This window comes from Brachionichthys hirsutus, chromosome 15 (assembly GCF_040956055.1).
Source record: "Brachionichthys hirsutus isolate HB-005 chromosome 15, CSIRO-AGI_Bhir_v1, whole genome shotgun sequence".
Lineage (NCBI taxonomy): Eukaryota > Metazoa > Chordata > Actinopteri > Lophiiformes > Brachionichthyidae > Brachionichthys > Brachionichthys hirsutus.
The window spans coordinates 2,075,066-2,213,791 of record NC_090911.1 but is presented as its reverse complement, the minus strand read 5'-3'; the positions used below and the strand labels follow the sequence as shown (position 1 = coordinate 2,213,791).

General features: G+C 45.4%; 15 protein-coding genes across 16 annotated transcripts in view; 7 read left to right on the top strand and 8 right to left on the bottom strand.

Moving 5' to 3' along the window:
* The window catches only part of gmppb (GDP-mannose pyrophosphorylase B), an 8,997-nt gene extending 1,561 nt beyond the window's left edge, over positions 1-7,436 (bottom strand). Inside the window, exons 1-9 of the mRNA XM_068748815.1 lie at positions 7,390-7,436; positions 6,059-6,248; positions 4,874-4,954; positions 4,229-4,277; positions 3,650-3,792; positions 2,568-2,726; positions 2,256-2,334; positions 262-389; positions 1-173 (exon numbers count right to left, since the gene is read on the bottom strand). The exon at positions 1-173 is cut by the window's left edge and continues 10 nt beyond it. Coding sequence (XP_068604916.1) covers positions 1-173; positions 262-389; positions 2,256-2,334; positions 2,568-2,726; positions 3,650-3,792; positions 4,229-4,277; positions 4,874-4,954; positions 6,059-6,187 — 941 coding nt within the window. The 5' untranslated portion in view covers positions 6,188-6,248; positions 7,390-7,436. The remainder of the gene's footprint in view (positions 174-261; positions 390-2,255; positions 2,335-2,567; positions 2,727-3,649; positions 3,793-4,228; positions 4,278-4,873; positions 4,955-6,058; positions 6,249-7,389) is intronic.
* Positions 7,437-9,393: 1,957 nt separating this feature from the next.
* LOC137904615 (zinc finger protein ZFP2-like) lies at positions 9,394-11,106 on the top strand. Its single transcript, XM_068748814.1, has 2 exons — positions 9,394-10,328; positions 10,568-11,106. Exons 1-2 carry the CDS (start codon positions 9,490-9,492, stop codon positions 10,644-10,646), a joined length of 918 nt encoding a protein of 305 aa, XP_068604915.1. The 5' UTR covers positions 9,394-9,489; the 3' UTR covers positions 10,647-11,106.
* Positions 11,107-17,218: 6,112 nt separating this feature from the next.
* Positions 17,219-18,052, top strand: LOC137904611 (zinc finger protein ZFP2-like). Its single transcript, XM_068748810.1, has one exon. It carries the CDS (start codon positions 17,225-17,227, stop codon positions 18,050-18,052), a length of 828 nt encoding a protein of 275 aa, XP_068604911.1. The 5' UTR covers positions 17,219-17,224.
* A 611-nt stretch (positions 18,053-18,663) lies between these two features.
* On the bottom strand, positions 18,664-22,034 carry pde12 (phosphodiesterase 12). The gene is made up of 8 exons (XM_068749052.1): positions 21,441-22,034; positions 20,532-20,956; positions 20,353-20,458; positions 19,993-20,137; positions 19,841-19,919; positions 19,641-19,763; positions 19,352-19,557; positions 18,664-19,115 (listed from the first exon to the last, which is right to left on the bottom strand). The coding sequence occupies exons 1-8, from the start codon at positions 22,031-22,033 to the stop codon at positions 18,996-18,998; spliced, it is 1,797 nt and encodes a 598-aa protein (XP_068605153.1). The 5' UTR covers position 22,034; the 3' UTR covers positions 18,664-18,995.
* Positions 22,035-23,984: 1,950 nt separating this feature from the next.
* dnase1l4.1 (deoxyribonuclease 1 like 4, tandem duplicate 1) lies at positions 23,985-27,380 on the top strand. Of its 2 annotated transcripts, none has more exons than XM_068748673.1 (9): positions 23,985-24,065; positions 24,330-24,418; positions 24,537-24,623; positions 25,123-25,235; positions 25,407-25,519; positions 25,984-26,141; positions 26,234-26,330; positions 26,588-26,654; positions 27,147-27,380. In XM_068748673.1, exons 1-9 carry the CDS (start codon positions 23,985-23,987, stop codon positions 27,263-27,265), a joined length of 924 nt encoding a protein of 307 aa, XP_068604774.1. In that variant the 3' UTR covers positions 27,266-27,380. The 2 variants fall into 2 exon arrangements, with proteins under 2 accessions (XP_068604774.1, XP_068604773.1); XM_068748672.1 differs by having other exon boundaries at positions 27,114-27,380.
* A 777-nt stretch (positions 27,381-28,157) lies between these two features.
* On the bottom strand, positions 28,158-30,509 carry tma7 (translation machinery associated 7 homolog). Its single transcript, XM_068749183.1, has 4 exons — positions 30,382-30,509; positions 30,064-30,119; positions 29,537-29,624; positions 28,158-28,651 (listed from the first exon to the last, which is right to left on the bottom strand). The coding sequence occupies exons 1-4, from the start codon at positions 30,395-30,397 to the stop codon at positions 28,617-28,619; spliced, it is 195 nt and encodes a 64-aa protein (XP_068605284.1). The 5' UTR covers positions 30,398-30,509; the 3' UTR covers positions 28,158-28,616.
* Positions 30,510-30,563: 54 nt separating this feature from the next.
* ccdc51 (coiled-coil domain containing 51) lies at positions 30,564-36,629 on the top strand. Its single transcript, XM_068749106.1, has 7 exons — positions 30,564-30,623; positions 31,973-32,065; positions 32,165-32,366; positions 32,446-32,583; positions 32,668-32,832; positions 34,021-34,227; positions 35,662-36,629. Exons 2-7 carry the CDS (start codon positions 32,061-32,063, stop codon positions 36,241-36,243), a joined length of 1,299 nt encoding a protein of 432 aa, XP_068605207.1. The 5' UTR covers positions 30,564-30,623; positions 31,973-32,060; the 3' UTR covers positions 36,244-36,629.
* Positions 36,630-39,421: 2,792 nt separating this feature from the next.
* Positions 39,422-50,441, top strand: osgn1 (oxidative stress induced growth inhibitor 1). Its single transcript, XM_068748674.1, has 8 exons — positions 39,422-39,515; positions 41,954-42,012; positions 43,449-43,585; positions 43,663-43,854; positions 45,227-45,318; positions 47,542-47,741; positions 47,823-48,166; positions 48,642-50,441. Exons 2-8 carry the CDS (start codon positions 41,955-41,957, stop codon positions 49,167-49,169), a joined length of 1,551 nt encoding a protein of 516 aa, XP_068604775.1. The 5' UTR covers positions 39,422-39,515; position 41,954; the 3' UTR covers positions 49,170-50,441.
* Positions 50,442-53,609: 3,168 nt separating this feature from the next.
* Positions 53,610-69,522, top strand: mtss1 (MTSS I-BAR domain containing 1). Its single transcript, XM_068748371.1, has 13 exons — positions 53,610-53,684; positions 59,778-59,839; positions 62,117-62,190; positions 62,493-62,577; positions 63,697-63,788; positions 63,875-63,949; positions 65,150-65,307; positions 65,381-65,488; positions 65,607-65,704; positions 66,224-66,302; positions 67,024-67,155; positions 67,266-67,416; positions 67,626-69,522. Exons 1-13 carry the CDS (start codon positions 53,613-53,615, stop codon positions 68,438-68,440), a joined length of 2,001 nt encoding a protein of 666 aa, XP_068604472.1. The 5' UTR covers positions 53,610-53,612; the 3' UTR covers positions 68,441-69,522.
* Positions 69,523-71,863: 2,341 nt separating this feature from the next.
* Positions 71,864-74,375, bottom strand: mych (myelocytomatosis oncogene homolog). The gene is made up of 2 exons (XM_068749089.1): positions 73,886-74,375; positions 71,864-73,355 (listed from the first exon to the last, which is right to left on the bottom strand). The coding sequence occupies exons 1-2, from the start codon at positions 74,373-74,375 to the stop codon at positions 72,823-72,825; spliced, it is 1,023 nt and encodes a 340-aa protein (XP_068605190.1). The 3' UTR covers positions 71,864-72,822.
* Positions 74,376-83,616: 9,241 nt separating this feature from the next.
* On the bottom strand, positions 83,617-94,685 carry ergic3 (ERGIC and golgi 3). Its single transcript, XM_068748939.1, has 14 exons — positions 94,598-94,685; positions 93,709-93,779; positions 93,061-93,148; positions 92,855-92,974; positions 92,045-92,141; positions 91,767-91,932; positions 90,998-91,055; positions 89,691-89,705; positions 88,744-88,775; positions 88,430-88,526; positions 85,792-85,856; positions 85,424-85,560; positions 84,623-84,678; positions 83,617-84,496 (listed from the first exon to the last, which is right to left on the bottom strand). The coding sequence occupies exons 1-14, from the start codon at positions 94,683-94,685 to the stop codon at positions 84,417-84,419; spliced, it is 1,170 nt and encodes a 389-aa protein (XP_068605040.1). The 3' UTR covers positions 83,617-84,416.
* On the top strand, positions 86,039-87,788 carry romo1 (reactive oxygen species modulator 1). Its single transcript, XM_068749045.1, has 3 exons — positions 86,039-86,173; positions 86,925-87,055; positions 87,607-87,788. The coding sequence occupies exons 2-3, from the start codon at positions 86,925-86,927 to the stop codon at positions 87,713-87,715; spliced, it is 240 nt and encodes a 79-aa protein (XP_068605146.1). The 5' UTR covers positions 86,039-86,173; the 3' UTR covers positions 87,716-87,788.
* Positions 94,686-97,557: 2,872 nt separating the features above from the next.
* On the bottom strand, positions 97,558-103,610 carry cyc1 (cytochrome c-1). Its single transcript, XM_068749043.1, has 7 exons — positions 103,510-103,610; positions 101,529-101,719; positions 100,896-101,022; positions 100,558-100,715; positions 100,315-100,475; positions 99,223-99,323; positions 97,558-98,115 (listed from the first exon to the last, which is right to left on the bottom strand). Exons 1-7 carry the CDS (start codon positions 103,588-103,590, stop codon positions 98,011-98,013), a joined length of 924 nt encoding a protein of 307 aa, XP_068605144.1. The 5' UTR covers positions 103,591-103,610; the 3' UTR covers positions 97,558-98,010.
* A 1,006-nt stretch (positions 103,611-104,616) lies between these two features.
* On the bottom strand, positions 104,617-112,130 carry ahcy (adenosylhomocysteinase). The gene is made up of 11 exons (XM_068748349.1): positions 112,054-112,130; positions 110,767-110,957; positions 107,456-107,531; positions 106,751-106,903; positions 106,382-106,494; positions 105,978-106,185; positions 105,712-105,799; positions 105,501-105,618; positions 105,305-105,427; positions 105,151-105,222; positions 104,617-105,013 (listed from the first exon to the last, which is right to left on the bottom strand). The coding sequence occupies exons 1-11, from the start codon at positions 112,079-112,081 to the stop codon at positions 104,882-104,884; spliced, it is 1,302 nt and encodes a 433-aa protein (XP_068604450.1). The 5' UTR covers positions 112,082-112,130; the 3' UTR covers positions 104,617-104,881.
* A 1,437-nt stretch (positions 112,131-113,567) lies between these two features.
* LOC137904200 (protein-glutamine gamma-glutamyltransferase E-like) lies at positions 113,568-128,912 on the bottom strand. The gene is made up of 15 exons (XM_068748348.1): positions 128,881-128,912; positions 127,089-127,256; positions 126,270-126,524; positions 125,804-125,922; positions 124,357-124,485; positions 123,587-123,764; positions 122,286-122,421; positions 121,916-122,025; positions 120,578-120,693; positions 120,314-120,440; positions 120,036-120,223; positions 119,210-119,384; positions 118,900-119,063; positions 117,562-117,695; positions 113,568-114,224 (listed from the first exon to the last, which is right to left on the bottom strand). The coding sequence occupies exons 1-15, from the start codon at positions 128,903-128,905 to the stop codon at positions 114,077-114,079; spliced, it is 2,172 nt and encodes a 723-aa protein (XP_068604449.1). The 5' UTR covers positions 128,906-128,912; the 3' UTR covers positions 113,568-114,076.
* Positions 128,913-138,726: the final 9,814 nt, after the last annotated feature.

Here is a 138,726-nt window from a genome sequence, read left to right as displayed (position 1 = left end):
ACAGAGGAGCTCCACCCCACGATGCAGCTCTCAAGCCAGGAGTGCGATTGCACCCGCGCTCCCTTCAGCACCGTGCAGCGTTTGATCCTCACCCCATCCTCCACCACCACACCGGCACCGATGCTAACGTTCGGACCAATGGAGCAGTTCTTTCCAATCTGTGCTGTTGGGTCCTGCGGAGAGATGCGAGACAAGGATAAAGAATTGCTTTTGAGTGGGGATTTCCTTTCTCCACATGCAATGCCAGAGAGTCAAACCCACCACCAGGACATTGCCGAGGAAACCGGGGCCTGTGCGTAGCTTCTCAGGGGAATGTTGTCGCACCGACTGAAGGTACATGCACATCCCTGTCAAGAAATCTTTCGGCTGACCGATGTCCATCCAGAAACCTGCAGACAGACAGAGAGAGAACCAGCATGCAGACATATAGAATATGACAGCAGGTAGTTACAACCGGTCAATGACACGAAACCAGTTGAGACTGAAGGAGGAAGTCACATGACAGTCAGATTTACAGCAGGGCGTGGCTGCTGCTCTGTTTGCACAGTCCTTAACTATACGAAGGAGCCATTATTTGGTAAATCAGCATCTTGACCTTAGAATTTTCATGCATATTTTCCAAATCCAAGCTACTGTATATAAACTTGAATGGTAATTGAATTTAAGCATTATCAGGTGGTGTATATTTATACAAAGAAGGAGGAGGCCTAAAGTGATTAACACCCTAATTAATAGGCAGTTTTTTTTTTATCTCAAAAATTATAAAATGCCTTTCAAAGGGATGCAGCACTCAAAGTGGCTGAGGTGTGATCGCTCAAGAATCACACATTTTCTGCAAGTAGTCAAACAGTTGCACGGAATTACATCTCTCAAGACTTGAGACTGAACACGTACACGCCAAAGACGACTTTTCTACTGTACTGAAACCAAAGTTAGAAATGGAGTTCCACAAGGATCAGTATTGGAGCCAGATTTTTTTTCCATTCTTTCTCTAGGTAACATTATCAGAAAACGTAACGTTCATTTTTCACTGCTACCCAGATGACACCCAGCAATATCTATTAAGACATGAAACTTCTTGCTGCTCAACTTAGACAACACAAATTATTGTCCTTGGTCCTACACATCTCAGAAATAAATTATCAAATGACATATTAAATCTGGGTGATATCACTTTAACCTTCAGTAATACTGTAAGAAACCTGGGCGCGATCTTTGATCAGGACATGAAGCAAATCTCAAGGTCAGCCTTTTTACCTCCGCCAAGGAAGTTACGCTTTTGCCGCCGTTTATCTGTCTGTCTGTCAGCAACCTCATTCAAAAAGTTACAGACAGACCTTGATGACATTTTCAGAACAGATGTTTACATTTTGGTGATGATCCAGAAGAGATCCTGGATTCTGCATCACTTTGAAATTTTCTTTAACATTGCAGTAAATGGAGCTTCAAAATTTGTTCCTTCGATTATTGACCGATGTTTATCAAATTTAACAGTCATGTAGGATGGGAATCTCTATCTTACCACCGAATTTCATCCAGATCGGATCCAGCTTGCTTATATTATCAAGATTTTCATTAAAAAATGGGGGTACACTTGTGTTTCAGCCAACTGTGCTTTTAATATTAGAGATAGATAGGCTCTAACGATCAATTCAACAGTAACAAATGCCTCATTGACCGGTACCGACGGCTTGGCCCGGTGGTTTTGGACCCCTGTTCTAACCAATCAGCTTTGAGTTAAGACACTATCATGTTAACAATATGTTTTACACCTAAATGGCAACAAGGTCCAACATTTATGATTCTATTATGTTTGTTTAATCTGTAAAACTGAGCAGCTACCTAAGATAAGAGGCTGCAAAGGTCATTTAGCCTGCTCTTTAGAAATAGGGTCAAAGGTGAGTTCAGTAAACTGTGCTGGACAAATAATATTTTGACCTCAACAGTAAACAACAGTCACCATTTATAACCACCATTTATAACCACCATTTACAACCAATAGGAAGCTTTACAGAATATTCCCAAGAGCTGAGGAAAATAACCGGTCCAAAACAAATAACAAAATACTTGTCATCTAAATATTACTCAATATAATATTTGAGTCACTCTGAGCAGCTCTATATTTGACAGTAAATTTAAACTGCAGGTTCAGAAATGCAGCTTTTGTTTATTTGTAATATTTACTGAAATAAAATAATAATACAAGCTTCTTAAACTGAAGATATGAATAGTTAAAACATAATTCGTACAGTTACCTTGGAGCTCCATGGCATGCAGCTGTCCATCCTCTGCCATTACAGGAAAGATCTCCTTTTCTATGGATGTTGGTCTCAGCTGCGTGCGCGCACACGCACACACACACACACACACACACACACGATATTGTAGGTTCTCAGTCATCCAGGTCGAGTTACACATCAGAATCTAAAAATGTGAACACCATCAACGAGCCTGATGTGGTGCTTGTTGCGTGCGTGTGTGTGTGCGTGCGTGCGTGCGTGCGTGTGTGCGTGTGTGTGTGCGTGCGTGCGTGCGCGCGTGTGTGTGTGTGTGCGTGTGAGGCTCACCTGGATCCTGCTCAGCACGCTGGCATTGAACACATACATGCCAGCATTGATCTTGTTGGAGACAAAGACCTGTGGTTTCTCCACAAAGCGGTGGATCTTTCCTCCGTCCGTCTCACACACCACCACGCCGTATTTCGAGGGCTCCTCCACCCGCGTCACCTTTAGACACAGACGGCCATAAACCAGGATAAGCAACAAAAGCCTTGACCCGCCACCGCTCAGCTTGGGCGGTCGCTCTTCTCCGCCCACCAGCTCCACTACTGGTATATTCTTATTGGTAATGCTGGTCTGCTTCCACGTCTCCTGGTCTACAACCTGCATCCCGATTTATTTGTGCTCCCGTTCATGTTGAGGACAGTCACGTAAAACAGATGTTTAATGTCACAGAATCATTTCACCGCTTTAACAATAATAACTAGAAAACGACAATCAGAGACTGCAGACCCCGCCTCCAATAGACTATTCCATCTTGTGAGACAGTAAACAGGGCTTCCGGATCAGAGGGGCCAAACCTGCTCTAGCTTGCTGCTCCGGAACGTACTACAAGACTCCTTCTGGACTCTTTTTCCCATCATGCCATTTGTGTCCCTCCCTCTTAAAGTGGCAGTTTACAGCACAGGCACAATTCCAGATGTAAAAATAATTCTAGAATCTGGATCCAGATCCGGAGCAACGCCATTCTCGGGGAGGACCGAGCCACGGACAGAACCTTGCTTGTGTAAAAATTTCAAGTTGATTGGGTCACTAGTTTTTGAGTCATGCGCTCGGACAGACAAACAGACAGACAGACAAACATACAATGCATTGCAATACCCTCGCCTCCTCTTCGGCGAGGGTAATAATAAAAGGAACTGCCGGCTAATCAGCAACGACGCAATACAGCATCCCATCAGCACCCACGACTCGAGGAACCCAGAAAGGACCTGAGCCAGACTGGCCCAAACCGGTTCTCAGTACACCAGTACTGTACAATACTGTGTGCTCTGTGGATATTGGGCCCGTGTCAGGTGCGCTGTGTGACCCACAGCGCACCTGAAGACGGGCAGACTCGTCTTCTACCAGCCGTGCGTTCGGTAACTCACCACGATGGTTCCCTCCTTGCCGTGGTCGCGGTGGAACCCCAGCAGGTCTCGAAAGGGAAAATCACAGATGACGTCCGAGTTGAGGACAAAAAATGGCTCGTCGTCGACGTTCAGCAGCTCTCGAGCCAGCGCCAGAGGGCCCGCTGCACGCACACACACGCACACACACACACACACACATTCATTGTTGCTTTATTGTTGGTCCTGCTTATACGTAGAGGTGTTAAAAAAATGTATTAATAACAATTGCATTAATTCCACCGAGTCTTCAATCATGGCTCTTCGGTATGCAATAAACTGGAAAGTGAGCCCTGACACATTTCATTCGTGCACAAACTGCACAACATCAGTGCTGACTTCCCGAGCAACCGAGAAATGGACATAATGGACATCCAAGCAGGACAAACACAGCAGAGTCCCATAGATCCTGACTGAGGGCCTCTTGTTTGTTATTTGTATCGCTCACATATTCTCCGTCTGTGTTGTAGGATTCATGCTAAAGTGCTTTCGTAGATGTAAATGTACTTTGTTGTGGTACCGAAGCAGCTTCCTGTCTATCTGGACTAAAGAGGAACCCACCTGTTCCCAGAGGCTCCGTCTCATGAGACAGAGAGATGCGGATCCCAAGCTGAGCAGAAAACAGACATATTTAGTCAGACACATCATCACGCATGGATCTGCACCGTCCACATGCTGATCTGGATCATCATCAAAAGGTTCTAGATTGTTCTTGGTATCTTTAAACACCAATCATGAAAAGTCAAAGTGAATCACAGTTGATGTGTATTTTTAACAGATTTTTTAAATCCATAAACGGGCTTTCAAAATCCAAATTAAATATTTTTTCCTGACCTCATTCTGGATCAGATCCAGAAGACATTTAGGATAGTTCATATCGGACCCCTTTATGACTGGGATTGTTGGTGAGTGAATTGAACGCATATTTTACAAGATTTTTTTTAAATGCCTTCATTATACGTAAATGGAAAAAGGCAGATCTTTTTTGTATCCAGACGGGTATCTGGATCGCTCTCAAAATTTGATGGGCTCTACATTAGACCAAGACCAGTCTTCAGATTTCTTTTCATCAAGATCCATCCAGCAGTTTTTCTGAAAGGCAACACGTCTATCCATTACATAATTATGAAGAAAAACATCTTAAATCTCCAGAGCAAGAAGCTTCACATAAATCTTATGGTAGACTTTTGTGATGATTGCACATACTCTCTGCTCCTGGACCCGCATCTCTCTCTCCAGCAGCTCTGACATGTAGCTCACTGCCAGAATCACATGGTCCACCCCAGCCTGCGGAGAGACAGCCGCGGTTAATGAAGCACCCCGGGCTGGATTTCTACATGTCCGGCTGGAGCAGCAGGACAGCGGCAGACTTGTGCCTCACTGGACTCTCATGCCTCCATACTGTAAGGGAAAACCAGAATCTGGTGACAAATGTCATACAGGAAAAGGAATAATCCGCCCCGTGTTGTTGCCCTTAAATGATTGGAATCACACAACTGAGGCAGATTATTGTAAAAGCATTGGGAGTATATAATCAATGTAAGACCATGTTCTGAAGATATCTTGGATTCAGAAAGGTCACAAACACCAGTAGTAGTAGCCAAGGAACAATTTCATTCCAAACACCAGAATTCAGTTTTAAAGGCCTTTCCTTTCTGAATCCACATCGCCACCTGCTGGTCGTGATACTCTCGGGAAAGGCTGCATTATATCCTGAACGAAAATATAAATGCAAATAAAAAAAGAGGCGTGACATATCAAGATGCTGATTAGACTCCAGAAATATTGTACAGGTGTGTCTTTGGCTGGTCACAATAAAAATTCACTCTGAAATGCTCAGTTTTGCTTTATTGGGGGTCTTGTGTGGGCGGGGGGGGGGGGTTAGAAACCCCCCCATTAATGCAGATGAAAGTAGCTTCGGCTTTGGACCAATATTATTACAGGAATACACAGTGGGTTAAACCATAATTCGTTCCGTAATACCGTTTGAAAACCGATTTGTTCGAAAACCGAAACTATATTTCCCATAAGAAATAATAGAAACGAGATGAATCCGTTCCGACGCATATATTATATTAATCTGTAATACATGTATCTAAACAACAGATACATAAACGTGTAAATAGTATGAAAAGCAAGCATAATAAAAGTTAATCTAACACACTTCTCTCTCATTTAAATACCGTTTTGGCTGCAGTGTCTGTTCTTACAACACATTTCTTCAGTGACCTTCGTCCAGACATACCAGATCAACGTGTTAGAAATTCATGATCTTCCTGAAACGTGATGAGTCAACATCCATTCTTAAGATTTTATGTTCACTCCTTAGGGACTGTGCCGCCCTAAACCGGCTTAGGACTCCACACAATATGCTTATTTCTGCTACCGTACCTCGACCAGTGCCTCCACCTGGTGCAGCAGGATGGCTTTATTGCAGAATTCCACTAATGGCTTCGGAACGCTCAGTGTGAGCGGTCGCAGGCGGGTCCCATACCCCCCGACCAAGATCAATGCCTTCATGCTTCTGCTGTTAGAAACTGTCCGCAGGGTGACTACAGCTGATCAACGCTGAGACAGCGACCTGGTGAAGAGAGGAGAGTCGCAGTGACTCACTGAACATTCAGTGACTCCAATTCTTCGACTGAAACCACCGGGGCGCGTTCCAAACAGCCTGTCCTCCCGACAGTAATTGATCATTTCCCTAAAACGCTACTGCTAGAGGCTCGTGGACTAATGTTTCATTCCTTAACAGAAAGATTGATATACTGAGAAGTTGCTTTCCAATGAGATATACAAAATAACAATAACTCCGCTCATTGAATGTGTTGCACAAGCATCCAGGCACTTTGCAACAATTATGTCTTTTTTTTCAACTTTGTAACAAACAAAAGAACAAGTTTGCATCTTTATCACCTCCCATTCTTATGTCAAGAGCCTAAAACAAAGACATAAAGAATAATTTTATCAATGTGAAAGTCATGGGCTCATTTAAATGAACCAGGAACTAAACAAGAAAGAAAAGGGTTTGCAGATCAGCCCCGTCGTTGATGGAGAGTGTTTCATACATTATATTTCTCTCCAACTTTTTAGAAGCAGCTCCACCAACATCCAACATCCACACCTCTGCTCCCCAAGACACAAACGCCGTTTAGAGTGGAGGAGCCTCCACAAGTTAGAGAAGATTCAGATCAGCTGATACTATGATCAACCTGGAATATATTGATAGCTTTATCGATTCACATTGATATAGCCAAATTGAGGATTACGGTTGAATTAAATGAGATTTTGAGCCTTAGAATGATGTAGTCTTCCAAAAAAACATGCAATTTAGATCAATCGATCCCTCCAAGTTGTCCGTGGTGTGTGAATGGTTGTCAGTCTCTGCGTGGCCATTCATTCTTTATGTAAAACGAGCTGCGCTGTTCATGTTAGTTATCAGCAAACAGCAACAACGTAAAAGAACCACGAGGATCACATACCAGTGCTATTTCTGACCCCGGCAGCTAACTGTTGCTAACCAGACATGCACACAAACCCGTTTGCAACCGGAAATAAGTGCAGCTCGTCAACCGTGGGCTCAGAAACCACAGCGACTATATGATCTAATTTACTGGTGACTGGAGTTAATGCGCAATAATGAACTACAAGTTGCGTGTCGCTGTCCCGTTTCTCATTTCCGCTCCGGTCCGTGTCGAAGCGAAATGAAGGAAATGAAAACTTACAGGAATCTGTTCATCAAAGCTTCCCTGGAGACACATGAATCACTGACAGTTCGCTAATGACACGTAAGGCTAGTCAGAGCCCAGCGCAATGTTTAGCTTCCGGTTCGGCCGGCTGACGTCAAACCTGAGAAGGTCATAAATGGAATATCCGTTCCGGAGTTTCAAAATAAGAGCTCCTTCCTGAAATTCGGATTCGAACTTTTGATCGCCCGTTTATTTAGTCTGACCATATTTCAGTCTGTTAGTGAGCAGGGTTAGGGTTAGGGTTAAGGTTAGGGTTAGTTGGGGTTACTTCAGACCCGCGACGCATACACGTAAAGAAAACAAAACTCTGTGACGCGGCGCCGATCGATGACATCACATCAACTCTGACCTTAAACTGCTGGACTCTATACAATTTAAATAGCGACCATTAAGTTTTTACACTTCATTTATTCTAAATTATCTAAATTATGTATGTCTGTAAAATGTAAATGCTAAAATGTTAAATAAATAACAATGTTTGTATCGAGGTCAGGGTGGGTAATACAACGACGTCACCAGCCCGCGACCAAACAGCGTTCTCGTTCATGCAAGAATCCATCTCATCGCAACACGAAGACGGAGGTCGTATTTTCAGTCAGGTTTTTAAACTATTTCGGTTAATTTATAGATAAATGTAATCATTACAAGACTTTTTAAAGCGCGCACATCCTTGTACTCGCTGTCCGAGATACTGCGCAATATTTCACCGTAAGTAAAACGACACAGCCGGTAAACCGATTGTAATTTTCTACCGATCAAAAGTTTGGGGTCACCCAGACAGAGGATGGTCAGTTTCGTAGCTTCTCTAATCAGCTAAGCTGTTGTCGGCTGTGCTAACATGATTGCACCGGGTTTTCTACTCATCCATCAGCCTTCTGACGCAATGAGCAAACACGTTGTAGCATCAGAACACTGGAGTGATGGTCGCTGGAAAAGGGGCCTCTATATAGACGTTGCACCAAAAACCCGACGTCTGCAGCTAGAATAGTCGTTCACCACATTAGCAATGTGTAGAGTGTATTTCTGATTAGTTTAAAGTTATAATTGAAAAGAAACTGCTTTTCTTTGAAAAATAAGGACATTTCTAAAGTGACCCCAAACCTTTGAACGGTCATGTACGTATATATATATTTTTGCATTGGTATTCCTGTTCTTTAACTGATATTTGAAGTTTCGAGAGGAATAAAGGGAGGCGATTCTCCTTTTCTATTGATTTTGAATACACACGATTTAAATTAACGGTACAATTAGCTGTAAGCAGAAGATAACAATAATTCACTTTGTTTGTTTTGGCTGCAGGTATTTCAGCAGAACAGGATGCCTTCAGTTGATGACTGAGAGAGTTTTTAAAAAGCGGCCAACGACTGCCTGTAAAAAGAAAAGACTGTAAAAACTGAGTGAAGATTGATCATCAGCAAAGACATTGAGATATCACCTGGAGAGCCGAAATGGAATCACACAGAATAGGTGTGTGTGTGTGTGTGTCCTTGCATGTTCACATGCGTTTCATCACAGCAGCGTCCAGTTCCTTCTGTTCTCTGTCCCCCAGATAATCCACAGCAACATGTCTGTAAGGAGGGGGAGGAGGAGGAGGAGGTTCCTGCTGATCAGCAGCTCTGGAAGGAGGAGATGAACTCCGTTATGGACAAAGAGGAGCCAGAGCTTCCACGTGTGAAAGAGGAGCAGGAAGAAATCCCCACCAGTCAGGAGGGAGAGCGGCTTGGACTGAAGCAGGAGACTGAAACCTTCATGTTGAGTCCTACTTGTGAAGAAACAGACCACAGCAACGATCAGACTCTGTTCCTGAAACCTGAGGAAGATGCAGCATCAGAAGAGTCTGGAGTTCTCATGCCAGTTATTGTCTCTGTGGTAGGAGCAGCAGACATTGACCAGCTGCTGTTCTCTAACGGCTGTCATGCATCTGGGAGCCATGATGAGAGAAGAGAAACGGGTGAAGAGGATGTTGAATTTGAGCAGACACCTCAAACCCACAGCAGAACGGACAGAAAAGGGAGACCATATGTTTGTACAACATGTAGCAAAGCGTTTACAACAAATGGAGCCTGTAAGGAACACATGAGAATTCACACAGGTGAGAAACCTTTTGGGTGTGAAACATGTGGGAAACAGTTCAGGCAGCGTAATCAGTTGACAGATCACATGAGAATTCACACAGGTGAGAAACCTTACCAGTGTAAAACGTGTGGGAAACATTTCAGGCAGCGTAGTCAGTTGACAGTTCACATGAGAATGCACACAGGTGAGAAACCTTACAGTTGTAAAACATGTGGGAAGAATTTCATAGAAAGTGGTAAGTTGACAATCCACATGAGAACCCACAGAGATGAGAATCCTTACAAGTGTAAAACCTGTGGGAAACAATTTAGACGGACTGATGGGTTGATGGTCCATATGAGAACTCACACAGATGAGAAGCCTTACGGGTGTAACACGTGTGGGAAACGTTTTAGACAGAATGATTCATTGACCGTCCACATGAGAACCCACACAGGTGAGAAGCCTTACGGGTGTGAAACATGTGGGAAACATTTCAGACATAGTGGTGATCTGACAGTCCACATGAGAACCCACACAGGTGAGAAGCCTTACAGGTGTGAAAAATGTGGGAAACATTTCCTAGGAAGTGGTAAGTTGACGGTCCACATGAGAACCCACACAGGCGAGAAGCCTTACAGTTGTAAAACATGTGGGAAATGTTTCAGAAAGCACGGCCATTTGACCGACCACACCAGAATCCACACCGGTGAGAAACCTTACAGGTGTAAAACATGTGGGAAAGAGTTCATAGAAAGTGGTTCACTGACAGTCCACATGAGAAGCCACACAGGTGAGAAGCCTTACAGTTGTAAAACATGTGGGAAATGTTTCACGCAGAGAAGTAATTTGACAGTCCACACGAGAACCCATAACATGCCAGTTATTAGCTCTGTGGTAGGAGCAGCAGAGATTGACCAGCTCGCTCTAACGCTCTAACAGCTGTCGCGTATCGGCAAGCCATGTTACGAGCTGAAACGTGAGGGTGATGTTGAATTTGAGGCCACACTTCAATCCCACAGAAAAAAGGAGGCCATGTGTTTGCACACACAGCAATGCTTTTACAACCTGTAATGTTGTAAAGCGCCTCTAAATAACCCATGAGAATTCACACAGGTGAGAAACCTTACGAGTGTAAAACGTGTGGGAAATATTTCAGTGAGAAGTCATATTTGTAAGGTGTGGGAACCATTTCAGGCAGCTTAGTCAGTTGACATTTCACATTAGAATCCACACAGGTGAGAAGTCGTATTTTTAAGGCGTGGGAACCATTTCAGAAGACCTGCCCACACTGGATGAGTAGAGTTGAAAGATTTGTGGAAAAATATATTGTGATTACGGTTTGACGAAACACAGAAGATCACATTCAGGCTGCAGATCAGTTTCAGTCGTTTATGATCAAATATGCAGTTTACATTCACAACGGCAAATAATGTTAACAAATGTTGAACTGAATCAATGAAAGAACGAAAAGGAGGAAGCACAGATTTTCTTTCTGTAAATTCAAGTCCCTTAATTTTCATCCATGCAATGATTTTTCTTTGAATACTCGGTTTGATTACTGAATCGTGAATTCCATTTGTAATAAAGGTACGGTACGAAAAATCACCTTTTGTTCCGAGAAATAAAGGACACAACTTGAAGCTTAAAAATGGCACTGATTTACATTCCTGAAAATGTGTTTTTTTGAATTTATTCATCAGAAGAAAAAAACGTATTAACTAGACCAAATCTTGAAGAATTCTCTTCAATATGTGTGATTAGAAATTCTAATCCCATTATGAAACAGAATAGGCAGAAGGGCAAACGAGCTACGCTGGTTGTGGATAAATTATATATCCACAACCAGCTGTACCGAGACCCTGCCACCATAAACACCTCTAATTCTCCCATTCAAGAATTAGAGGCATTTTGATGTGGAAGAGATCATATTCCATCAGAACACATCATTAATATGTGTACATGTGGGTAGGTATATGCATGTGTGAATATGTAAATAAGTATATATATATATATATGCAAACAAAAATCCCAAATCTCACTGGGCTAACAGGAATGAATGTATTCCTCCTCTCCGTACCTTCATTTCCCCCCTCAGACCCACTCCCCTCCTCACTTCTCCCCCCCCCCCCCTTCCCCACACGCACAAACCCTCTATGTTTCTCACTTGTTTTTTGCTATATCTGTTTATGTATCAGTGTTCTTGATTATTCTGTACACATGTTTAAGACTCTTTATAGACCTCTCGTTTATATCCCTCTCAGCTATCCAACCATCCAACACCACGACTTTAACTTATCACATGCCGGTAATAGTAAGCAGCTTACAGAGACACACACATATAGACTTTACTGCGCATCATCTATATGTCTAAGTTAATTTTGGTATCGATGTGGCGCTTTAACACCTCTTTGCTTAAAGAGGCAGAATTTGATAGGGTCATAAGAAGAGAGTGGGCAGACTACCTGGAAACAAATGACTCTCCAAACTCATCTCCGTCTTTATTCTGGGAAGCAGGGAAAGCCGTAATCAGAGGTAAAATTATATCATATGCCTCTTACGAAAAAAAACAGGAACAGAAAATGGAAAAGGAAATAGAGGAGAAAATTAAATCATTCTGTTTAAACCAACTTCCAACTGGTTCCAATCGTTGGATTAAGCGATCACAAAATTCTACTGGAAAAATGAAAAAGCAAGAATTAGTCTATCTACTACATGTGGTCTGGTAGGTTTTAGTTCTTTTTAAAGGAGGTCTGGAAGCACCAAATTTTATGCATTATTACTTGGCTAACCAGCTACAATATCTTATTCTATGGATGCACCCTAATAGAGACTCTAATTGCTGGTTAGAATTAGAACAGAAGGACTGGATGGATGTTCGACTCGCAGACCTCCCCGTTATCACAACTACCATCAAACGGCATAACTGTTTTAAAACCCCAATGATTTTTTCCACCTTGTCCGCCTGGTGGAAAGCGTTGGTTAGAGATTACAAACTCCCAATTGGTGGGAGAGGAAAGAAAGCTTTTATCGTGTTCCTAAGGTAATTTCTCAGCAAAGGGAAGCGGCAGAACAGGAGAGTGAATGGCGAAGGAGAGCGGGGAATGCAGCAATCAAACGATCTGATGTGCCGTGCCATGACGTGTGTCTTAGGTTGCCGACCCCTGGTTTATCCCGTCCATCCTGTCTAAGAACCATTCAGAGGCTGCTATTTTGAAAATGTTCATAATTTCTGCAAGAGAATGAATGCAAATCCATTAGTGCAAAATTGTGCTGTAGGCCGTGTTCTTATTTATAGAATATTGATTTATCAGGCAGTTTACTTGTGCGTCTGATGTGTTCACCTGAATGCTTACATTTAATAACTTCATTGTTTTCTGCATGTAAATGAAATTATTAAATAATAGCATATTTATGTTCATGTTTGATTGCTTTAATTGTCGTTGTCACAGACTTAAGACACGCTGACCCTTATGTGGCCCTCCTTCCTAAAGGTTTGGACGCCCCTGATCCGGGCAGAGGACGTTCTGTTTATGTGTTTCACTCTGGCAGAGACTCGACATCTCTCCGTTCTGCTACTTTATTTATCCCGGCTCTGTTTTGTTATGCGAGCAAACAGAATCGCGAGGCGCACGAGTAAAGAAAATAAAACTGGGCCGATCGATGACGTCACATGAACTCTGACCCCAAACTACTGGGCATATAAGCAAAATGAAATACAACTTAAATAGCAAGCATTAAGTTTTAAACTGCATTGGTTAACTAGCCTCTAAATTATTAAAATAGCAATATTAAAATGTAAAATACACAATATCTAGGTCAGGGGCGCGTATACAATGACGTCATCAGCCAGCGCCCAAACAGCGGTCTTGTTGATAGATGAGTTTCATCGCGACACGGTCTAGATTCCCGAACAGTCAGGTTTTCAAGCGTTTAGTTTGTTGAATTTATGAATAAATGTAATCATTACGAGACTTTTTAAAGCGCGTAAATCCTTTGAGCGCGCAGGAAGGCTGTCCGAGACGTTGCGCAGTATTTCACCGTAAGTAAATCCATACAGCTCTGTCCATGCGTCGAATGCACGCAAAGTTCAAATGACGCATTCGTGATTGTTCATCACTCAATTTAATGAATGATGAAATATAAAAGCATTACTTGTAAAAATGACTCGATGGGCATGTTGGTGAAGGAAATAGGAGTTTGATATTCAGGACCGGAACCTAGAAGGACAGATGGTGGTGGACTTTACCGAAAGGATGGACATGGCAGGAGTTAACACTTATTCTCGGAAGAGACTAGAACATCGGGCGACCTACAAGAGAGGAGGGAGGAGCACACAGGTGGACGACACCTAGTGGAGACTGGAATAGAGCAGCTAAGGTGGAATACTATGTGATAGGAGACAGTGGTGAGGACAGCCACGATGGACGGCTCAGAGACAGTGGTGAGGACGGCCATGATGGACGGCTTGGAGACAGTGGTGAGGACAGCCATGGTGGACGGCTTGGAGACAGTGGTGAGGACAGCCATGGTGGACGGCTTGGAGACAGTGGTGAGGACAGCCATGGTGGACGGCTTGGAGACAGTGGTGAGGACAGACATGATGGACGGCTCGGAGACAGTGGTGAGGACAGCCATGATGGACGGCTCGGAGACAGTGGTGAGGACAGACATGATGGACGGCTCGGAGACAGTGGTGAGGACAGCCATGATGGACGGCTCGGAGACAGTGGTGAGGACAGCCATGATGGACGGCTGAGAGACAGTGGTGAGGACAGCCATGATGGACGGCTTGGAGACAGTGGTGAGGACAGCCATGATGGACGGCTTGGAGACAGTGCAGTAGTACATTTCCGGCCCTGCACAGCTGCGGAGGCGTCGTTGAACTGAACGAGACGCACCTGTTCCAGAACTCACCTGAGCAGCTGCTGCCTCTCTGGACCCGCCCCTCCGGGCAGTTCTCTGGACGGTTTCATCAGTTCAATAATACCGTGAAAAGTTCAGCGAAGAAAAGTGAATGCTAGTGTGAAGACCCGGTGGTTGTAGGAGACATAAATGAGACATAAATATACACTCATACCTAGAACTCCTACGTCGGCACTCCGTTTCTAAAGGGTCAAATGAGTTCCTGAAGCAGCGGCTTTCTCCTCGGGAGGTTTACCCCGAGGCTTCAACGGTCACGCTATCAGGAATCACTCAGGCCGAATCTACGGTGAAGCATTCGCCTGTCTCTATCCGCTATTTAACTCCTGACCTCTGACCTCTCTTACCCCCGAGCAGCACTAGCAGGAGCCACGCGCAGCGGGCCGGGTCGGTGGAACGACAGGACGATTTAAAGATCAGGAATCAGAGATCTTTAGGACAGCATCGGTTTTTAGGTGGACATTTAAGAACTTAGCATGGCTTTTAGAATCTGGATGTCATCTGGCACAAACTCTGTTTTTACGTCATAGAAGAAGTAAATCAGGAGAAATAGGCCTTAATTTCTCTGAATTTATTGTAGGCATAAGCGATAAGCGGAGCAAAAGCATAAAATTAAAAGCTAAAATCCAATAAAATAAAATAAAAATCGATTACTCAACCTCAGCGTTCCCTAACCACTGATCCTTCAACACCCCGATTGTCCGTCCCGGTCATCATCCATTCAAGGGAGAAACTATTCTCTTGTTGATCCACGGGGCGTGCTCTTCAGGCAAAGTGAGGAATAGAGCAATTCTACATAATAATCAAAAGGAAAATGGAATAAGGGTCAAAAGGAAGATTAATTTTGCGGGCTGGAACTCTTCCGTTTGGCCCAAATGAAAGTGTTGAATCCTCTGCATGCAGAGCAGGATGCTGGAGGTGCTTTTCGACGAGGTCTCGCGGGGTTCCTCCATCAGCTCAGGGTGGTTACGCTGCAGGTTGGAGTTTCGCTTTTCTCCGTTGAAGTACAGAACAGGAAGCCGGGCGTCGAACGCTCCGACTCACTTCGTGGTTTCAGCGAGCTTCCTCTTCAGTTGGTTAAAGTAGCTGAAAACCATTTTGTTCAGGCGGCCATGTTAAGAGTTCTGTGGCGCTTCACTTTGCCCTCAACTTCTCTCAATGTCCCTGATTAACCCTTCCTTCTCTGTCTTCACCTGAACCTTCATTTTGGCTATGATCCTCCATTTTGGTCTTGTGACCATATTTGGTCATGCATTTCCTCTCTCTGCTTCACTCAAAGTCCCTGATTAACCCTTTAACATTCAGTACAGTCAAACTTTTGATAGAGATCATAACAATTCATTACATACCATTAACAATCCTTAACAGTTGATTCACTCAAAGATCATCATTTTACATAATCATTATGACCATTACATAGTTACATGTTATACCCAAGTTAAGATCTTATTCTTTGGTTGTTATCAACTCCATTCATCTCAGTAATGCTCTAACACCTGATTAATTCTGATTTACTCTTTTAACAGACATATAAGGAATCGTATTTATTCTTACGGGTAAACATTAGCAGAAAAAAGCCGTTATCCTTTGAGTTGACCTAGAGAGGGAGACATTTAACCTCAACGTAACTTGACACAGACGAGTATAATTCGTTCCTGGGCCGAGCCCTAAACTCAAATCGCTCATGTCAAACACATTTTTCTCATATAAAATAACTGAAAACAATTTAATCCATTCCGGCTGTCTAAAAACACTGAAGTGGTTATATTATGAGTTGGTTTCGTGTTTCACCGCCGTGTGCCCAGCCCTCGATGGCATAAAGTAAGAAATAGAACTTAATAAAACATAATAGGCTAAATCACTAAAGTAGCCTAATAGGTTTATTATAGGCAACGATGATGTCAATGATTTATGCGATGTCATTAGTGTTTAAGTATTTAACAGTTATATTGCATGAAAACAGAGGTGATTCTCCTTTTTCTATTGATTTTAAATATACTTGTTTAAATTAACGGTACAATTAGCTGTAGCATGAAGATAACATGAACTCGCTTGTTTCGTCTGCAGGTATTTCAGCTGATCAGGATGCCTTCAGTTGATGATTAAGAGTTTTTAAAGAGCGGCCTGTATAAAGAAACGACTGGAAAAAACCGAGTGAAGATTGATCATCAGCGAAGACATCGAGATATCACCTGGAGAGCCGAAATGGAATCACACAGAATAGGTGTGTGTGTGTGTGTGTCCTTGCATGTCCACATGTGTTTCATCACAGCAGCGTCCAGTTCCTTCTGTTCTCTGTCCCCCAGATCATCCACAGCAACATGTCTGTAAGGAGGAGGAGGAGGAGGAGGAGGTTCCTGCTGATCAGCAGCTCTGGAAGGAGGAGATGAACTCCGTTATGGACAAAGAGGAGCCAGAGCCTCCACGTGTGAAAGAGGAGCAGGAAGAAATCCCCACCAGTCAGGAGGGAGAGCGGCTTGGACTGAAGCAGAAGACTGAAACCTTCATGTTGAGTCCTACTTGTGAAGAAACAGACCACAGCAACGATCAGACTCTGTTCCTGAAACCTGAGGAAGATGCAGCATCAGAAGAGTCTGGAGTTCTCATGCCAGTTATTGTCTCTGTGGTAGGAGCAGCAGACATTGACCAGCTGCTGTTCTCTAACGGCTGTCATGCATCTGGGAGCCATGATGAGAGAAGAGAAACGGGGGAAGAGGATGTTGAATTTGAGCAGACACCTCAAACCCACAGCAGAACGGACGGAAAAGGGAGACCATATGTTTGTACAACATGTAGCAAAGCGTTTACAACAAATGGAGCCTGTAAGGAACACATGAGCATTCACACCGGTGAGAGACCTTACGAGTGTGACACATGTGGGAAACGCTTCAGACGTAGTGGTGATCTGACACTCCACATGAGAACACACACGGGTAAGAAACCTTACGAGTGTGAAGCGTGTGGGAAACATTTCCGGCAGCGTAGTCAGTTGATAGTTCACATGAGAATGCACACAGGTGAGAAACCTTACGAGTGTGAAACATGTGGGGAACAGTTTAGACAGAATATTTCATTGACCACCCACATGAGAATGCACAGAGGTGAGAGACCTTACGAGTGTGAAACGTGTGGGAAACGCTTCAGACGTAGTGGTGATCTGACTGAACACGTGAAAACCCACACAGGTGAGAAACCTTACGAGTGTGAAACATGTGGGAAACATTTCAGGCAGCGTAGTCAGTTGATAGTTCACACGAGAATGCACACAGGTGAGAAACCTTACGAGTGTAAAACATGTGGGGAACATTTTAGGCAGAGTATTTCATTGACCACCCACATGAGAATGCACAGAGGTGAGAAACCTTACGAGTGTGAAACGTGTGGGAAACATTTCAGGCAGCGTAGTCAGTTGACAGAACACATGATAATGCACACAGGTCAGAAGCCTTTCGGGTGTAAATCATGTGGGAAACGCTTCAGACGTCGTGGTGATCTGGCAGAACACATGAAAACCCACACAGGTGAGAAACCTTACGAGTGTGAAACGTGTGGGAAACGTTTCAGGCAGCGTAGTCATTTGACAGTTCACATGAGAATGCACAACATGCCAGTTATTAGCTCTGTGAAAGGAGCTGTAGAGATTGACCAGCTGCTGGTCTAACAGCTGCAATGCATCTGCAAGCCCTGGGAAACGTTTCGGGCAGAGCGGCGACCCGACAGTCCCCATGAAAACCCACACAAGGGACCCGTAAAGTCCCTTGAGATACCTTTGTTATAATCTGGAGCTATGGAAATAAAAATGCATTGATTTCATTCCCAATATTACCTGAATTGTGGCGTATAAATTAAAAGTAATCCAAGCGCCACGGTGGGCTACGTGGTTGAGAGGGTCGTCCTATGATCAAGAGGTTGGCGGTTCGATCCCCGGCTCAGGCACATGTGTACACTGTCGTTGTGTCCTTAGGCAAGACACTTCACCCACATTGCCCGGGCGCATGCGCACGCTGCGACCAGCAGCAGACTACAGTTAAAGTGTATCTGCTGTAAACCAATTTTACCTTTGGGTACAAATAGTCACTTTACCTTTTTTTTTTTTTTTACCATAGCAAGGCCACACACTGACACCGCACAGGTGAGCGCACACAAATAAATCCTCCACTCCGGCTGTGCCGTGCCCCAATCACCGCGGCGTGAACGCGCACACACCCAACGCGCACACATCGGCTCTTACAACCTGCCTCCTTCCATCAGAACTTTAAAACAAGCACGAAAGAGAATTAAAATGAGCTTTATTAAAAACGTGGAACTGAATACAATGTTTGGTCAAACAAAAATACCGGTACTGTTATTGCAATATTGGTTTTGTATTCACTATGCAGTGAATTTTTTTCTGAGTCAATATGAAATGTGCTGTTAATAAAACAACATTAACTTAAACAGATTACTATTTCATGTTTTTTGGGGGGCGAGGTAATTTATCTCTGTTCCCCAAACCTTGTCTCACTCTATTAAACCAACGGAAGCACTTTCCATTGCTCGTCTTAACTTCCACGGTCAGAACGCATTTAAGCAGAAACTCCCACCGTCTGGTCTGAGGTGAGCCGTCAGGGGTTCCAGCACAGGTCACAGACCAGAGCGATGTGGTCGGAGGGGTGACCCACACTGGGCAGAGCCTCGTAGGCGGTGACCTCTTGGTGGCTTGGCGGGGGAATCACTTGCTCCACCTGCACGCACACACACACACACACACACAGTTATTCTGATGACAGACATCTAAAAAAACCAAACTAATAGCATGCGACGTCACCCAGAATGCCTTGCAACCCCCAAACAAAACGGATTTCATAGCTTATAAGAAATAATCATATATTTTTGTCTGTATTTGCGTAGTAGAGGTATATTTTTAGACCGAGTGGTTTATTGGTTTGGGTACAGAAGAACACAGATTTGATTCGAGTACCTGCATGTTGCCTGGCTGTATGAAGATGTAGTCCAGGCAGCCATGGAACCGTCCCACGTAGTTGGTGTAGGCCAGCTGGCTGCAGGCGCTTTGGAGCGGGGGGAGGGCCGACAGCAGCTCCATACTACACGAGTCCCCTGGCACTGAGCTGCCCCAGTCTGCATGCTGCTGGGGAACCCTGGCCTCGGTGACCAACTGGAACACGCCTGCCCACAGGAGGGGGAGGAAGGCGTGCGGAGTGAGCATCAAGTCACCGACGGACCGACGGAGCACAGAGGTGAGGACTCACCCGAGTCAGGGCTGGAGTTGAAGTCGCCACAGAAGAGCAGAGGGGCTCCGGGCGCAGCGTCTTCCATCACGCGACTCAGGTGCTGCAGAGCCACGCCCATCTGGACCAAGCGGACGTTTCCTCCTTGAAATGAAAACATTTAAGGTTGTATTTGTACCAGAGGCACACGCTGAATGCAAGGCGTCAGCGAGGTGCTTCACCTTCCGGGTGCCAGTACAGGTGAGTGTTGGCCACACAGACCGTCCTGCCCGTTTCATTTAGCGCCTTCAGCACACTGACCTGCAGAGTCGTAGACCAAGAAAGGTAAGCATCGAAGCGACAACTAATTATCCTCAGGCAGCAGGTGGAGTACCTGTAAGGTGGTGGACCTCTGTTGTACCCTTTGCTTTAGGGCGCCGCTAGCACAAACCCGTTCCAGTAACCCAGAATGGATGGGGTCACAGGTCAAAGCCTCACTCAGCACGATGTCATGGCGGCTCAGCAGCTCAAACTTTGATCTATTAATCAGAGTTTTAAAGCTCAGCATTGATGCTTGTGTGTGTGTGTGTGTGTGTGTGTGTGTGTGTGTGTGGCAGGGGGGGGGTCTCTGAGTGTTTCTGTCGAATGATCAAACAGGAAGCTAAGATGGCTTAGCTTCCTGTCGGACCGCCCCATTCAGAAAGGAAACAGACAACCGAGAGCATCGAGTTCAGACGCCGGTGAAGGTCCTGACCTGCGGTAGAAAGTGGCCAGCCCCTCGTGCTGCTTCTCTTTAACCCGGAAGACTCCGTCCAGACCGAAAGCATCCATGGCTGGAGAGAGACTATCCTTGAACACACCTGAAGAGGAAGAACATGGAAACAGTCAGAAGTCAGACTCAGAATCAACACCACCATCACAGCGTCAACTGACTTTTGTCAACCTCCTGCAGACAGATGATGTCAGCGTTGTATCCACCCAGCTCCTTCTTGATCAGGTTCTGCCTGTAGTCCAGCTCCAGGGCGTAGGGGGCGCAGTACGGATACAGGACGTTCTTGGACAGCTCCGTCTGGGCGTAGATATCCGCCAGGATGTTGTAAGACACCACCCTCAAAGCCGGCCACGCCACTTCTCTGACCGTGTACGTGTGTCGGTTGTCAAATGTGCAGGTGCCTGGTCCGGCCTCTACGGCGCCCTCAGAGATGGCCTCCCTGGCGGGGCCGAAGCGTCCCCCGTCTCGAGGCGTGCAGAGCAGTTTCAGCCTGCAGCCAATGTCCTGATTGGACGGGACATAAACCCTCTCACGTCCGACCACCGTCCAAATGCTGTCCTGGCCTGAGACGTCAGCATCTCCAGGACTGGCACAAGAACAAAGAGATGAATAAGAACACATGAGCCTGGTGTCCATCAACGTTCGGATGCGTTGGAGCCGTACAGGACGACTTTCTCCCTGAAAAAACATTTCCAAAAGAAGTCATTTTTTAAAACTTTTTTAAGTGTTCTTTATTTTTAGCAGGACCCTAACTCTGCGGTTTCTTTTAGCTGAGTCGTTATCTTTAGATAAACTATTATTTCATGGCTGTATTTATACTTTGAGAAATAAAGGCAGTATAATTATTTGACAGATATTTCTACATCCCTGATGGAAGCCGCATTCAGACATTATCCCAGACCGGAAGCTGCTCCCGGTGTGATTACATCGCAGATTCCAGACATTATCCCAGACCGGAAGCTGCTCCCGGTGTGATTACATCGCAGATTCCAGACCGGAAGCCGTTCCCGGTGTGATTACATCGCGGATTCCAGACATTATCCCAGACCGGAAGCTGCTGCTGTGATTACCTCGCGTTTGGCGCAGTTTCTTTATACCAGGTGAACTCGCAGTCTTCCAGCTTCCCAAACTCCACCTGCAGGTTGGGGCAGACCGGGTACGTGGCCAGCAGGGACACCGGGAGCTCCACGGTGGTCAAAGTCGGGACGTTCCGCTGCACGGCGTACTTGAAGTTCCCCACCTGCAGCAGGGCCCCGTCTCTCCACGCCTCGGAGTTCCGCGCCGTGTCGGCCACCGACACCCCGTAGTAGTACAGCCTCACCACCGGGGCTGCCGGGGCCTCGCTCGGCTCCGGTCCCTTGCGCTTCCTCGATTTCTTCGCCTTCCGTACTTGTCCCTTGGTGGCGTTGATCTTGATCCGGGCCAGGACCTTGCCCACTTCCTCGTCCTGGTCCCGCAGCATGTGCCTGTGGCTGCCGTCCAGCCAGAAGGAGATGGTGAGCGTTGGCTCCCCGGGGAGGCACCTCACCACGGCCGGTTCCCCCATGCCGCTGAGACGGCGGGCTCTGGAGAAGGCCTTCGGAGAGGAAAGCAGCAGGCGGCGGTGGAGCAGCGTGAGAACAGTCGAGAGGCGCGTCAACATGGAGTCTCTGGCTGCTGACATAGAGAGGGACAAGCGAACCGGTGTCGCGCCTATTCCCTTCCGACGCTGGAGGTGTCGCGAGACTGTACGAGACTTCAGTCCGGTTCCGCTCTGGCGACGGGGAAACTGCGCAGCAATAGTTCCGTCTCTTGATTTCCAATATTGTTACCAATATTTATAACATAAATAATAATGTTATTATTATTTCCACCACTAGGAAATATTAAGAGTAATGATTTGTTGTTTTTGTTTGGGTATTCACTTTATTTCATTGCTTAATTTAGCTGCTCTGCAAACTCTGAGTAATAACAAAATAATGTGTAATATTACATTTGTACGTATGTTAATATTTCCCAAAATCTGACTGTGAATTATTGCACAAATTATTTTACCTTCTAAAAATCATCAGGGTAGTGGTCCAGCCTTTTCTGTGTGTGTATCACACACACACACACACACACACACACACACACACACACACACAGACACGCATCAAACAAGAAACTAGTTGGAAGGCGGGACCTTTGTGTTGTTTTCCTTGTCTCTACATACCTATTATTGGTTGGCTTTCGACCAATCACATTGCCTGTAATTACCTACTACAGGATTCTTTGTCCCTGCAGATCCAGGAACAGTCATTTTAAAATCTCCTCTTCTTGGCCTTTGTGACTTCAACCAATACTTATTGGGTCTAAACTAACCTGATCCATTCCTGGCAGCAGCAGACCTCCTCATCCTCCTCCTCCAAGATAAGAAAGTGCATCAAAGTAAGAAAGTAATATTTTTGTTGTTTGTTTCAATTCTTGAGCTAAATTACAGGCCAGTCTCTCTTCTTCCCCAATTTTCAAAAATCCTACACCGTCCACATGGTGATCTGGATCATCATCATCGAAAGGTTCTAGATTGTTCTTGGTATCTTGATACACCAACAAGGAAAAGTAAAAGTGAATCGGAGGTGATGTGTCTACTTAACTGATTTTTGAATCCATAAATGTGTCGTGTTATTTTATGCCTTTATGTGTTGCATTGTTTCCTGTGCTCTGTGTCTGAGATCTTTCCCTCTCGTTGTCACACCTGCTCCTCATTCCCTTCGTCCCCCTTCCTTCTTCTCCCTCCATGTGTCGACAGTCCTCTGCCAGTTCGTTGAACCTCAAAGTCTCGTTCCAGCCTTTTTTTTCACGCCGTAGTCTTGTTCCTGAACCGTTGCCTGATTTCTGACCTTGCCTTTTGCCTAACGATCTGGAGACCTTTGCCAGTGTGGACTGTGTTCTGTGATTAAACCCTTCTCTTGCTCTACCGTCAGTCTGTGCCTCTGCATTTTGAATCCATACAATCCCATTCAGTGTTCATGGAAAAATGAGGATTTTTTTAATTTCATATGTTTTCCTGACCTGGTTAACATTCTGGATTTGATCCGGATAAAACATCGGTCAGTAATCAACCTAGATATTGAGGAACAAATTTTGAAGCTCCATTGACTGCAATGTTAATGAAAATGTCAAAGTGATCCAGAATCCAGATTCTCTTCTGGATCATCACCAAAATGTAACCATCTGTTCCTGGTAACATTCTGAACATAATCTGAACATTTCAGTTGGTCTGCTCTCTGAGTACTTTTCAAGTTAAATAAGTATTTGATGAACCAGATCTTTTTGAGTTCCTTCAGCTGCTCCTGGCTTCTTTTTCTATAGTGTGATGTCATTATAATTCAACCATTTCTGATGAAAAAGCGTTGAGTGAATGCAAAATAAATGTGAACGTCTTTAACGGTTTTCTTCAAGCATTATGAAGACTCAGTATGAATCTATAGCGTTCCCACTCACCTCAGGTGAGCTGAGACATGTTTGCTTTGGACACAAACTTGTTCACACAAGTGTGTGTGTGATGCATATACAATAATACCACCCATACCTGTGCATGCTCAGACACGAACAGCCAGCCAGCAATGTTTCTCTCTTTCTCTGCAGCCACCATGAAAATTGCTTCTTTTAACATCCAGAAATTTGGAAGGAACAAAGTGTCAGACCCGGGCATCTTAAATATCCTGATTAAGGTAACAGATACATCAATTATTTTATTTATCTGTACAAAGACGAAACGATCTCAATCAGCCGTTCTTCCACCTTGCGGGTCACGGGTCTTGGTGGAGCCTATCCCAACTGGCTATAGCATAGAGGCGGGGTACGCCCCGGATGAGACGCCGGCTATCAGATGTACCATTCAAAGGTCTTATGAAAAGCCTCAAGAGCAAATGTAAGCGGAACTTTGTGCGCACCAGCGTGGAACGTTGATGTTGCTGTCTCCGTCTGCCCTCCAGATTGTTTCTCGATATGACATCATTGTGATCCTGGAGGTGGTGGATGCCAGTGGGGAGTCTGTGCAGACCTTCTTGGATGCACTCAACAAGTGAGAGCAGTATTATCATTATTTATTTATAAATAAATAAATATTTATAATATATTTATTTAAAAAATGAAACATGACGTGCAAAACACATTTACAAAATCTCCATTTCTCTCCTCAGAGCCAACAAAAAGCATCACTACACGCTGAAGATCAGCAGCCGTCTGGGCCGGAAACACTACAAGGAGCAATTCATGTTCCTGTACAGGTGAGTCACTGACCTCTGGGAAATCAGTTCTCAGGTCAGAAACAAATGGGAAATTAATTTAATTCATACTGTTAAAATAAAATAATATTAAACTCAAGACTTAGCCAAGTTTTAGTAAAATCGAAAAAATCTTTTTTTAATCCAGCAAATGCATCCCGTTAAAGTGTTTAACGGGATTTGCAATGTATTATTTATATTATTATTATTTTTTTATTTTTGCTAAATTACATACACCCCATAAAATGTTGTCTCAGCGAGCGCCCCCTGGTTGGGAACCCCTGCTCTAATAATTTATAGTAAAATGAATGAGTAAAAATAAAGGTAAATGGGTAAAGGACAAGGTTTGAGTTTCTCCCACTTTGTCACACCCAGAGACAGTTCATGAAGTAACGATTATAAAATACTTGTGTACTCTGCTGGTTTGTCAGGAATGTAATGCGATACAAGTACTGCACACTGTCCTACTGGTGTGTGTGTGTGTGTGTGTGCGTGCGTGCAGGGACGACATGGTAGATGTTGTGGGATCTCATCAGTTTGACGATGAGGCAACTGAGGGAGGCGATGTCTTTGCCAGGGATCCTTACATCCTGCGGTTCCGATGCCTCGGTACAGGTAGAGGATGGTTCCGTAAAAACACTCACACGTTCTAGCTGGGTCTAAAAGTAATGAGACTTTAATCACATGAATGTATGTAGGTCTGTGAATTAGACTTAGAGTAAAAAGTCATGAAGAATGGAATAAACGAGGCCCAATTCAGCCACTGTAACTGTGTGTGTCCGTCAGTGCTGAAGGACTTGGTACTGATTCCTGTCCACACCAAACCAACGGACTCAAAGAACGAGTTGGACGAGCTGTACGATGTTTTCCAGCATGTGGTGAAGAAGTGGAGAACCGATGTAAGGACATGACGTAATCGGCACACCGGCGACGGCAGTGATTCACGCTGACAAAGATGTAGGACGGTAATTCTCAAACGTCCTGTCCTGGATCACAGGACACTAAACCAAATTCCCAGAATCAGAATCGGTTCAAAATCAAATGACTCGGACTCGGGGGGGGGGGGGGGGGGGCAAAAACAAACCTCATTAGGGCATCCCTAAAAATCAGTTTAGGTCTTGGGTCACCTAGTGGTGATCCTATGGTGGTGACTACGTGTACAGTATTTCTATTTATTAGGTTTTACCACATATATCATACAAGTCCGCACAGACACGAACGTCACACATTATGAGGAGTATGTAATATTGTTTTACTCGGTGAGATGATGTCATAGTGGGGGGGCTGGGGGGGGCCACAGAGCCCCAGCAGACACATGCAAACGTCTCTCTTTGCATTAACATCGTGCATATTTGTGCTCTAGAACGTGATGATCCTTGGCGACTTCAATGCTGACGGATCGTACGTCTCCAGCAAAGGGATGAAGACCATCCGCATCCGAAGCAACAAGAACTTCCACTGGCTGATCGGAGACGACGTCGACACCACAGCAAGCAGCCGCAATGACTACACATACGACCGGTAGCACGCGGGACAGGAACAGGAGGAAACCAATGTTTCATTGTTTCATTTGAGACCGAAACCATCTCCGCAACTATGTGGTCTCTATCCAGGATAGTGGTTTATGGAGACGACATGCTGCAGGCCGTGGTAGCAAACTCCGCCAAACCTTTCAACTTCCAGAAGTCGTTTGGACTCCTGGAGGAGCAGGTCGGTTCACCTCAGGGAGTTTAATCAAATAGTTTAAGTGCCTGATGGTGCATCCATGTGGGAATGAGAAAAATCATTGGGTTTAGAAAAGGAAAAAAATGGCCAATCCATTCAAACATTTGGTGAAACTCGACTCTGTGACATTTGGTGTTAGAATAAGGTTTGCATTACGTTTGCGCCGGTTCGCTTCACATTGATCCAGATGATATAATAGTATAATACTGGCAACCGAATATCGACGTACGTTTATTTCCCAGGCTCTGAAAGTGAGTGACCATTATCCTGTGGAGGTGGAGCTCAAGTCTGTGACTTGTGAAGAGAATGGTAACCAGCAGCGCTGCAGTCACGACTCAATGCATGCAACTAAACAGTAAAACTGATGTTCACAAACAAACCTCTGTGTACAAATACAAGTATTTCACTCTGGACTCTGTGACCGCATCCCTCACAGATGGGAGGAATGTATTTATGCTCCAACCAAGCATGGTGTCATGTAGCATGTCTTTATTCTCACTGCCAGAAGTCAACGGTAACATTTCCTCAAAATGTAATGAAGATTCATCCATAACTTTCTCAATCATGACCGAGAGACTGGCCAACGGCGGTGATTACATTCCCTCCGCCTCTGCGGCCGTAACAATATATGGATTTCACACAATGTCGAATTTTGCAGTATGCCACACAAATGACAATGAAGGCTTTTGACTCTACTCTATAACACGTCACACAAACGCCGGCCTTCCTAACCCCGCCTGATGCAGCTCTCGCGCGTTCTTTCTGCAGGTTTGGTGGCGCCGTCAGATTGTGCGATCATAGATCCAGATCTGCTGGAGCTGAAGAGAAGAAACCGGCTGCTGGAGAGGGAGAAGCTCAGACTGCAGATCCAGATTCTCCAGAGGAGGAAGGCCAAGATGAACCATGAGGGGAATTTTTAAACTCAAGACAGCAGATCCATCCATAATACCCAAAAGAAAATGCTGCTCTTATTAACCCTTCACCTACCAGAACCACTTTGTAGGTAACCGGTGTTCAGGTTGACACTGGTTTGCTGCTCATATCTGGTTTTCTAAATGACACTTATCAGTCGGTGCTGTTTTTTTTTTATGGATCAAGTTGTCTGTTTTTATCTTACTGCTGCAAGCAAGAAGAATAATAGACCAAGAAAAACTGTGGCCTCATTTGTTGCCCAGATTTGAATGAAAACATCAAACCAAATATGATCTGACGATACCAGAACATTCATTAAATGGGTAAACTGGCATGAAATCAACCTTTTTAATCCATCAAAGATACTTATCAGTCATAGCCAATACTCACCAAAGAATGTCTTCAACCTGGTCATAATGATTCAGCATAGCCCATTAAACAAGACAAACTGCGTCGTCACACACATGAACTGACATGATTCAGAAACTACAAAGCTCCGGACCAGCAGGGGGCGCTATGAACCAACTTAAGCGAGCTGCAGAGCAGGCTCAACAGACTACACGTGACGCTTGCTTCATTATAGGTCTGAATAAATCGGATAACCTGGCTCCTACTAATGTTTGTCAAACACCTTTCACCCCGTTCACAGATCAGGACCTCGGGGGAGCCCCAGGCTTTGACGCGAGCAGATTCATGAAGGAACATTTTGGTTTTATCTCAACTTAAGCGCTGCTGAAACAGAAAGCTGAACGAATTTGGCCTGAGCCGATTTTATTCTCCAGACAGGATGCCATTTTCTATTGAGAACCTTTTATCATTAGCGGAAACAAAGTGGTGTCTGAATTTGTATTTATAACTTACATTTCACTAGGCATGAAAGTAAACACTGAGCCAACTGGAAACTACACCTGACAGCCAGCTGTGATTCTGGACGGTCTTTATTCTCACAAACTGAGACGAAACAGGCCATATTTTAATTTGTTTAAACATTTTAATCTCCCACTTTATAAACAAACAAACAAAATAAAAAATACTGTTGGTGCGTTGGGTTCCTGTTTGAGTTTCATTTGGCCACAACATAAAATGGAGATCAGGATTCCTTTCCTTTTACACAATTCTCAAATCAATTAATTTCTGATCCAGACATGAAGATTGTAGACAGTGTGTGACGTTTTTCTCAGCAAATAAACACATCGTGGAAACTCTGGTTACATGTCAATACATGATATTTGATGCCTGACCATCGATAGATGTTCTTGTCTTCGAGATGCACTTTAGTGGTGGGGGCTGACGTCAACACACGTCCGATCTACGATGCAGGAAGTCAGGCCAGGGAAGCATCGTCACCGCACACAGGATTTACTTCTTGCCTGATTTCTTGATGCCACCGCCGGCTGGGGGAAGAAAAGGAAACAAAAGATTTGGGTGTGAAAGAAAATTTCTGCCTGATAATTTAACATCATTTGTATTTAAAAAAAAAACTACAACAGCTGCACACTGATGTCCGGCCTCCTAGTATAGACCGTATAGGAAGTTTCAGTTTGCAGCTGAGTGTGAAGCGAATGGGATGAGGATCAGCACCTCCTAATCCAGGGAAGCCTTTGCCTCAAGTGAGGACAGGATGGAGCATAAGATTGACAAACGGTTACGTTGAAGAAGGACCTCAGCCGAAAGCAAAAGCTTTTGATTTTTACTGGTCCATCTACGTTCCTACTCTTATCGATGGTCATGAGCGAAAGGACAAGTCCTGGAAACAAGCGGTCGAGATGAGTTTCCTGCGCAGGGTGGCTGGGCGCACCCTTAGAGACAGGGTGAGGAGCTCAATCACCAGGGAGGAACCTGGAGCAGAGCCGCTGCTCCTCCACATCGGGAGGAGTCAGCTGAGGCATCTGGGGAGGCGTTCCGGGCATGTCCCACTGGGAGGACTCGGGGAAGACCCAGGACACGCTGGAGAGACTATGCCTGAGAACACCTCAAAATTCCCCCGGAAGAGCTGGATGAGGTGTCTGGGGAGAGGGAAGTCAGGAGATCCCTGCTGAGACCGTCGTGTCTGCGTCCCAGCTCCGGATAAGGGGTGGAAGATGGTTGGATGGATATGAAAGTGTATCCCACAGAGGTGTCATGTATTGTCACACGTCCTTCATCCTCAGACTGGCAGTACACCCACAGCTTTATCTCAGAGGGTACAGTCATTGAAATATTTTCAATTTGGGATCTAGTGAGCGTCTGCAGACTTTTAATCTTGTACAAATCATTTCCTATTTGTTTATTGGTCTTACATAGAGGTCCTTTTCCTGCAGCTTTGGACTTCAGTTGCTCCAAGGCCTTCTGGTCTTCCTTCTGTTTCTGCTTAAACGCAACCTCCTCCTGCAGAAAACCCGACATTTCCATTCCAATTACTCCATAACAAAACTTTTGTACTATATGGTAGATTTGTTTGACATGTAGAAAGGAAGAAAATATCAAATATGATGCCTTCTATACCAACTATGAAGGGCAGATGCTCGGAAAGTGCATCTCACCAGAAATGATTTTTATGCTTTCAATCAAAGTTAGAGCTCTAATTGCATATATTTAAATAAAAATGTATACAGTGTAGGGGTATGCATGGATTTATACATAACCCTGGGAAATTTCAGCAAGTTTGTTGTTGAATTTATATTCCAGCTTGTACTTTTATAAGATTATACAAGAAAGAAAGAACATTTGCGGATGCAGCCACTGTTAGAGAGCATGAAAAAACGAATAGCTGCATTAATATATATATATATAATCATCTAGCCTGATGAAAAGAAGAGGGATTTACCTCATCCAATTCTTTGTTCTGTTTCTTGGGCGCCTTCAGTGGTTTCTTTTTACCTCCTGGAGAGAATAAATGTTAGTATTTTATTCAAGTGAGCTGTTAGGAAGAAAAATAATTAGTCGAATGCCCAGACAACCACAAGGGTTGTTCTAAAACACCTTCATGACGAATACACTCAGTGACAACAACACAAAAAGCTTTAGAAATGCAGAGTAGACATTATACAGCCCCGCTGTTAGCTAGCAGCAGTCAGGTAAAAACCTTAAATAAAACAAACCACCGTTAATATCAACCTGAAGACGGCGTTAAAACGAATCTCACCTTCCCGGCCAGACATGATTTAAACTAATCCCGACGGTATAAAGCAAAAATAATAATGTTATTGCGAGGCCGATCAGTTAGCTTCCTCGTACGTGCTGCTATCAGGACCGCTGTGAGGCTGAGCAATGACCCGGAAATAGAAGGCTCCTTCTTCGCCTGAACCTAAATGTGACAGGCTGTCTAAGTAGTTCCCTGAAGCAAAACCGACGTCCTGCTTGTGACCTGTGCCCTAACGAGAGCAGGTATGTCATTGTTCATTTATATTTATTGTTTTTAAAGTAGTGAACACTTTCAAATACAAATAAAGTGGCAATTTGCGAGTGACGGGTTTAAATGTGGCGTGAGAAGTTCGCCGCTGATGAATGAAAGGGGGACCCGGTCAGCAGACTTCGGAGGAAGGGTTGGAAAGAAAATACTAACGAGGTGAACTTTATATGCAGAAGTGTATTTTAGTTTCTTGCCAATGATGGCGTCAGTCATTGAGAACTGTTGTAGAGGTCAGTTTGTTCCATTGTGGCGCGGCGCTGACTCACTCTCACCATTAGCCTCGTTCTACAATTCTTTATATAAATGGCGATAATAAAGTTTCCTGCTTGCTTCTTTCATTCGTTAGTTTAGCATCGGAGTAAGGCACTCCTTTACATGCGTCATGGAATAAAAATCATTTCCTCTAAAATGCATAAACTGTAATATGAAGTTGCATTAGCGCTTTGTGAACATTAGATGGTTTCAGGTACGAGCGTAAAGTCCCATTTGGCATCTCAAAATAGGATTGAAGGACAAACTTTACCTAGAATTCAGCAGAGTTCAGATTTCAGTGATACCTTTTTAATTTGACACAAAATTAAGTCAAATAGGCAACACCGGTGAGCTGGATTCAGATGAGCTGCTGATGAATGAATGAATTAGATGGATTGCTGAAATTGTGTCTGATGCTGGTGACACGTCTGGGGTGTACCCCGCCTCCCGCCCATGGCCGGCTGGGAAAGGCTCCAACACACCCCGTGATCTGCAAGGCGGAAAAGCAGCAGTCATCCAAGAAACTAGAAAAGATCTCAGAGAGCGCAGACCTCGTTCCCCTCCTAACTGGATTCACACCGTCCACATGCTGATCTGGATCATCACCAAAAGCTTCTAGATTGTTCTTGGTGTCTTTATACACCAACCATGAAAGAAAGAGACTCGGAGTTGCATTTTTCACTGATTTTGAATCCATAAATGCGGGTTTTCAATGCTAAAATTAATTATTGTTTCCTGACTCCATTCTGGAGTGACACACACACCTGTGTCAAATTACATGTCAATAATCAATCGAGATTTTTTGAAGCTCCTTTGATGGCAATGTTACCGAAAATGTCAAAGTGATCCAGAATCAGAATCCAGGATCTCTTCTGGATCATCAGTTCCTGATAAGATTCCCAACGTGTCCTGAGAATGTTGTCCAGATCCATCCAGAACCATCCAGAACCTCTCGAGTTCTGGATGGGTGAACAGACAAGCATCACATAACCTCCCCGGCGGAGCTAGAAATGGATGGATGGCTATTTAAGAGAGCCCTCTGAATCATCCCACGTTTTTATTTCTCCTACAGGCGGCTGTTTACCTTCTGAGACTGAGGATACAATGAAAGGGAAGCTCTAACAGTTGTCAAGCTGCGCTTCTTCCTGCTGCCCTTTTCAATGAGGTATTTCTACAGAACATAGTCCACGGGGGGGGGGGGGGGGGGGTACGAAATACTATTGACTGGCTGATCGACAGCACATGAATGTTTTGACTCTTTCAGACACGGAGGAGCTCCAATCCGTCTTTTGGCTCATGGCTCATGCTGTGCGTCTCACCTGCCTGTGCGTGGTAGGATCATCACTTTGGTCCGAACGTACAGTGAACGCCATCAGCCGGGCGTTGCCCCTCCCAATAATCCCACCCCGCCGGATGGGAAAGGCGAGCCTGAGGTGAGAACGGACCGTACCAAGGCTGTTCTACAGGTAAGGGAAGTCTTCAGAGATACTAGTGCCGACACGTTTTGCTTTGTTTTTCAACCTTACTTTGCAACCTCTGCACCAGCATGCAGGTGAAATGGGGAGGCAGTGGGTACAGAAGTCCACTCAAGTGGCCAGTGTCATGGCGAGCTACTGGATGGAGAGGTATGAAGAGTTTGTTGGGCTCAATGAGGTCCGTGTAGCCCAGACCAACGTCACTGAGGTCAGTAAGGAGCGGGGAACCTTTGACATCCAGCGATGGATGCTGATATCTACTGTGAATCTCAGGCATGTCTGTCTCCTCCAGGCTGAGACGGCGTTCATGGTCGCCAGAGGAATGGTGCACGAGGCTCAGGCCAGCCTGGAGGCCCTGCAGGTCAGGCTGAAGGAGGTCAGAGACCGCCTGGACAGAGTCTCCAGGGAGGAGACGCATTACCTGGAACTGGTCACTCTCGAACACAAGCTGCTACAGGCGAGTAGGGACAGGTGACAATGTGGGGGGGGGTGTAGCATAGTAGTGGTAGGGAAACTTACCCATCGCATTACGTTGCAATGTCGAGAACAGGAAGTGAAGTCAAAGATGACGTCTTCCAACGTTTCTGCTCGACACAAAAACAGAACGTGTGAGTTTCTCCATTTAAGTGGAAATCTTTTTCTTTTCTCCCATTTAGATTAAACATATTGACATGATGCTCAATTATCTGAGTCACACAGCTGAGATGCACGAGCTCGTTTCAGTATATTAACCATGTGTTGGCCACCCACCTGTTCGCGACCTTTTTTTTTTTTGTCGATGTTGTCAAAATGGGGGATGAAGCGCAAACACCAGAGTCCTCCTCGACGCTCGGTGTGTTATTCCCCTGCAGCGCGCAGCAGGCCGGTGATTACATCACGTATAGTCTGTCACCACTTACTAAACTTAGACTGTGTGTGTGTGTGTGAATAATGTATGAGCTGGTATCACAGACATTTTTACCCTCGCCGAAGGGGAGGCGAGGGTATTGCAATTGGGTCCGTTTGTTTGTCTGTCTGTTTGTTTGTCTGTTTGTCTGTCTGAGCGCATAACTCAAAAACTAGGAACCCAATCGACTTGAAATTTTTACACAAGCAAGGTTCTGTCCGTGGCTTGGTCCTCCCCGAGAATGGCGTTGATCCGGATCTGGATCCAGATTCTAGAATTATTTTTACATCTGGAATTGTGCCTGTGCTGTAAACTGCCGCTTTAAGAGGGAGGGACACGAATGGCATTATGGGAAAAAGAGGGAGGGACACGAATGGCATGATGGGAAAAAGAGTCCAGAAGGAGTCTTGTAGTACGTTCCGGAGCAGCAAGCTAGAGCAGGTTTGGCCCCTCTGATCCGGAAGCCCTGTTTACTGTCTCACAAGATCGAATAGTCTTTTGGAGGCGAGGGTCTGCAGTCTCTGATTGTCTTTCTAGTTACTTTTGTGTAGATAATCCAATTTCAAATGAGATAGAAACTGTTTATAAATGCATTCGGTGTCCCAATTTTGGATAGAAAATTGTGCCGGAGAATCCAGATTTCAGTTCTTGAAATAAATAAATGTATAATTGTACGCACTGGAACATAACGCTTCTATAGAATAACACATCGGCTGCTTGTGTGTGATTTTGAGGGACCTTCTGCTGCTTTCTGACCAGGATGAGCGTCGGTTCCGGACAGCGTACGAGAAGGCAGAAAGTTCCGAGAGGGAGAAGTTTGCTCTGTTCTCAGCAGCCGTCAGGGCGAGTCATGAGAAGGAGAGGACGAGGGCAGAACGCACCAAGAACTGGTCCATCGTTGGCTCGGTGATCGGCGCTCTGATCGGGGTCGTAGGCTCAACGTACATCAACCGAGTCCGTCTGCAGGTGAGCGGCTGAACTGATGTCCTTCTGGTTTCAGAGGCGACTGGAGCATTCAGAACTAAAACACTGACCCAGCTGTTGTCGTCTGGGGTTATAACTACAGAACTGCCAAACTAGCTGCGTCTGGTTTCTGATTAGACATTAGCAGGCTAACAGTTTGAGCTAAGATGGCAAACAACATACATGCTGAACATCAAAACATTAGCATTCTGGATCAATGTGAGATTGTCCACATGGACGGCCTTTGAGAACTGCTAACGTGTCTTCATTGTGCAACCCGGCGTCTCATGTTTCTGCGCCGGCCATCTTTACTTTCTTTTTTGCCTATTTTGACTGTGTTAATGCAAATGGAATGACATTTCCCAAAGGTCGAGTGTACTTGCAGACACTCCGCTGTGGAGAGAGTGTCTGCAAGTACCGTTCTGTTGGGGTTTGCACATCCTGCCTCCTTTAAACATTTACACACACACACACACACACTATTACTAAAAATAAATATTTTTCTTGTTCAAAAACATTGTTTTTAAGTCAGATTTAAAGAGTTAAACTAGAGAAAACGAATGCAAATTCCAAGGTCAAGGGGAAAAAAATAACTATTTAAAGTCGAAAATAATCTTAATGTGGTATTTTGTAAAATAGTTAATAGCCACTGACACGATACTTTGTTTTTAGTACTGCTGAAAATAAGTAACATTGCAAAAAAAAGAAATCTTAGTTCCTGATACTGATCTACAACTAACTATGACTAAGAAACATTTTAGGTTTTAAGGTGAAAAGCAATGCCAACTTTACGTCTTTTTATCCCAAAACGTAACATGAAATCTGCTATTTTAAAAGTTAAAATTTTGTATTCGGTTCAGGTCTGATGCCAAATTAATAGATTTAATCAGAACTACCAAATATTTTTAATATATAGTGTTTGTAATGCATCTTACTTTAAAAGTAATTAAGAGATTACCATTTTTATCCACAAGAAGGCTGAGTGGGAGATTTTCTGTTTTCATTGATACTACTAATTATTGATGTACAAAAATGTACGTTGCGATGATGGTTAAAAAATAAATCGGCAACCATGTATTATTTAGTAAGATGGTGACGTAAATTGCACTTAAAGGGTTAAAATATTCATGTTGAATATTTTTGTTTTCATGAGTGATGCAAACTAAAACAAAAAGTTGGTGAAAGTGGGAAAAATCTTTCAATGTTAATGTATTCTATGGCATTTTGCGAGTGTAAACAGGAGGTGGATGTATTTGGATGCAAGAAAAAAAAGAAGCACGAGAAGATAAAAAGTTGTCTTTTATTTAGGGTTGTTTTCCAATAAGCGCATTGTGAAAACATTCCCTCTTTAATTGTGTATGTTTTATTGGTACAATCACAAAGACGCCAGTCTGAACTGACCGTCAGCTGACACATCTTCACATCTCGAACGTATAGGAGCTCAAGAGTCTCCTGCTGGAAGCCCAGAAAGGTCCGGAGACCCTGCAGGAAGCCGTCAGAGTCCAAGCTGTGAACCATCGCTCCCAGCAGGAAGAGATTCAAATGCTCATCGGAAGTCTCAAGGTGGCTTTGCAAGATAGCCACACAGAGAAGCGCGGCGTCCTTGAGGACGATCGGGGACGGTCGCCAAAGTCGGCCGTGGTTCTCCATTCGGCATTAAAAGACCTCTGCCTCAGCAGCCGGAAGACAGAGACCCTCTTGGAATCCCTGCCTCCACAGCTGGGACAGCTGGAGAAGGGAATCCGCAGAGTCGAGGGCCAATTGTCGGTGGTGAGAGAACTTGTGGACGCCAAACCACAGGTTGAACAGCAAGCTGTCCAGCCGCAGTTAACGACACCAGAGAGACCAGAGGGCAGAACCCAGCCGGAGCCGGGAGCGATGGTTCAGCATCTGGAGGAGCATCGAAGGACGCTGGCACAACAGATCAGGAGCAGCGCTCTATACAATGCTGCGTTCACATACTCCGCCTCCGCCATCGTCATCTCTGCCGTCTACCTGCTGCTCAGAGGAGGTGGCTAGATGGAAACGGCGCCCCCAGTTTGAGATTGAATTCACCGTGTTGTTACAGGATCATCGTCTCTGCTGCCATTCACTGAAACTTCGAGGGACTTTTTAAAATCTTCATTCTGCAAATAGATGATTTGTGGACAGTAACATCCTGATTGAAGGTCAAACACTGTAAATTATATGTAAACCAAACGTTACCGCCATCCCAGCCGGTCCGTACACAGCCGTGTACCAGCATCACACTCTATTCATTCAAATCAGTTGTATTTTTATTTCTCACAACTTTTAAAGATAATTTTTCTTTTAATTTTTATCACAAAAACAATAATTAAGATTTGGTGTGTCTAAAGAGAAGATGACAAGTTTTCCCACGGGACCTTTCACACATTAAAATTCTTGTCAAGAAATTAAGGGTGTCTGTTCTGTTAAAACATTGGATAATTTTTAATCTGAATAATGTGTAATGCATCACAAGGAAGCCCCTCCCTTTGGTGTTTAACTGATCTATTAGCCGCATGTTCTCACGCTGTCCACCTGTACCTGACGGGTTCGCATCTAGCTCGTTTCATCCATTTAAAATAATAAGATGAGTGGGCCCTCACGTTCCTCATCCAACCTTGTTCTGTTTTGTCCACGTTATAATCTTAATCCATGATCTACTGGATTATTAGATATCAGGTCCAGGTTAGACTAGTCTAATCCATTTCACAAACAAGGAGGGGCTCAGCTGCTCAGTTTAAGATACCGTGGCGACGTATCCCGATAAGAAGTGGGCCAGCGTCGTCGTACCGCCAGCCCGGGCTTGACCTTGAAGTTGCTTTGCTCAACCCAAATCCTGCTTTGTAGTCTTGTGCCAGGACTGGAGATGGTGCGAATCCAAGAGCACGGACACGATTGATTATTGACATGGAATTTGACACAATTGTGTGTCGAATGGATCTTGGTAAGACAAAGAAACGTAGTTTATTTTGTACAGCAATTCAAAAACCAGGTAAAAAAGTCCGACAAGCAACAGCAACGATAAGGAAGAGGCGGGGTCAGAACAAAGAGGGATCCGTAAATAGGGTTTCTCATGATATATTATATATCTTTCCTGACCTCGTTCTGGACCAGATCCAGAAGACATTTTGCATGATAGTGCATATCGGACACCTTTAGGACTGATTTTTGGTGAATGGATTCAATGCATATCTTATATGATTTTTTTTAAGTAAAGAGAAAAACAGACACCTCCTCCAGCTCTTCCGGGGGTATCCCGAGGCGTCCTCAGGCCAGCCGAGAGACATACTGGGTAGTTACTCTAGGCCAGGGCAGGGGTGGGCAATTATTTTTTCCATTGGGCCACATGAGAAACAGAAAATATTCTGGAGGGTTGAACTCGATTCTGCATAATATTAATTGTATTTCTTTATATAAAAAACAAAGCAGTAAATTGTTTTGACAAGCTAATAAGAGTATATGTTATAATTAAGCAATAAAACATTGAGGTTTCCTCACAAAAAATGTAATTTATTCAATTACATTTCTCAAAACAATAGTAAAAAATAAATGTGAACATTTTACCATTTGTAACTCATCACATTCACTCTAAAACTCATTTTTAGTTTAATACTGTTGGGAAGTTGTGTGAAGGTTCTTAGAATCCTAAAGACGTCACAATATTGTATTTGTGCTCACTAAGAAAGATGCATCATGTTGAGCTGTCACTGAATGCAGTTTTAGTCCACGCATGAGATAAAATTAGAAAACGTGTTTATTTTGTCATTTCCAATCAACCTTACACGGGCCGGTCAGAGTCAACCAAAGGGCCGTATGCGGCCCTGGGGCCGTACAATGCCCAGGTCTGCTCTAGGGTGTCCTCCCGGTGGGACATGCACGGAACACCTCCCCGGGGAGACGGCCCAGCCATCCTGCGGAGGAAGCTCGACCACTTGTATCCGGGATCTTGTCCTTTTGGTTATTAAATATATATTTATAGTTTACATTATGGTCTAACGATCAATAACCATGCAGAGTAATAAAAACATCCCGCCGGTAAGGAAGAAGTCGGGTGCCAAATGCCAATTGGTCGGTGTGTAATACAGGCGTAAATAATAAATAGGTTAACCACATTACATCTGACACAGATTTATTTATGTTCTTTATTTCACGTTCTTAATGGATTCTGCTGGTCGTGTTTGATCCAGCACAGATATTTCACATAGTTCTTTGTCGGTTTAGTGAAGGGAGTAAACAGTGCACCTCCTTCCAGCCATTCGGGGTACCGGTAGTGACTACCGGGTAGTCATGGTTACACAAGCGGTGACTGCAACGTTTCACCATTTCCGATTACTTTTTTGCCTTTGTGTAACATGCAGACCGAAGCATGCAAGGCTTGTTTGTCTGAGGAAGCAAACATGCAAACACACAGGTGTAGCCCAAACATGACATGTCGCGTCATGATTGGTCTACTCAGTCAGGTGGGCGTGTTTTACAGAAAGGCCTGCCCCTCTCAACTGTGACAAAAGAGTTTTGAACAAAGGTAATATTTTTCTTTCTTTGTTATTTACTATTATTTAATATTTACTTGAATAAGTTTGATTGTTGATTGATAGAGTAATGTGGTTTTCTTTATCTGATAAATTGAAAGGATTTATGTTATAATAACAGCAAGAAGCTATCAATATATTTTATCAACTATACAATTGCATATCTAATGTTTGTAGCTTAAATAAATAATAAAAACAGTTATTAAACAGCATGTTAAGGAGTAGTTACATTTATTGTACATTACATTTAGTTACATTTATACTTTGTTACCGTTACATCTGGCCCTTTGAGGGCAACCATAAACGAGTTTGTACAATGCATCTTGCTTTAAAGTAATTAAGAGACTTGTATCCACACGCAGGCTGAGGGAGATTTTCTGTTTTCATTGATACTACTAATCATTGATACAAATCGGGTTCCCTCCCCTCCCATCCCTCGTTTGACCCTAAACCGCCACCGCCTCGTGTATAGACGATCTTTGTTATTAACGTGGGCGGGCGGGGTTAGGGGAAGCGTAACTTACGTAAATTGAGCGCGAGCTGGCTGCTGATTGGCCAAACGGACGGACAGCGTTCAGCGGCGTATATCTGGGGCGTGCGGGTCGAAAGCTGTTTAAGGAGGCGTTTGATCCCGAAGAGGACCGGAGGAAGGGCTCAAAAAAAGAAGAGGAGAAGAAGGGAAGGAGACTCCTCTCTCCTTATCAACGCTTCGTTAGCTTCGAGAGGACGCAGCGTCGCTTCACCTCCAAATACCCCGTAAGTTAATGCCCCGTTGTGTCCATTGTTGCAGCGTGACGAGCATGCGGGGCCATTCGTTCGTTTCCGTGGAGTCCGAGTGGGTCAGGTGGGCGGGGCGTTTCTCCACGGTCCCCTCTCCGGGTTGTCCCCACCGACCAGAAGTGAGAGTGGACATTTTCGTAATGTTCATCATGATTTACAATCTGCTGCTGCTTCGGGGGAAGTTAATGCTACTCTATAAACTGCGTTGCGTTTTGACGTAAAACGGTTTATAACAGATAAAATAATTACCGGTATAATTCACGGGCAGCCCGGTGGTGCAGTGGGTAGCACTGTTGCCTCCTCCGGGTGTCTGCGTGGGTTCTGTTCGTGTCTGTGTGGGTTCTGTCCGCGTGGGTTCTGTCCGTGTGTCTGCGTGGGTTCTGTCCGTGTGTCTGCGTGGGTTCTGTCCGTGTCTCTGCGTGGGTTCTGTCCGGGTGTCTGCGTGGGTTCTGTCCGTGTCTCTGCGTGGGTTCTGTCCGGGTGTCTGCGTGGGTTCTGTTCGTGTCTGCGTGGGTTCTGTTCGTGTCTGAGTGGGTTCTGTCCGGGTGTCTGCGTGGGTTCTGTCCGTGTCTGCGTGGGTTCTGTCCGGGTGTCTGCGTGGGTTCTGTCCGGGTGACTGCGCGGGTTCTGTCCGGGTGACTGCGTGGGTTCTGTCCGGGTGGCTGCGTGGGTTCTGTCCGGGTGTCTGCGTGGGTTCTGTCCGGGTGTCTGCGTGGGTTCTGTCCGGGTGTCTGCGTGGGTTCTGTCCGGGTGTCTGCGTGGGTTCTGTCCGGGTGTCTGCGTGGGTTCTGTCCGGGTGTCTGCGTGGGTTCTGTCCGGGTGTCTACGTAGGTTCTGTCCGTGTCTATGCGTGGGTTCTGTCCGGGTGTCTGCGTGGGTTCTGTCCGGGTGTCTGCGTGGGTTCTGTCTGGGTGTCTACGTAGGTTCTGTCCGTGTCTTTGCGTGGGTTCTGTCCGGGTGTCTGCGTAGGTTCTGTCCGTGTGTCTGCTTGGGTTCTGTCCGGGTTCCCCGGCTGTCCCCCACCTCCAGAAACAGCTTGGTTGTGCCCCTGGGTGTGAGTGGTGTCTCATCCAGGGTGTACCGGCCTCTGGGAAGCAGAACCTGTGACCCATAACTTTGGAGAAGCGGCTGAAGAGTCGCTCCGAGTTCTTATTACTGATACGAACGAGTCGGCATAAAGTCAATAATAATAATGGGGATAATCCTCCTGGATTGCTCCCAGGCCTCCAGTGCAGTCGGGTTTCTGTCTGAAGTTCGGCTTCCAGCTCCGTTCCCATGGCGATCTCCGGTGTCCTTTGGGTTGCTGTCTTTGCTGCCTGATGAAGGATCTCTCGTTTAGTTCGGTGATGATTCGCTTTAAAATGGTTTCTGTCCACCTCTGAGTTAATCGCGTTTGTCATCGAGTTGCTTCCGTCTCTTCTCTGCGTTTCTGCTCCTCTTCCTCTTGTGTTTATTAACCCATTGAGTGCCGGCTGGTTTCTTTCATCGCACGCTGGCAGCCGTTTTTGAGAGTATCGTGTTCTGACCAACGTAGGTTTGTTTCAAAAGAGCCTTTCGGTAAAAAGAAAAATGTCGAGCAGAACAATGGCTTTAATCTTTGTTTGCATTGGTGCCACCGCAAACATCTAAACAGTGGTTTAGTTCTCTAAAACAACTCATTTATGAATGGATGAATTCATAACCATGTTCATCGTCTACGTTTGATTAAAACCGTGTATTCTTTCCGCTGTGGCGAATGAGGTGAGCTCCGCAGCAGATCCCTCTGTGGTCAAAGGCACTGTTGGTTTTATGCATTTTGCTGTTTCAGCTCGAGGTTTTCTCCGTTCTAAGCATGACTCGGCACATTTCGTCCGTTGGGCTCCACCCATTGATCGGAGAAAGATTGCCGTCGTGGTCTTTGCGTCGGTTGCTGACTCTCCCACAATGTCAAGCGTTCAGAGCGGGACTAGATATGGAAATCAGAATCAATATGCAATATTTGCACATTTAATCTCGGCCCAAGTTGAGAGTTTCGCATGACGCATGTCTCTAGCAAGATCAGAGCGTCAGAATATCAAATGTTTTGTTGAAGTTTAACTTTTGACACTTCACAGCTTTTGGTTTGTAAATGAAAACACCAAATGAAGGTATTTAGCAGCCTCAGCGTCACAAGTGACCAAAAACAATATCTTGTGCCGCAGTCGTGCCTCCTTTAATGTTTAACTGAGGTCATGTTGCCGTAATAAGGTCAGACGGGTTTGACTGTCGGTGGAAATGTACTGACTTGACATTTGACATTGTAATTATTAACGAAACGTCTTGATCTACTTTCTGAAACCAGATAAGCTGTGATAACGTGCCACACTTGTAGTATTTATTATTAAGATGCCGAAACTATCCGTGCTGATGGTGATTGTGTTTCTCCCTCCTCACAGAATGGATCTTGCTGCTAAAGAAGCGCTCCCCGGAGAGGTTTGGCCGGTTGTGATCGTAGGTACGAAACCGTGTCGCGTGGAGGAGAAACTGCTGAAACGCTCAGACCGTCTGAGCTTATTTAGACTTGTGTCGGTAAACCGTGTCGACCACTTTAACCCAACCGCACCACGGCAACTATCACACAACGAACGCTCAGACCGTCTGAGCTTATTTAGACTTGTGTCGGTAAACCGTGTCGACCACTTTAACCCAACCGCACCACGACAACTATCACACGACAAACGCTCAGACCATCTGAGCTTATTTAGACTTGTGTCGGTAAACCGTGTCGACCATTTTAACCCAACCGCACCGCGACAACCATCACACAACGAACGCTCAGACCATCTGAGCTTATTTAGACTTGTGTCGGTAAACCGTGTCGACCATTTTAACCCAACCGCACCACGACAACTATCACACGACAAACGCTCAGACCATCTGAGCTTATTTAGACTTGTGTCGGTAAACCGTGTCGACCACTTTAACCCAACCGCACCACGACAACTATCACACGACAAACGCTCAGACCATCTGAGCTTATTTAGACTTGTGTCGGTAAACCGTGTCGACCACTTTAACCCAACCGCACCACGGCAACTATCACACAACGGTGCGTATCGAAGGCGAAGCTTCTTCTAGTGGGAAATGAAGCTCTGAGCTGTGGCCGGGGCTAAAGCCGACCGGACGGGCGCTGTAACAAAGCCGTCCAATCACAGTTCAGACGGTTTCTCCGGCGACGCTCTGCCTGCTGCGGGAATCGGACTGCCTGCTGTCATCCATCCGTGACTTGGGAAGTTGCCCTTCTAGTTTTTAGAAGTGTGTGGAAGGTGAGCGGAAACACTTTTGGTGCGTTCAGAATGTTGCGTCTCACTAGAGAGCGGCTTGTCGACTTTACGACTGTCGTTGGTTGAGCTTTAAGGGGGCAAATAATGTTTCATGCTGTTGATTTAGGCGTGGAAGGATCTCCCTATTTGGTAAAATAATAATTGAACGCTTTAGTTTGTTCAGGTTAATGTTGGATTGAAGCGGCAACCGTTTGAAAACGTATGAGGTGTGTCAGAGGGATCAAGAATATCTCTAATATTATTGATCTGTGGGGCCCTGTGCTGGAAAACAAATGCCTGTTAGTCATCATGGCCGTCAGATGAGAATGAGATTTCGTTTTGCTGCTCCTTATCTCGTGTATTTGTGTGTTTTTTTTTTTTTGCTGAGTCACAAGCAGCATGCATGCATGCATCCAACTTGCTGAGTCATGTTGCTCTCCCAGTGAGTTTCGTATTGCGTTTTATTTGGTGACTGTTGAGTGTAATCTGATTACTGCAGGTGTAACCACGACTACCAGAAGACACACAAAACCCACACGCAGCAACACGGCTGGAAAAACACAACCGTGTAATTTGAAACCCGCCACCCCGTTTGCTGTCAGGACTCACCTGTCTGTCTGCTTCTTAGGTAACGGCCCATCAGGCATCTGCCTGTCATACCTGTTGTCGGGTTACACCCCCTACCTGTCGCCTGAGGTCTCGCACCCGAACCCTCTGCTGTACAGCAAGCTGAGAGAGCAGCCTCACCTGCCCCTCCTGGAACAGGTAATGCAAACGGGACATGCGTGTTCATGAGGATGAGGATTCCAGTGTTCATTGTTCTCATCACCTGGTCTCTCCAGGACCTGGAGTACCTGTGCGAGGGCTTAGAGGGGCGATCCTCCAATCCCGTGGCCGTGCTCTTTGATTCGCTGCTACTCCCTAACGGTGACTTCGGATTGGACCACACGTCGTCTTTGGAGTGGCGGTTTGAGGCGGAGCGCGCCGTCCCTCACCTGGTGCTGGGGAAGGGCCCCCCCGGAGGAGCCTGGCATGTGGGTAGCTAGATCAGCCCGGACGGCATCATTTCCCCTATAAAGCACTCACCTCTGCTACGCACTCGCCCAAACCGTCTCAACCCTTTCTCTCTCACTTTCCCATGAAACTGTCAACGTGAGGTGTGTGTGTCCCCCCCCCCCCCCCCCCCCCCTCATGTCCTCATTTCTCCTGTCCATTCTGGTCACTCGCAGTGAAAGCCTTACCGTCCCCAGCTCTGCCAGCTCCCGTTCAGCTTCCTGTCTTTTGGTCGGTGCCACCATTTGTAAACCAGACGACGTGCTCTCATCCTCCAGACCTTCCCCTTCAACCGAGCTGTCACGGATCAGTGTCGATCCCGTCCGCCCCCCCGCCCCCATCACCTCTTCACACCCTCTCCACTCCTTTGGATGCTTGAACTCCTGTCTCTTTGCTCTCATTGACTTGCGTGCACCCAGTTTTCCATTCCTCTGCTCTTTACTGAGAGCCTCCGGGTTTTCCTCAACCTGCTCCCAACTCTCACTACGGACTACTGTCTGCTGCAAACGTCGTATCCCATGGAGACGCTCGTCTCCTGACGTCATCTCTCAGCTTGTCTATTACAACTTCAACACGGCGCGGGCGTTGCCACGCCTACCGTACGGCTGTCGAGCGTCCCTCACACATGTCCAACAAGCACTCCAGTACCTGCTTTATTTCTTTCCTCAACTCAACTCAACTCTGTTCCTTTTGCAACTTCCGCCGCTTGATTTTTTTGGCTCTGCTTTGGCTCTCTTCCTGTTTTTTGACTTCCAGCGTCATCCTGCAGATCAACGTCCGATGTTGCCTCGCCGCCCCCTGCCCTGCCACCACTTTTAGATCACAACTCCTGCATGAGACGTCGTCCACATACGTGTGTGCACGTTCCTGCACTATTGAGCGTCACTCTGTTCCTCTCTTCCTGAAACAGCCTGTTCCATTCTCTCGGAGAAATCCACCAGCGTCTGTCCTGCACTCCTCTGCTTGACACTATTACATCATCACCCTTTTGTTTTGTCGGTGTTTAATTTGTTATGTAAGAATATGTGAATTTATTTATTGTATTAAGACGTTCCTGTTGCCATTGTTTCACAGTAATAATCCACAGACCCAGCGACAGGATTAAACACCCTTTATAATGGCAGTGATATCTTGCATATTAAATGTGGCTTTCTTGTAAAGTTCCCTGACATGCTCATATTCATTACAGTGTGTTTTGTCTTTTTGTTGTTGGCTCATTATTTGCACATGAAACAAAGTGTGACGTTTGAAGACTAAATTGAGTCCCAACACGTTTCCTGTGACGATGCATTAAGAGCATTAAAATGCTAAAGTTAATATTGAATTGCTAATAATTCTGTGTGGCTGTTCAAGGCTATGGAGGGCTCCATGCTAACTCTGAGTCTTGCTAACTGGATGGAGCTTCCTGGACTGGAGCTGAAGGACTGGATGAGAGATAAGCGCAGGTCTGTAATGGTCAACAGCACCTTTACTCGCAACGCCTCGTGAATTAAATGGAGAGGATCAATAAACCTTTAGTCCATACTTATTATTCTGCTCCAGGGCCTCGTTGATTTCTTTCCACAGCATGTTTAACATGCGGTGGGAGAAGCGGCTTAACTAATTGTTTCAGAGAAGAGCCACAGGTTATTGTGTTTTATCACTAAATACTGAAGCTACCAAAGAAATAGTCTCTTCATCAGGAAAACACAATTGTTTCTACCTTTTTTACTGTTTTTTCGTAATCGACAGTATAACATAGGCTGGTTTCACCAAAAATGCCAGTTTTTGACCAAAAATGGAGAAAACAAGCTTTTTGTAAAAAGCCGTGTCGAGCAGAACTGGCTTTCATGCTCATATTTTTTTAGTGAAGCCACAAACATATTTCCTCCTAAAATCAAAACCAAGAAAAGGGGATTTTGACGGTGAGGCCAGCCGTGGACTTCCCACTCTGCACTGATCATATGGCCTCAGTGATTTACCCAATGAAAGGTTCCTCTCGTCCGGAGTTGGGAAATCAGTTTTACTTAAAATTCTCCGTCGCTTGGGAGTCGGTGAGATTCAGACGTGTAAAACTTGGAATATGATTATTTAAACACATTTTTGGTGATGATGAATATATTAATTAGAATGTTAGAGCAGTACAGGTACAGTCACACAGTAGCATGTATTACAGTACAAGTACAGCCAAACATCCTGTCTAAGAGGAGCATTTCTAAAAAGCCCTTGCGGTCTTGTTTCCGTTGAAAGTCCTTCGTACATAAATCATCGACATTTAACAATACCGATAAAACTACAAATAAATTACTCTACAGATGCTAAATAACAATAAATTAAAAGGGGGGGGGGGGGGGGGGGGATTGATCTGGAGAGAGTCGTGATGACTATCTCCGTTTCCGCCCCCCCTGGAAGGTGAATTTTTAGGGTTGGAAGACCTCAGCATTGCTGCGTGTTCTTGTGAGAATTTATTTATCTTTATACATTTATTTAATTTGCCGGTATCTTGCCGAATTGTTCTCCTTGCTTATTAGTTGCATTCTTAGTCCTATGCAACGTGTTCTCTATATGAGATGTGTGTGGAGATCAAATTCAGTTTGGAGTTCAGGATGTTTTTATACAATTCAGCTCTAGGGTAAAACCGTCAATTTGAGATGAAAGGTCTATTTTCTTTCAATTTAAAGCTGCTATTTTTATTTGTGAAAGGATATGATTAGGCTTTAACGGTCTCCCAAACAGTTGCGCGAGAGACGTCAGGTCACATGTTTGAGAAAGGAAGTTATGTTGCGTGATAGCCATGTTAAAAATACCGTATCTGAAGAGGAGAGGAATTCAGCCGCCGCTGCCTCCTTGCTTTAGCAGCGTCAGGAAGAGCTTGTGCTGCGTGATCTGATACTATAATTCTATAAAACTCACAAGCGCAAACGAGTGGAATAAGATTATCCACAAAGATGGAATTGATTCTCCTGTCGGTGTGATGTACACTGGGGAAGAAAAAAAATGTTCTCTTTCCAGGGTGTGAAAATAGGTTATCAGAGATGCAATATTCAGAAAGAACAGAATGTTTATGTCCAGGTGATTTGCATATCCCTGCATGATTGGAGGAGGATCTGTCCAGTACCTCCCCACTTTGGAGGACTCTGAGATTATTCACTGGGCCGCATCCTTCTACCGATATAGTCCCTGTCTCTCCTCTGGAAATGTCCAGACCGTCTCATTTATAATCTGATCCAACCTGGTCGCCCCCAAGGAGAACCTCGGCATCTTCATCTCGGGCACAACAAAGTGAAAAAAGTCCTTTTGAAAGGATTAGTTTCAAATATAAATGTAAGCAAAAATGCCTAGCGTAGCAGTTGAAGGAAAACACAAATATCACACAGCGGAGTATGCGTCGCCCTCCCCTTACTATTCACCCATATTGCTGCGAAGTACTGAAGCAGCAGATTTTATTAAATGCATCCATTGTGAGCTAAACTTCACGCAGGACATCACAATTTCTCCCAAATCTGTTTCAGGTTGAAGTCAAAAGCCCCAGAATGAAAATGCTGCTTCTTTCCGTGAGCCTACATGTTGTGTTAAGACTTATTTAATCGTCACCCTTTGTGTCTCCATGTCTTGTTTTGTGTTTTTTTTATATATTGGCTTCCTTCTTTTTGGCTTATAAAGGTATTTTCCTTTTTCTTTTATCCAAGAAATGTCCGAAACGACCGAGCCACACCAGCAGAGATCGCCTCCTATTATCAGCACTACGTCTCCCAGATGTCTCTGGAGCCGAACTTTGCACGTGGAACCACTGTTACCTCTGTAACCAGAGAGCCTGTTGGCCAGGAGGGCTCGCCGCCCTATTGGAGGGTGTTGGGGTTACAGCGCAGCGAGGGCAAAGTGTTGGGAGGTACCGTCCATCGCTTAATGGTCTTGCAGCTCCTCCCAGGCAGCGCCACATTTGCACCTCCTGTTTCCTTCTCCCCCTCAGATGCTTCCTCTGGTCCGACGGAGGTGCCTTTCTCCCTCCTGGCGCATAATGTAGTGCTGGCAACGGGGACCCACGACATCCCAGCCAGACTAGGGGTGGAGGGTGAATCCCTGCCCTTCGTCTGCCACTCATTCTGGGAGCTGGAAGCGGCCATCTCTCGCGGCGAGCTCGACCAATCGTCCAACCCGGTGCTCGTAGTGGGGGCGGGGCTCTCTGCTGCCGATGCCATCCTGACTGCCCACCATCTCAGCACGCCTGTTTACCACGTCTTCAGGCGCTCGGTCACAGACCCTGACCTCATCTTCAACCAGCTCCCCAAACTTCTCTACCCCGAGTACCACAAGGTGAGAAGAGCAACGTTTGGCACCGGAGTCGTTGCACGCCCTCATAAAAGCGTGACGACAGACTGGATCAGGCGTTAACTTGCTGACAACATGCCAAAAACCTTTTTGTCGCGAGCTGAGCGGTTCAACAAAAGGCTTCAAGCTAACGGACGTCCTGAACAAAGTCTGTGTTAAAAATCCACAAGGAGACGTTGAGGGTGAGCGCGAATCAGAACCGGACGTTTTGTGTCCAGCGAGCATCCTAAACGGTAAATGAGACCCACCGTGCGAGTGGGAAGCCATTTTGGGAACTCTGGTAGAACTGCGTGTTCAAAGGGGCCATGAAACGTTTCCCTGTAAGCGGCATCAAGTCAAAATGAGAAACGTGTCCAGAAATGCCCCGTTAGTGAAACCGGCAAACGTTCTATTGATTATTATCAGCATTGATTTCTCAGTCTTCATTTCAATAGGAATTAATTGATCTTCATTCCTCCAGGTTCACCAGATGATGACTCTGCAGCAGTGCAGCCCGAGCCCAACTCCTCTTGACCCTGCTCAGGACCTCCACACCTCCTCGACCCCTTCTGTCTCTTCCTCCCTCCTCCCCCCCTCCTCCTCCTCCATCAGCGCCTTGTCGCCCACCTCGTCGTACCGTGGTTACCTGAGCTTCCCACGCCACAGGGTTGTAGCTTTCCGTCCCGACAGGAAGTGCGTCCTGGAGTCGACCTCTGGCCAACAGACTGTGATCCAGGTCTCCAAGGCGCTGGTTCTGATCGGTGCCCACCCTAACCTTTCTTTTCTGGAAGACAACGGACGCCCGCTCGGCATCAACCCCCACGAGACGATCACGTGCCGGAGGAACCCGATTCACGTGGACCCGTTCACCAATAATGTGGCAGCAGCAGGGGGGCCAGGCTTGTACGCCATGGGGCCGATAGTTGGCGAGAACTTTGTCAGGTTCCTGAAAGGGGGCGCACTCGCTATTGCTAGCGACCTTGCCAAGCGATCGAAGGAGGGGTGGTGACGAGAGCGTGCTGGACGTGACCCTGGGAGGACGGACGGGTCTCTCGTTTCACAGAAAGGTTTCCTGGACTCGTCACCGGTCGCATATCTGTCGCTCCGTCTTTATCTCGCTCTTTCTATCTGTATCGCGGCGTGAAATCCAACAGTCTCCTGCAGGCCGAAGGCGTCTGCAAAGTCCTACAGAAATGCAGGTCGGAGCCGTGATGCAAGCTGGAGAGGCGGCGGAATGAGGAGGCAGCCCGTCTTGCACTGATTATAGGAGGGACTGCCGTGCTTTTATTTTGTAAAGCTGCATGCCAGTTTGTTCCACCTCCTCGTGGACCGCTAGCGTCCTAAAGATGGCCTCGGTGTGAAAGCTGTTGTGAGAGGAGCTGATGGCGTTTCACTTGCCCAACAGCAGGCGTATTTTCATCGGCCCCCTCTGGTGGCCGCTGGTTTCACGGCTCCTAAATCTCTACATGTTTGTCATTTCTCTTTACTGGTAGTAGTTTTTGGTGCTTTATGCTGATATGTCTGGGATGATCTGAAATTAGACCCTCACTAAGTTCTGGAGTCGAGTACCAGGCGCATTGTCACATCGGTATATTTATATTTATACATGTTCAGGCTTTAACACTGAAAGCACTCAGTTAATGGTGATGCCTAATCGATAATCCCGGAGGGGGGACGGGAATAAATCGTTGTGGGCAGACAGATTCACTACTTGAACTACTACTACTACTACTTAGGTTAATGTACTCCTCTTTATAAGAGACCAAATCCACAGAAACCCTTTTAAATGTATATGATGAAAATAAGACGAGATTGTTTAATATATATTTCTGCAGAAATCCTGCTCTTTAAAGTTTGTAAGTGTTACAGTACTGTCAGAAGTTACTTCCTGCTTCTTCCTTGACATTATTTTCTGGGTTGTGTACACTCTGATGCTTTATATTAAGTATTCTATATGCTTTAATTTATCTCTATTCTATATATTTTTGAGATGATTGTGAGTTCCACAATCCATGTGTGTCGCTTTCATAAGAACATGCTGTTTCTGTAAATATCTCTTCTGTAAATTATTATTATTTACAGTGGCAGTCTTCTGTCGTGACATTTTAGCCTTGCAGGTAGACCGGAGTAGTCTGCATCATCTGCTTCAAATATATCTGTATATTTGCAGTAAAAATCTTTATTAACCTTAGACATTAAAATACACTTCTGTCTGGGGTAATGGCTAAGTCTGTGTATTCCATCCATATTGGTTTTTAGGGTTCAATTAAACGTTAATTTCACCAACGATGAGCATGGTGAGTTCTCTTCTTGGCGTTCCACAGGGCCCTTGTTGGTGTTCTTTTAGTTTGGGACGAGTGTGTAAATTCCAGCTGCACTCAAACCTCATTTCTAAGCCTCGTTGTGTCAGATATTAGTCGGCACAATCTGAAAACCCAACTGTGAATTTTAAGGCTTTTCATGAGTAGATGATCAACTGAGCTTCTTCAAATCACACAAGTCGACATTGTGCAGGCGTCAGTCGAGACCCGTAGACATTTGTCTCCCCCGATCGGCAACGTGCTGATCTGTTAGACGTCAGTGATCAATGATCCTCACAAAAAACTAGAAGAGCATTCTGAGAGCACAGACCTCCGCCAAGCGGCTCGTTCCCCTCCTAACCATAGTCCGCACGGTGATCTGGATCATCATCGAAAGGTTCTAGATTGTTCTTGGTATCTTTAAGCACCAGCCATGACAAATGAAAGTGAATCAGAGTTGATGTGTATTTTTAAAGGCTTTTTGAGTCGACTAGAAGGTTGATTTGCTGCAGCGACCCCTGATGGGGGGAAAAGACAAAGAAGAAATTGGGTTTTCCATTTAAAAATGTTATATTATTTCCTGACGTCATTCTGGATCTGATCCAGATTAAATTCGATGGTAAAATAGAGACCCCCCCCCCCATTCATGACTGTCAACCGATAATCAACCGATGTATTGACTGCAATGTTGATTTCAAAGTGATCCAGGATCTCTCTGGATCATCACCAACATTTTATCATCTGTTCCTGGTGACATTCCCAACATTTCCTGAGAATTTCAACATCTGTCCGTAACCTTTAGTCATCTTGCTAACGGGCAAACAAAAGGGCGCCGCCGATTACATAACTCCAGCCTCGGCGGCGGAAATAAACTTTGAAAGGCGCATAAGGAATGTGGCAACATCCTATTTCTTACATCAAATAGCCAATTTTATAAATAATATACTGTTACCCTTTTGAGATGCAGCAAAAATATGAGTGTTTTATCAAATACTCAGTATGTAGAACACACATTCAGGCATCTTCACTTGTAAGGCATGAAAGAAGGACACACAAAACTGGATGAGTTCCATTTGAATTAAGATGCTTCTAAATGTTTATGGGCGAGAGGTGGGGTACACCCCGAATGAGACGCCACCTCATCGCAGCAGCGCACATAGATGGACACACAACAGACACACTTATTCATCTAAGCTGCATGCTGTGAGGCGACAGTGCTACCCACTGCACCACTGTGCTGCCCACAACAAAAACACACTATACAAAAATCAGTTTTAAGAAATAAGCCTCAGGGAAAAACTTACGCATTTCTCCTTCATTTACCAACCAATACAGGACGATTACATTTTTTATTTGCAAATTATTCTGTGGTGTTAAAGTATCAAATACTTTAGAGAATGGAAAATAAATGTTTGATGAATTTTAAGTTGCAATTCAAGATCAGGTAGTTGGTTGAATGCTTGTTTTCGACAGAAATCCGAGTCAATTTTGAGACAGTTTAGAAACAGATTGTAGGAGAGCCCAGACGAAAGCCTCTGATTAACATTTATCGATCATCCATCCATCCAGCGCATCCCTGAGCATTTACAGCTCATGAATTCATAAAAAGAAGTGATTTCCTTTTCTTTATATGGATCATTTGTTCACAGACTGTCTGAAGCAAATGAAAGAAAAGAGCATTTACATATTTTATAAAGGAGTTCAAGGGTTAACATTTTGGTAACAACTTTGATCTGGTCAATAATGTGAAGAAACACACACACACACACATACACACACTTTAACAGTATGTCAATGAGTGTCCTGTGTTTTTGTTCTGAAATCATTCTGCCTGGAAACCGACAGTTTCGTCTCCGGGTCCCGTGATTCAGTAAGTAAGTCGTGTCGAAATTCAGAACAAAATGTATTGATTATTATTATTATTTTACCTCTGTCAAACGGTTTACTGTCAAACGGAAAAACTGCTGGATGGATCTTGATGGGGGGGAAATGGATTTTTATAATTTCGCCTTCACATTTTGTAAAATATGTATTCAATTCACTCGCTAAAAATAAAGTCATAAAGGAGTCCGATATGAACTATCCTGCATGAATGTCTTTCCTTATGCCCTTTAACAGCACCTTCATCAGCGCTCTGCCTACATACCGAGGTTTTACTATTGTAGTTTACTCATAGTACCACATTTATGATTATGCAGAAATTACACACTTATATTACATGATATATCATTAATAAAAATAGATAATATATTTATTGATAATTTCCCAAATTATTTTCTGATTAGAATTTGCCCAGTATTTAAATATTATATAGTCTGTGAATTAATAAAAAAAAATAAAAATCATTGAAGGTAATAAATTGTGACTTTTTTATTCGCGGCTCGAATGTTTTAATTTGAAAAACGTGACCGGATGCGTGGATTGCGTGTTTCCGTGTTCCTGAGCCACTCGCTGAGTTCAGGTTGGAACTTCTGGGAAGTGGCTTCCCTCGGCAACCATTCGAAGACAACAAGGTGACGCGGGCCGGAGACCCTCCGTGGAACACCGCGTGGGAGACGGAAACCCGGGCCGGACGTCGTCTGAATCTTTCTAGCTTCACCGCGGAGTGGGTGTTTTTGGCTGGAGAGCCACGCACACCGGGTCGGAGGTTATTAGCGGAGTTCTAGCTAACCTAGCTAGCTGAGTTAGCTAGCTGAGTTAGCTAGCTGCGGCTAGTTGTAGTTCTCCTTTTCGTGGGACGGCGAACAACTTTAAAAGCCAGCAGGCAATCCCCGGAGGAGCTTCCGGAGTGGTTCGGTCACGATGTGGGGGTTTTTCGTCCGTTAATCACGTCGACCGACTGGAAGCCTGGAAGCCTGGAAGCCTGGAAGCCTGGAAGCCTGGAAGCCTGGAAGCCCGGGACTCGAGTCACTCGACCTGGATTTTATTCCCGTGTGCTGAGATCATTTTTCTCGCTGTTCCTCTGCTGTTGATTTTAAAGCTGGAGGTTTTCCCACTCGTGTTTCTAACGCTAACCCTTGATTAAATAAAAGCCCCCCCTTTGAATCCTTTGCTGGAGTATTTCCAAACGGGACTGGAAGCTTTATTGTGAGGCAAGAAAGTTTACGTCTTGTGGACTTGAACGGGATTTCTTTTTTTCCGAGTCTGGAAAAATGGATGTGGGTATAGAGAAGGAATGCAGCGCCCTGGGGGGGCTCTTCCAGCTCATCATGAACGACATGAAGGTAAATAACAACCATGAAATGTCCATTTCTGACCCCGTTTTCCACATTTCTGTTCTTCTTTTCTTCCTTCTGTGGTTCTCTTTATTATAAAACTCATGTTTCAGCCTTCTGAACTCTCTAATTTCACTGACTGATTACTTTCTTTCTGGAAATTGGAAAGGCAAAGCAGTGGTGGAGGCCCGAGTAGCTCCTTCACTGTTCAAAATGGAGATTTTCCTTTGAAAATCAACAGTTGCTCATGCGTAATATCCATGCTTCCATTAGTTCTAACTTCTGTCATCATGGCTTCCATATCCACGCTGAAACACGGCTTCAGATTGGATTGAAGTGCACCTTATTATGGCGCTGATGATTGAGGTTCAAAGTGGAAGTGGGCCATCTGAGAGGATCTGACTGGGGGTGGACTGACCAGCTGTCCCCCCCCCCCCCCCCCCCCTTGTGCTGCCTCACTGTGATCAGCTTCTATTCTGCCTTTTTATTTCATCTTGCTGGCGTGTCCTCGTGCTCAGTTCTCACTTTACACAGATATCGACGCACACCCATCATTGGACGGTACGTAGACACTTTATGCAGTAATTGTACCTTACACATATACTCGCATAAACTTGGACATAGTAGTTCTGCCTCTGGAAGGCTGTGTGTTCTTGATTCCTTCTGTTTGAGGATCGTACCCGTACCGGCGCGTCCCATCACTTGTAAAGAATACTCACATGTAAATAATGGAAACGGGAGACGTGCAGGAGACGAGGACGGAAGTATACAAGAGAAACGCGATGAGTAGTCAATGCAACAGAATCTCTCGTGGGCAGCTTAACAACAAATGTGTGAAGCAATTGCTGGAAACACGGTATCCTGTTAGGAAATAATGATGACTGATCACCTTTGATGGTGAGTCAACCTTCAGGAACATCACCGTTGAGCAAGCATGGAGCTTCAGGTGACGCCGTTGCATCCGTGCGGTGAGCTCAGTGTCTCGCTGTCGGCCATAGTAACGGGGTCGTAACGCTTCCCTTTAAATAATAGCAGAATACTACGGTTCTATTTATCGGGGCGGGACGATTAACAACTGAAGTATTTGATAAGTGCTTAAACGACTGAAAGAAGGTGCTGCATTCTTTGTTAAATCAGAAACCTTCCATTATTCTTATCTCGCTTATATAGCACAGTTATTATTCCTATTTGTTGTAGGGATCAACCGATAATCGGTGCCAATATTTTTACCCACCTCTCTAGTCTGACTTCCACATTGTCCCGCCCACGGCACCAGCTGATTGGTTACGTGCAAAGCCACTGCACGGGTAAAAGCCAATCGGCGGTGAAAGCTGTGCATGCACAGACACGATGGAGGAGTGTCAAAGTGTCGATGCCGATTATCGGTCAATCCCCAATCTGTAGCAGGGTATCTTTTTAATTTATTCAGAGCCAAATGCTTTCAGAGTAGCCCAGCGCTCAGCGTCGGCTATTTCTGAGCATTTTGACCAATAGTTTGAGACCCACGGAGTAACTATTGGACGGGAGGCGCTCGGATGAGACGTCTGTCATTTAGGATGAACCAACCAAATGATAGTAGCCTCTTCTTTAATCTGGAATAGAAGGTTTGCCTCGAACTGTTTCTGTTCTTTAGTTATTGACGGTTGAATATCGGCTGGTTTCACCAAAAACACCAGAAAACAAGCATTTTGTGAAAAGAAATGTATCAAGCCTGTCAAGATGATATTTTTTTGACACTGCAAACATCCAAACAGTAATTCCTTCTATAAAAAACAAAAATCACTATGATCAACATCTACATTTGATTAAAGAAATGCCTCTCTTTTTTTTGCTGTCTCTGCTGTGGCGAGTCTTGTTAGCTCTGCAGCAAATATCTATGATTGAGGCATTGCAGTGTATCACGATATTTTTGGGATGTATCACAATAGGACGATCTCCTTAAATCGAGCGGAGTCTTGTATAAAAAGCCACAAACCTTAAAACCATATAATTAAGTGCACTTGTCTCAAATTGTACAGCAGATTTATTGGTAACAAACTGTGAAATACAGAAAGTGCGTTTTCCTTTTCGACCAAGTATAAAGGCATCAGGTCTTTGGCTAAATAATACGACACTGCAGGCAGTTCATGCCGTCGTTTACTTTCCTTAGAAGGAAGAAATCGGTATCGGCTGGTCAGGACTCTTTAAAAAAAATTGCAATTGGTACACCCCTAACTATGGCGTTCATTTTTCTTATGCATCAAAGGGTTGACTTTAACATTTATATTGTGTTTTAGAGGAGAAATCAGAATATAGAGATATATATCGTGTGTCATGTGAAGCCTAAAAATATTGAGATATTGTTTTTAGGCCATTTCGTGCAGCCCTAATCCAGAGTATCATTTATTCATCCTTATGGACAGAATCCCAAAAGTAAAATCATTATTTTAGTGATTATCGTCACCTACCGTCCCAGAAGGAACGTCTCCTTTCCTGGTATTCTTCTAACAGATGTATAAACGCGGTCTATCTGAGAGACATTGGCCATTGTAAGAATAAAATATGGGCTGCATGGAGTCTGTCTGTATAATACATGCAAAAGAGTAGCGTGGCTCTGCTTAGCGCCCAGCTGTAGCCATCATTCATAGCATTACACTGCCCTGCACGCCCTTTTTCCAGATGCATTGCTAAATTTAACCCGAGTTGCTGCTGATTCTAGCCTGTGGGACGTAAAACCGGTGCTTTAGATTAGATCACAGTGAACACTGTAATCATACTATAATGGTGCATGTAGTTCTGCACACGATCCAACAAACCACAAGGGTGGTAGCTGAAACGTGTCTCACTGGCGACCGGCGCCGTAGCATAATTGTTCAGCGTGTGGATGTTTTGTTTGTGTTTCTGCACATGAGAATGTTTTAAAGGATGAGCTGCAGCTCCTAGAACAATCAGTATGGTATTATTATTATTATTACTATTATTACTCAGAAGGTGTGTAATTTAGGTCCGGGCCACACCCAAGCCATCTTGGGTGTTTAAAGAACCAAAAAAAAGAAACGATATACCGGTACTTTAGTAGGCTGTTGCCATCCATGGATCTGTGATTTTGGAGAGAGCGCTCGACCCCTGCCTGCCGTCACACTCTGGGTGGAGACATTCGCCCATGACTGACATCGTGACTTAGACTTCTGGCGTAGACGCTGCTTGTACTGACTTGAAGTTTTTTTTTTTTATGATGCTCCCTTTTATTCTATTGGTATTTCCAGACATGACTTAATTGTTCCATCAGCTTGTGTCTAAACCGCATTCCTTACTCATTTCCATGGTGACGGAGCTCATTGTTCTCGCCGGCTGTCGACCGCGTTTGTGATTCTGTAACCGTGTTGATCACCCAACAGCTGTGCTCCCCGCACCCCTGTGACGCGTTATGTCATGCAGCGCTAGCTCATTTTGCTGCTGTTTTCTTTGAGTGGATCTCCCATGAGGTCTCATCCTCATCCGACGCCGCGTTTCACTGTCAAGGCAATCTTAAGGGAAGAGAGAGAAAGTCAAGATGGTGCCCGTCTGTCTGTTTACTCAGTTTGTTGTTTCTTATTGCTCCGTTCTAATGCTGTTGGAATGTCTCTGCTTTGCTTGTTTATGATTATTACGTGCTTCTCAACATCCGAGCCTTTGGCGCGTCACAATTTCTGTTAAAAGGAGGTTTTGGGAGACCGATCTGCTTCGTGTTGGGGGAGGTCCGGGCCTACCTGTCGCCGTCCTGTGACCGATCTTCTCCGTCGTGGTGGTTTTATCTACACGTCAGCTGCTCCATGCAGCGGGAGGGTCAGGCGCTGCCCTTCCTAACCCTCCCGCTGCAGACAATGCTGCCTGGCATGCCGGTGGATTCTGTTCCTGCTACTTCGCCATCGAGCCCTGCTTCTGCAGAATGGATGACGATGCTGTTTTCCGTTAGCATTAGCTTCCCAGAGCGGCCTCGTGTCAGCGTCCCTTCCTGAGCGGCTGCGATGTTGCAGGCTACAATGAGCATCGAAGGGACTGACTGCTAATGCTGCCGCGCAGATGGCCCTAATTAACGCTAGCTCCATAGCTAACAAGACCTCCTTGTTGAATGACGTCTTCACCTCCTGTGAGTTGGGTTTTTTGGGCTTCGTCACCCTCACTGTGCATTTCTCAGCTCCCCTCGGAGCACTGGAGAAAGTGAAGGGCTGACTGTCAGTGGATCCCATCTGGATCTGTACTCTTCTCCTCCCTTGCTGTGTGTGGTGATATACCATCCATCCAAATACAAGTATATATATATATATACCATCCATCCAAGTACAACCAAGTATTTTATTCAGGATTTAGAAAACGTTCCGTCTGGAATCACGGTGGACTTGGATGACTTTTTTTTTTTTTTTTCTGGTGACCTGGACATTCATAGTGTGCCATGAAACCAGTCCTCCGGTCCGGTCAAAGACTTCTTGTCACTGATCGACTCTTTTCACCTCACAGTGGGTCTCGGGCCTGATGAAAAGGGGCCATACGCCTGACCTCGTGCTGTCTCGTGGTTTTTCTGTCCGTCAGTAAGGTTTGTAATGGTGCTTTGGATCACTTCCCTGTTTCCTTTTGTGCGACTGTCCCCAGTTCTGTTGAACTCCACATGCACCAACTATTGCTCCCTTAACTAAACGCCCTAAGATGTTTTCTGAACCATGGACGAATGACTATACATGCGCCGAGATGCGTGTCTCCTTTGGGATTCTATGAGACTGGATTTGGAGTATCATAAAGCATCAAAAGCTGCTAAAGCCGCTTACATCTCACTCCTCGTCTCAAACAACACTCATGAACCCAAGTTTCTGTTTAATGTCCTGGATTCTCTGTTTAACCGGGCGATTCTGCCCTCATTGTATTTCTGCTACAATCAACTGATCGATCACATAGATCATGTGGGTTGATCACATGGCATTAAACAAAAATGGCTATTAGCCTATCATCCATTCTCTATTATCATTTGCCACTTGATTGACATTCAGTGTCTTCTTGGGTGGAGTTTGTGCGTTCTCCCCGTGTCTGCGTGGGTTCTCTAGGTTCTCCGGTTTCCTCCCAAAAGCCAAATAGGTGTCTTGTATGTCAACAACATGCATTAACAGCTATTCAGCTACACAATAGCGTAAAGAACATACGTGGGAGGCTGAGTAGGCAGAATTAGCATAACAAACTCGCGAGTCCAACAAGCGAGTTACCGGTAAGCAGGTTTACCAGACGCTCGGTCTCATTCCACATCACTGAATCCATTGAACGTTGTAGTTCAAGCATCCGTCTGTGGACTCTTTCCTCCCGCTCGGGCCGCGATTAGCTCTCTTTGTTTTCTTCATTGCAGTAAGAGTAACCGCCGCTTGTCGCCAGTCCTTCACAAGTTTCTCACTCGCTCCAAACTTTATTTCTGCTGCTCGATTACCGTTTTCGGGTGCATATTTTACTACCTGTAGCTTGTAATCTGCAGAATAGGATTTTCTTTTGGGGGGCATTTGTGTTCAGTCTTTCTCAGCTGTCTATAAGTTAATGTTACAGGAGTATCACAGACCGGTAGTTGTTGCACGCCTAGAGTGACTTCTCGCGGCTGTACGTAATGTTTACTCCTTGGTCATGTCAGTCAGTGTCAATTAACGTTTGCGAACATGTGAAATTATGTATTTTAATATATATCATTCGCACCTGAGTATAAATCGCACGACCAGCCAAACTATGAAAAGCAAAGTGCAATTTATAATCCGGTAAATATGCCAGTTTACTTTAATAATCAGATGTTCTTTATGATTCTCATTCCTTCTTGGTTTTAACACACAAATAAGTAGATTTTATTGCTGCCATGGTTATAAATGGAACTGTCTGTAATCGGAAGGAAGCATCCATTGCTCAGACGGTAAGGAGCCATAAAGCTGCTGACCGCTGCTTTATGGTCTTCCTTTTTTGGGCTGAAAGTCAGGCAGCCACACCCTGAAAGCGCCTTGTACTACTAATGTACCGATAATAGTGTGACCTCCCTTGGTCTGTATTTAATATTTCTTACGGCACTGTGCTTTATTTGCCAAGTGAAGATGTTTAACAATATGTCGTTGATATTTTGTTTTTCAGACCAGTTATCCTATTTGGGAAGACTTTATATCCAAAGGAGCGAAGCTGCAATCACAGCTAAGGTGAGATGCAAACACGCAAAGATATTCAAATCTAGCACGGGTGAGACTCAACAGCCAGCAGAATGAGTGAGGAGATGTTGTTTCATGGCCCCTTAACATTAAAGCAGTGCTTCTCAATTGTTTTCTGTCGCGCCCCCCCTAGGAAGACAAAAAACACCCCCCCCCCCCGAAAAAAAAAACCACACTCTTGTATCCTTATTAACATACAAAGAGATATAGATCAATTTACAACAAAGAATAACTTTATTACCATTTTTTTTAGTCTGCAACAGAAAATGAGGAAGTTAGGTCTTTCTTCTTCTCCCACCGTGTATTGTTTACAACCGCTCTTCTTCTGCTAATCCTCCCTGCGCGCACTCTGACAATCAGGGCGCCACTGCCAACTACTGGAGTGGGTGTGCAATTACGCTTTACTCTCGTAAGGCAAAAAAACATTTTCTCCCTGGTCACAGGCGCCCCCCCTGACATCGCACCGCGCCCCCCACCATTTGAGAACCACTGCATTAAAGCCATCTCCCTAATATTAAGTCCCATTTTTTTAACCAACTCACTGGAGGTCCCAACGTTTACTGCTGAAATAGTCCAGGCCTGCGTGTCTGTCTGGAAGAGTAAGAACATCAAAGTGTTTCCACTCGGTATCTACTTGTTACTGTCGTTTACTGAGATTCACACTAATGATGGTGTTCTGGTTCCTCACACACACACACACACACACACACACACGCACGGAGTGAGGCAGTGGCTGCCTCGGTGTAATGGCTGTGATTGCAGTGGGCCGGTTTACTTTAATAAGCATCGTGCCTGCTGCTGCTGCCTGTGCAGGCACACGGAGTCACCAGGAGGCAGAACCGCCCTGATGAGATCATGTGGAAATATTTCCCAAGGTTGATTAGATCAGGAAAAGCGCCATCCTCCTGATTGATCCACGTTTCCCAGACATTCAGGGGGCATGTACCCCCTGTCCCATCATTCTGCCGTTATTCACACGGCAGGGTAGGGGTTACCGTCTGTCCACGTTAGCTAGGCCTCACGCATGGTCTGCCTCTAACACCACCCACCCGTGTAGATAAGTAGGATCAGCATGTTTTCAGAGGACTGTTTGACCTGCAGGTCACAGTGATAAATTCTGTTTGGCATTGTCGGGATTAGCTGGCGCTGCATTTACAGCTAGCTAGGTCGCGCTCCCGTTAGCTTTTAAGAGGATGGACTGCGTGTCTATAGCTGTAGCATAAACCTGGTTGGTTGTGGAAAACGCATGCAGACAGTGTGTCTATTGATGATAAAGGTGTGTGTGTGTGGAGTTACACTCATCTCAGCTGGGACCTTCTTACTGAGGCAACAGCGCAACCCATTGCACCACCACGCTGCCAGAATTTAATTCAAATTAAGTCTGAGTCGTCTACATTTGTTGAAAATCTTAGGTGGGGTTTAGGTACCTTACTTTTTGTTTTTTTTACCGTTGTCATGGAAATGTAACTCATGTCATGATCCTAATGCCACTTGATTGACATTTAGTGCAGCCAGTCTGAGATTTCTCTTTTTCCTAACAGGCTGCACAGAAGAAGAGAAGAATACGAATAACTTTCTTATTGTCATGTGCAGCACGTCAGAACGTACAGTCCCGTGAAATGAAATTTAATCCCTAATCCCTGCTGTTAATCCCTCTAACAATCCACACACATGCATATACAGTGTGTACCCTCCCTCCAGTTCCGACCCACTGGGCTAATGCCCCCCACAAGTGAGCCAGCACCGCCCCACTTTTGGTACCATAGATGGAAGGTACCAGTGGTGAACTGTAAATAGTATACATTTGAATATAACTTATAGCTAAAAAATAATTATTGAGCTGAAGAGAGGTCTTCTCACGAAAACAAGTAAAGCATTGAAGGAAAACAGTGAATTAACATTTCATTCAATATTTTTGTTTTATTTTAAGTCTATGCATTTTGTTTTTCCTTAACAATAATGTCACTCTAAATCATTTCATAAAGCTGTGTAACCCCCCCCCCCCCCCCCCCCCCAATCACTGGCTCAACATTATTTTAACATTAATTCTGACTGGATCTCAAAGGCATCTGCAGCAGTCGGGTCCCACCGAGTCCTTTCCTGGCTTTTGAGTCACTGATAGCACAGATTGCATAATGACACGACACCGCAGTGTGATTGAGCCCGTCTGAGCTCCCGCTGCTGTCTTTCTGCTGTGTCTCTATTAACAGCCGGTACTTCTGTGGATGTTAAAACCGTGTTCAAATGTCTGCTTTTTCATGGACTCAGGATGACCGTCGGGGTGACAGGCACCTTCCTTGAAGCTTTTCAGAAAGTGGCAGACATGGCAACTGGGACTAGAGGTGTGGCGCGCGCACACACACACACACACACACACACACACACACAAATAAAACCTAAAGGCAATGCCAAAACTCTACACCAGCCGCAGCGTCACATATATCTGATATTGTTAGAGGTACCAACTTTTTAATTATTATTATTGTAAATCCAATTAGGAGGGGAATGAGCTGCTTGGCGGAGGTTTGCGCTCCGAGTGCTTTTCTCGTTTTCGTTTTATTTAGAAGGTTTAATGCCCAAAGTAGGTTTTATTGTGAAATGTGTTGTAATGTAATTAATCTAATTACTTTTTGTTCTTTTCCAGGTGCCACCAAGGAAATCGGCACAGCGCTAACAAGAATGTGCATGAGACACCGCAGCATTGAGTCTAAGTTAAAGCTGTTGACCACGTAAGACACACACACACACACACACACAGCATTAGCTACAGAAAGACTGATGAATGCATGACTGCGTGTGAAACAAGCTCATACTCTGGTTGTGTGTGACCCATCTATAGATATCAAATAGTTTGTGTGTCTGTGTGTTGCAGCAGAAATACCATATTGTCCTCATCTCATCCATAATATCATTTATCATTAGCGTCTGCACACATTGCAGCACCACACTGCATTACATGAAACAATTATCAGTGTTTCTGTAACAATCTCTGGTTTAAGAGGTTACTGTGGTAATGACCAATTAAATAGTAGTGATAATAATAATAATACTCTTGAGCTGCCACACAACTGTAGAATCAACAGAAAATTATTCATTCCCCTGCCTAATTTGATTTACGGTTAGTTTTATTTAACCAGCATTTTTTCTTGACTGGAAATGATAGTCACGATATTATGATGAAGTACAAGAGGAATCATCGTGTGGAATGTTTTTATCAAATGGTGGCATGTCCATAGTTATTCATACCCTTCTCATTAATCGATAGAAAAGCCTTTATTGGCTTCCTGTTATTGCTGACCAGCATTTTGCATGGCTCCACTGCCATTTCTGTCCATTGAGGTTGCAGGATCTCTGACCCGCTCCACAGTCTCAATTGGATTCAAATCAGGACTGCGAAATGTTAATGTTTTCGTCTGCTAACCCTTTCTTTCACCAGTTTTGGTGTGTATTTTGGGTCATTGTCAGGCTGAAATGTCCAGTGGGTCTTATGGTTGAAGGTTTCTCACTTTTCTTTAAGCCAAATGAAGGATACATCCTTGTGACCAAACCAGTGATCAATTTTAGTTTCATCTCACCATAAAGCAGAAGACCTTATTTGCTATTTGTTATTTGCAAAGGCCAAGCTGGCTTTTGTGTCTGGAGAAGTGGCGTCCTCCTTGGTCCGCGTCCATGGAATGGATCCTTTATTTTATTAGTCCTGAGCTGTTCCCACAATGAGCCGACTTATCCAGAGTATCCAGAAAAGCGTGCAAACTCTACACAAAAAGACCATGTTGTGAATGTCGAGTCGTTTTTATGACCGCGTTGTTAAAGGCAGTAATTAATGTAAAGTAAAATCATTGTTTCAGAGCGCTCTCAGAAAGTCTCATCACTCCGTTGGAGCTAAAGATGGAAGAGTGGAGAAAAGTGGCCGGTCAGCTGGACAAAGACCATAGTAAAGGTACGTCATGCCACATACCCCCCCCCCACACACACACACACAGACACACTAATATCCTTTTTCACTGCTTGAATCTTGTTGTTTAGAGTGCAAAAAGGCAAGAGCAGACATCAAGAAGAAATCATCAGACACCATTAAGCTGCAAAAGAAGGTGAAGAAAGGTAAGACATACCAAATGGGATGTATTTATATGTGGTGTTACTTTTTTGGGGCTCTTCTTTAGCACAAAAAAGATCATTGCAAAGATGCTCAGTCATGCAGGTGATGGTAAATCTCTGTTGAATAAAATCAACTGGGCCTGTAGGAAACGCATGAAGACATTTTGCTAAGACCAGGGGTCTGAAACACAACTTACCGGAGGGCGAAGACAACGCACCCGCAGCTTAATTCCACGCGGGGACCGGAATAGCAGCCCGACAGGACCCCAAGCAGGCCGGCCCGCTCCTCCGCGTCAGCTGCACGACTCGAAAATAGTGTGCGCAGATTTAACAGCGATCCGAAAGGAGACTACGTGTGGCTTCACACACGACGTGGGGAAGTAGCGTTCAGATGGGGGTTTTCTGAAAACATTTAACTTTAACCTTCTTCAAACTTGCGGGCCGCATGGAGGTCGGACACTCGTCTCGCTGTGATTCCTAACTTACCACTCGTCTCTACGTAAGCCGACATATTTACAGAGTGAAGATACTCCAACCTTTGCATGGACAGAATGAAGCCAGCTGTTGATAAACACTCTGAACGTTCTTATTTTTTTGTGCATTTTAAAAATGCTTCCATGTCGGGGCTTTGGGTTTGGAAATGCTTCTGCTCACGTGCTGCCGACCGCAGCGGAAGCGTAAAGTGAGACGTTTGTCTGCTAACTGCGAATAGATTCGCTAACTTTTCCTTTCGCAGCTTTGCTGATCGTTTTGGCCCTTTATTGATTTTCCCGTATTTACAGATTTCCCAGTACAGAAATACGGGGAAATCGTAGCAGTTGAGGGGTATGATCTATGTAGTAACATCACACGTTGAAACACGAGTAGTAGCACTGTGTGTGAGTGACGAAAAGCTGACGCAGCTCTGTGTAGCTTTCATGTTGTCATGCCGACCCCTGCTGGTGGAATCTGGTCATCATAGCCTGAAGGTGTGACTTTAACTTATACAACTGTCGGTGTTGCTGTTAAGAGATTAGATTGAATGTGTGTTTCATTTTAGCAGCTGTGTTCATGTTTCATTTTTGCTTCGGAGAAGAGTTCCCCTACATTTCGGGAACCCAGAGACCCGTGTGCCCCACCAGCAGGAATTCCCACCGTCTTGACCGTGTTTAGCGTTCCTGCCTTGCTTGACTCTTCATCACTTGCTCCTGTGTGCGTCTGTAGGGAAGGATGAAGCTCGGGGCCAGCTGGACAGCGCTCTGCAGGACGTCAACGTACGCTACGCCATACTGGAGGAGACGGAGAAGCGGGCGGTGTGCAGAGCGCTGGTGGAGGAAAGAGCGCGTTTCTGCAGCTTCGTCGGCATGCTGAAGCCCGTACTGGTCAGTGCTGCGAGCCGGAAGACCAGCACAGCGCTGGACAAGGTGGCGACCATTGATGTATGTTTGTGTGTAGGACCACGAGGTCAACATGCTGGGTGAGGTGACCCACCTGCAGACCATTCTGGAAGGTCTGACCAATCTGACAGCTGAGCCAAATAAACTCCCACCAGCAAGCGAGCAGGTACCTTCCCTGTCCTTTCTCTGCAGCAGCGACTGTTACACTAAAACGGGGGGCGTTTATGGGGGGGGGGGGGGGGGGGGAATGAATAATACCTAATCCTGCATTCTTCATGTCTCAGGTACTTCTGGACCTGAAAGGTTCTGATTTTGTCTATACGTACCACACACCCCCAGCCTCCCCCAGCAACAGCCTTTCCAGGAAGAGCAGCATCAGCAGGTAACACACATGCAGACACACACACACACACCTCGTGGAGAGCTGCCAGACATGTTTCAATACCCAATTACACGACGACGCAGGATTGACTGGATGGTTTAATTGAGCAGCTTCTGGGTTGGTAATGACCCGAAAGCACCAAAATGTGTAGAGACATGGGAAAAGTGAGTTTTTCATCGAATGTCCCCTTTGAGAATAATTCTGCTTCAACTTTGCGCTGAACTCTTCTTTAATTTTGTATTCAACATAATAGTTTATCTCATGGAAACGTATAGAAATCAATGTATTTGGAACACTTTCTTTCGGCTTGTCCCGTCAGGGGACGCCACAGCAAATGCAGCTTCTCCACTTCACCCTGTCCTTTGCAAAGTCCTCCCCAACACCAGCCACTCTCATGTCCTCACAAAATGTCCATCAGAAAATGATAATGGATAAAATGAGGACCACAGTTGTTGGCCAGTGATTTCAGAAGACCCTCCTGCTGTTCCGTTTCAAACTGTCTTTCTGTGGTTTTTATAGTAACTACCAGTCTGGGTCAGTGAGACGGGTTCCCTCCTTAGAATCTATCGGCTGTGCTGTTGATCGAGTTCATGTTCAGGTAACACACACACGCACACACACACACACACACACACAGGTACAGATTGTCCTCAATGGTGCGCTAAACATTTTCATGGAGGGTTCAGTGCTCCACTAAAGCGTACAGCGCTCTCAGCAGACATGCTAACATTAGCTGTGGCGCCTGCAACAGATGCGCTAACATTAGCTGTTGTTCTGGTAGCAGACGTGCTAACGTTAGCTGTTGTTCTGGTAGCAGACATGCTAACATTAGCTGTGGTGCCTGCAACAGATGCGCTAACATTAGCTGTTGTTCTGGTAGCAGACGTGCTAACGTTAGCTGTTGTTCTGGTACCATGCTAATGTTAGCTGTTGTTCTGGTAGCAGACGTGCTAACGTTAGCTGTTGTTCTGGTAGCAGACGTGCTAACGTTAGCTGTTGTTCTGGTAGCAGACGTGCTAACGTTAGCTGTTGTTCTGGTACCATGCTAACGTTAGCTGTTGTTCTGGTAGCAGACGTGCTAACGTTAGCTGTTGTTCTGGTAGCAGACGTGCTAACATTAGCTGTTGTTCTGGTAGCAGACGTGCTAACGTTAGCTGTTGTTCTGGTAGCAGGCGTGGTGTTGTGGAGTTGATGTTCTTGCAGCCAATGTAAAACTCCTAATAGAGAATATTCCCTGATTTCCATGTGATCTACTTCTGGATGTATTTCTATTCCGTGTCAGACTGTTTGAGATGACTTGCATTAAATCCTCATGACAGGACGCGGCCAGCTCCACCAGTCAGCTTGCTGCTGGGGGGAACGGAGGCTCGGAAAACGGTTTGTTGGCCCCCCCACAGAATGCCTACACACGCCATGGAGAGAGAGAGAGAGCCATGTCTGCATCTGGGAAGGTAACGCGTTCTCCTCAGTTTATTTCCTTTCTTGTCCATATTTCATCTCACGTCCCACCGTTCATCTATTTAAATCCCTCCTCCTCCTCCTCCTCCTCTCTGCGTCTCAGTCATGCCCAACCCATGATCAGCTGGCCTTGACATTGAGTGGGTTGAATTTTGATGCCCCGAGGCGCAGCAGAGACTCCCTGCACTGCTCCAGCGGCTACAGCACCCAGACCACCACCCCATCCTGCTCTGAGGACCCCATACACACGCACAGTGAGTCCACACACACACACACACGCACAGTGAGTCCACACACACGCACACACACTCACACACACTCACAGTGAGTCCACACACACGCACTGAGTACACACACACGCACGGTAAGTACACACTGATGAAACACACCTTGTGCTTTTACAAACCGTTCCATGAACTCCTCCTCTCTCTCTCTCTCTCTCTCTCCCTCCCTCCCTCTGCAGTCGATTATGAGTTCATCGCCGCCCATGGCGACGCCGACTCCATCTCCTTGCATCGCCTCTTTCACGGCATCAATCAGTCCGACTTCGACAAGTCCTCCACCATCCCGAGGAACTCCGACCTCGGTTTGCAGTACAGGAAGTTCGCTCAGTCCAAAGTCCCGGCGTCCACCGCCAGCCTGTTTGCTGAGCCCGACCCGATTGGCAGGTCGGCGCACCAGCTGCCGGCCCACACGGCAACCATCAGGCGCAAACCGTCTTCCAAGCCGGGGTATCGCAGAGGGACGATTAGCAGCGGGGTTCCCATCCCCATCAGCACCCCGCAGGTTCCCCTGAAAGTCCCCGGGAGGAACGGCGGGACTGATGACGACTCCTCTGCTGGAGGAGCAGGAAGTTTAGGTTACAGTAAACTTTGCACCTCCTCGCCGAGCCTCAGTGCCTTCCCTCCCTCCCCGTACTACCAGCTGATCCCGGGTCAGATGCCCATACCGGTCCCTGTACCCACTGTACCCGGCCTCCCATTAGAGGGAGCCGATGACAACCTGCTGCAGCAGAGACCTTACCGGGAAGAGCAGCGGCAGTTCCAACATCCGAAGCAGCTTCAATGGCAGCAAATCAATCACCAATCGGATCAATATCTACAGCTGAGCCAGCAGCAGAAGCAGAAGCTGTTCCAGGAGCAGCAGCCCCCCCCCGAGGAGCCCGTTCCAAGGAAAGGAGAGGACATGCTGAGCCAGATCAGGAGAGTGAAGCTCAACAGGGCCATCACCGACGATCGCTCCGCCCCCCTCCTGCACGCTCCGGCCCATCTCAAATAAAGATGGCCGAACACAATTCACGTTTGTTTAAAACGTAACGTTCCCTTCTGGTTGCTGGAACAACCATGGTGATCCTTTGTTGCTCGTGTTTGCCTCTCTTTTGTGCGTGAAGGTTTTGTCTTTGATCGGCTCTGAATTGGAGAAATGGCGATTGGTTGAATTGGTAATCGGTTCCTGGTTGTCTGTCAGACGCACAAGAAGCTTCTACGTTGTGTCTCGTTTGCACTTCAGGCCTGAGTGGGTTTGGTTTGAGGGACGGGGCTTTCATTTCGCTGACCCCTGTCGTGTCGAGGCTTCGGTTTATCTGATCAGCGGGTGCTCGGTTTGTTCCGGCTCGCGTCAAAGAGTCAGAGCTCTGAGTTCGACGCCGCTGACTCGATCGATCCCTGACGGGTCGATCACTGCGTTTTGATTAACTCGCTACTTTCGTGACCAGGATATGATTGGATAAAAAAAAATTAAAGAGACGAAGAAGTCGCGAGTTGGAGGAAACGATTGTCTGATGGATGTTGGTCCCCGTGTCGGAGGAGGAGTCGGGACGGCTGGAGGCGGAGCCTAACGTCTAAATGTAAGTCTAATGATTAAAAACCAACGCCAGACTCAAAATACGAATATCTTTTGTATGAATATTTTCTCACACCATTCATTAAAATGTAATTAGAGACGTTCCGTGCAACAGACCACGTCTGTTTGTCCGTCAGTTGATTTATTTATTAGTGTTTTATATACACATGAATATAAAAAAAAGAAAAATGGCGATTTAGAATCTTTAAATCATTGCACAGCATACCGGTATTTGTTGTCGTACAAACAGGAAAGGGATTATTGCGCTTAATCCTGTTCTTTGACGTTCTGCTTGGCCTGCATTTGAACTCGGAAAAACTCCAACTCAGGGCGTTTGCTTTCTGTACATTAGAAGCCAATCAACCAATCAGACAGCAGGATTTCAGGACTTCATATTCGGGTTTTGTTCTGTTAATCCTCATCTTGCATGTGATTTTTATTTTTCTATGTGAACAATAAGATGATTCTGGATTAGTGAGTCACTCCTTTGATATCTTGTCAGAGAGCATGATGGGGGCAGTGTGTCTTGTTAATGGTTGGGGGGGGGGGGGGGGGGCTGCTTCAGGGACCAGATTACCAGAGCTGATATTTTTATTATCATTTCATCCATTAAACATTTAGTTTACAGGATGTCAGTCCGAGACCTAAACATGGTCGTCACTGACCACAAAGAAGGTCAACAAGTGTGAATTTTCTCCTTTTAGCCATTGTTGCTGTCAATATTTTTATTTTTATTTTAATATGCTGGATGTTTCTGAAATTAGTCCAAATATCTAAAGTTTGTAGCAGGACACAAAGCAAAGCAGTGACACGTCTCCAGTGGCTGAGCGATGCATGCTGGGAAATAGAATCCATTATCCGGTCAGCAGCTGTATGCGCTTTGATCCTGTAGATACAAATGTTTGTGTACATATCCTGATTGTATTTGTAGTTGTTTTGGTGACGCCGCACGGCTTTGTTGAAAATCTTTAAAGGAGGAGTCCCAGTAATATTTGAGTAGCTGAAACCTGATTGGTTGAGAAGCCAACACTGAGCTTGTGTCTGTATGAAACCTTGAACCAACAGAATGTCGTAACGTAGTTTTCCATCATTTGATGTTCACTGTGGAAGCCACAACAACAACAACAATAATAATAATTGTGTTCATGATACTGGTTGTACTGGTTGTACTGGTTTGTGTCCTACGTCTCTCGTCACTATGCAGCTGGACTGGTCAGTTTTTCTACAGTTACAAAGACAACGTTTAATTTCCCCTAAAATAACGACGACGTCAAACTGTCCCTTTTCTTCATAAAGGAAAAGACGGTAGATAAATACAAAATAAATTAATGTAAATGATGCATTTCATTCCTAAAGTAGGTGGAGTAAAGGTTTAATATATGTTTAACCTTAAATAATGAATCCCTTCATTTATTTAAGGTCCGTTCCCTTTCATTATGTTAAATTCTATCATTAAAAAAATGACTTAATGCTTTTGAACGTTAATATAAAAAGATGCAGCGATTTAGTCAGTAACCAGGTAACCTGGTCGGTCAGTAACCAGGTAACCTGGTTACCGACCGACAAACCGTGGTTTCATGTTTGTCACTTCCTCATAAGAAGTGTTAACCAGGTTACCTGGTTACTGACGTCGTCTCTAGATGTTCACGTACACAAACCTTCTCGACACCTCCATCATCAGAGACGAGCAAACGGAGCCCAAAGAGGTGCGTCGGGTCTCGTCCCAGCAGCCCCTCCGGAACGTGGAGCACGGATCGTTTCTCATCTGAGGACATTTTGGCTTCCAAGTTGCTGCTGGCTGCCTTTTGAACCTTGCGGGTCCCTCCCCGCTCAAACGTCTTCTCCGGTGGGACGACTAACTCAGCTACTGGGTCAGCGCCATCATCATCATCATTTACCGGCGATGAAGCCCATGTTCCTTTGTTTTTTCCTCATGTCTGAGCCACGTCCTCACGGAGACGAGTCACGGCCACAACGTGACTCACGCATTCCCTTTTGCATTCCTCCTCTCGGCCCCGGATCTTCTAACCACTTATTAATGTAAATGGTGCATTTAATTCCTAAAGTAGTTGGAGTAAAGGTTTAATATATGTTTAACCTTAAATAATGAATCCCTTCATTTATTTAAGGTCCGTTCCCTTTCATTATGTTAAATTCTATCATTAAAAAAATGACTTAATGCTTTTGAACGTTAATATAAAAAGATGCAGCGATTTAGTCAGTAACCAGGTAACCTGGTAACCTGGTAACCTGGTTACCGACCTATAAACCACACTGACATTCTGTCGGTGTGATTAAATGCTTTGGAACAATTCAAAGCTGCTGCGGCGTCACACAGGTTCGGTGCTGTTTCATGTTTGTCAGTTCCCCCCCCCCCCTTCTGTAAAGGTCTGGGGAGGGCGGTGGATGGAAGATATCGCACGCACAGAAACCAGATGAATTGGACGCGTATTGGTGATGTCATCACGGTGGGTGATCTTCCTCATAAGTGTTAATAATTCAGAATGTACATTCCGCTTAAATCTGTGGGCGGGTCCCCGAGCATGAACCCCGTGTGCAGATGTTTCCAGGTGTTCCTCGGTGTGCAGAGCGCTCGGGTCGAGTCTGTCACACCGCTGGTCAAAGTCTGCTTGGCTTTAATCAGCGGATTGGTTTGAAGGATCCATTAGACGGTTCTGATCATTCATCACGGGCCGTGGAGGTGAAGCCACCTCGGGACAGTCCCCTCATCTAGCTATCTGCCAGTCGTCATTACGAGATTACATTAATAGTCAATGGATAACTAAAAACAATGAGAACCCGTTTGCACTTCTGATTGGGCGGGCAGACAGGCTCAGTGTCTGCGTGCAATAAAAACACACTCATCGCTATTCATCCTTTAATTGCACTGTTCTTTTCAAAAAGTGCCATTCTGTAAAGAACATTTGAAACCTTAATTCAAGAAACAAAAAGAAATAATTTATGATGCAATAACCAAAAAGAGAAGTTGAATTTTAAACCCCTATATAGGAAATAAAGCAGAAATAAACAGGCCGTTAGCCCGAGGTAGTTCGTGTCACGCGGAGAGAAAGAACGAGACGAACGCAAGACACAGAAATAAAGTCCACGAGCCCGTTTGAAAGCTCAGCAAGCGTTTAAGCCGATAGACGCACCTCCGTCTTCATCATCATCATCGTCATCCTGACTGACCGGTCATCAAAGATGCATTTTAAGACACTTCTAAGGAAACGGTTCCCATTTAATAACAAACAGCGCGTTGCTGCAATGATTGACACAGAATAAAATGGCTTTCAGATTAACATGGAAGCTCCGCCTTTTTCTTTACCGACGCTGCAGCTCAACCGCGTCTGAACGGGGATCCCAAATAACGTCCACCGGGAAGACGCCGTGCGTTGAGCGCGTTCGTTTGAGCTGCCGATTCCCAAGTTACTATAGCAACGCTTACAACACAGCCAAGCTGTTGGTGACTGAACAGAACTAAAGATCCGACGATGGGTTCGAGGCCCACTTTCACATCTAGGAGGAAGGATCGCACCAGAATCGCAATTTAAGTTGACCAGGTGCCAAATAACTTGGGCCGCCATCCGAGCGGAGGATCCGCGCCAGCCCGACGGGTTCCTCGAAACTGTTCAGGATCCCCAAATGAGACAAAGACAAAAACAAAACATTCGACGTGCGTCCAGCCGGTCAAATAAAACCCGCCGTTGGCTTGACGACCGAGTGTCCGTGGCGACAACTCAGGTCTACGACATCGAGCTGTCCGTCGTACCCGACATCGACCCGATACCCGTGGACGTCCCGTGAGCGCCCCCTGGCCGTTAGCTGGCGAGCTGCTGCAGCCGGGCCTTCAGCTCCAGCTGCTTGACCCGCAGCAGTTCCCGCCTGGTCTGCAGCCGGTCAGCCTGGTTCTCCAGGCTGCTGATGCAGTCCCGGGCCTTCTTCAGGATCACCACTTTTGACGCTTTGTCGTTGCGGGACAGCTCCGGGACGTTGTCCCGCAGGTGCACGAAGCAGTTCTTCAGCTCGTTGCGTCGCTGGCGCTCCATAACGTTGTGCGTGCGCCGCCGCTCCTCCTCATCCTCCACCTCCGGAGAGTTTCGGGATGAAGGTGGACTCCGGGACCAGCCGTCCGGACCTCCCTGCCGTTTGCTGGACGTGGAGGACGGCGGCGGCGGAGAAGCAGGGCGGGGTGCGGCGTAGTTGTGCTGCAACTGGATCTCCATGTGATGGCGCCGGATGGCTCGCCGCTCCTCTTCCTGCTTCCGCTGACAGACAGACAGGCCAGCCAATGGGGAGAGGGAGGCGGGGCCGGCGGACCCACGCGCCACTGTGACGACATCGATCTCCTCCTCTGTGGGACGGAAGCAGAACACGAGTCACCGCGCTGCCTGCTGGCGGGAGGCCCGGTTAGCACGCCGCTGACTCACAAGGTAGCATCCGGTAAGCTATGAGTCACACACACACACACACACACACACACACACACACACACACACACACACACACACACACACACACACACACACACACACCTCTCAGATAACAGGGTGCAAAGAGCAACATGGATTCCAGCGCTGCTAATCATTAAAGGATTTAAGGGGAAGCGGCGCGATAAAGAAACGGAGCCCGGTAAAACCGACCGGAACACGACGTCCCTGAACTCACCGGAGTCCGGTAAAACCGACCGGAACACGTCCCTGAACTCACCGGAGTCCGGTAAAACCGACCGGAACACGTCCCTGAACTCACCGGAGTCCGGTAAAACCGACCAGAACACCACGTCCCTGAACTCACCGGAGTCCGGTAAAACCGACCGGAACACGTCCCTGAACTCACCGGAGTCCGGTAAAACCGACCAGAACACCACGTCCCTGAACTCACCGGAGTCGCTGGACGAGTAGGTGGACCCGCCGTCGGACGTGGACTCGCCGGTCTCCCGGCGGTCCACCAGGTCCAGCGAGGAGCCGGCGATCTCCTCAAAGATGCTGGTGTTGATGTCCGACAGGAGGGGGCTGGAGCCCAGCAGGGTGGAGACCAGCTTGTCTTCGGCGCTCCGGTCCCCCGCCAGGCACTGCCACAGGCAGTCCTCGGCGCCATCCCCCAGGGGGCGCTGGCGCTCCTTCTCCGAGTGGAGGAAGTCGTAGTTCCAGTCGATCTGCGCGTCGTGGTCCTCCAGCAGGACGTCCGACACGTAGCTCAGCTGGTCCTCCTTGGACAGGGGCTCGCCGCCCGCCCCGGCCTTGGTGGGCGGGGACTGGGGGGGCGTCGGCAGCGCCTGCAGGTCCTTCACCAAACTCTGGCAGAACTCGTCGTCAAAAAGCAGCGGCTCCGAGTAGAGCCAGTCCTGGGACTGGCTGAAGCTCTGCAGCATGGCGGGACAATCTGGGACAGAAAGGGACCGGATGAAACCCGACACCATCATCGGTGTTTACAACCCCACAGCGCCCCCCCTCTGCATGACGCCACACAACAGCTGGGACAGGCCCCGAAACTTTACACTTCGGACACAATCAACATTTTCGCTTGGTTCAGAGAGTAGACATGGGGGGGGGGGGGGGGGGGGGGTCCTGCAGTGTGTGTGTGATTGTGTGTGTGTGTGGGGGGGGGGGGGTCCACTATCACCACGCAGACCGGTTTAAGCCAGCTTGCTGCTGCTCCACACACATGATCTCCACAGACTCAGGCTGACAGTGAAGCCCCCCCACCCAGCGTGGGAGCTGCAGACCGGCCGTGGGGGTCCCGGAAACACGCTCCCAACATTCAAACCCGTCACCACCACGCGCGTGTTCGGAACCGGCGACGGGGAGCAGATCACGTGAAGAGGAAGCACTGAACACGTGTCTAAGCGAGCCGCCATTAAAGGAAAAAAAAAAAAAAAAGGTCTCCCTACCGGCCATTTAAAGACCGCGTGGGTTCCGCGCCCCACGTGAAACCGGCGTCTGTTCCGCGCCACTCACTGAAAGTCGCAGGAAACGTGGATACACGCGCAGATGCGTGATTCATCACGCACGGAACGTTTTCACCTGAAAGCAGCAACCTTACCTTAGAGCGACTCAAAGCGTGGAGATATCCGGACGCGCAGTCCACGTACAGTCCGCGCACAGTCCACGCACAATCCGCGCACAGTCCACGCACAGTCCACGCACAGTCCACGCACAATCCACGCACAGAGCCCACGCCGCTAGCGGCCGCCGACGGGATGCTTTCCGCGTGTGAAACCCAAGTTGAAGCGACGCAGCATAGCTCGGCTCGGTTCGGTTCGGTTCGAGTCCGGGCTTTTCCGCTCCTTCGCTACTCGCAGACAAAGTGGGTGTGGCCCTCGGGGGTCGCTCGGTTTATACCGACACGACGCGGCGTTGTCCTTCCGCCGCGTTCCAAAGCGCGCCAAAACGGCGGAAACGACAACCGCCTCTTCTCGACACTCGAACCTATGATCCTCAGACTGCCCGTCGGCTGCCGTTTGGGTCGAGGTCTGGCGGGGGACACGAGAACGACGGGGGTTCTGGTTAATTCTGCTTTCAAGTGGGGTCTATGTCTTCTTCCGCGCGGAGTGATACGCTGCGGTCTGGGATTCCAGGAAATCGGTGGCGGGTAAAAGTTAGGACGGAACACACACGTGTACTGAACGTAACCCCGCCCCGCCCCCCCCCCCGGAGGAATCTAAATGACCTCAGACTCCAGAACTGCAGATTTAAAGTGTGATGAACAGAATCACGCGTTAAAGTCTGACTTCCGCCATCAGTAGAGGGGCTGTTTGTTATTTTACATGGCGTCTCTCTCTCTGTTGAGCAGAGAGACAGGCAGACAGACAGGTTCTTGCGGGTTATTTCAACATCCATTCAAGCCCCGCCCCCTCCCTCCCCAGCATTCAGCTATAAGAAAGTAAATGTACTCATTGCTACTCCGCGTGTGTATTATTGTATCTATATATTGTGTATGTGTTGTGTTATGTCACATTTTAAACAGTATACTTTTATTAATTTATTAATTTTATCTTAAATAATAAGAATGACTCAGTTGAACCCGCCCACGCAGCGTTCACACGGAGACGCCCGACGCATCAAAGATGGAGGCGCGAGTGAAAGTACGGAGGACTGATTAAATGAATGAACTCTTACAGGAAGCCCGCCCCTCCCCTCCACCGCAAGCCCCGCCCACGCCGCTGCTCCAAACCTTACGTAAGCCGGAAGAGTTCGCCGGTACACGTGAGGAGCTGTCGTCCAATTAGAGTGCGAGTCATGCTCCGTTCACGTGAGCCTCCAGCGTTCCGACTCGGTTGATATTTTTACAGGACGGCCGTGAATGCAACACAGAGAGATAAAAAAAAACAAAAAAAACACACGCTGGATTCGTGGAAGGTCTTACTTTTGCATACGTGGGGGAAAAGAGCGGGGGGGGGGGGGGGGGGGCATCTAATAAGGGAACAGCTGCGGGAACGGCGGGGCTGGAGCTGAACATCTGGGTGAAGGTGCCACCTACAGGCCAGAGACAGAATGACTGACTGGTTTAACTCCTAAAACAGAATGACTGACTGGTTTAACACTTAAAACATAATTACTGACTGGTTTAACTCCTAAAACAGATGACTGACTGGTTTAACTCCTAAACCAGAAAGACTGACTGGTTTAACACTTAAAACATAATTACTGACTGGTTTAACTCCTAAAACAGATGACTGACTGGTTTAACTCCTAAAACAGAATTACTGACTGGTTTAACTCCTAACACAGAATGACTGACTGGTTTAACACTTAAAACAGAATTACTGACTAATTTAACTCCTAACACAGAAAGACTGACTGGTTTAACACTTAAAACATAATTACTGACTGGTTTAACTCCTAAAACAGATGACTGACTGGTTTAACTCCTAAAACAGATGACTGACTGGTTTAACTCCTAAACCAGAAAGACTGACTGGTTTAACACTTAAAACATAATTACTGACTGGTTTATCTCCTAAGACAGAATGACTGACTGGTTTAACTCCTAACACAGAATGACTGACTGGTTTAACTCCTAAAACAGATGACTGACTGGTTTAACTCCTAAACCAGAAAGACTGACTGGTTTAACACTTAAAACATAATTACTGACTGGTTTATCTCCTCAGACAGAATGACTGACTGGTTTAACTCCTAAAACAGATGACTGACTGGTTTAACTCCTAAAACAGAATTACTGACTGGTTTATCTTCTAAGACAGAATGACTGACTGGTTTAACTCCTAAAACAGATGACTGACTAATTTAACTCCTAAGACAGAATGACTGACTGGTTTATCTCCTAAGACAGAATGACTGACTGGTTTAACTCCTAACACAGAATGACTGACTGGTTTATGATCCCATCATGCCTGGGTTTCTCTTGCATTCAACACTATCCTCATCCGTTACTATGGTGATGAAGCAGAACTTGTTAGACGAGTAACACGTGGAAAATCCCAAAGGACCGCTGCAAACCGGGCTCAATGCAAAACTCTCAGATCAACTCGTGTGCGAAGCCCAAAGCTGTTTTGCGTGCAGACACAAACGTGCACGGTGACGGGTGGCGTGCTCGTGTGGGACACGTTGGGTTCTGTCTTTCCCTGCTGCACGTCTGAACTGCCTGCCTTGAGATTACTTTCTGGCACTGCAGAAATAAAATGATTAAAATTATGTCTTATAGAAAAGTGTGGCTGAAGGGCTATCAGGAAGACATAAACGAGTTCTGACATTCAGATGCAGCTGAAGACAGCAGACCTGCTGCAGCTGGACATACTAACGACACGCCACCGTCTCTTAGCGGGCTCTGGGGACGTTACTGTCCGAGTACGAGCCCCCCATCCAAACAGAAAGTTATCTCAAGGGCCTCTACAGGTGTAGCAGGGAAAGACAGAACCTAAAGACAGATCTAAACCAGCTCAGTGCAGATCCTCCAACGGCGACGGAAGGTTCAGGATCTAAACCAGTTCAGTGCAGATCCTCCAACGGCGACGGAAGGTTCAGGATCTAAACCAGTTCAGTGCAGATCCTCCAACGGCGACGGAAGGTTCAGGATCTAAACCAGCTCAGTGCAGATCCTCCAACGGCGACGGAAGGTTCAGGATCTAAACCCGTTCAGTGCAGATCCTCCAACGGCGACGGAAGGTTCAGGATCTAAGCCAGCTCAGTGCAGATCCTCCAACGGTGACGGAAGGTTCCAGCCTCTGGAGCAGAATCCGATGATCTGCACTGACTAACGCTGCCTCGGTCTAAGATGAGCTCTGAAACCTCTAATAACTTGTAGTCTTGGGTTCGGGTTAGAATCCACACAGCTGACTGGCTTCCTCTGAAATCTTAGAGTGAAATGGAAGGTTGGAGATAGATAGATAGATATAGATGGATAGATAGATGGAGATAGACAGACAGACAGACAGATAGATAGATAGATAGATAGATAGACAGACAGATATAGATGGATAGATAGATAGATAGACAGACAGACGGACGGACGGACGGACAGATAGATAGATGGATGGATGGATGGATGGATGGATGGACAGACAGACAGACAGACAGACAGACAGACAGACAGACAGATAGATAGATAGATAGATAGATAGATAGAGAACATTTCTATCTCTACTGTCTTTTCCGGAATTAAAGGAAGAGGAAGTGGGACCGAGCTAGAAACAGGAACTTTTGCTGATCCTGACTCCTGGTCACGGAGGTCACTGAAGGAGGGAGATGCTCATTCCTCTGAAATTACAACTTTCACAGCGTCACCACAGAACCTCAGCAAACGGCGTAATGACAGACGTACAAAGACACACATCTAGAGCGCCATTTAAATGTGTCCCGAGGAGAGGCAACGTCACCCAACCCCAACACGAAGTACCAGGCTCAACGGAGACACTTTATCTAGTAGCTACGGACAAAGCAATGTGGCAGGGGGGGGGGGGGGGGGGCATGTTGTACCTCGTAGGTACCTCGTAGGTACCTCGTAGGTACTCACACACACACTCTGGTTCAGCCCAGTCTGATGGAGCTGCAGTTCCGTTTGAAGTTTTCTGTTGTTTTCCCACTAACTACTGGTGTGGCCCCCCCAGTTTAGGCACCTCCTGGTACACTTTCTCAGGGGCGGGGGGCGGGGGGGGCGCCTCTGACCTCAGTCAGCTACTGGACGGAGGGGGACAGGCTTCTGGGAAGACCCTTCATGTGGTGTGTGTGTGTGTGTGTGTGTGTGTGGTTCAGCATTCTTGGTGTTACTCATCAAAGGGAGTAACCACAGCTTTGCTATGAACATAAAATGTGCACCCTGATGGTCCCCCCCCCCCCCCCCCCCTCTCTCTCGCTCTCTCTCTCGCTCGCTCTCACACACGCACACAGGTTTTTTCAATCAGACAAGGCTGAGCTGGATTTTGACAGATGCAGGAACGTTTGAACCCAAGTTGCGCTTTAGTGAATGCTGCGAGCAGTGAAGCGGTATCCATGGAGACGTCCATTTGTTGTCTCGTCGCTCATTAAAGAAGCGTTTCAAACAATTTCCGGAAGTAAAACCACCAGCTAGTTAGCAGCGTAGCAGGATTACAAAAGGAAGTGCGAGCGTTCAGCAAAGTGAGCGTAATCCTTTCATGTAGCTGATATCCGACCGTCCATCCATCCGTCCATCCATCCGTCCATCCATCCGTCCAGCCATCCGTCCGTCCAGCCGTCCATCCATCCGTCCAGCCATCCGTCCAGCCAGCAGCTTTCTGCTAATGCTGATGCGGCTTTAATGGAGACACAGGTTTGTATTGCCGATCAATAATGTAATAAGACAGACAAATATTACTGGACAGGCGTCCACCGCTCCTTTACATAAAGGAGCGTCTGTTGTCCTTCAGCTCAACAGGACGGGGCCTTTTGTTTATTCGTCCGCATGGGTGTGGCTAATTGACAATATTAGCTCGATAGCTAAACAAACACGCCACCAAGCCAGCCGGCCAGGAAGCCAATCAGAAGCGTGGGCGTGCATCGTCGCCGGCCTGTCCTTTGTCGACTCTCTGGGCTTAAATGGAACCCCAGGGGTCGACAGCGACGTCCATTTTGCTGCTCGGCGTCACAATTCAACGTGAAACTCACGAAAATGTGGATCGGGAGTCTTTTTAGTCCAAACACATGGACATACGTGTCCCTCTCCTGGAGGACAACCCAACAAAGACATCACCAGAGTGTGCAGCTGCACCGAAAGCTGCTGCTCCCTGGAACCCTGGCTGGTGTTTTCCATGTTTACACTGTCCTACGGTTTGTATCGCTCCTTCGTTGTAGAGAGTGTACATAATATAATGGACAGTATAACTATTGTACAGTAATACCTGGACATACGAGTATAATTCGTCTCGTCATCTAAAAACACTGAAATCTACCGATATAGTCCCCGTCTCTCCTCTGGAGAGTCTGTCCTCTCTGACCTTGTCTCCAAAACGTCTAACCTTCACTGTCCCTCTTTGGGACCGTTGCCTCACAGCAAGAAGGTCCCAGGTTCAAATCCAACTTGCAGCTTTTCTGTGAGGAGTTTGCGTGTTCTCCCCGTGTCTGCGTGGGTTCTCTCGCGGTTCTCCGGCTTCCTCCCACCGCTAAAAAAAACATCCAGCATATTGCAAAGGAGAATTCCTTCTCAACTGACTTACCTGGTTAAATAAAAATTAATGTCTCATTTCTAATCCTGTCCAACCTGGTCGCTCCCAAGAAGAGCATCTTCATCTCCACCACTTCTAGCTCCGCCCACTGTCTCTCAGCCGTGGAGTTGGACGGTACGTAGACACTTTAAACAGTAATTGTACCTTAGAGGTACTCTTACAGGTACTCTTACATAAACATAGTAGTTCTGCCTCTGGAAGGCTTCGTGTTCTTGACAGCATCCTGCTGTTTGAGGATCGTAAATATGGTCGATGTGCTCCGCTCGTACCGGCGTGTCCCATCACTTACGGACACGTAAGGTATTATTGATTATGTAATTATTGTTTCACGACATTTTCCTGCGTGTTGCCTTTCTGAGCTGCTGTGACGGTGAACTTTCCTCACTGAGGGATCTGTTTGGATCTCTACGTCTGTCCGTCTGCATGTGAATAGATGCTTATATACCTGAGACGCACCCGTTACAGCAACAGGCATATCTATTTACAGCAGACTCCCTGAGAGCCAATCAGACTGGCAGATTTGCATGCTGACATAGCGAGACGTGTGAACTGCATGTGAAAAAGAACAGCGTCAGAGCCAACTCCAATTTCTGGAGCTGGCAGCTCCTCGGCGTTCCAGACATTTCCTGTAACTCGAACTGTGGAAGATTCTAGGAATGAACTGAGGAGGAGGTGAAGGAGGAGGAGTGGAGCAGGGCGGGAGATCAAGGTTAGCGTGGTGGATTGGTGCTACTAGAGGACTTTATTTATAGGACTGCAAGAGGAAAGCGGCTGGGAGGGAAAGAGATACAGGGATAAAGGCTTTAGTTGTGAGCTCACCAATCCTGTTGGATCAATCGTATAGGCTAATGATTATCCCGTAGTCAGCTGGGAGGAAAAGTGGCTGTCGATGAAACGATTGAGAAAATGGATGGATGATTAAAAATAAGATTGATAGTTATGACAAAGAGTAATCATTAGTAACTAAGTTATTAAAATGACCAATAAATACAGAGCTGGCAGAATTTAATCATCGGCTCAAGCCTCGGTCGTCCAGGTCAAGAGAGACCGTTAGAGGGTCCAGATGCTTCAACTCCTGTTGGAGCAGAAAACAAAGAAAGGACCGAAACCACCAAGGCAACATTAGCGTTCTCCTTATGAACGATAAGATAAAAGCTGGACATTAATGTCCTCAAAGGAGTGTCCCGTCCTGTTCTCAGACAATCCAGTGCTCTGCTGTCTTGCGTCTCAGGCCTGCCGCGCATCCAAGCTTTGACAATTATATTATAAAAAGGAGTCAAAATATCAAAGGAAAACCTGAAAGCTCAGTGGAAATGTTGATAGCGCCGTGTCAGTCTGCTCCCGATTGGCATGCCATCATTAACCGAAACTCAGTGGCTGAGAAGACAACACCTGTGTGAAGGTTTACCCCCGAGCCCTGTAAACGTTAGCCATCAACCAGATTCCGTCGTCTGGGCAACATCTGGACACAAGTGAGAAACCTCTGCACAGGGAACATCTCATTCTGTCTCTTGCTGAACTCTGAAACGTTTGCCCCTGCGCCGTTTCTGGAATCGACGAACTCGATGAGACCCAGTGGGCTGTCGTTTTGTCCCAACATGAGGACTGATGAGAATGAGACGGGTCATGTGATGCGTGCGTTAATCTCAGTGTCGCTCAAAGGATTTGCTCTGATTCCCTAAATTTGGATCAGACCGATGCCATTTTTGTTTAATCATTCGCGATGGTATCAAGATGGAATCTTGTCTTGCTCTATCCAGAACTGAGCTGCAAAGAATCCGGATATTGATTGGAATCACATCCAAATCGAATGATCTCCTCTTTTGGCCATCATCTGCATCTCTGACGTGTTTTATCAGAAATAAATTCTTGACTAATCCTAAACATGACTGTTGGTTTGAGTTTCATTGACATTGCTTCATCCGTAATCCCAATCCGGATCGATATCACAAATGTCACGTGACGAGTCATTCTCTTCTACGTGCGTGCGCGTGAGACGCACTTGAAACCTTTGGAAAGGCTCGATCGCCCTCTAGTGGCTGACAGGTGTAATTCCGGGTCTCAAATAACGGTAGAGATCAATTTGTTTGGCGAAATTAAGAAATATATAATTTAATTAAAACATGTTGATTATCTGAATAGTGAAGGCAAATCGAACTGCTGCTTCAGTGCGATCAGAAAGGCTTTTGCTTTTTCATGTCTCTTCTTCTGAGGGGGGGGGGGGGGGGGGGTCAGCGCTGGACATCGGGGGCCTCATGCATCAATCGCGCATATACGTACGCACAAAAACCTGGCGTACGTATATTCCCACGCATTGCTGTTTGTAGCTGGTTAAAACGCAGCTTCAGATCTTTATAACAAGCCACAGATTGTGTCTGAACCCCGTGCGTAAAGTGTGACACGTCAGCCTCACGCACGCGCTCCCACACGCGCTCCTCTCGCGCGTCCTGCTCGTTCCGGAGGACAGCGTGACGAACGGAACATCTTTGCGCGTCCCCAACTCGCTTTCGGTGACGTTTCTCTTGTTTCCGGACCTGCTCACCCTTTTGTTTTCATTTTCTGGCCGCGCAGCAGCCGCGGGAATCTCAGGTGCATCCGGTTCATTTGAATATGACTTGCGTATGTAAATGAAGTGGGCGGGGTTGGCCACTCCAACATGTGCGCTGATGTACGAAGTGCATGTGCTCGGATTCAGGTTTACGCACGGTTTCGGTTTCATCCCTCTGGATTGATTTGAACCAGTGTGCCCTGAGGTTCGTCACCCCGAGGCCTTCCATGGCGCACCGGATGACTCTGATCCATAAGGCTCTCCGACTTAGTTATTTATGTCGTTTTTTCTTAGGACTGGAAGCGGTTACCCGTGTTCGAACTGAAACGGGGGGAAAGCATTCAGCAGGTGTGTGTGCGGGTCTGTGGGTCTGACGGTGATGAATGAATGAACACGTGACCCAGTGCCAAAGATTCAGTGTGTTTTTAATGGCTTGTGGACATCGATGCAGATTTGTGGTCTGAGAATCTCAGGCTTCGTGGCAGAATAAAATCACCGTTTCCTTTCATGGAATTAATCGTCAAGAGTACAAAATGTCAGAAACCTACAAACAAAATTATACATGTATACATGTGTATTATATACACATATACATATGTATATATAGACACACGCACACATTTATATACATACATATATACACATGTATATATACATATATGGATGTGAAGAATGTGACACTACATATCTATATACACACACGTACATACATGTGTATAATACATATATATACATGTGTATATATACATATACACACACATATATATATATATAGTGTGTGTATATAGATATTGATAAACACAGATTTCAGGCGATGTATTCATTGGTAAACCTCTCTACCCACTTCGTCGCCCCTCTAAACCAGCCGGACCCTGTAAGAGGACAAAGAGGCGTAAGGGATGGACGTTCTTCCGCTCCATGAAGATTCTGCTCGAGGACGGGAGTGACTCAATCAGTCGTCCACTTCTCTGTTGGAGTCCAATTACAAGGAAGTCTGGTCAGTGTCTCATTCCAACCCACTGGCATCAAATTCGACGGCTAAGAGTGAGAATCAAAACGGCCCAAAGTTGTGCTCTCCGGCGCCGGTCCACAAGGAAAAGAGACAGAGGAAGAACCCTCGGTCTGTCTCAACGTCTCACTCAATCTGACAGAGTGAAGGACAGCAAACGTTGTCCTCCCTCTTCTGTCTCTGCTGCATCATTGGAGGACAGCAGGGGTTGCTGTTAGGACGCTTTGCCCAGCTCTATCTTCTTCTGAATGACCCGTGCCGAGTGGTAGATGAGCGAGTCGACCAGACCGGCCACTGCAGGCAGCAAGCAGGCAGCAAGCAGGCAGCAAGCAGACAAAAACACACGTCAGATTTCACCGTGTCATTCAAATGTGTTTCGTGTGCATCGTGTAATCAGGTAACGCACGGGCTCAGACTTACCGGTAAATACTCCTCCAATAATGGCACAGACTCCCGTTAGGAAGTGTGTGAAAGATCTGAGCAAAACGAGAGCAGCTATGAATAATTAACACTATTCTCCCCACACACCTGTCTTTTCTTCTAAATGCACGGGGGGGGGGGGGGGGGGGAATGTTCTTTATTTTTCCCACTTCGGTTGGTTTTTGTGGTTTGTGCATGTCCATGACAAGACAAATTGGTGGCGTTTTGGTTTTGCTTTGATTTTGTATCGATTATCTTTGTTCCTGCGTGATGATTGCATTTGAATGGAACTTTTCCACATTGTTAGATGTGTTAATTTATTCCCATCACAAACTTTGGTTCACACTTATGATTTTTCTCATTTACAGTTTGGCTTTATCACTAACAATTGGTAAGTTACAACCTTTTAAAAAAGTGATATCAAAACTGAATATTTTATTGTAATTACTGTGGCGGCTAAAGAGTTAAATAAAAAATAAATAGTTATTTAAGAGCATGTTAAGGAGTAGTTACATTTATTTTACATTAAATGACATTACATTTAGTTTCATTTTTTACTGTGTTACGGTTTACATGTGGCCTTTGGAGGGGAAACCTAATGCTGATGTGGCCCTTGGAGAAAATGAGTTTGGCACCGCTGGTTTAGACGATTAAATAAGAGACGCTGCCGAGTTAGTTCGTATACAAATACACACGAACTGAGAAAACACTGCACTCCTGTCATTAATCAGAACAGTCATCATCTAGGGTCCAATTTAAATAATAAAATGTTACGATGTCACATGCTCAGTTGCTTCCTACCTTTGCTTCTCTGTGAATTTAACCATCATGGGTGACAGCTCGTATAAAACAAACACGCCCGGCAGACCCTGGTCCCCTATTAGCCCGTTGGCCACTTTCTCATGTCTAGTGACTGAGAACTGGTTTGTTTTGACCACCTGCAGAACCAGAGTGAGAAAGAAAAAACACACACCTCTGTTTGACATAGTTTTTAAATCAAAGAACAAATGATATAGGACCTTTAAGGGAAACTCGGTCAGACTGTCTGCGTGCTAAAAATGAAGACACTGCAAGAATGCAATGGCTATAGCCTCACTAATCTATTTCTGAGTTGGTTTGGAATGAATAAAAGTGAATATCATATAAATATAATCTTATTTTGGACTCACCTCTCCGTCAGTTTTCACATAGATGGTTGGAACAATTTTAACAAAATATTGGTACATCATCGATGCTGTGGGGAGAAACGGGAAGTTGTTGTTCATCTGCATGGTTGTTAATAATCTCTGATAATCTCTCTGGCTGTACGCAAACCACGTCGAAGTGACCATAGGTCAGTAACGACGCCAACCACTAGATGGGGCTGTTCATTTACCGCCATCATGTTCTCAGTCTTCTATTTACTTCCTCTGCCCTTTTGTCCTTCCGCTATCCGGCTATGGAGGCGTGTTAGAAAGACTCAAGACAAGGAAACGTTTCTGCGAGTATTTCTACGACAGCTCCCCAGTTAGGAACCAAAAACCCAGCCTCATCGTTCCTACGCAGTCCAAGGTGAGGCAGTCCGCGGCCGGACCTTAGAATGATGGCTGCCGAGGCCGCGAGCTAGCCTGTTAGCGTGCTAGCTAGCACAATGAAGGCATTAATGGCGTGGTAACTTTATTGGACAGACCGACCATGTTTAGTTTACGAGCTAATCAACTTCCCGAGAGGTAGAGAGACGAACTGATTTGCATCCGCCTCGTCGGGATGAGACGGAAGCCTGGATTTTAGATCGTGGGTGATGCGTTTAGCTTCCGTGGGCAGCGCGAACGATAAATAAATCACCGGTTGCTGTTAAAACACAAAACATGATTATTTCAAAGACCGAGTTTTCTTTCATCCTATTCTAAAAACTAAAATCGCGTCCACTGGAGCGTTCGTATAAAACACAGGTGCGTAAACGACGATATAATGTTAACTCCTCCAGGCCTGGGAGCCAATCAGGAGTTTGGGATTGGCTATATTTGTCTGTGACTGGAGACTTCCAGTGTCTCTCCCCCCCCCCGCCGAGGTTCACTAGATAATTCAAAGTAAAACTTGTAGAGAGGGAGTCATCACAGTACAAATACTACAGACATCTTTACTTGCAGCAGTACCGGTCTGAACCCAACAGAGAGTTGTTCTCGCACCACCAGGTTTACCATCACGTCACAAAGTATTTTAGATTCCCGAAAGCAGCCGCCTGTTTCATACAAAGACAACTTTGCGTACTCTTATTGTATTTTAATACCCATCTACTCAACCCGCCCTCTTTCCCCTCCAGATGCCAGTAGCTGTCGGCCCGTACGGCCAGAGCCAGCCCAACTGCTTTGACCGGGTAAAGATGGGCTTCATGATGGGTTTCGCTGTAGGAATGGCTGCTGGTGCCATGTTTGGCACATTCTCGTGTCTCAGGTAACTATGAGCCGTGGAGTTCATCCGGAGTCTTGTATAAAAAGCGTCTGTAAATCAGGGCTGGGCAATAGAGCTCAGACTTGGTCCCACATTAGTACTGAACACACACCTGTGTACCAAGCCCAGCCGGTTCTATCAAGCTGATCACCATATAAAGTAGCGAGAAGCCGACACAACAATGTTCTCGCTTGGAAATATTAGAATAAATGTGTAAACAATCTGTTCTTGGTGTTTAAACTAGCAACCTTTTTTTTGTTTCAAATTATTTTAATACTTGAATGCATGAATAAAATGGATGAATATAGGTTATGTACGGCATGTAAACTGTAAAAATAAGGTGTTTCTTTTTAAATCAGTACAAGAGAGAATATCCCAACACAACTCCACGAGATCTGGTGGAGCACATGGTTCCGAGGACTTTGTGAATGTCACGATAATTAGCCGTTTTCTTTATTTTTAATCTGAAACTGAACAGGCCACGAGAAACTGTGAAATCAGAGTAATGGTGGGAAACGGGCTGATCATTATTATACACTGCCTTCTGTCCGTAGGATCGGTATGCGTGGCAGGGAGCTGATGGGAGGAGTCGGGAAGACCATGATGCAGAGTGGCGGCACATTCGGAACCTTTATGGCCATCGGCATGGGCATCCGCTGCTGAGGGTGGCATCAGCAGGGCGCCGTCGGTTTGGTGCTGCCGCAGTCTCTCAATAAAAGCTCAGATTTGTCAAACAGTTTTCAGAGTGGCTTTTACACTTTGTGACGCTCCAGCCGTCCCACCCAGAGTTTTCCACTTGCAGACACTTTGCACATTTGTTGCGCTTGCCCGTTTATCGGCGCACGTATGAAACGCAGCCACAGAGAGAAGCGCTCAGAGGGACAGCTTGAGCGTCTGGTCGTAGCCCGACGTTTGGGTTCGGGTCAGGCGAGTAAGAATCGGTGTATTAAATAGCAAGAAAACGGGACATCTGGGGCTTTGCAAGTCATTTCTACAGATTTCACTATTTCATAGTGAGTTTTTGTCATTTACAAACCAGACTGAATCTGTTCTGCTGTCAGAATGGCGTGGACAACGCCACGGAACCGCGTGCTTCCGTGCGGTCACGCCGCACCACCGGCCGGCAGAGCTACTAGTGAAGAGACGGTCCTGCTTTGGTTGGGTTTGGACATGCAAGTCTGATCTGGAGCAGAGAGCAGCGGGGGCCGTCTTGCCTTAAATCTGAGCCTTAGTTTTTGGATAGTTTGCATGAATCCATGCAGACATCACTCAAACCCAAGACTTACACATTTTAATAGGCACTGTCAGTTTGAACCAGACGTAAAGGGGGGGGGGGGGGGGTTGTTATTCCAGAGAGGACCATAGGACACGACTGACCTTGCAGCGCTGTGACGTTTGTGTTGTCCAGGGGGTTAACAATGCCGGGGTAGTCTTTACCAAACGACAGGTGTTTAATCAGATGGGTCATGTTTATCTGCAGAACGATAAAGAGAGTTCAGCAACAATCAGTCTGATGTTTGGAGGATCGCGAAGAGCCGTCTGAAAACTAAATTCATTCAACGGAGCAAATCTGTTCTTGTTAAGGGATTCGTACAATCGGCCGTTGGGTTTTGTAAAAACCTTTCAGCAAACCAAAAAAGGAGAGGCGACAAATACGTTCTCTCCATGAAAACATCAAGTGAAGAACTTACGTTGTCCAAGCCGAAGCTCTGCAGGTCATGTACTGTAAAAAAAAAGAAGAAACAAGCTTCAAATGAATACTTGATTACTTCACACACATTTAGGAAAGATGATGTCAGAAGTGTGAGTTAGCGATCAGCCCGACGAACCGTTTGGTTAGTTAATAGTAGAGAATACATCTAACTAGAGAGACGGTTAGTAGATGCATCTTTGGGCTCAGAAACATTCATCGGTGTTTGGTCTGAGACGCCTCAGAAACTGTACTCTAAATACTGGACGCCACTCAAACACGCCGAATCTAAAGCTCCTTGGGAGCCACGCGGCTTCAACGGACACTGAGCGGCTCCAAAAACACCCGTCTGCTTCCAGCTGGTGATGATGTCATACCCGCTTTCTTTCCGGCTGCCTACAAATACCACAAAACGGTTATTTTTTTTTTACCCCTGAACAAACTTGTGCAGCCTTTATCTGTTCATTCAGCGTTTGTAAAGAACAAACGGGAACATAAACGCTTCAGATTTGCTGTCAGACTGAAGAAGCTGGTTTGAGGATTAAAAACTCATCTGTGCAAAATCATACCGTAGAAAAAAAAACAAAAAGCTGATTCTGTGAGAGAAATAATGATGGAAATACAAATATCGGTCGTAAGCTGCTGTTCTGTTATTTTAAAGCCATGAACTTCACCACCAGGCGGTCAGAGGATGTCTCTGGAGGAGAATGTTCCGTCTAGAAAGAATCCACCACAATACATATTGAATCATGTTTGAAATACTGTGAAAGAAATCCCTTCAGATTCACACCAACACCGAACAAACAGGTCTGAAGCGGCTATCATCCCACACTTGTGTTTTTTAAAGGGAGTCATTTTCACTACAAATACCTGCAATATGTCAAATAACGTGTTCGTAAACCAGAATCCATCTAAGTTTATAGGTTTTCCAAATAAAGATGCACTTACTTTCCACAGCGTGTACTGCAGAAAGAAGAGAGAGGAGTCACTATAACAGTGCAGGAAGACAACAAGCTGCGTTAACTTCAATTGGAGGGAGGATGGAGTAGGAGGAGCTAACAAAATGCTCCTCATTAAGGTGTGTGATGCATGAGGTCACGGCTTTGGAAACTTACCAAGTATTAGAAGCTCTACACAAACAAATGAAAAGCATTCTACCCTGCTGTGGAGGATAAGTTCTATTCTGAGTCAGAGCACAGCTCCCAACACGACAAAGCTTTCATCCACGGGCTTGTTTACAGCCAGACCTTCAGGACGAGTGATTCTTATCTCTTGTTTCTGCAGAGAACCGGTCAAATATATCAAGAAAATATTCCATGAGCTAAATTCCGTTGTGCTCAAACGAGAAACGATTTGCAGTGGATGATAAAAAGGATTCGTTTGAACTTCTGCTGACTGGCTGCTGTTATTTCTCGTATCTAGTTTAATGTGAATGTGAAAAAACATTTAGCAGTCAAGTTCTCAAAAGATGAAAACTTGACACAAAATTGGCAGCCAACACATCGGAAAAAAAGCAGTCCAAACAAACAAACAAACAAACAAACAAACAATGGAAGAAAGACGAAGGCAAACACAGATGAGATCGTGTTAAAGTGACAGGACGATCATTCTTCCTGTCCCAACCGGCGACGCTGAAGCCGTTTGAATTGCCTGGAAGGGAGAGTTGAAGCTGGAGCCATGTTGTTCACGGTCAGTTCCATAAAGTATTCAATCTACAACGCCAAGAGGTCACGCTTTTGACGGCGTCTGTCTGTTTGATGAGAAAAGAATTCTGAAGACGGGTCTCACTTTGATCCCATTATATTTTGAAAAATCACAGTCATAAAGGTGTCCGATATGAACCATCATGCAAAATGTCTTCTGGATCAGATCCAGAATGAGGTCAGGAAAGAATATTACATTTTAACATTAAAACCCATTTATGGATTCAAAAATCAGTTAAAAATACACATCAACCCTGATTCACTTTGACTTTTCATGGTTGGTGTATAAAGATACCAAGAACAATCTAGAACCTTTTGATGATGATCCAGACCAGCGCAAACTGAACTGTGCCGTTTATCTTTTCAGGATTTTCCTGTCGAGGTCGTCCAACGCTGCTGTTCCTAAATAGCAGACAGAACTAACATTTTCCTCCTACTTGTATTTGTCACGGCGCTCTCACTCTAACACACAGTGATGGAAAGCAGCACAACAACCATGCTGGGTTCATGCTGTGTCTGATCAGGTGTGTGAGCGCTAACACCACGTCTTACCGTGGACATGAGACTGCTGGAAACTTTTTCCTGGAGCAAAATGGAAATTTCCTGCCACCTGAGAAATGAAAAGAGAGAAGGGTAAAAAAAAAAAAAAAACTTTAAATGTACTTAAAAAATACTTTTAAAATAAAAAAGGAGGTAGTGACATGTAATATTAAATCTCAGGGGTATAACCGCCGTTAGACGACGCTCATGTTGTGGCACGTTAGAATGAAACGATCAAACAGGTGACACTGGACCAATGAAACGATTCGAATTACATCAAACACTCAAACTAAATTCTTCAGATTAGTCATTTTGCGTTTCTCGCACCCCCCCCCCATGGAAATCACAAGAAGATGATGCAGCTTTGGAGCTAAAGACGATCGATCTGGCTCTCGAGGAAGGAATCAGCGCCGCTGAGACGTGAAATGGACACCAGTGAATCGACGGCGAGACGTCGGAGACTCAAAGTGGCATTAAGAGCGAAGAAAGACATTAAGAGGATGTTCGATTCTGACTCTGAAGAAGACGACTTTATTGGTTTCCGTGCGCAGGAGGAAGATGAAGATAGCGATCAATGACTCCTGGCAGGCTGCTGTGTTTGACATGTTACGAGCACTGTTCGGAAAAAAAGCATTTACTGAATTCAAATGTTGCGGCAGTGAGGCTGAGTTGTCTCTGGAGAAGAGAGCGAGCGCGGGGCCACACACACACACACACACACACACACACACACACACACGCACACGCACACGCACACGCACACGCACACGCACACACACACCTTGTTGACCTCGAGGAAGCCGTAAACCTGGCAGCCTTCGTTCTTCTGTTCCTGCATCTTCTGCGTGAAGCCCTCCCTCTGACACTGCTCAATGGTGTCGGCGTTCTTGAACGCCCAGCCTCGCCGCCGGTAGGCCTCACGCACATCATCGCAGGTGTTGCAGCATCTGCACACACACACACACACACACACACGCACACACACACACACACACACCAGTGAGTTAGACAACAGCAGAAAACGCAGAGCGCTTTTGTGCCTGCGCCTTGGTGTCTTACTTGAGGTCATCAGTTTCAGCTCCGTAGCAACTCTCACATCGATTTGGGTCCAGTGTGCTCGGGTCGAACTTCTCACTGTCATCGACTGGACCAAGTTCTGCACAAACAAGATCAAAGTCAAGAAATGTTTGCTTGGCTGAAGCAAAAGAAAGCTGTAAAATGTCTCTGGACACCAGGTGAGACCAGGTGAGACCAGGTGAGGACAGGTGAGGACAGGTGAGGACAGGTGAGGACAGGTGAGACCAGGTGAGACCAGGTGAGACCAGGTGAGGACAGGTGAGACCAGGTGAGGACAGGTGAGGACAGGTGAATGTGGGCAACCCAACATGTCGTTTCCTAAACTGATTTTAACACATCAGAGGTCCTAAAAATAAAGGCTCCAGTGTAAGATTTCATTGTAATAAAACAAAGTGTGGCTGCAGAGGCCCTGCCCCCCCCCCCCCCTCTGCTGGTAGTGGTAGATGTTAAAGAGTTTATTGTCCCAGGTATATTTAGTGCGTACCCATATTGCCACTCAAAATACACCTTCTGATATAGTTTAAGAAGTTTTTATTACTTTGCTTTGTTGCTGCTTCGGCGGCTCGTTGTGGAGCTCAGCGCTGAAACGTTTTCGCCGTTAACGCCGTTCGGGTTTAAACAAAGAAGCCGATTATTTGCTCCCTTTCTGCAGGGCGGTGCCTCTTCTTTTAGTATTACCGTACATTTTATTGATTAGATCACTTTTAATAAGCCTTATTCTTTTGATAGCACAACCACACAGACCCCGCCTCCTCCTGATCATCTTGTTTCTTACACAAAGCCCGTGTTTACCGTGTTTGTCCGCCTCGAGGGTGACGGGTCTGAAGTCTGTGTCCAGCCGCTGCTTGAACAGATTGTGTTCAACGTCCAGCTGCTGCTCTCCAGCGACGTCCATCGCGTCGATGCTGAGGTCTGAGGAAAGAGCAAGCCGCAGAGTGGGAGGCGGCAGGCGGCGCAGCTCCCGTGTGGCGTGGCAGGGCGAGGCCAGCTCTACTTACAGGCGCAGGGCATGTGAGGGAAGATGACATTGATGTTGATCTTCAGTTTGTCTCCTCGTGACGTGTCGACGTACAACTCAGGGTGAACCTGCGGGACCAGAAAGGCAGGCTGAGCGAAGCTGAATTCATTTCACACACACGACACAATCCGGTTTCAGGTTTATAGTCTCAATCGCTTTTAAGAGAAGTAAAAAAAAAAAAAAAAAACACTGTTCTGTTCCGTTATGGCTGCAACATTTTGTTCCAAAGGCAAAATAAACTGTTCAAGGATATCATGAATCTGAAAGATCCAGGCGAGGGCACATACGTATTCTGACTTTAACTTTTCACACGCAGATGACATGAAGCCGAGCGTTCGTTAACTTTAACGCTGGACGCGCTTCAGGATTAGAATTGGATTCGTAAAGCAAGAAGAATAATCAAATGTCAAATGCGTCGGTGTTAAAACAGCCAAACTCAAGTCGTTAAAGGACTTTCCTTCATGTCTGACCAGAGCGTCAGGCTTAAAGTCGCTTTACGCTCGCCTGGCACGAGGCAGCAGTGGCTCCGCCCACGTGAACTTTGGCTTGAGAAGGTGACCGGTTCAAAACCCAGCGTGCACCACGGCACTGCGGAGGGGCCCCTTCTCATTCGAGGAGATGAACTCACCTCTTTGGTGAGGAAGTACTGCAGCTCGGAGATGAAGAGGATCAACATGATGAAGCCGCTGATGATCGTCACTGCAGGGGTCAGAGGTCAGAGATCAGAACGGGAGACATTAAGAGAAAGAGCTCCTTCATGCGAAATCAGAATTTATGCTTAGCAAACGGCTTTGCTGAACTCTATCTGCCCTTCATGGGTCAAGAATAAAAGGTCGTCTTCGGTTCTAAAAGTAACGATGGATTGTTGCTTCTCTTTACTGATAATATAATAATTTACTCATAATATGGATTCCAGTTGTCAAATAGGACTTAAGTGTGGAACCAACCTGACTTCAACACAACCGATGATCCAACCTCATTAAGGAGGCGAGAAAAGCCACACATGAACCTCGACACGGTTCATCTGGCGACTTTTACCTGCCACGTAAAAACCATTTCGGCTGATGACCTCACTGAGAGAAGGTCAAGTGTTTATCAAAGCCATCATCAAAGCAAAGGGAGAAGGATCTAAAGCATGACACATTTAGAGTTCTGTCACAATTGTTTTGTTTGCTACATAATTCCAAATATCTTGCTTCATTGCTTTGATGTTTTCAGTTTTTAATCGACACTGTAGAAAGTCCTAATAAAGCACAGGGAATACTCAAACTAAACCGCCCCGGAGGAGCCTGAGACAATCAGCCGGCTTCATGCTAATAATGTCGGCGTGTTGCTGCATCACCGAGCTGGACGCAGCGATCAGGCCGTTCTGCACCGGTTCCGGTTTACGTCACATCACAAGGGCGACGTTCAGACTGTTAGTTACTGCGTTCTATACATGTTACATCCTGAAGCCATGATTGTGCTAGCCGAGCAGCTAACAGCCCGCAGTGAATGGATCAATGAAAGCCTCTCACCGGTCGCCCCCCCCCACGTCTTCACTCGGAAATCCTCCAGAGTCTTGGGATACGCGTCAAAATCTTTTAATCGATTAAAAGAATCCATATTCCGGAGAGGAATTCTACAGTCGCAGCAATCGTAGCAGACAAATGCATGGACTACAGGCACACATACGATTTCTGAATTCACTTCCGGGACACACGCGGGGGGGTGTTGAACCAATCAACGTCAGCCGCGTAACGTAATACGTGTGTGTGTGTAAATATGCATATATTATAGTGTATACAGGCATGGAAAACACACACACATACATATATATATAAATTTATTTATTTATATATATATTTATATATTATATATACATATATGTGTGTAAATATGCATATATTATAGTGTATACAGGCATGGAAAACACACACACATACATATATATATAAATTTATTTATTTATATATATATTTATATATTATATATACATATATGTGTGTAAATATGCATATATTATAGTGTATACAGCCATGGAAAACACACACACACATACATATATATATAAATTTATTTATTTATATATATATTTATATATTATATATACATATATGTGTGTAAATATGCATATATTATAGTGTATACAGCCATGGAAAACACACACACACATACATATATATATAAATATATTTATTTATATATTATATATACATATATGTGTGTAAACATGCATATATTATAGTGTATACAGGCATGGAAAACACACACACACATACATATATATATAAATATATTTATTTATATATTATATATACATATATGTGTGTATACTGTATATACATTAATATATATACTGTATCTCTTTAATTGGTTAGGACTTGTGTCTTTATTCCCTTCTTCAGCTTGATAGCCTGTCCAGTTTTCATCTGCCTCATTGATCGTCTCCCTCTCATCCTCCAGACACTCAGCTCTCTGTGGGTAGAAATAAGTAGCATGTACTGTTTTAATGTGGCCCCATTTATTATACACAAAGGGAATTCAGCATCTTAATGACATCCAACCGAGATGGGCAAATAGCCATACTGTATATTGGCCTGAACCAGCAAGGATGACAGCTTGTGGATAGCATAAGATAATTGAGCGAAACCAAACAGCTTTGATGAGCAAACATAGGATGAAAGCATCCACACATTCAGAAGTGTATACAGGCAAAGAGGTTAGCTATGAAGAAGTGGGACATTGTGAGGACAGAAGAGAGTAAACAGCAGTACAGGGAGATGAGACGCAAGGCAAAGGTCAAACAGAGGTCATATGATGAACTGTATGTCAGGTTAAATAGTAAAGAGGGAGAGAAGGATCTGTCCAGGCTGGACAGACAGAGAGACGGAGACAGGAAGGATGTTCAGCATGTTAGAGTGATGAAGAGTAGAGACAGGAAGGACGTTCAGCATGTTAGAGTGATGAAGAGTAGAGACAGGAAGGACGTTCAGCATGTTAGAGTGATGAAGAGTAGAGACAGGAAGGACGTTCAGCATGTTAGAGTGATGAAGAGTAGAGACGGGAAGCATGTTCAGCATGTTAGAGTGATGAAGAGTAGAGACGGGAAGGACGTTCAGCATGTTAGAGTGATGAAGAGTAGAGACGGGAAGGACGTTCAGCATGTTAGAGTGATGAAGAGTAGAGACAGGAAGGACGTTCAGCATGTTAGAGTGATGAAGAGTAGAGACAGGAAGGACGTTCAGCATGTTAGAGTGATGAAGAGTAGAGACGGGAAGGATGTTCAGCATGTTAGAGTGATGAAGAGTAGAGACGGGAAGGATGTTCAGCATGTTAGAGTGATGAAGAGTAGAGACGGGAAGGACGTTCAGCATGTTAGAGTGATGAAGAGTAGAGACAGGAAGGATGTTCAGCATGTTAGAGTGATGAAGAGTAGAGATGAAGGTGTTGACGGAGGCCAGTAGTGTGTCGGAAGACGGAAGAAGTATTTAGAGGAATTAATGAATGAGGAAAATGAGAGAGAACAAAGGGGAGTAGAGGAACCTGATGTGGAGCAGGAAGTGACAAAGATTAGCACGAGTGAAGTTAGAAAGGCGATGAAGAGGATGAAGAATGGGAAGGCAGTTGGCCCGGAGGACACACCTGTGTAGGTATGAAAGTGTCTAGGAGAGGAAGCTGTAGAGTTTTTGACGGGGTTGATTAATACGATCCTAGAGGGGAAGAAGAAGCCAGAGGAATGGAGGAGAAGTGTTCTGGTGCCCATTATGAGCCCAGAGAGGTACTGTGGTACCGCATGAGGTACTGTGGTACTGCATGAGGAGGTCTGGAGAGGCAGAGAAGTACATCAGAGTAGTTCAGGACATGTAGGACAGCAGTGAAGTGTGCAGTAGGACTAACAGGGGGGTTTGGTGTGGAGGTGGGAGGTCACCAGCCCCCAAGAGGATAAAACTCTCCTCTACAGGAACAACAGGACGTTTGATTTATTTGTAAAGCATTTGAAAGGAAAACCTTTTAAATGCTGACGTCTTGTCACTCGGGGACTTCCACGGTCCAGGAGGAATGTTTCCTCACCGAAGCAGAGACGTTTATTTGTCTTCACGTTTTCTTCCGCTGCTCCTTCCGGCTCTTCAGCTTTCACAGGAGACGGATGATGATTCTGGGATGCGTTTTTATATCGCGCCAAACCACTCAAACCTGCCAAGCCGCCATTGGCTCAGAGTGAGCCAATCAAATACTGTGAAACGTTGTGAAGGGGGCAGGAGTCGAGCATCGATGACGTTCAAAGCTTCGGATGTCACCGATGCGACGCCCGCCCTCGAGTTCCGGCCCTTTTCCATGATTGACCTCCCAGCTGTACGACGTTGATGTAACTTTACTGCAGATTATACATGAATATACTATTAAAGTGAAGATGCCCAATCTGAGTGGCAGAAAAGGTAACGGGCAGCATCTGGAAGAGGTGCGTGTTGAAAATAAAACACTCATCACACACGAATGTTTCTGATAATTTATGTTGTACAATAAATGAGTTTCAGAGACGGCCTTTGATCCGCCGGCGGCTCCGTGGAGAGGATGCATCGCAGCAGAGATGCTGCAGAGATGCTGCAGAGGGAAATCACTTCCCAGCACGAGTGCGATTATCATCTCACAAAGACGGACAATCAATCGGCCAACCGGCCGACCACGACGAACCGTCTCCCGACAGCGAACCTCAAACCAGTTAAATCCATGCAGACGACAAAAACTCAAATCAGGCAGGAAACACACCACACTGGAGCCGAGGGAGGAATAAGCATAACATTTACTCTCATTTCTCTGCTCCATCTCAGAAAGGCTCGTGTGTTACGTGGTCCATCTCACTGTGATTTATTTGATGCGAGCATTATGGAGTCATTGAACACAGCGCTCTCTGGTACGCTGATATGGGGGGGGGGGGGGGCGCTTCGGGCTACTTGGGAGGCCTGTAAGCGATCTTCCTGCTCTTCAGCACAGACCACCTGTGTCTCTTCATGTAGTAGATGAGGGGCATGAGGACAGCCGAGCCCAGCAGCAGCTGCAGAGACCAGAGAAGGGTTGAGTATACACAGATACTTCAGTCATTGTACTTTGTGTATATTCCTCCATGTCATGCTGCTGCGATGTCTTACACAATAAAACAAATACCGAATAGCGGAACCATTTCGTTTAAACTGCCTCAGAAACAAATGTTATGAGTTCGACCACACGAGTGGAGCCGAGGCGAAGTGATGATACGCCAACGGAGGCGGAGTCTACCCGAGTAGGTTCAGGTTGAATCGGCCTGCCGTAGGAGAAAGACGGTGCTAATAGTTCGATTTGTGCGTGTGCTTTTCCGTCTTGTTCTCTTTAGCTCTGTGTGATGGATCCGAAGAAAGGCAGCAGTAATACTACTGGAAAAGAAAAGAGGAAAGTAGCGAGAACAACTGGTGAAGCGAAGAAGGAAATGATTGTCAAATATGAAAGTGGCGTTCGTGTCTCGGATCTTGCTGCAGGACGGGATGGAGAACAGGACAGTTACCCAGTCGTTTTATGGAGGAAGACTCCCCCCCCCCCCCCCCCCGATACCGCAGCCAAAAGGGCATGTAAATGATACAGAATTTGGTTAAATTTACTTTTAACATGCTTTTATTTTTCATACCATTTACTATATCTGTTGTTTAGATACATGGAGTTACACATTAATAGAACTGTATGCATATAAATAAACATTTATCTGTTGCCCAGCAACGGATTAATCTAGTTTCCATTATTTCTTATGGGGAAATCTAGTTTCGGTTTTCGAACAGTATTACGGGACAAATGAGTAAGTGCCGACGCAACGCAAGGTCATAAACCCGGTCACGTTCCGGTGACCATGTGCTGCTCTGACGTTGAACTGCTCGTGGTTAGTCTCTCACTCCCTCGTGATGGCGGCGTGCGTTCGCTTTCGCCCATTGGCTGATACAGAAACGGCACGCGAGTCCGTTCACGCAACAATCACAGGGTTACAAACACAACACCCTGAGGCACGCTTTGTCGCTTCTGGTGACTTGAACCACGCAACCCTGGAACAGACCCTCTCTGCTTCCCATCACGTGGAGCAACAGGACCATTGACCGGATGTTAACATCAGGAATGCGTTCGGGCCCAGCGAGTGCCTCACCTTTAATCCCATGCGTTTACGTTGGTCGTGCTCCGGCTCGGCAGCCCACCTCAGGAAAGTACAGACATCTTTAGCAACCTGGCTCATGGTGGCAGGCGTTCCTACAGCGACAGACACACAACCGTCAGCACAAGGCTTCGCTCCACCCATCACGCAGCCCCGCCCTTCAGGAGCGCCAGGAAACCTGGAGATTCATGCTCCCTTACTAGGTACTAGAGAAAGTTTGGGATTTGGTCATTCTTGGTAAAAAACACCCTCCGGTGTTCCAAAGTCACAGGCCAATGATAATCTCAGCTCTTCACTGACCTAAAAGATGATTCTAATAGAGACACCGAGTATTTCCTTCCAGTCGCCACGTCTGCAGGGAGATTTAGGGTTTTTGTTCGTATAGTAATTGCTGATATCCTTGTGAGCAGATGGAGATTACCATACTATCATTGGTATTCCTATCATTGTGATCTATCCTTGTGTGACGCAAACTTAGCACTGATGGAAACAATAAAATCAAAAACAAAAAATTCAATTCATGTCTGCTGCGTGCTCATGATCCAGATCACAAACATCTGGATCCATTCCTAGGGGTAAATTAAATATTTAATGTTAGTAACGATGACCCAAGTAGAGCCAGTAAAATGATACTCTGACCACAGATTGGTGCTAGTCCGTAGTTCAACTGTGTATCGATAATCCAGATGATGCCCTACTAGGAATCAGAGACGAGCCAAGAGGGCTTAGCGCTGCTTCAGACACGCAGCCTTTTGTCTGTCATTGGGCATGACGGATTTTGAACTCGAGCCCGTCTCTCTGCCAGCCGTACAATGCAAATCCAACCAAAATCTAATAAACGGTCATTTCCGTTTGGCTAGGCTAGCCAGCCATGAATAATTCACCTACGGGGTCTGTAGCTGCAGTGCAAACCATACGCAACAAAACTCAACCAGCACTAATTCACTACACACATGAGCATACGGCATTAATCATATATTCACACATCCATAGTGAAGCTAGAATGCTTGAGATGACATCAATGGTCATGTTTGCCTGGTCAAAAGCTTTGACTGGACAGTAATTGATCAACGGCGGGCCCCTTACCATCATCGAACTCCAGTATCTCGTTGTAGATGGGTGGCGCCATGCCAATGGCCTGCCCAGGGAAGTACGGGTTGTAGTAGAGCTCTTCTCTCAACGTAACTCCTGCCGGAGGTTCGCAGTAACCCGTCAGCAGACTGAACACGTAGTCCTCTCCTCCGTGTCTGAGGGGAGACAATCAGCACACTTCAGACAGTTCTGCGGCTTCCAGACTCGACCCAGTCAGGCCCCGGCTCCCGGAGATACCTGGCATTGACGATGTAGCTGAGGTCCGGGGGCAGGGCGCCGTTGTTGGCGTAGCGGGCTGCCTCATCATTGGCGTATGGCTTTGGAAAATAGTCAGATAGCTTTCCTGGCCGGGTGAACATCTCCCCTTTCTCATTAGGACCATCCACAATCCCTTCCTGCACAAAATCCAAGAAACACTGGAGAATTATGGAAGGAAAACGTGGGAATGCGTTAGCATTAGGGGCCGCACGATTCTGGCAGCGCTGGTTTCACCACACGATGACTATTACTAAGGTACCTGCCCGCTGTGGAATACTAGCAGCCGCACCGCCCCAGACTCAAACTCTTAGTCTCACCTCCTCAGCTATGGCCTTGGCCTCTTCCTCCGTATGGGACACGCCCACCAGATTTCTGAAGGCCAGGTACTCCATGCTGTGGCAGGCCGAACACACCTGTTTATACACCTGGTAACCACGACGAACGCTGCCCGGGAAAAGAAAAACGTGGTCAAACTCCGGGGGGGGGGGGGGGGGGACAGTGTTCAAGCACAGGAGGCATTTAATGAACAAAGAGAACCTAAAGTTAATCACCAACCTAAAAGACGCTCCACGGACTTCCCTCGGAAACAATCCAATCCAAACTGCACACAATTATTTGTAATTCCTCAGAACAATTGACAAGTCGAGGCTTGTAAAATTCAACCTCTTATATCCATTAACTTTAACTTCTGGCCTGCCTTCGGAGTCCGTTGCTGCTACTGGAGCCTTTGAGAGTCAAGGATTGCGATTCTGTCCGGTTCCAGGCAATAATTTTAATCTCTCTTTTTATGCCACACACTTAAAATCATTTAGCCAGATATTTTTCGTTATTCTTCATGATGATGAAAGCAGCTCGGTTTATCGTAGTGGCGGCCATGCTTTTAGCTGGTATGTGACAACAGACTAAATAATATAAACTATAGCAGATCTCAGAGTAAATGTGCATCACACCTAGCATGGTCCAGAGAGGACAGCGGTCCAGCGTGCGTCCAGGGATATTGAGGCGGGTGGAGTTCGAGGTCCGAGGCTTTAACCGACTGGTGCAGCATTAGAGCAAGCCCCGCCCCACCGGCGGTGACCACACCCAGCGCTGTGAGCGCAGCCTTCTTGTTCCGCGGCAAGCTGGCGAAGGACAGGTTGGCCTAAAAAGGAACAACGCGACAGTTGACTTCTATTCTACGAGCACCGGTCGGCTGATCTCTCTCTTCTTAATCCATTTATTAATTAATTCTAATTCATTAATCATTTTCCTCATTCGTTCATTTTCCAGGCTGCTTCATCTGAAGCCCCCCCCCCCCCCCCCACACACAAAGCAGAAACCTTCATTCCTAATTGCATTTCACATCGCATCATATTTTGATCCAATAAGTGATTTATTTGAACATTATGAACTTCTTTTTTGCGCTAATAAACTGACTCAGCTTCGCCACTAAATCGAGCTAGCCAATAAAAAGCATAGACAGCACTTTAGTACAATTCAGGCAAAAGTAATCTCTATTTTACAGGGAGAAGTACATTGTTTAAATTCATATTTTAATCCATTCCGTAACTTAACACTGAAGATGAACGTAACATTTCCTCTCAAACACAAATTAAGCCAAGTTGCTAACACTTCTATATTTTGTGTCATTTATTTTCAGTGCAAGATCATAACAATCTGGATTTGGAGTAAAATAAAAAAGAAGATATTTAAAAAATATATTCCAATTTCAGTCATGATTGGTCGGTAGATATGAAAAAAACGATGCGTCCGCAGGGACAAACATCGATGATATCGTACAGCAGGGACACAAGGAAAACGAGAACGCTGGTGCAAACGCAGTCGGGACGAGGCGTTAGCTGCCAACAAAAGGGAGAAGCAGACGGGGGGAGACCGGAGAGACAACGCTGAAACTTTGGAAGCTGCATAAATTCAGGAAGGTCACACTCACACAGCAAACGTTTCGTGGTCGCTGGGACTGCGAGAAACGACGACGGGATCACGGAACGGATGAAAGACGGAACCCTGAATCGCTTCCCCGTCACCACAACCTCTGGGCCCGAGAGAGCTGCTGCAGAGCTCACGAGATTCGATCTGAGATTTAACACACAGTAACCGAACTGTGCGGAGCTCGTACGTTCTCCCTGGGTCCGCTCGGGGTTTCTCCAGGTTCCTCCCCCCCCCAGAAACACGCGATTTAGATCCCACAGTCACCGTAGCGCGAGCGGCTGTTCGTCTCTGTGCGGATGCACTGGCGACGCATCCGGGGTGCACCCCGCCTCTCGGGACAGGCTCCAGCAGCCCCCCCTCCCCCCGTGGCCCGCAAAGCGATAGGAAAATGAATGAACGGACGGTGCCCTGCTCAAGGGCACATCTGCAGGGCCTGAACAGACACCTCTCCAGCTACCAATTCACAATCCATACTTTGATCCACGCCGGTCCTGTACCGGCTACCATCCGGTGTCCGAGCGGAACCGGAAGTGGATTGAGCTACTTCCGCCGGCATGCGGAATCCGCGTAAAAGGTGATTCATATTAACAAACTAAAACTAAAACGAACAACAAAGAGGGATGAAGGAACACGCTCGTCACCGGGCTCATCGTCGGGCGCACCGGCTGTCCTCCGTTTAAGCGTTTCATTCAGGCAGAACCTCGACCCGCCCGCTAGTTAGCTAGCTAGCCGGATAGCCTGCTAGCGTTACACATCGGTACTTTCGACAGAGCCGTGATGTGAATGCAACAGTGATACTTCTATAGATCCTGAGAATGTAAAAGTATACAATAAACGCGTTAGCTACCGGCTCCAGGCTGGCTCTTCGCTGAGAGACACGAGTGACCTTGTCTCCCCACTCCCCGCAGACTGACCTTAACCGGGCGCAGCGCCATTAGACAACGAGCCCGTTGTCTAATGGCGCTGCCCGGCGTGAGGAATTAAACAGTCGTGTCGACCTACCACCGGAGCCCCGGGCGTTTTTGGCGTCTTCAGGAGAGCCTTGCCCCTCGCCGCTAGCACCACGGCTCGCAGCGCCGCCATTTTCTCAGCCAGCAGATTGAAGTTCCAGGAAGAACGACGTACGAAAAGTGGGTGGCTTCCGGCCAGCCCTTCACAATAAAAGTCGTCAATATATAAAGTGCTCAGTGCCTCGTTTGCATCCTTGTCTCTTATCTCAATTATATATACTGTCTCGTGTCATGTTTTAATTCGTTCGACGTATGGTGCATTGCTCAAGGGCACATCTGCAGGGCTCAAGCGCTGAGCAGACACCAGACACGTTAAAGTAACACTCCCAACATTATCCTTCGCCCTGTGTAATATGTCCATGTGGTTCTGGTGGGCCTGTTCCACATCTCACCTGATCAGCTGCTGCCTCTTTGGACCGGACTCTGTCAGCACTTTCAGGCTCTCCTGTTCTGTGTCGTCCCGTATTCCCTAGTTCTATCTTTAATACCCGAGGAAACTAGATCCAGTTGAAATCGGGGTAAATGAACACTTTAAATTACATCTCTGGTAGATCAATGACGTCATGTTGGACTGATTATTGAGCTGTGTAGTGTTTATTACTGTGTGTAATAAACACTAGCCCCCCTTCTTGACCTCACAGACACACACACGTTTATTATATACGCATGCAATGATTTTACTAAAAGATGTATATTGTCAATTGTTATCACCACCATTAATAAAACTAGTCATTAGTTATAAAGGCTAGGTGCGAGGGTCAGTGATTGACCTTTGACCTCACCGGGGACTGACACCGATTGCTGTTGATAAATAAAGCGGTCGCTCCACTTAACTGGAATAATCCCATAGGCAACAGACAAATTAAAGCTTTGAAACCAGTGCGATGTTGTTCTGTCTTTCTTCATCAGCGACGCTCTTTGCACTTCCAGATTGACACGGACAACAAAGCAACTAGAAAGCCTCCAGCCTTCTGCTCCCGAGTTGAAACACAGGTTTTGTGAATTTTAACTATGTGCAACATTGACGCTGTAGACTCAACTACCTGACATCTCAAAAAACCTCTCGAGTCACTTTCAGTATTGAATGAGGAGACACGAATCCAGGGCTGAATTTATTCCTGAAATTACAACAGAACACCAAGAGGAATCCTCTTCAACGGCTCCAGAAGCACTGATGTTCGAGTCCCACCGCCACCGACAGGACAAAACACAGATGTGACGCATGGCATAAAGGGCGGCTGACTCCCACTCGCTCTCCTGCTGCCAACAGGAAGTCTGAAATCAAGGCCGGGATCCAGGGCGCCACCTGGTCGAACTTCCCACCGGCGGCCGTCCTCCTCTTCCCCAGATGACGGGGGGGGGGCTCAGTAGCGATAGTGGTCCGGTTTGAAAGGCCCCTCGGTGGGCAGACCCAGGTACGCAGCTTGCTTTTTCGTCAGCTTGGTGAGCTTCACTCCCAGTTTATCCAGGTGGGCAGCTGCTACCTGCTCGTCCAACTGACAGATGAGAAAGAAAACGTCACAAAGTCGCTGACGAAAGTCTGCGCTTTGTGTGAGAATCTGCTGCGATTGGCAGAACGTTAACTTTAGTGACTAAAAGGAAATAAGTCTCGCACTATGAAGCAGCTTCTCACCTTCTTGGGCAGGAAGTAGACTCCGAGAGGGTATTTGGCAGTGTTGGTCCACAACTCGATCTGGGCGAGAACCTAAGGCAAAGGACGAGGCCACGTTCAGTAAAGCAGCTCGTTACGTCGCCGAGATCTGGCTCGGAGAAACGCGCGGCGGCACCTGATTGGAGAAGGAATTGCTCATAACAAAGGACGGATGTCCCATGGCGCAGCCCAGGTTGACCAGCCGGCCCTCGGCCAGAATAATGACGTGACGGCCGTTCTTCAGAAGATAGCGATCAACCTGAGGAGACGGAGGACGCAGATTAAACCGTGGAACTCCACGCGGCCTGAAACGCTGGACGCCGTCGACCCACCTGCGGCTTGATGTTGACCTTCTTTGCAGCATTTTTGACGAGCCAGCTCATGTCAATCTCACAGTCAAAGTGTCCAATATTACAGACGATAGCGTCGTCCTTCATGCTCTCAAAGTGACTGAAGGCAACACACGACTGTTATGTTGTGCAAAAAACAAAAGAAAGAGACAATTCTAAAATAGCGCAACAGAATGCGTCCCGTTAAACGTACCGTCCCAGGATGATGTCCTCGCAGCCGGTGGTGGTGACAAAGATGTTTCCTTCCTTGGACGCCTCGTCCATGGTGGTAACCTCGTAGCCTACAGAGGAACAAGGAGCTTTTGGAACACGGTACACGGAGCGAAAGCAGACGTGTTGTTTAGCTTTTTGCTCGGTTGCATGTTCAGCACTATCGCGCTAGCTCTGACAAGCTTTCAAACACACATTCTCCCGTTTTAAAATACAGCTGGTGGTATTCATATCATATTTTTCAACTACCCTCCATTGCAGCCTGCAGTGCATTGATGGGGTCGATCTCCGTGACGATGACGCGAGCTCCGAACCCACGCAGGGCCTGGACGCAGCCTTTGCCCACGTCACCGTAGCCCGCCACCACAGCCACTTTGCCGGCGATCATCACGTCAGTGGCTCGCTTGATGCCGTCGATCAGGCTCTCCCTGCAGCCGTACAGGTTGTCGAACTTACTCTGTGGGAGAGGAAGACCATTATTCGACCCGGCGGCGAGCCTTTAACGCGGCACGGTTCCAGACGGGGGTTCCGTAGCTCAGAACCATTCCGTTTATCCATCCAGTCGCGGCACCCGCTGGAGACGTTGAACATTAGGGCTCATTTCTGCATCACACCACAGCAGCTGAAGGTGGTTAAAGGTTGAGATGCGTTACCTTGGTAACGGAGTCATTCACATTGATAGCGGGCACTTTGAGCTCGCCCTTCTTTAGCATCTTGTACAGGTTGTGGACGCCTGTAGTCGTCTCCTCCGACAGGCCGCGGATACCTGGAAAAACATTTTACTAAGCTACAAACTACTTCACTTTGACGCAGTTACCCCAGTAATAACCCCCCCCACCCACCCCGTATGCTTTAGCACCCCCTCCGATCCCACGCAAACAGATGTGTGCCGATCATTGTATTGCATCATATTAATCCGTATAAACACTCAGTGTTAGACAGCAGTAAGCCGTTTAACACCGATGCATTTCCGAAACGCTTCTCGAACCGAGGAACAGGAAACTAATCCGCGCTTCACGGACCTGCCAGCAGTTTGGGATACTTCTGGTGCACCATGTTGGTGAGGTCTCCGCCGTCGTCCAGGATCATGTTGAGAGGTTGACCATCTTTGAAATGCAGAGTCTGCTCAATGCACCAAACGTACTCCTCATCCGTCTCACCTTTCCATGCGTACACTGCAGCGTGGAAGAAAGCCAGCCACTCAGAATCCTCACCCAATCACAGCTCGGACATTGATTACGGGGCTGCAGCTCCTCAAAGGTCAAACCATTTTAATTTAAACCAACTCAAGTCAAGATTTGGTTACATTTTATACCGAGAGATATTTCCCTTTCTCTGTACGACATGCCTGAATTTGTCCGACTTCTGAAGTTTCCGTCTCTCCCTGGCTTCTTCAATGATAGACACTGATCACTCATCTATAAGCCGTACTGCTGCCACCTACAGGTTACAGCTCGTCACTACAATAGTATAAAAAGATGTGATTTATAGAGGTGCTCCGTCAGACCGCACCCCCTGCTGAAAAACCGATGGATTCCAATTGACATTTATAGAAGTCAGTAGCACTGAATACGTTCATTTTAAACTTGTACTAGATTTATACAGGGTGTCCGCCCGCAGTCAGCTTCAATAGGCTCCAGCACAAACCCGTGACCCAAATTCAGATAACGGGCTGAAGACGAGCCAACTCAATTTAAAAGCTGCTCATTGAGTTAGCCATGTCTCACCTGGAACACCAGTTTTAGCGATAGCGGAAGCAGCGTGATCTTGAGTGGAGAAGATGTTGCAGCTTGACCACTGAACCTGTGGAAAGAGAACAGCAAAATGAATGATACCGGACACGCCAAGACTGAAGCAGCGTTAATCCACGCTCTGCTCAGCAATCACCTGAAAGCATGTTCAAAGCACGAACATCAAACCCCAAACTGGTCAGCGACGAATGTTGCAGGAACCGCTTCCAATCGTTAATGAATGACAGCCTCTCGGCCGCGTGGACCCGGCCCGTTACACAACAGGCTGCATGTAGACCCCGAGTCAGGGTGCATCTCCGGATCCGGCATAACATTTAAAGTCCAACTCAAAATTAAAGGTCTTCCATCTCCGGTCAACAGTGCACGGTCTAAAGGTGAACGCATTCCAGTTGGAGCTCCCTCTCGTCGATAGGCACGACGGTCACTAACACCAAGACGCCAACCTTGTGGTACACCTTTTTAACCGGTGAGAATGGTGTGCTTTAGTGTCTCAGCACATGCTACTAGCTCTCTCTCTACCTTATGTGCAACACCTCAAAGGGCAATCGACCAAGAAGTTGGACTGGGCCATTGATCTTATCTTTTTATTGATTGAAGATTATCTGTATTTGAGCTGTGCCGATAGAGTGAAAACTAAACACATATTTTAATTAGCCTCGAGAAACTGTGCTCCATTTTATATAAGAAAGTCAGGCTCGGGGAGCATCGAGTCAGCTCCTGGTCATCGAGATGCATCTGCATCATGCTCAGAAGTTAAGCTCCACATGTATGCTTCTGAAATCCAAACCTGCACGCTGATGTCCAGACACGCATTACAACAGCTGATCAATTACCTGGACACGCATTATAACAGCTGATCAATTACCTGGACACGCATTACAACAGCTGATAAATTACCTGGACACGCATTATAACAGCTAATAAATTACCTGGACGCGCATTATAACAGCTGATCAATTACCTGGACACGCATTATAACAGCTGATCAATTACCTGGACACGCATTATAACAGCTGATAAATTACCTGGACACGCATTACAACAGCTGATCAATTACCTGGACACGCATTATAACAGCTGATCAATTACCTGGACGCACATTATAACAGCTGATCAATTACCTGGACACGCATTATAACAGCTGATCAATTACCTGGACGCACATTATAACAGCTGATCAATTACCTGGACACGCATTATAACAGCTGATCAATTACCTGGACACGCATTATAACAGCTGATCAATTACCTGGACACGCATTATAACAGCTGATCAATTACCTGGACACGCATTATAACAGCTGATCAATTACCTGGACACGCATTATAACAGCTGATCAATTACCTGGACACGCATTATAACAGCTGATCAATTACCTGGACACGCATTATAACAGCTGATCAATTACCTGGACACGCATTATAACAGCTGATCAATTACCTGGACACGCATTATAACAGCTGATCAATTACCTGGAGTGCATTATAACAGCTGATCAATTACCTGGACACGCATTATAACAGCTGATAAATTACCTGGAGTGCATTATAACAGCTGATCAATTACCTGGACACGCATTATAACAGCTGATCAATTACCTGGACACGCATTATAACAGCTGATAAATTACCTGGACACGCATTATAACAGCTGATCAATTACCTGGACACGCATTATAACAGCTGATCAATTACCTGGACACGCATTATAACAGCTGATCAATTACCTGGACACGCATTATAACAGCTGATCAATTACCTGGACACGCATTATAACAGCTGATCAATTACCTGGACGCGCATTATAACAGCTGATCAATTACCTGGACGCGCATTATAACAGCTGATCAATTACCTGGACACGCATTATAACAGCTGATCAATTACCTGGACACGCATTATAACAGCTGATCAATTACCTGGACACGCATTATAACAGCTGATCAATTACCTAGACACGCATTATAACAGCTGATCAATTACCTGGACACGCATTATAACAGCTGATCAATTACCTGGACACGCATTATAACAGCTGATCAATTACCTGGACACGCATTATAACAGCTGATCAATTACCTGGACACGCATTATAACAGCTGATCAATTACCTGGACGCGCATTATAACAGCTGATAAATTACCTGGACACGCATTATAACAGCTGATCAATTACCTGGACACGCATTATAACAGCTGATCAATTACCTGGACACGCACTATAACAGCTGATCAATTACCTGGACACGCATTATAACAGCTGATAAATTACCTGGACACGCATTATAACAGCTGATCAATTACCTGGACACGCATTATAACAGCTGATCAATTACCTGGACACGCATTATAACAGCTGATCAATTACCTGGACACGCATTATAACAGCTGATCAATTACCTGGAGTGCATTATAACAGCTGATCAATTACCTGGACACGCATTATAACAGCTGATAAATTACCTGGACACGCATTATAACAGCTGATAAATTACCTGGAGTGCATTATAACAGCTGATCAATTACCTGGACACGCATTATAACAGCTGATCAATTACCTGGACACGCATTATAACAGCTGATAAATTACCTGGACACGCATTATAACAGCTGATCAATTACCTGGACACGCATTATAACAGCTGATCAATTACCTGGACGCGCATTATAACAGCTGATCAATTACCTGGACGCGCATTATAACAGCTGATCAATTACCTGGACACGCATTATAACAGCTGATCAATTACCTGGACACGCATTATAACAGCTGATCAATTACCTGGACACGCATTATAACAGCTGATCAATTACCTGGACACGCATTATAACAGCTGATCAATTACCTGGACACGCATTATAACAGCTGATCAATTACCTGGACACGCATTATAACAGCTGATCAATTACCTGGACACGCATTATAACAGCTGATCAATTACCTGGACACGCATTATAACAGCTGATCAATTACCTGGACGCGCATTATAACAGCTGATAAATTACCTGGACACGCATTATAACAGCTGATCAATTACCTGGACACGCATTATAACAGCTGATCAATTACCTGGACACTTATAACAGCTGATCAATTACCTGGACACGCATTATAACAGCTGATAAATTACCTGGACACGCATTATAACAGCTGATCAATTACCTGGACACGCATTATAACAGCTGATCAATTACCTGGACACGCATTATAACAGCTGATCAATTACCTGGACACGCATTATAACAGCTGATCAATTACCTGGACACTTATAACAGCTGATCAATTACCTCAGCTCCGAGGGCGGTGAGCGTCTCGATGAGGACGGCAGTCTGCAGCGTCATGTGGAGGCAGCCTGCGATGCGGGCGCCCTGCAGAGGCTTCGTCTGCCCGTACAGCTCCCTCATCTTCATCAGACCAGGCATCTCATTCTCCGCGATGTCAATGGCCTTGCGCCCCCATTCGGCCAGGCTGATGTCGGCTGGGAGGAACAGCGAGATGTTAGGCTCCTCCTTCCTCCACTCGCCTGACAGTAGTCGTATCGAGCCGCCGGTACAGCCGCGAAGCTTTGATGAAGACGCTCAACAAAACCCAATCCCATCACCGTCCCAGTCAAAGCAGCTCAACTGGACCAAGTATTGGGTTTAGTCGCAGGTTTCTCATCGTCGCAGTACAACACAGAACGCGCTACTTCCTGGTGCGGACCGGTCTGTACAACACAAACTAGTTTTTTTGGGTTTTTTAAAATCTTGTTGGAACCTTCCATGTTGAGAAATTGAATTTTCCTTTTTTTTTTTTAAACAAAGTGTGCATGTAATTTTCTCCAACAAACATTATTTAATGAGTACGCTGTAGCCTAAAGGTCTGATAAAACAAATATGGTTGCTGAAGTTACTTCCTGCCACATAAGGAATTCTGTATTTTCTAATACACGAGAGCCCCGCCCACCGAGAAACGTGAAACGACCGATGCAGGTACAGCAGCTACGGGTTTGCCAGAGACATCTGTCAAACAAACACGGGAATAACTTTTTATAGCGAACGTATTAATGTCTCAAAAATAAATAAAAAGATGAAAGAAAAACGCGACGTTCAGTCACGCTAATATTACCCTATGCAACTACACAACGCACGCTGCCTGCTCCGATCAATCACACAGAAAGGGGCGGCGAGGCGCCAAGCATCACGGGAAAGGTAGTATCCAAACACAGGCACACTCAACCAAATGTGACGACGGAAGCTGCATTAAAACTACAACACCCAGAAGTTGCAGACGGAAGTTCCCTCCACGGCGGAGCGCAACACACGACTGTTCATGTGTTCCTGGCTGTTACTACAGCTTAGCCAGTAGTAACAGTGTTATTACAGGTTAGCCAGTAGTAATAAGTAGTAGTTACAGTCTCCACCGATATTATACCAACCATTTTTGTCGCATGGTTAGCAGAAATAAGGGCGCCGGAAGCGTTTAGTTCCGCCACCATGAACTTCATACCACACGGACGAGCGAAGCGTCACCCATTCAGAAGCCACATGCGCACGAACAGATCAATAAGCAGATCAATAAACCTGATCACAGACCGACTTTGAAGGGAAGTTTCTCAGACATGGCTATTTCTTGTCGTTCGGTTCCGAAGATGTAGCGCGAACCCGAGGAAGCAGAGCCGAGAAGGAGGGCTACAGACGCGCTAGCTGGCTTTTTATTGACAAACCGGCCGACGCAAGTGGGCGGTCGTTAAATTAATCTGGGCTCCTATTGGCTACTTCAAGTCTCGCCCCAGACACGACTGTTTTGATTGGCTAATGATAGAACAAGTTTGACCTGGATCAGTAGGCTGGTTGATGTATAAAATATATTGACGGTGACTACACAACAATTATTAACTACATTAACTGGATTATTACTTGTGTAAATGTACAGTATGTTTAACTTTTGTCAAAGTGTTTCGAAGGCAAGATAACGCTTCACTTTTTGAACTTTACATTCCGTTTCATGCAAATGTTGACGTTTCACCAGGGAACAGGCTCCTGTTTAACGTAACCATCGACGGCCGCTCAGTCTCCCTTACTGTGCCCCAAACTTCACACGTGGCAATGCGAGTCCTGCTCTGAAGATTACACGATAAGAACCAGCCACAATCAATGGCTGGTAGAGTCATTCAGAACCGACTGTGTGTGTGTGTGTGGAACATGAGGACAGGACAGAGGGGACTCTGTCCAACAGGTGCAGACAGACGATGGTAGTAGACAAAACACGCTAACTTGAACAACACGTTGTGCAGCATGGAAGTGTCGAGGTCAAATGGGCAACGTGAACGAGCACAGTGAGCGTTCAGACTTTACCACAACAGCTAGCAAGTTAAACTCTCTTAATGCTAATGTAACAGCAGCATACAAGGACAGCTCAAAGGAGAGCTGGACTCCTATTGGTTAAACATTCAGCTCTGTCTAAATGTGGACTAAAGGTGAACCAATACCCTGAAGGGCCTAAAACAAGCTCAAACTAGAATAGCACTCAGAGAGCACGGACCTCCACCAAGCAGCTCAATCCCCTCCTAACTGGATCTACACCGTCCACATGGTGATCCGGATCATCATCAAAAGGGTCTGAATTGTTCTTGCCATCTTTATTCACCAATCATGAAAAGTAAAAGTGAATCAGAGTTGATGTGAGTCTGTCCAGCCCCCCCCCCCCCCCCCCCCCCCCCCCAAGTCCACCAGTGGTTCCAACTCACCACCAGGTGGTGATCAGCTCCGCCCCCCTCTTCACCTGAGTGTCAAAGACCAAGGTGCGATGACGTGACAAAATCGATCATCGACATTGCCTCTTTTATGGCAACAAAATACAGTCACCCCCCCCCCCCCCCCCCACCTACAAAAGTAATCTCATTTCAAGATGAGGAATTTATACTAAATTGGAGCAATTCTTTCTTAAAGGTAAGAGTTTAAAAGTATTAGCAAAAATAATATTTTTTAATGTTTAACCATTAAACATTTTAAACTAGAAAACGACAATCAGAGATTGCAGACCCTCGCCTCCAAAAGACTATTCAATCTTGTGAATTGGACCAAAATGCATGTGAAGACAAGGCACACTTTATTTTGTAACATTTGTGCGGCTGCTGGTTGTGCAGCTGTCTCTCTTTACAAACCCCACATTTAACAGAAACACGTTTTATACCAGTAAAAACAAAATAAACAAAAACAACCCATGGAAACTGCATGACAAGACTTAGAGCTGGGCCATATATTAAATATACTCAATACAGTATATTCTTTTTAGTTTTTAAAAGCTTGTGAGTGCAGCAGCCCAGTTTGAAATAAAATGTTCACTGTGACCCCCCCGCCGACCCCCTACCTTTTGCATGCAAATCTCCAATCCAACAGAAGGGTGTGCTTCAATCATTATACTCGCATCATTTTTGCTTCAAAGTGTTGCATTTAACATTTATATAGTGATTTAGAGGAGAAATCAGAATGTCGAGATATATATCGTGTATCGCGATACAGAAAGCTGAAAGCACCATAAAACCTTGTGAATCCAAACATGTCACTGTGTAATTGCAGTCGTGCCGATCTCACTGGGCAACAGAGAAATTCTAACTCATGGCAGCACATCGACTTTGCAGCTGCTCTTCACATCCTTGAGGTTTTCGGAGTCAAAGTCGGCCACAAGGGTTTTCTTCCCCGGCTTCCTGGGAATGAAGTCGAAGTGCACCGTTACTTCGCTGCCTGGCAATAATGTACCAATTCTGTGAGACAGAAAGAGAAATAAGAAGACCATTGAGGACGCACATGCCTGTTGAATTTGATTACATGACAGGAAAGCAACTTTCCAGCCTGTCCAGGTGAACGAGGGAAGCATAAAGAAAAAGAACAAAGACTGTCATTTTCTGCTTTGCGTTTACCATCTGTATTATCGTCACAAATTCATCCTTTGAAAATTAACTGCCACAGAATGTTTGTATTCAAATGTATAAATCAGTCCCTTGTCTTTGCTGCTTGATGGGACATGATGTTGTCATCATGTGTTGATGCGCATATTGAACAGGCAATAATAATATGCTCCATTTTCATGTTAAAATAGAAAAACACTCAGAGAGCACAGAACTCCACCAAGCAGCTCGTTCCCCTCCTAACTGGATCTACACCGTCCACACGGTGATCTGGATCAGCACCAAAAGGTTCTAAATTGTTCTTGGTATCTTTATACACCAACCATGAAAAGTAAAAGTGAATCAGAGTTGACGAGTATTTTTTAACAGATTTTTGGATTTGTAAATGAAGTTTTCAATGTTAAAATGTAATATTTTTTCCTGACATCATTCCAGATCTGATCCGGATGAAATTCGGTGGTGAGATAGAGGCCTCCACCCTCCACGACTGTGTCAAATTCCAGAAACATGTCACAGCTTGAGGCGGGCCTGTGTTTCTCCCACACACTAACTTCTCCTGTCTTCCAGATCCTCCCCCTGCAAAAGGTTCTCAATTGTTTTTGGTATCTTTATATACAAACCATGAAAAGTAAAAGTGAATCAGAGTTGATGTGTATTTTTACCTGATTTTTGAATCCCTAAATAGCTTTTAATATTAAAATATAATAATATATTTTCCTGACATCATTCTGGATCAGATCTAGAAGACATTTTTCATAATAGTGCATATGGGAAGATTTTGCAAAAGTTACATAAATTAGAGCACTTGTATAAAAAAATATTTTATTAAATTATTTGACAAATTTGTCAGAAGGTTTTATTTTATGTATTCATTTATTTAACAGGGACAGCGCACATTAATAAACATTTCTGTAAATGTGCCAGAATTAGCCAAAAGGCTATTTTACATCTGTTGTCCCTGGACATAGATTCCAAGGCCCCCAAATATATACACATATGAAATAAAAATACAGATATAAAATAACCACATAATTAAAAACTATATCAAATAAAACAATTTTAAGTAACTGTAAAACATAATGTCTATTAACTTAAAATTCATAAAACAACTAAAACCATAAAACAACAGGTGACAGTAAACAACAAAAAACAAAACAGCAGTTTCTTTCAGTGGTGACAGAACTGTGTGCTAATGAGCCATTCCTTAAGTTTAAATTTAAATGCATGACAGGTCTCTAGATTTCTGACCGTCACTGGGATGGAATTCCACTCATGTGCAGCTTAAAAGGAAAAGGCAGATTGACCGAATGTGCTTTTCCTTAGTGGGATAACACAGTCCCCTCTTGCAGCACCTCTAGAGACTCGATGTGTGGCAGTTCTTACATCCACAAACTGTCCGAGCGGAGGAGATGTTAAACCATTAATAATTTTATACATCGGGCATGAATTTATATATTTATTTAAATTTTCCCAGTTTAACAATTTGTATTTATGTAATATCGGGCAGTGATGAAAATGTGCTGATTTTTTGTCCAGTATTTCAAGTGTTTGTTTGTACAGAGACTGTAGAGGTATTCGAGTAGTGGGACTGGCCTGCGACCAGGTTGTTAAGCAGGAAGTGATATGAGAAAGAATCATTGAATGCATATACATCAACGACGCCCCTGTCGACATGTAATCTCTAGTGAATCTAAAATTCTAAAAAAAAACACCTCCAGGTTCCATTAAGACCTTATTTTCCAAAAATTAGAGTGTTCTGGCGATTACGTCATGGTGCGGCCTTTAAAGGGCTAAAGCTGCCAGTCGAACACTTGAACTGCACTCAGGTCTGTCAACAACAGTAAAAAGAGGATAATTGAATTAAACCGGTTTCAGTGTAAATGAACAACAACTCAAAGAGACATTTCCTGGTAGGACCTTTGCCTTAGGTGAAGAAGTGGCGAGTCAACATCAAAATGACAAAAGTCAATATGGAGATAATTGAAAACCAAACAGACAACGGCGTTTACAGGCGTGCTCACGCAGACACATAAACGGAGTTTTCAAAAACCATCGTTTTTAGTGACAGAAATATGCGGTTTCGTGTGGACGACAGGCCAAACCGTAGAAAAATATCTTCATTTTTGGAGATACGTGTGGACATGGCCCAAGAACGCTAAGGAAGAAAAATATCCTTCAAATTCTTAACTCCTCCCTCTCTACGTCCATGTCTCTTCTCCTGGGTCGTCCTCTAGCCCTGTTCCCTGGCAGTTCCATCCTCAGCATCCTTCTACCGATATAGTCCCCGTCTCTCCTCTGGACATGTCCAAACCATCAAAGTCTGGTCTCTGACCTTGTCTCCAAAACGTCTAACCTTCACTGTCCCTCTTATTGTCTCATTTCTAATCCTGTCCAACCCGGTCCCTCCCAAGGAGAACCTCGGCATCTTCATCTCCTCCATTTCTAGCTCCGCCTCCTGTCTTTTCCTCAGAGCCGCCGTCTCATGGCTGTCGTCACCACTGTCTCTAAGCCGTCCATCATGTCTGTCCTCACCACTGTCTCTAAGCCGTCCATCATAGCTGTCCTCACCACTGTCTCTAAGCCGTCCATCATGGCTGTCCTCACCACTGTCTTGTAGACCTGTCCCTTCGTCCTATCACAGAGAACACCTGATACTTTCCTCCACCCGTTCCAGCCTGCCTGCACACGATTCTTCACCTCCTTTCCATATTCTCTCCATCACTCTGCTCTGTTGACCCGAGGTACCTGAAGTCCTCTACCTTCTTTACGGCGGGGTCACACACACACACACACACACACACATAACTTGTAATCTGATTTCTTTGGGATATAACTTAAGTAATAATGTTTTACAGATTTGATCATTTCAGCTCAAAAATGCATTAAAATAAATTAAATCCATTTAGTTATACACAGCTCTTGTACACACCATGATATTTTAGTGACTTGCATTTGTTAATGTAATTTCATCCAAATTAGATTATTATATAAAAATAAATGTAGGTTCATAAATATGACTTTACACTATACAAGTAACAAGCACATGATCGTAGCTATTTTGGATCTATTGGTCGACATCTGGTGGCAACTCGACAAGCCAATACACACCTCCAAAAACTTCAAGTACAGTTTGCTAAATTGATATACACAACAGGAACATTCCACTGGACTCCCAGACGTTCACCCGGCTCACCTGCATTCCTGCCCCTTGTCGTACAGGTCATTTCCAAACAGAGTCAGAGTGCAGTCCTGCAGCGGTTTTGGGATCGTGTTCTTGAATATCAGGGTTCCAGATGTGAGCTGACCCACTCTGGCACCATCATTCACCTGGAACACACACACACAATAGGACACAACTCATGGCGACGCAAACCCAAGCATGAATAAAACCACTGAGGATCATCTCATAGGGTTTTCTGTTGTAACATTGTCAGTGTCAACAGGGACACATTCGTACCAACATACAGACTGCATCCGGAATATTAATGAGTACTACACACACCCGTACTGCTTCAGGACGAGATCATTACGGATAAGGGATCTACGCTGGAGGAGCATATCCCAGGAGGCAGGGTACACCCTGGACAAGTCGCCAGTACATATCGCAGGGCCACATAGGGAGACAAACACACACATCACGCACACATTTGCATCTATGGTCAATTTACGGTGGCCAATTCACCTGAATCGGTGTTTTTGGAGGTGGAAGGAAACTGGAGAACCCAGAGAGAACCCATGCAGACGCGGGGAGAACGTACAAACTCCGCACAGGAAGGCCCCAGGTGGAATTGAAACCTGGACTTGTGAGGCAACAGCACTATCCACTGCGCCACCATGCTGCTCTTCTTTCTGATACACTTTATATTGATGTACCGGTACTGCATATTGCACCTAACATAATGCACATTAATGCATACTAAATCCTAATTTATACTCCATACTACATACCTATGTTCTGCACACACTGTGTACTCTGTTCTGCACAGTAATGTTCTGCATGCTAATGCACCATATAGCAATGTTCTGCATGCTAATGCACCATATAGCAATGTTCTGCATGCTAACGCACCATATAGCAATGTTCTGCATGCTAATGCACCATATAGCAATGTTCTGCATGCTAATGCACCATATAGCAATGCTCTGCATGCTAACGCACCATATAGCAATGTTCTGCATGCTAATGCACCATATAGCAATGTTCTGCATGCTAATGCACCATATAGCAATGCTCTGCATGCTAATGCACCATATAGCAATGTTCTGCATGCTAATGCACCATATAGCAATGTTCTGCATGCTAACGCACCATATAGCAATGTTCTGCATGCTAATGCACCATATAGCAATGTTCTGCATTGCTTGATATCTGCTACAGGAATCTTTTGTGAGCTTTCAGCCAATGCTGCATACCTAGGTATTCTTTTTCGTGCATGTTTTTTTTTTAGTTTGGCTTTTTAGCTAATCTATTCCATTCTTTCAGTAAGGGTAGGGACGCCAACACCTGATGTGACAGGGGTTTCCGACTCACGGTGATGCGGAGAGGAGGGTCGAGGAGCACAACATCATCTTCCGCAAAGTATACGTTCTCTTCGGATAGTTTGTCCTCGATCAGTGCGGAAATCTTCATGTACCCAGACTTCAGCATTGGATCATGGTAGTCAAGGAATGGAACAAGGATTGGGATGCACAGATCTTCCAGAAAAAAAGTGGCAGAGCGATTTAAAGTCACATCAAATTCCACAACAGATATAATGTCCCCAACTCGGATGCTATCTCGGCGTGCAGATCGGTTTAATTGCTACACCATTGAAAAGCAACTTCCTAACAACTATATCCACCTTTCCCAGGATGCAGCGTCTCCTCCCTCGCGTCTTTCTGGATCAGCGCATCCGGTTGGTCGTTGTACCTCATGGCTTGGACGCTGATTTTGATACGCAGTTGTATGGCACTCGCGGTCTCGCTGTGCAGCAACAGTTGCATGCTCACATCCTCACCGTTCTTTGGCATGGTCACCTACCAGACAATGAGAAAAAAAGAACAGACATCTATCATTTATAGAGCCTGTTTATAACTGTATTCACATAGATTCTGTATGATCCAATCACAAGCCTGTCCAAATGTGTAACTACAGCAATAGCTTGACATGTGAGTATAACTTGTTCCTGGACCGAGATCAAACACATTTTCCCCATATAATAACTGACACTTCAAGTTTTTGGTACCTATTTGCTGGGGCCTGGGGCATCTATTGAAAATTGAAATCTTAAATGTCGTTTTACTTATCATTTTAATTAAGTTACAAAAATGGCCAGTGTTGAGGAAGAAAATGAAAATGCAATCCGTAAGATTTAGTACTCATTTTATTTACGAGTCGAAAAATGCACCTATAATTCTGAATATGAAAAAGCATTTCTGTTAATGCATATTAATTATGGTACAGATTTGATTCCATAATCTGGAGCGAAACCAATGTAGATTAAATAGAGCCATCTAATCTTAAATGCTGCATCATCAGTTCCTGTATCTGAAGTCCAGCATTCCCGTTTGATTGATCTATTGCCACCTGACAGAATGGACAGTTGTTGCCCCTCAGACACAGAGCATGCGCACTAGTTGGTGGTAGTTAGGAGTCACGGCGCTCGTCATCCTTCCTCTGTTTCTTACCTCTTGGAATTCTATGGTCATTGGCGGCTTTTCAGGTTGGATTTCCTCTGTAACTTCTGTGGAATCAACCACTGCCCCTTCACCTTCATCGGCGCTTTCATCCTCGTCGACCACATCAACACGATCGGCGTCTGTGGTGTAGTCTCTTGAGATGGCATATTCAAAGGCACTCCTCTCCTTCGTGGTTCCTTTAAGGATAATGATTCAGTGAGTTTCCAGAGCTCGTGGAGGAACAACAGGGCAAGTTGGTACAACACGTCTTTGTCGGGGAAACCCACCCTCTTTGTGTTTGTATCTATTGGTGACGTCACGTCTTTGGTCACTGGAGACCTTCTTGGTGGTGATGGAACGACCAACTTTTTTTGGATCATGCTTGACACTAACCAGCGAACCATCAGCTTTGACCTGATGGGACACGTGGGGACAACAGCAGCACAAAAAAACCACAATGTTTAAGATATAACGTTTTTAAAATTGCCATGAATATACAAAAGTTACATTTAACTGTAGCCCCCCCTCATAATGCTGATGAGGCCACTTACCTCCCAGGTAACAATGTCAGCATTGACCTCAGCAAACACAAATGGGACATCGTACTCGGTATCCACTTGTCCTTTCAGGATAGCTTTGAGAGAAGCTGGACCACAGCAGTGAATTCCTACAGTCGACGACACAACTGAAATGTCACCAGTTCCCTAACTGACAACGACGTTTCAATGCTGACTTAATGCATAAAGCCCCCGTCGACAGGATTTAAACATGTCTTCTAGACAGCAACTGTAGAGAACCAAGATGGACACTTAAATATTTGTCACCTTGAATTGATAAATCTAATTGTCTGTGGAGGTTCATTGTCATTCCAGGTCGAGGTAAATCAAGAAGAACAAAGAAACGAAGAAAGGCCAACATCCTGAGACAGAAGCTGGTCTGCCCGAAAGACACAAACAGAGCAACTAGTGTATTCTGCACAAACTGAGGGGGGTGGTCAAAGATCAACCTTTAGCTTATGGATGCTAATGACTCCTGGGGAGTCTCCTTTTCCTGGTGGTTTCGGTCCTCTCTTTGTTTCCTGCTTTCCGGTATCTGAACTCTCTACCAGTCATTCAGAACTGAACAAGCCTCTTGGATGAGAGGCAAACCGTCTTCTACCAAACTTCAACCAACCAAAGTCCAGTTCAGTCTTTGTTGTTGCTTTTCGTAATGAATCTAATTGCTTTTGATAAATTATGGTTTGAGTCATAACAGAGAAAAATTTCAATTTCATGTCTAGAAGAAGCATTTTTGCAACAAGTTGCACGTGTATGCGATTTATAAATAAAAAAAACACATGTGTTTTCAAGTTTAACTCATGGACTGCCGTTTGTCCTCATACTTTTGCTGGCTTTGGCCAGCACCTCTCTTTTGACCTTTAGGCTCCTTGATTTGCACATTTGACGAGCTTTAAACACTCGTATACAGTAAATAAACGTGTCTTTTTCATCGTCTAAATTAGGAGGAGTTCCTTGATGTTGAAGTTTGGTTTGTGAGGCGTGTTCGTTGTCCTATCCTTCCTTGACCTGCAGGTTGTGCTGCTGTGCGGCGGAAGCGCCAGCTGACCCACCTTTCCACTCATGGGCGGTGAGGCACACCTCGTCATCTCGACTACACCTTCAGTGCCAGATAATTCTGTCATGTCTGAGCTTGTGATCTTCTCTCACGGACCCCACCCTGTTAATTCTAGTTTTGTCTCAGTTTTCTGCCCCCCCCCCCCGCCTTCTTTCTCTGGAGCTCCTGCCGCCAGCGAAATGTCAGAGTAGGAGGAGGTCAGCGTGAGGACAAGAAGCATGGCCAACAGAGAGAAAATTATCCCAGTTTGTGGTAATTAGATGGAGAGTCTTTACCACCACTTGTCTCCTGTGGGGTTGGATCTAAAACTTGCCAACCACCATATATGCCGTCTTCTGCCAAGTCTGGTCGCTTCATCCACGACTCACACCACACATGGAAGTTCCTGCAACAGCGTACAGTGAGGCCTAAACACTTGGTGACTGATGAGGAAAGACTAGACGAGAGGTCGGTAGGGTTCATGCCACAAGCCAAATGTCAAAACTCCACAAAGCGAATAAGGCCACGCTAGAGTCCTCTGCTCAATCATGCACCGTGGATGGGGAAAGGTGAGCTGCACCGTTGTTTACTTTTATCATTGAGAGTTCTGGAGCCACAAGGCATCCAGCTCAGTATCGCTATCGTTGCTTTGATACAGCTTCTCACCAAATGCTGTCTCCGCCCATTTTTAATTCAGCTCCATCTTCATTACAAAATTTATCAATGGACAGGTTGCCATCGGTGTCGTGGGCTGAGTTGAAGTTGGTGATCACTCGGGTTGGGATTCCAAGACAGCGCATCACTGAAATCACACACAGACACTCATTAGAACAACATCGACTCCATTAATGCTCACAAGCTACTCATGACTGAAAGTGTTTGTCTTGTCATTATTTGTTTGTTATCTTCTTCGCTAAGTTGCCAACGTCATGATTATCATCCCAAATACAGACAAATGCAGAATCGCAGGTTAGCATGCATCTAGCATGCATCTGCAGATTCTACACAATCACATGGTACACAATCACATGCCCCCCCCCCCCCCCCCCCAATTGATCCAGGTGCACTGATCATGGTGGCGCCCCCACCCTATGCCCTCTCTGCATGCTCTGGAGCCCCCATGCATATATGCATGCATGTGTGTGTGGTTGCTTCAAGGGGCCCTTGTACTCGGGTGTAAATGGAATTTTGTTGTGTGTTTGCAGTGTAAAACGTGTTAAACATATAAACGACAATGAAAGCTAATCTTAATCTTAATCAGTGTGGACATGATGGGATGGAGCTCTAGAATTCCGGCCACTGCTGATTTCTTTTTTTCTTCTCATGTCAAGAAATAAGCATGGTGTCCCAGTAGGTAGCGCTGTTGCCTCCCAGCGAGAAGGTTCCGGGTTTGAATCCTATCTGTGCTGACTTTGTATGTTCTCTCTGTGTCTGCGTGGTTTTTCTCTGGGTTCTCCGGGTTCCCCCCACCATGCAACTTAGGTGAACCGATTACTCCAAATGGCCCGTCAGTGAGAGTGCGTGCGTGGAGTGGGTGTCCATTTATGTGTGGCCTTGTGATGCGCTGGCGACGCGTCCGGGGTGTAGCCAGCCACTCACCAGCAATCCGTGACCCGCAAGGCGGATACACCACATATAAAGTCACATCATCCAAACACGATATTTCCTTAAATAAACCCTGAGAAATGAATTGTTACTTAGGATGTGAAACGCCTCAGAAAAATAATGATATTATCATTATAATATATAATCAGATATAATTAAAGGAAATCAGTCATTTCTGTTTGAGTTTTACAAAATGTTGTCTGTTCAGTTAGTTATGGCCAACAAACCAAGTATTTGTTTTAGTGATCAAATGTACATATTTGGAACTCTAATTTTGACATTCAGTCCCAGCGAGCTTCCAGTGGAGCCAAAGGTTGCTTATTTTCTAACCACGTGCAAGAACATTTTACAGAGCATGTTACCTGAACACATCACACTGGCAAACACCCAGCACTGGCCATATTTGACTGGTTTGAAGCCATTTTGGAACCACTCCTTAAGGATAGGGGAACTACCCAACCAATGAGTGGGTGCTGTCCCTCCACGAAAGTCTCCTGACCAGTTCCCCACTAGGACACCATCGTCTTCTTGTACGTTGATCTGGAAGAAAACAACAAGGCATTGATCATTCTCATTTCCTGTTTTTACTGTGTACAGTACATTACTGTACTTTATAGTGATTTAAAAAAAACTATTAAAAAAAACAGGTTTAAAGAGTTAAAATAAGAGTTTATTCCCAGAATATTCTTTTTTCTCCAATTTTTACTTCACGGAAATTCCTATTAGCGTGAATTAGGAGATCAATGTACGTTACTTGTCGGTGAAATGTTTGCATTAGATTTGAGAGAAAGTGTGTCTGTAGAAAATAGCTACTGCCTGACCTGGAGGGCCCGAAAAGGGAATTCTAAATTGGTCATGACTGGTGACCTGAGAGCAAATCAGTTGTTGGAACATCTGGATATTGTAAATTGTAAACTTTTGGCTTGGATGCGCCTGTAAGGGTACAAAAGCTGGAGTGGCCTGACTAAGTCCATTCCACACGTATTTAAGAATCCTCATTGAACCAGGAAGAAATGTTACTAATGCGTTAGTAAGATAATACCATCTCACCTACTCTTCAGTCAAGCTTTTACTGCTTAGTCATCTTCATCAAGTTGTTGCTAAACGTGGTGGAAACGTGATTGTGTCCTACCATTGCGCTGATCACACGGCCGACGTAGACGGGGTCGCAACGAGCAGCGACATCCGCAGACGGGTCATTTTTGTGTTGGACGTTCCGGTCTAACAGCTCCAAACAAATCTCCACCATCAGTTCCTCAAACTAAAGAGGAAAAAACATCATAAAACAAAATTACACATCCAAATGTGAATCTTCACGTGCACAAAATATGACACACACACACACGGTAGCGCTGTCGCCTCGCAGCAGGAAGGTATCGGGTTTGAGTCCCATCTGTGCGGAGTGGGTTTTCTCCGATTTTTAGGCACATGTATGAGGAAGTTTAACAAATAAAATTTCACCCGCTGTTAATTTGACAGACAACAAGTGGAAATGAGACACAACTAGAAAAGCACCCAGAGAGCGCCGACCTCCCCCAAGCAGCTCGTTCCCCTCCTAACTGGATCTACACCGTCCACATGGTGATCTGGATCATTACCAAAAGGTTCTAAATTGTTCTTGGTATCTTGACATGCCAACCATGAAAAGTAAAAGTGAATCAGAGCTGACGAGTATTTTTAAGATATTTTTGGATTTGTAAATGACGTTTTCAATGTTAAAATGTAATATTTTTTCCTGACATCATTCCGGATCTGATTTGGATGAAATTCGGTGGTGAGATAGAGGCCTCCACCCTCCACGACTGTGTCAAATTCCAGAAACATGCCACAGCTTGAGGCGGGCCGGTGTTTCTCCCACACACTAACTTCTCCTGTCTTCCAGATCCTCCCCCTGCAATTAGCTCATTCCTGTCACCTGTGTTTCTGCCCTCACCTACAACTCATCAGTCATCGGCCCTGACACTCCTTAAGCCCTGCTCCAACCACCCCCGTCTGCCAGATTGTTTAGTGAGGATTCCTACTGTCCAACATTCTAGATTGGCCTCCTGTGTTTCGACCCTGCCTGATCCTTGGATCCCGTTTCTTTGCCTGATCCTTGGAGCCCGTTTCTTTGCCTGCTCCTTGGATCCCGTTTCTTTGCCTGCTCCTTGGGATCTGTCTGCCTGCTCTTTCTGACTACCCGGTTTGTGAACTGTAATTTCTGGAGCCGTCTCATTGCCGGCCCCTATCTGGATCCGTCTGCGGTTTTGGACCAACTACCTGGTTTTAGATAATTAAGCCCAGTTATTGGGTTTCCCCTCTACCGTCATTTGGGTTCTTACTTGCCTTGGTTGATGACAAAACATCGGTTATTAATCAACCGAGACATTGTGGAACACAATTTGATGCTCCATTGACTGCAATGTTAAAGATTTCAAAGTGATCCAGAATCTCTTCACCGGTATTTAGTCATCTGTTCCTCGTAACATTTCCTGAAATTTTCATCCAGACCTGTCTAACTTTTTGAGTTATGCTGTTAACAAGCAGATTCAATATAGAACTTGGAATCAATGTTAAATATTGGGTGTCTGTGCACATACCTGCCCAAAGATCCAGTCCATATCACATATATAGTTCGAACTCCCATAATAGACTTTTCCTGCTTCGTTCATTACATACTCATTGATCTTTGGTAGGCTTGAAAGAAACACAGAGTCATCTGCAGGGACATGCAAACAGACCGATGAGCACTGCATTCACATAACCATTTAACATGGGCCATACCAGTCTACATTTCGGTGAAGAATTGGTTTCTCAAACTACCAAAACTTTTTTTTATTTTTTTTAAACTTCCTTTCGTGTTTGTCTAATATTTAAATTTGTTTGATCTGAAACATGTAAAAAATCATCCGGTTGCAGAGAGACCAGAGACTGTGCGCTCAGCGCACACTGCATACTCATAAAAACAGAACAGTTGTGGCGACTTTGTTTCTTTGAGGTTTGTTGACGTGGAGAAAATCAGTGACTCTGGAATGTCTAGATTATCTAAGGCGATGATCTACATACCGGGACACCAAGGGTTGAAGAGCAACACCAGCGGTGGCAAAGTTGTTTCTTCAGCCCTGTGTTTCACAACCAGCGTGTACTTCCCTATGGGCGCATCAGCCGGAGGAGTAATAGCAAAGCTCAAGATGCCTTGCTGGAGGTTGGAAAACAGGTCAAGCTCCGCCTTCCAAACGGCCTTCGCTGAAGGCGAAGGCTTCGCATCGGGGCCGATGCCAAAGATAGACTTTGTCCCCAAGTCCTCAGATGGAAGCGTTCCTGAAAGAGGAGCCAAGGAGGGCGTCAGACATTTATTTACTGTCCACTCCTTCCTTTCAAAGCAATTCATTTGAAATCAATAAAGATAATGAGGAATTTGATCCTCTGGCACGCAAACTTCTGCCAGTGCTATTTGTCTCATGCGGTCTTGTTTCCTGATAAATCTACATCAAAATATTTTTAAAAAATGATTAAAATATATCCCCAATAGCATTTATAAATAGCCATCTTGCTAATTTACAAACTGCACAATGTAACGGAACCAAATATTAACAAAATGAGTATTCATACTAAAATATCTGACTTGAAATAAACAAATCCTTAAAAAGGTAAATCTATTTTTTTTTATCTGGAGCTGAACCGTGAGCCTCTTTCCCTGATACATCATCTAGATAACGCTTTGTCAGGTTTGGGAAAGTATCCTGGTTTGGGTCAACATGTATATAATACAAGGGTATGCAATATGTCACTCATGTTGGAAAAGAAAAGATCAAAATCCTAATTAGCCAGCGACATAAAGACATGAGACATGTGGCTGCTGTCCCCAATTACACGATAAAGTACCTGTCGTTGCAGTGATCACAACGGACTGATGAGGGCCGGGAGGCTGCCTCAGCACGAGTCCCAGCTTGAAGGGGAAGCCTCTCCGAACAATCAGATCCTTCACTGAGATTTCATCAGTGTGGTGATCGACGTTGTTTAGGATAGTGTTGAGTGACACCTCCTTAAAGACTGAGAGAAATCGCACACACACACACACACATGCATGAACAAGGTATTAGAGAAGCATATCAACATCTGTGTTTTTAATTGTTGCATGAAATATTCACCAAGAAGAATCCGGCTACTGCAAGACTGAATCGTCACGCTTTCGATTTGTATGATTGTATTTGTTATACATGAATGGATACATTCTGGATCGCCACATCCAGAGTATTACTTCAATCCAGATCAGCCAATCATGGGAACATCCCTCCATCCATGTCCTGTAATCGGGGTCCCGTACAGGGTCAAAGGGGACTGGAGCTGATCCCAGCTGATGTTGGCTGAGAGTTGGTGTGCTTGAACATTTTAAATGGGCAGGTCAAGAAGCAGGACAGAGGGGGGAATCTAACTCGATGGTCGGGTGACCATACAGATCTGTCTGGCTAAAGAAAACAAGTCATAAAGAGCCAAAATGCATTTAGCATTTGCAAGTGTTTAAAAAAAAAAGGGGTCTCAAACTCATGGCCGGCGGGCCACTTGCAATGCTTGCAACGTGTGTTGTGAAGGTTCTAGTCGTAGAACCCTTTCGGTCATCACCCGTGATGGTGCACGGAGCAGCACGCGTCCCTGTTCCTGACAACGGCAGACACTCTGGTCCTAAAACAAGATGTGTTCAGGAGCACGTTCCTTAGAGTGCAATGATTCCTCTTAGCCCACACGTCGTTGTTTAATCCACCCAACCGTTAAATTGTGTGCCACTATCATCGTTGGGATGGACCGCACATCTTTAACGCAGCTGCAGTCGGGACACACCCGCAGACCAAAGTGGGCCAACACACCCGAGTTTGTTCTACTGGGATGTGTTTTCTTTGCATAGCACTTGGATTCCTCCGGCTTCCTCCCAAAGACATGCAGTTTAGGTGAACTGATTACTCCAAATTGTTCATAGGTGTGAGTGTGTGTGTGTGTGTGTGCGTGAGTGGTTGTCTGTCTCTGTGCGGCCCCCCCAATGCGCTGGCGACAGATCTGGGGTCCACCCTGCTTCTCGCCCGTAGTCAGCTTGGATAGGCTCCAGTAGCGCCGGCGACCCGCCGAGCGGAAAAGGGGTCGGAAGGACAATACACACTTAATAAAAGAAAAACCAAAACACTTGATGCACAATCAGAAAAATACTGCGTGACGGGCCGGCGCCTAAAACAGGTTCAGCCGAAAGACACTGCCTAAACACAAAACCTAGATACGCAAGCGCCAGGAAGAGGACAGGCTGGATGTCTGGAAAGACAAACAAAAACACAAATCACAGCCAAACAAAACGACAACATCTAAAGGCAAACAGAAAAATATTTACGACACAGCAGCAGAATGGCCGAGGGCAAAAGAAGCTCGAATGAGGAGGGCCCGGGGCGCCTCACAAAGCAGTCTAGAGCGGCAGGAGCTGGTCAGGTGAGATGTGTAGCAGGTGCGTCTCGTTCACTTCAACAGCTGTGCAGGGCAGGAATCAAGCAGCAGCAGGCAAACATGATCGGTGCCTATTGCATGTTGTTGTCTGTTTTATTTGAGATGTGTGTGAGAGCTGGTCAGGTGTTGCGCTGCAGAGATGCACTGGGTGACGGCGCTGTACAGCTCTACGCTAAAAGGTTGGCGCACTCACCCGTCCCGCTCTTTCCTGCTGCCATCGTTGTGGAACTGCCTTTGCTCTGTTAACTGTAGGGACAATGAAACCTGTGAGGCAACAGCAATGCACCCGCAGGGCTTCGGGTATTTAAGAGATCTATCAGGGCAAACTCCACCTTCTACGAGGTTCTGCAATCTGTGTCATTAACCATTTCCTCGGAGCTTAAAACTACTGCAACAATCAGGCTGTTAAATGAAACAATAAAACGACACAAATGAACAAAGAAATACACACAAGCCATTCTTTTTGGATTGACTGTGACTAAGACTGGTCTCATCACAGTAGTGTGACTGCTTTTGGATTATAGTACTGTGATGTGTGTGCAATAAACAGAATGTATGAATAGTTTTAAAAGAGAAACTTAGACATAAGTCTATTACTACACTGTATGAGTAAGTGTGTATTAAGTATTTATACATTGTATAAGAGGGGGGGGGGGGGGGGGTAATACAAGGGTTAAAGGAAGTCTTGTCTTCCTCTTATTTTTCTGTCTCATCAAGATCTGACAGCGCCTCCTCTTCCATTGTGCAATTACGTGCCTGAGTTATGGCCGTGGCTTCACTCAACTAATACGACTCTATCTTCCTCACAATGACAAGGACACAACAGGTTTCATCTACAATATATACTTTATCTGACATTTTGATCTCATGACAGATGAAGTGTTTGTCTGGTTCCTTGGACGACGGCCACACGTTCAAGGCGTGTCCGATCAACCTTTTAGATGCTTTTAAACAAGTGGAAACATGAACGAAACTGTTTTCTAGCTATTCCTTTCTTCTCTTTTCTTTTCTTTTTGTCTGCATTTGTGCACAAGAGTGACAACATACATGATGTCAGTCACTGCTAGAGTTTTATGCAACTTTATTTTTATTGCGCTTGTGACCATCACCTGCACTCTTGGCAGACTAGCCTATTATATTTTATTACGTTTAATTTTCCTGCTCTGCGCCGTAGAGGGCTGTGACACCCCAGTGAAACACGAAACATGTTTCATAAGACACTTTTCTTTGATGAAAGGGTGATACTTTTATGTGCTGCAGCCTAAATTCAGATTTAACTGCCTGAAGGAGGCGGGTGGAAGTTTAGCTGGACCTTCAATGTTTGCATTGATCTTTAAATAAACTTTGAATGATTTAACTGACCTAATACGTTAGTCCCCTCGTCTCCTGGACTCTTCTGGGATATAACAAAGAGAAATAAACAAGAGAGAGGGAGAGAGACAGAGGAGAAAAAGGTAGAGAAGGCTGTTATTATCCTTTGAATGAAGTGGCACGCGAATGTTCCACGGGTAACCACTGACCAACGTGTGTCTGAAAGAAAAGCGAGCACAGTAAATTGTTGGAGTGATTCTGTATTTTATTACATATCATTATCTTTGTATTGATTCACTCACATAATCATCATTAATCACAAGCATATTCTTTAATCATGCATAATATACTGTACAATTATATTCATGTATGGACGTGCTGACCTCCGCTCCCTTCCTCTGAAGAATGTGTTGACGGATAATCAGGAAGGCCGATGTTAGTGTTGGAGTCAGACTCATTTTATCGCACTGCCATTATCTATTGGTATATTCATATGGTAGTCACAAGTACTCCATCTTTCTTTCCCAGTACATTCTGAAGAACTATAATCATGTGTGTGTGTTGAAACATGTACCTTGTGAGAATTGCAGAAGCAACCGGAGTGCCTGATCGGACATTCTGACCTTGCTACATTCCTCTCTGGCGTCAACATCAAAGCTGACTAGGCTGACTATCGCTGAGGAAGGACTGTGTTATAGCAAGCTATGGGTTTAGCTGTCCTGCCTCTATTGCTGTCTTATCTCTTCCCCCTCCCCGCAGAGAGGCAGGACCAATGTAACTAGGGTCCTCCGATTCTAATAAATGGCGGGGAGACTGGCTTAGGAACTCGGAGATGAACAGAGAACTTTCCTAGGTAGATTGTAACCGGAATCTCCTCTGACCCGCTCCCCTCGCGAGTATCAAGTAAAATATTCTCTGTCTGTTCTTTCCTATATGTATATAGGTTCTATGGGTTAATCTTGAACCTATCATAAATAGTATATCATTTTACAGCACAGCAGTTTCCTTCCTGCACTGTTAAACACTTATTTAAAATTAAAATGCTGCATTTGGAAGAATCCCTGGTTAAGACATCTGCACACAGGAACCCCCCCCCCCCACACACACACACAAATCTAACAAGAGAAAGGAACCAACAACCAAACCAGGGTAAATGAAAGAAGAGGGATGGATATATATGTAGCTGATCCTGTTCCTGTGTGCTGCAGGTTATAAGGTTCAAATGCAGTTACCTGTGTGACAGCATAACCATCATCACCTCCCTTCCTCAGCCACAGGCGCCACACCCATGTTTGTAGGAGTGTAACTGGGATGGTATTCACCCACACACACACCTGTAGCACCATTTTCAACTCATGTCTCATGATTTTCTCTTGCTATTGTTTATTCATCCGTTTAGACTTGTGGCTTCACCTGAACTGCTCTCCTGTTTTCAGGAAATAGTGAAGTAGCATGGTGAAGTTGCCATAGCATGAAGTATGGCAACTAAGGTGATCAAAAAAGTCAATCAGAGAACAAGATTTTTGGGCAGAATGTCTGCTTTTGTCAACAAAAGTTCTCTCCGGACGCTTGCTGCAGCCCTCGTTCAGCCCCTCTTTGACTATGCTAGCACCTCCTGGTATTCAAACATCAAAATGTCCCTGAAAACCAGGCTCCAAACCTCCCAAAACAAACTGATTCGGCTACTCCTCAATCTGGGGCCCATGACCCACCTTCTTCCTGGACATTTTGCTAGCCTAAAATGGCTCAGGGTAGAAGACAGGGTTAAACAACTCAAAATGGGATTGGCATTTAAAATAGTCAATGCAGCTCTGCCCTCAGTCCCCTCAATCCCTGCATACCTGACGGAACACCTCCACAGATTTAGTGACACCCACAGCCACAACACTAGAGGGAGCTCAAACAACAACCTGATTACCCCCTCCTATAGGACTAACATGGGTAAATCATCTTTTTACAATACGGCCACCCAAGGGTGGAACGGATTGACTCCCGCCCTCAAAACATGCACCTCTTTGGCCTCCTTCAAAAAGGGCCTAAAAATACACCTTTCAGGGGGACAGAAACGGAGATAGTCATCACGACTCTCTCCGGATCAAACCCCCCCTCCTTTTTTTTGTCCACCTACGTTGCACGTATTAATTGCTTTAGTAATTTATTGTAATTTATGTAAGTTATTTATTGTCATTTCGCATCAGTGGTGTAATTTATTTTAGATTAATTGTTAGTTTGCACTGGCGGTGTAATAACATTTTATTTTTGTCTTTCTAATGTTACGTTGCATCAATTGCGTAATTTAATATTGGATTTATTTTTATTTGTATTGTTTTTTGTGGATGATTTATGTACGAAGGACTTTCAACGGAAACAAGCCCGCAAGGGCTTTTTTGAAATGCTCCTCTTAGACAGGATGTTTGACGTTATTTGTACTGTAATACATGCTACTGTGTGACTGTACTTGTACTCTAACATTCTATCTAATAAATATATTCATCATCATCATCATCAGCAATAAGTTGAGCGGTTAGATCAAAGGAAACACAATAATGTTCCTGGAGGGGAGCTCACTCAAAATTAAATCTCTTCAAATATCCTGTAATGTCGGTCACACTAACTAATCGGTCTCACTAACTAATCCACTGAGCATTGTCACTTGGGTCGGCGACAATGCTCAGAGCTTATGAACGGAGCTTTTGTTACGTGCACAAAGTGAGGAATCTCAGGAATGGCAGAAGGCTGCTTCCTGTCTGCAGCTCTGCATGTCAGGAGAACCCAAATGCACAACAGGAGGAGGGAATTCCAGAGAAACAGAACTTTAATTTTCCTACACCGGGTGCTGGAAAGACAGGACAAGTCACAATCAATCTGGCAGAGAGGTGAGGAATGGGCAGAGAACATGTATCTGATGAGCGATGAGCTGCAGGTGATCAGAGAGGCACAGAACGAGCTGCTGCAGGAGGAGGACCGGAAGACAGGAATGGTTAGTGCATGGAAAAATACTGGTTCTCCTTGCGCTGTAACAATACAAGCATAAAGCTGCCACCAAGTAAAACGCATTGAGACGGGATCTATAGCCGTGGTCGGTTGGTTGTTTCCCTGGCAACCTTCTAACCCTGCCATGATGGCACGTGGTGCACGGCTAACGTACAGCAGGGCTGATGAACATTAAATATCAAGCTGACATGCTTTATAGCGTGCTTAAGCAGCACTCCGAAATGTGCTTAGAATAAAGTCAAATTAACTTTTACAACTTACACGAGGCGTCAGGTGGCGTGGTGGTTAGCGCCGTCGCCTCACAGAAAGAAGGTTCCGAGTTCGAATCCCATATGTGCGGAGTTCGTATGTTCTCCCCGTGTCTGCTTGGGGTTTCTCCGGTTTCTTGTCGCTTCCGTAAAACATTACATTTAGGTGCATCGGTTACCCCCAAATTGCCCGTCGTGTGTCAGTGTGTGCGTGAATGGTCTCTGTGTGGCCCCGCGACACGCTGGCGACGCGTCTGAGGCGCCCCGCCTCTGACCATGGCAAGCTGGGATAGGCTCCAGCAACTCCTGAGACCCCGCAAAGCGGAAAAGCGGCCGCAGATGATGGAGATGATCTACAGGTAAGTGGACGGGTTGGAATTTATATTTCTTATTTGTAATTACGATGATCCGTGTATAACCCAACAGTCTTCATCCACAATTTAAATCACTTGCAAAATGCAAAAAGGAGAAAGACTTACATCAAAGGTATAAAGTTGTGCTGTAAATACAAACATAGGTTATTCCAGGCATGGGCAAACCCAGGCCCGGGGGCCATATGCGGCCCGTTGGTCTTTTTAATCCGTCCCGCCAAACTTGTCCAAATTATATCATTAAATAAAATTGTATTATAATTAAACCTCATTCATTTGACCTTTTCCCTGTAATGCTACTTGTAAAAGGCCAAATCATTTAATGCAATAGCTTTCATGTGTCATTTATATTAGCTCACACAAATACTCCATCCATCTGTTCCTGGTCCGGCCCCTCTGTCAAATTTTAGAACCTATTGTGGCCCGCGAGTCAAAAGGTTTGCCCACCCCTGGGTTATTCCCATGACTCAGCTTTACGATGTAAGTATCACAGAACGATGAGACCACAGTCTGTGAGGCTTTTTGGGTGGTCATCGCATCATTTCCTTCCTCCTAAGTATGTAATAGAACTAAGATACAGGCCTCTGGCTTTCCTTCACATTTTATCCTCCATTTTCATGTCCACAGAAAGCAATGATAATCGGCAGATTTGTGGAAGATTCTTAATTCAGACTCGTTTTCCACCAGAGGGTTGAGAAATAAAGTCATCTGAGGACACTGAAACACGCCCACAGCCACACACCTTCCACGGCTCAGCAATCCATCAGCACACAAAACGACAGGAGATCTTTGGCTTTCTGCAGGTTGTGTTTCACAACTCCTTCTTACCCCCCAGCAGCGGTTCGATGCGGCGCACTGCAGGACTAGAGCCCGGGTTGAAATGGCAACGGGCGCGCTAAAATCCCAGATCCAATGCCTGCAGAGACTCGGGGCAACCCCAGAGACGTGCATGTGCTGAGCTCCTTAATATTGCCACAATTAGAGGATGGCAACACGCTGCCCGACTAAAGAATGACCCCGAGGAAGACCACCCTGCAGATGTCCAGGATGGAAGAACTGTCCCAGACATAATCCTTCAGGGATTAAGCTATCATCTGCAGAGATGTCTTTCCTTCTTTATTTCTTACAAATACAAAAGCAACAGTCAGGATTCCGACCGATGTTTGAACCCAACAAGCAACGTCTAATTTGTGTTTCAGTGTTTAAAGTTCTTTGTTTTTTTGTCGTCTTTTTCATGAGATGTGGCCTGTACAACTCCTGTCCTGGTATCCGTGGAAACATACGGAAGGCACTACTATATTATGTAGTTTTATTGTGTTGGAAAACTCACAGAAACGTTCCTGGGGCATGATGGTGTGTGTATTCGCCAAACAATTGTGTTTGGCCCTCAGAGACAAGTTCTCATATGTGAATTTTGGCTGTACAATTTTTATTTGATTGATGGAATGAAGTGTGGTTACAAGATTTTAATCAGCAGTATGCAGAATCAAGTAATGAAGAAAGTCATCTGAGGACACGGGACACACCCACACTCTACTCTACTGTAATAAACCTGGACACAAATACCCAATTCGTCAGTTAAACCTTAAATGAGTTGAATTAAATAAGAAAAAGACAGTATGTTGTTTAACAGAATGTATAATGCATGAACTTGAATAAGATTCAAATTAAAGAATGTGCAAAAACAATTACCTAAAATACCTGCTGTATCAAATTTTATACATTTTTTACACTGTTTTACTAAAAATTTACTTACGAAATAATAAGTAGTCTTACAATCCATGACATTTTTATATTGATGAGTAAGTAATAATTTGACAGCTTTTCCTAAATTAACTTTAGCAAAATTGGGAAAACGTCTCTTGAAAAAAACACTCGCGAGTGGGGGGGCTTCTTTCACCGGTACTTTTTAACTTCTACATGCATGATCTCTCTGTGCAGCTCAACTGCTGTAATACTGGATGTATGCCAGAACTAAATATCTGGGCCACATCATCACATTCATTCATTCATTCATTCATTCATTCATTCATTCATCAATGGCCAGCTGGGAGATGATGATGACATGTATAGACAGCGGCGGATGCTGTATGCGCAGGCCAACATGCTGAAGAAGAAATTTAGTTTTTGCTCTGAAGCGGTCAAAGTCATCCTCTTCAGGGCCTTTTGTACGCCAATCTATACTGCCCCCTTGTGGATCAAGTACAAACAGGCCAGCATGCAGAAGTTGAGGGGGGCATACAATCATGTATGGCGTGTCATGTCACGCCTCGAGGCGGGGCGGGGCGATTCCCTCACTTTCTCTCCCTGTCTTCGCCTCACGGTCCTCCTGCCAATCACTTCATTCCCGGCACCTGTGTTCCGTCAGCACCTGCAACCCGTCTCCAATCAACCAGCACTCCATTTAGTCCCTGTTCATGCCACGCCTCACTGCCGGATTGTCAGTGATGTGTCCTACGTTCCAGCACTTGATCCAGACCTCCGACCCTGCACCGACCCTGCCTCTTCGCCTGCCCCTTGTGTTCCGTCTGCCTGACCTGCCTGACCACCCGATGTCTGACCCTTGCCTGCCTCCTGGACCTTCCCTGCGCCTGCTCCCCCCCCGGCTCTGTCTGCCTCGCATTTGGGTCCTTACCTACCTTAGGCCGTGACACTGCATGCGGATTCTTCTCAGGAAGCCGAGCTGGTCCGGTGCCAGTGAGATGTTCTGTGGTGTCGGGGTTAACACCCTTAATGCTCAGCTGAGACACCTGTCATATGGGTTTACATGTCGTCTGTTACTTGATGTTATTGGAGGATTACTGTGTGTACTGTGTAAACGTTGTAAATGTTATGTGTTTTTTTTTTATTGGACCATTGTGTCTGCAGTAAATATTTGATTAATTGATTGACTGAAATGTAGGATGTCTCCAACGTCACTGACCCCTGGTGGATGATCCGTGCGGTGCAAGTGTCTGATTGTATAGCTCAGGTTTTTCAGTAAAAAAAAAAAAAAAAAGACCCAATATTACAGCGGTGGGCTCAAAAAGTCCTTTATCAAATAATCAAATATGATATGTTTGGCATTATAAGGTAAAATAAATAAATCAACACCAAACAGGGAAACCATTTTCTTATTGACCTGTTTATGATGGTCATCATTATCATATTGAAATTCTCAAGTGTGGCCGCAAATTGATCCATCCACTTCCTTTGAAATGGAAGAGTAGACTGAGTGAAGAGTGAAACTGATCATTAAAGATTTGTTTTTACTTTATTTTTTAAGATGGGGGGTGTTTTTAATCATGCAGTAAACACACGGGCGGTGTTAGCACCTGAGCCATGGGGAGGCTATTTTTGTAGCTTGCAAATAATGACGTGATAGAAATCCGCTCGATGGAAACAGAGCTGCCAAAATTATGTTTCATAAGACATATAAGACATAAGACGATCGGAGGCCTCGGGGAAAACCCAGAACACGCTGGGGAGACTATGTCTCTCTGCTGGCATGGGAACGCTTCAGGACCCCCCGGAAGAGCTGGAAGAAGAGGCCGGGAAGAGGGAAGTCTGATCTTTTGGGTCTGAATTTTTGTCCTGCTCCAAAGACAGCGCATGCAAATGTGCTGTAATGCATGAAACAAAAAAACCCTGTTCCTCACACGGCATCATAACCCCCTTCAGCGTCTGTCCCAGACTGACAGCCATCCTCTTTTTTGTAGAGCTGCAGAGTTAGAGTCGTGATCGTGTGGAATTCACTGTCGTGTTTCATTCCAAATAAACAAAAGGCGAGTTATGGCATGCCGTTCAGGAACTTATTATATATATATCAAAAGTGAGGTCTGAGAATATGGACCGAACTCTGGAATGTATATGAAAAGTCTGAGAATATGGACCGAAATCTGGAATATATATATGAAAAGTCTGAGAATATGGAACGAAATCTGGAATATATATATGTAAAGTCTGAGAATATGGACCGAACTCTGGAATATATATTTTGATATATATATTCAGACATTTCCATATAGTCAGACATTTTCATATATATAGTCAGACACCCTGCCCGACTAAAGAATGACCCAGAGGAAGACCAACTCATCCACCCTGCAGATGTCCAGGATGGAAGAACTGTCCCAGACATAATCCTTCAGGGATTAAGCTATCATCTGCAGAGATGTCTTTCCTTCTTTATTTCTTACAAATACAAAAGCAACAGTCAGGATTCCGGCCGATGTTTGAACCCAACAAGCAACGTCTAATTTGTGTTTCAGTGTTTAAAGTTCTTTGTTTTTTTGTCGTCTTTTTCATGAGATGTGGCCTGTACAACTCCTGTCCTGCTATCCGTGGAAACATACGGAAGGCACTACTATATTATGTAGTTTTATTGTGTTGGAAAACTCACAGAAACGTTCCTGGGGCATGATGGTGTGTGTATTCCCCAAACAATTGTGTTTGGCCCTCAGAGACAAGTTCTCATATGTGAATTTTGGCTGTACAATTTTTATTGGATTGATGGAATGAAGTGTGGTTACAAGATTTTAATCAGCAGTATGCAGAATCAAGTAATGAAGAAAGTCATCTGAGGACACGGGACACACCCACACTCTACTCTACTGTAATAAACCTGGACACGAATACCCAATTCGTCAGTTAAACCTTAAATGAGTTGAATTAAATAAGAAAAAGACAGTATGTTGTTTAACAGAATGTATAATGCATGAACTTGAATAAGATTCAAATTAAAGAATGTGCAAAAACAATTACCTAAAATACCTGCTGTATCAAATTTTATACATTTTTTACACTGTTTTACTAAAAATTTACTTATGAAATAATATGTAGTCTTACAATCCATGACATTTTTATATTGATGAGTAAGTAATAATTTGACAGCTTTTCCTAAATTAACTTTAGCAAAATTGGGAAAACGTCTCTTGAAAAAAACACTCGCGAGTGGGGGGGCTTCTTTCGCCGGTACTTTTTAACTTCTACATGCATGATCTCTCTGTGCAGCTCAACAGCTGTAATACTGGATGTATGCCAGAACTAAATATCTGGGCCACATCATCACATTCATTCATTCATTCATTCATTCATTCATCAATGACCAGCTGGGAGATGATGATGACATCATCA

What these genes read in the sequence shown, in the direction of transcription:
- dnase1l4.1 (XM_068748672.1), top strand. Translation starts at nt 23,985, where the DNA reads ATGAAAATTGCTTCTTTTAACATCCAGAAATTTGGAAGGAACAAAGTG. An exon ending in CAATTCATGTTCCTGTACAG is followed by an intron (nt 24,624 to 25,122) that starts GTGAGTCACTGA and finishes GCGTGCGTGCAG; the next exon opens with GGACGACATGGTAGATGTTG. An exon ending in TGAAGAAGTGGAGAACCGAT is followed by an intron (nt 25,520 to 25,983) that starts GTAAGGACATGA and finishes TTTGTGCTCTAG; the next exon opens with AACGTGATGATCCTTGGCGA.
- LOC137904200 (XM_068748348.1), bottom strand. Translation starts at nt 128,905, where the DNA reads ATGGCAGCAGGAAAGAGCGGGACGG. An exon ending in AGCAGGAAAGAGCGGGACGG is followed by an intron (nt 127,257 to 128,880) that starts GTGAGTGCGCCA and finishes GATTTCTCTCAG; the next exon opens with TCTTTAAGGAGGTGTCACTC. An exon ending in TGGACTGGATCTTTGGGCAG is followed by an intron (nt 124,486 to 125,803) that starts GTATGTGCACAG and finishes TTTCCTCTTTAG; the next exon opens with TTTGAGGAACTGATGGTGGA.
- mych (XM_068749089.1), bottom strand. Translation starts at nt 74,375, where the DNA reads ATGCTGCAGAGCTTCAGCCAGTCCCAGGACTGGCTCTACTCGGAGCCG. An exon ending in CTACTCGTCCAGCGACTCCG is followed by an intron (nt 73,356 to 73,885) that starts GTGAGTTCAGGG and finishes TCCGTCCCACAG; the next exon opens with AGGAGGAGATCGATGTCGTC.
- tma7 (XM_068749183.1), bottom strand. An exon ending in AGAACAAAGAATTGGATGAG is followed by an intron (nt 29,625 to 30,063) that starts GTAAATCCCTCT and finishes GGTTTTCTGCAG; the next exon opens with GAGGAGGTTGCGTTTAAGCA. An exon ending in TGCAGGAAAAGGACCTCTAT is followed by an intron (nt 28,652 to 29,536) that starts GTAAGACCAATA and finishes TTCTTCCCCCAG; the next exon opens with CCGGCGGTGGCATCAAGAAA.
- LOC137904615 (XM_068748814.1), top strand. Translation starts at nt 9,490, where the DNA reads ATGAGAATTCACACAGGTGAGAAACCTTTTGGGTGTGAAACATGTGGG. An exon ending in AGAAGTAATTTGACAGTCCA is followed by an intron (nt 10,329 to 10,567) that starts CACGAGAACCCA and finishes CTCTAAATAACC; the next exon opens with CATGAGAATTCACACAGGTG.
- romo1 (XM_068749045.1), top strand. Translation starts at nt 86,925, where the DNA reads ATGCCAGTAGCTGTCGGCCCGTACGGCCAGAGCCAGCCCAACTGCTTT. An exon ending in GGCACATTCTCGTGTCTCAG is followed by an intron (nt 87,056 to 87,606) that starts GTAACTATGAGC and finishes TTCTGTCCGTAG; the next exon opens with GATCGGTATGCGTGGCAGGG.
- pde12 (XM_068749052.1), bottom strand. Translation starts at nt 22,033, where the DNA reads ATGTCAGCAGCCAGAGACTCCATGTTGACGCGCCTCTCGACTGTTCTC. An exon ending in TCTGCAGGAGGTTGACAAAA is followed by an intron (nt 20,459 to 20,531) that starts GTCAGTTGACGC and finishes CTTCCTCTTCAG; the next exon opens with GTGTGTTCAAGGATAGTCTC. An exon ending in CAACTCCAGCCCTGACTCGG is followed by an intron (nt 19,558 to 19,640) that starts GTGAGTCCTCAC and finishes TCCTGTGGGCAG; the next exon opens with GCGTGTTCCAGTTGGTCACC.
- ccdc51 (XM_068749106.1), top strand. An exon ending in CCCAGACCAACGTCACTGAG is followed by an intron (nt 32,584 to 32,667) that starts GTCAGTAAGGAG and finishes TGTCTCCTCCAG; the next exon opens with GCTGAGACGGCGTTCATGGT. An exon ending in TCGAACACAAGCTGCTACAG is followed by an intron (nt 32,833 to 34,020) that starts GCGAGTAGGGAC and finishes CTTTCTGACCAG; the next exon opens with GATGAGCGTCGGTTCCGGAC.
- LOC137904611 (XM_068748810.1), top strand. Translation starts at nt 17,225, where the DNA reads ATGAGCATTCACACCGGTGAGAGACCTTACGAGTGTGACACATGTGGG.
- osgn1 (XM_068748674.1), top strand. Translation starts at nt 41,955, where the DNA reads ATGGATCTTGCTGCTAAAGAAGCGCTCCCCGGAGAGGTTTGGCCGGTT. An exon ending in CGAGGGCAAAGTGTTGGGAG is followed by an intron (nt 47,742 to 47,822) that starts GTACCGTCCATC and finishes TCTCCCCCTCAG; the next exon opens with ATGCTTCCTCTGGTCCGACG. An exon ending in TCTACCCCGAGTACCACAAG is followed by an intron (nt 48,167 to 48,641) that starts GTGAGAAGAGCA and finishes TCATTCCTCCAG; the next exon opens with GTTCACCAGATGATGACTCT.
- ahcy (XM_068748349.1), bottom strand. Translation starts at nt 112,081, where the DNA reads ATGTCTGAGAAACTTCCCTTCAAAGTCG. An exon ending in GAAACTTCCCTTCAAAGTCG is followed by an intron (nt 110,958 to 112,053) that starts GTCTGTGATCAG and finishes TGTTCCTCCCAG; the next exon opens with CCGACATCAGCCTGGCCGAA. An exon ending in TCTACTTCCTGCCCAAGAAG is followed by an intron (nt 105,014 to 105,150) that starts GTGAGAAGCTGC and finishes CTCATCTGTCAG; the next exon opens with TTGGACGAGCAGGTAGCAGC.
- ergic3 (XM_068748939.1), bottom strand. Translation starts at nt 94,685, where the DNA reads ATGGATTCTTTTAATCGATTAAAAGATTTTGACGCGTATCCCAAGACT. An exon ending in AGTACTTCCTCACCAAAGAG is followed by an intron (nt 93,149 to 93,708) that starts GTGAGTTCATCT and finishes CTGGTCCCGCAG; the next exon opens with GTTCACCCTGAGTTGTACGT. An exon ending in GCTGAAACTGATGACCTCAA is followed by an intron (nt 91,933 to 92,044) that starts GTAAGACACCAA and finishes GTGTGTGTGCAG; the next exon opens with ATGCTGCAACACCTGCGATG.
- cyc1 (XM_068749043.1), bottom strand. Translation starts at nt 103,590, where the DNA reads ATGGCGGCGCTGCGAGCCGTGGTGCTAGCGGCGAGGGGCAAGGCTCTC. An exon ending in AAACGCCCGGGGCTCCGGTG is followed by an intron (nt 101,720 to 103,509) that starts GTAGGTCGACAC and finishes GTTCCTTTTTAG; the next exon opens with GCCAACCTGTCCTTCGCCAG. An exon ending in TCCTCTCTGGACCATGCTAG is followed by an intron (nt 101,023 to 101,528) that starts GTGTGATGCACA and finishes TTTCCCGGGCAG; the next exon opens with CGTTCGTCGTGGTTACCAGG.
- mtss1 (XM_068748371.1), top strand. Translation starts at nt 53,613, where the DNA reads ATGGATGTGGGTATAGAGAAGGAATGCAGCGCCCTGGGGGGGCTCTTC. An exon ending in GCAAAAGAAGGTGAAGAAAG is followed by an intron (nt 63,950 to 65,149) that starts GTAAGACATACC and finishes GTGCGTCTGTAG; the next exon opens with GGAAGGATGAAGCTCGGGGC. An exon ending in TTGATCGAGTTCATGTTCAG is followed by an intron (nt 66,303 to 67,023) that starts GTAACACACACA and finishes TCCTCATGACAG; the next exon opens with GACGCGGCCAGCTCCACCAG.